Here is a 142,926-nt window from a genome sequence, read left to right on the forward strand (position 1 = left end):
TGCACAAGTCGACACTGCATAAGACCATTGCTGGAGGTGCAGCACGCTGTGTGACCACGCAGATAGTGCTATGCCTTTTTTGCATTGTCTTCTTTTTAACAAATGACCCAAGTGTAGTGAAGACTTTTGACTTTAGTGCATTTAATATTGAGATGTGTAGAGTTTGCTTGTGACTTTTAGATCATTTTGTCTTTTGACCCCAGCCATGAGGGTCATTAGGGGGCTTTTGCAGGTGACATGAATTGTGCAAGACTTTGATACTATTCTTCTCTCCATGGGGGTCATTTGTTAAGATACAGTGTCGGTATAGTTGCAATTGTCCATATGTGGAGCTGGTCATGTTATGATCACCTTCATGCATATGTGAAGCATCAGAGGGCGGATTGGGCCGGGTCAGTGGGGGCATATGTGTGCCTGGCGCATCTGCCTTGCACACTGGTCCCCCATGGCCCTTTACTTCACTCTAGGGGTATGCTAGAGGAAAGTAGAGGGCCACACTGACATTTAAGGCTTGTGCTATGGTCATGTGGATGATGACAGTGCACAAGTCGACACTGCATAAGACTATTGCTGGAGGTGCAGCACGCTGTGTGACCATGCGGATAGTGCTATGCCTGTTTTGCTTTGTCTTCTTTTTAGCAAATGACCCAAGTGTAGTGAAGACTTTTGACTTTAGTGCATTTAATATTGAGATTGTAGAGTTTGCTTGTAACTTTTAGATCATTTTGTCTTTTGACCCCAGCCATGAGGGTCATAGGGGGCTATTTGCAGGTGACATGAATTGTGCAAGACTTTGATACTATTCTTCTCTCCATGGGGGTCATTTGTTAAGATACAGTGTCGGTATAGTTGCAAATTGTCCATATGTGGAGCTGGTCATGTTATGATCACCTTCATGCATTTTAGAAGCAACAGAGGGCGGATTGGGGTGGCGTCAGTGGGGGTCATATGTGTGCCTGGCGCATCTGCCTTGCACACTGGTCCCCCATGGCCCCTTTACTTCACTCTAGGGGTATGCTAGAGGAAAGTAGAGGGTCAAACTGACATTTAAGGCTTGTGCTATGGTCATGTGGACGATGACAGTGCACAAGTCGACACTGCATAAGAATATTGCTGGAGGTGCGGCACGCTGTGTGACCACGCAGATAGTGCTATGCCTGTTTTGCTTTGTCTTCTTTTTAGCAAATGACCCAAATGTAGTGAAGACTTTTGACTTTAGTGCATTTAATATTGAGATGTGTAGAGTTTGCTTGTGACTTTTAGATCATTTTGTCTTTTGACCCCAGCCATGAGGGTCATTAGGGGGCTATTTGCAGGTGACATGAATTGTGCAAGACTTTGATACTATTCTTCTCTCCATGGGGGTATTTGTTAAGATGCAGTGTCAGTATAGTTGCAAATTGTCCATATGTGGAGCTGGTCATGTTATGATCACCTTCATAGATATGTGAAGCAACAGAGTGCGGATTGGGGTGGCGTCAGTGGGGGGCATATGTGTGCCTGGTGCATTTGCATTACACACTGGTCCCCCATGGCCCTTTACTTCACTCTAGGGGTATGCTAGAGGAAGTAGAGGGTCACACTGACATTTAAGGCTTGTGCTATGGTCATGTGGACGATGACAGTGCACAAGTCGACACTGCATAAGACCATTGCTGGAGGTGCAGCACGCTGTGTGACCATGCAGATAGTGCTATGCCTTTTTTGCATTGTCTTCTTTTTAACAAATGACCCAAGTGTAGTGAAGACTTTTGACTTTAGTGCATTTAATATTGAGATGTGTAGAGTTTGCTTGTGACTTTTAGATCATTTTGTCTTTTGACCCCAGCCATGAGGGTCATTAGGGGGCATTTTGCAGGTGACATGAATTGTGCAAGACTTTGATACTATTCTTCTCTCCATGGGGGTCATTTCATAAGATACAGTGTCGGTATAGTTGCAAATTGTCCATATGTGGAGCTGGTCATGTTATGATCACCTTCATGCATATGTTAAGCAAAGAGGGCGGATTGGGGCGGCGTCAGTGGGGGCATATTTGTGCCTGGGGCATTTGCCTTACACACTGGTCCCCCATGGCCCTTTACTTCACTCTAGGGTTATGCTAGAGGAAAGTAGAGGGTCACACTGACATTTAAGGCTTGTGCTATGGTCATGTGGACGATGACAGTGCACAAGTCGACACTGCATAAGACCATTGCTGGAGGTGCAGCATGCTGTGTGACCACGCAGATAGTGCTATGCCTTTTTTGCATTATCTTCTTTTAACAAATGACCCAAGTGTAGTGAAGACTTTTGACTTTAGTGCATTTAATATTGAGATGTGTAGAGTTTGCTTGTGACTTTTAGATCATTTTGTCTTTTGAACCCAGCCATGAGGGTCATTAGGGGGCTGTTTGCAGGTGACATGAATTGTGCAAGAATTTGATACTATTCTTCTCTCCATGGGGGTCATTTGTTAAGATGCAGTGTCAGTATAGTTGCAAATTGTCCATATGTGAAGCTGGTCATGTTATGATCACCTTCATAGATATGTGAAGCAACAGAGGGCGGATTGGGGTGGCGTCAGTGGAGGGCATATGTGTGCCTGGCGCATCTGCCTTGCACACTGGTCCCCCATGGCCCTTTACTTCACTCTAGGGGTATGCTAGAGGAAAGTAGAGGGTTACACTGACATTTAAGGCTTGTGCTATGGTCATGTGGACGATGACAGTGCACAAGTCGACACTGCATAAGACCATTGCTGGAGGTGCAGCACGCTGTGTGACCACGCAGATAGTGCTATGCCTTTTTTGCATTGTCTTCTTTTTAATAAATGACCCAAGTGTAGTGAAGACATTTGACTTTAGTGCATTTAATATTGAGATGTGTAGAGTTTGCTTGTGACTTTTAGATCATTTTGTCTTTTGACCCCAGCCATGAGGGTCATTAGGGGGCTATTTGCAGGTGACATGAATTGTGCAAGACTTTGATACTATTCTTCTCTCTATGGGGGTCATTTGTTAAGATGCAGTGTCGGTATAGTTGCAAATTGTCCATATGTGGAGCTGGTCATGTTATGATCACCTTCATAGATATGTGAAGCAACAGAGGGCGGATTGGGGTGGCGTCAGTGGGGGGCATATGTGTGCCTGGCGCATTTGCCTTACACACTGGTCCCCCATGGCCCTTTACTTCACTCTAGGGGTATGCTAGAGGAAAGTAGAGGGCCACACTGACATTTAAGGCTTGTGCTATGGTCATGTGGATGATGACAGTGCACAAGTCGACACTGCATAAGACTATTGCTGGAGGTGCAGCACGCTGTGTGACCACGCGGATAGTGCTATGCCTGTTTTGCTTTGTCTTCTTTTTAGCAAATGACCCAAGTGTAGTGAAGAATTTTGACTTTAGTGCATTTAATATTGAGATGTGTAGAGTTTGCTTGTTACTTTTAGATCATTTTGTCTTTTGACCCCAGCCATGAGGGTCATTAGGGGGCTATTTGCAGGTGACATGAATTGTGCAAGACTTTGATACTATTCTTCTCTCCATGGGGGTCATTTGTTAAGATACAGCGTCGGTATAGTTGCAAATTGTCCATATGTGGAGCTGGTCATGTTATGATCACCTTCATGCATATGTGAAGCAACAGAGGGCGGATTGGGCCGGGTCAGTGGGGGGCATATGTGTGCCTGGCGCATCTGCCTTGCACACTGGTCCCCCATGGCCCTTTACTTCACTCTAGGGGTATGCTAGAGGAAAGTAGAGGGTCAAGATTGACATTTAAGACTTGTGCTATGGTCATGTGGACGATGACAGTGCACAAGTCGACACTGCATAAGACCATTGCTGAAGGTGCAGCACGCTGTGTGACCACGCAGAAAGAGCTATGCCTTTTTTGCATTGTCTTCTTTTTAACAAATGACCCAAGTGTAGTGAAGACTTTTGACTTTAGTGCATTTAATTTTGAGATGTATAGAGTTTGCTTGTGACTTTTAGATCATTTTGTCTTTTGACCCCAGCCATGAGGGTCATTAGGGGGCTTTTTGCAGGTGACATGAATTGTGCAAGACTTTGATACTATTCTTCTCTCCATGGGGGTCATTTGTTAAGATACAGTGTCGGTATAGTTGCAATTGTCCATATGTGGAGCTGGTCATGTTATGATCACCTTCATGCATATGTGAAGCAACAGAGGACGAATTGGGGCGGCGTCAGTGGGGGGCATATGTGTGCCTGGCGCATTTGCCTTGCACACTGGTCCCCCATGGCCCTTTACTTCACTCTAGGGGTATGCTAGAGGAAAGTAGAGGGTCACACTGACATTTAAGGCTTGTGCCATGGTCATGTGGACGATGACAGTGCACAAGTCGACACTGCATAAGACTATTGCTGGAGGTGCAGCACGCTGTGTGACCATGCGGATAGTGCTATGCCTGTTTTGCTTTGTCTTCTTTTTAGCAAATGACCCAAGTGTAGTGAAGACTTTTGACTTTAGTGCATTTAATATTGAGATTTGTAGAGTTTGCTTGTAACTTTTAGATCATTTTGTCTTTTGACCCCAGCCATGAGGGTCATTAGGGGGCTATTTGCAGGTGACATGAATTGTGCAAGACTTTGATACTATTCTTCTCTCCATGGGGGTCATTTGTTAAGATACAGTGTCGGTATAGTTGCAAATTGTCCATATGTAGAGCTGGTCATGTTATGATCACCTTCATGCATTTTTAGAAGCAACAGAGGGCGGATTGGGGTGGCGTCAGTGGGGGTCATATGTGTGCCTGGCGCATCTGCCTTGCACACTGGTCCCCCATGGCCCTTTACTTCACTCTAGGGGTATGCTAGAGGAAAGTAGAGGGTCAAACTGACATTTAAGGCTTGTGCTATGGTCATGTGGACGATGACAGTGCACAAGTCGACACTGCATAAGAATATTGCTGGAGGTGCGGCACGCTGTGTGACCACGCAGATAGTGCTATGCCTGTTTTGCTTTGTCTTCTTTTTAGCAAATGACCCAAATGTAGTGAAGACTTTTGACTTTAGTGCATTTAATATTGAGATGTGTAGAGTTTGCTTGTGACTTTTAGATCATTTTGTCTTTTGACCCCAGCCATGAGGGTCATTAGGGGGCTATTTGCAGGTGACATGAATTGTGCAAGACTTTGATACTATTCTTCTCTCCATGGGGGTCATTTGTTAAGATGCAGTGTCAGTATAGTTGCAAATTGTCCATATGTGGAGCTGGTCATGTTATGATCACCTTCATAGATATGTGAAGCAACAGAGTGCGGATTGGGGTGGCGTCAGTGGGGGGCATATGTGTGCCTGGTGCATTTGCATTACACACTGGTCCCCCATGGCCCTTTACTTCACTCTAGGGGTATGCTAGAGGAAGGTAGAGGGTCACACTGACATTTAAGGCTTGTGCTATGGTCATGTGGACGATGACAGTGCACAAGTCGACACTGCATAAGACCATTGCTGGAGGTGCAGCACGCTGTGTGACCATGCAGATAGTGCTATGCCTTTTTTGCATTGTCTTCTTTTTAACAAATGACCCAAGTGTAGTGAAGACTTTTGACTTTAGTGCATTTAATATTGAGATGTGTAGAGTTTGCTTGTGACTTTTAGATCATTTTGTCTTTTGACCCCAGCCATGAGGGTCATTAGGGGGCATTTTGCAGGTGACATGAATTGTGCAAGACTTTGATACTATTCTTCTCTCCATGGGGGTCATTTCATAAGATACAGTGTCGGTATAGTTGCAAATTGTCCATATGTGGAGCTGGTCATGTTATGATCACCTTCATGCATATGTTAAGCAAAAGAGGGCGGATTGGGGCGGCGTCAGTGGGGGGCATATTTGTGCCTGGGGCATTTGCCTTACACACTGGTCCCCCATGGCCCTTTACTTCACTCTAGGGTTATGCTAGAGGAAAGTAGAGGGTCACACTGACATTTAAGGCTTGTGCTATGGTCATGTGGACGATGACAGTGCACAAGTCGACACTGCATAAGACCATTGCTGGAGGTGCAGCATGCTGTGTGACCACGCAGATAGTGCTATGCCTTTTTTGCATTATCTTCTTTTTAACAAATGACCCAAGTGTAGTGAAGACTTTTGACTTTAGTGCATTTAATATTGAGATGTGTAGAGTTTGCTTGTGACTTTTAGATCATTTTGTCTTTTGAACCCAGCCATGAGGGTCATTAGGGGGCTGTTTGCAGGTGACATGAATTGTGCAAGAATTTGATACTATTCTTCTCTCCATGGGGGTCATTTGTTAAGATGCAGTGTCAGTATAGTTGCAAATTGTCCATATGTGAAGCTGGTCATGTTATGATCACCTTCATAGATATGTGAAGCAACAGAGGGCGGATTGGGGTGGCGTCAGTGGAGGGCATATGTGTGCCTGGCGCATCTGCCTTGCACACTGGTCCCCCATGGCCCTTTACTTCACTCTAGGGGTATGCTAGAGGAAAGTAGAGGGTTACACTGACATTTAAGGCTTGTGCTATGGTCATGTGGACGATGACAGTGCACAAGTCGACACTGCATAAGACCATTGCTGGAGGTGCAGCACGCTGTGTGACCACGCAGATAGTGCTATGCCTTTTTTGCATTGTCTTCTTTTTAATAAATGACCCAAGTGTAGTGAAGACATTTGACTTTAGTGCATTTAATATTGAGATGTGTAGAGTTTGCTTGTGACTTTTAGATCATTTTGTCTTTTGACCCCAGCCATGAGGGTCATTAGGGGGCTATTTGCAGGTGACATGAATTGTGCAAGACTTTGATACTATTCTTCTCTCTATGGGGGTCATTTGTTAAGATGCAGTGTCGGTATAGTTGCAAATTGTCCATATGTGGAGCTGGTCATGTTATGATCACCTTCATAGATATGTGAAGCAACAGAGGGCGGATTGGGGTGGCGTCAGTGGGGGGCATATGTGTGCCTGGCGCATTTGCCTTACACACTGGTCCCCCATGGCCCTTTACTTCACTCTAGGGGTATGCTAGAGGAAAGTAGAGGGCCACACTGACATTTAAGGCTTGTGCTATGGTCATGTGGATGATGACAGTGCACAAGTCGACACTGCATAAGACTATTGCTGGAGGTGCAGCACGCTGTGTGACCACGCGGATAGTGCTATGCCTGTTTTGCTTTGTCTTCTTTTTAGCAAATGACCCAAGTGTAGTGAAGAATTTTGACTTTAGTGCATTTAATATTGAGATGTGTAGAGTTTGCTTGTGACTTTTAGATCATTTTGTCTTTTGACCCCAGCCATGAGGGTCATTAGGGGGCTATTTGCAGGTGACATGAATTGTGCAAGACTTTGATACTATTCTTCTCTCCATGGGGGTCATTTGTTAAGATACAGTGTCGGTATAGTTGCAAATTGTCCATATGTGGAGCTGGTCATGTTATGATCACCTTCATGCATATGTGAAGCAACAGAGGGCGGATTGGGCCGGGTCAGTGGGGGGCATATGTGTGCCTGGCGCATCTGCCTTGCACACTGGTCCCCCATGGCCCTTTACTTCACTCTAGGGGTATGCTAGAGGAAAGTAGAGGGTCAAACTGACATTTAAGGCTTGTGCTATGGTCATGTGGATGATGACAGTGCACAAGTCGACACTGCATAAGACTATTGCTGGAGGTGCGGCACGCTGTGTGACCACGCAGATAGGGCTATGCCTGTTTTGCTTTGTCTTCTTTTTAACAAATGACCCATTTGCAGTGAAGACTTTTGACTTTAGTGCATTTAATTTTGAGATGTATAGAGTTTGCTTGTGACTTTTAGATCATTTTGTCTTTTGACCCCAGCCATGAGGGCCATTAGGGGGCTTTTTGTAGGTGACATGAACTGTGCAAGACTTTGATACTATTCTTCTCTCCATGGGGGTCATTTGTTAAGATACAGTTTCAGTATAGTTGCAAATTGTCCATATGTGGAGCTGGTCATGTTATGATCACCTTCATGCATATGTGAAGCAACAGGGGGCGGATTGGGGCGGCATCAGTGGGGGGCATATGTGTGCCTGACGCATCTGCCTTGCACACTGGTCCTCCATGGCCCTTTACTTCACTCTAGGGGTATGCTAGAGGAAAGTAGAGGGCCACACTGACATTTAAGGCTTGTGCTATGGTCATGTGGATGATGACAGTGCACAAGTCGACACTACATAAGACTATTGCTGGAGGTGCAGCACGCTGTGTGACCACGCAGATAGTGCTATGCCTGTTTTTCTTTTTCTTCTTTTTAGCAAATGACCCAAGTGTAGTGAAGAATTTTGACTTTAGTGCATTTAATATTGAGATGTGTAGAGTTTGCTTGTGACTTTTAGATCATTTTGTGTTTTGACCCCAGTCATGAGGGTCATTAGGGGCTATCTGCAGGTGACATGAATTGTGCAAGACTTTGATACTATTCTTCTCTCCATGGGGGTCATTTGTTAAGATACAGTGTCGGTATAGTTGCAAATTGTCCATATGTGGAGCTGGTCATGTTATGATCACCTTCATAGATATGTGAAGCAACAGAGGGCGGATTGGGGTGGCGTCAGTGGGGGGCATATGTGTGCCTGGCGCATCTGCCTTGCACACTGGTCCCCCATGGCCCTTTACTTCACTCTAGGGGTATGCTAGAGGAAAGTAGAGGGTCAAGATTGACATTTAAGACTTGTGCTATGGTCATGTGGACGATGACAGTGCACAAGTCGACACTGCATAAGACCATTGCTGAAGGTGCAGCACGCTGTGTGACCACGCAGAAAGAGCTATGCCTTTTTTGCATTGTCTTCTTTTTAACAAATGACCCAAGTGTAGTGAAGACTTTTGACTTTAGTGCATTTAATTTTGAGATGTATAGAGTTTGCTTGTGACTTTTAGATCATTTTGTCTTTTGACCCCAGCCATGAGGGTCATTAGGGGGCTTTTTGCAGGTGACATGAATTGTGCAAGACTTTGATACTATTCTTCTCTCCATGGGGGTCATTTGTTAAGATACAGTGTCGGTATAGTTGCAATTGTCCATATGTGGAGCTGGTCATGTTATGATCACCTTCATGCATATGTGAAGCAACAGAGGACGAATTGGGGCGGCGTCAGTGGGGGGCATATGTGTGCCTGGCGCATTTGCCTTGCACACTGGTCCCCCATGGCCCTTTACTTCACTCTAGGGGTATGCTAGAGGAATGTAGAGGGTCACACTGACATTTAAGGCTTGTGCCATGGTCATGTGGACGATGACAGTGCACAAGTCGACACTGCATAAGACCATTGCTGGAGGTGCAGCATGCTGTGTGACCACGCAGATAGTGCTATGCCTTTTTTGCATTATCTTCTTTTTAACAAATGACCCAAGTGTAGTGAAGACTTTTGACTTTAGTGCATTTAATATTGAGATGTGTAGAGTTTGCTTGTGACTTTTAGATCATTTTGTCTTTTGACCCCAGCCATGAGGGTCATTAGGGGGCTGTTTGCAGGTGACATGAATTGTGCAAGACTTTGATACTATTCTTCTCTCCATGGGGGTCATTTGTTAAGATACAGTGTCGGTATAGTTGCAATTGTCCATATGTGGAGCTGGTCATGTTATGATCACCTTCATGCATATGTGAAGCATCAGAGGGCGGATTGGGCCGGGTCAGTGGGGGGCATATGTGTGCCTGGCGCATCTGCCTTGCACACTTGTCCCCCATGGCCTTTACTTCACTCTAGGGGTATGCTAGAGGAAAGTAGAGGGCCACACTGACATTTAAGGCTTGTGCTATGGTCATGTGGTTGATGACAGTGCACAAGTCGACACTGCATAAGACTATTGCTGGAGGTGCAGCACGCTGTGTGACCATGCGGATAGTGCTATGCCTGTTTTGCTTTGTCTTCTTTTTAGCAAATGACCCAAGTGTAGTGAAGACTTTTGACTTTAGTGCATTTAATATTGAGATTTGTAGAGTTTGCTTGTAACTTTTAGATCATTTTGTCTTTTGACCCCAGCCATGAGGGTCATTAGGGGGCTATTTGCAGGTGACATGAATTGTGCAAGACTTTGATACTATTCTTCTCTCCATGGGGGTCATTTGTTAAGATACAGTGTCGGTATAGTTGCAAATTGTCCATATGTAGAGCTGGTCATGTTATGATCACCTTCATGCATTTTTAGAAGCAACAGAGGGCGGATTGGGGTGGCGTCAGTGGGGGTCATATGTGTGCCTGGCGCATCTGCCTTGCACACTGGTCCCCCATGGCCCTTTACTTCACTCTAGGGGTATGCTAGAGGAAAGTAGAGGGTTACACTGACATTTAAGGCTTGTGCTATGGTCATGTGGACGATGACAGTGCACAAGTCGACACTGCATAAGAATATTGCTGGAGGTGCGGCACGCTGTGTAAATACGCAGATAGTGCTATGCCTGTTTTGCTTTGTCTTCTTTTTAGCAAATGACCCAAATGTAGTGAAGACTTTTGACTTTAGTGCATTTAATATTGAGATGTGTAGAGTTTGCTTGTGACTTTTAGATCATTTTGTCTTTTGACCCCAGCCATGAGGGTCATTAGGGGGCTATTTGCAGGTGACATGAATTGTGCAAGACTTTGATACTATTCTTCTCTCCATGGGGGTCATTTGTTAAGATGCAGTGTCAGTATAGTTGCAAATTGTCCATATGTGGAGCTGGTCATGTTATGATCACCTTCATGCATATGTTAAGCAAAAGAGGGCGGATTGGGGCGGCGTCAGTGGGGGGCATATTTGTGCCTGGGGCATTTGCCTTACACACTGGTCCCCCATGGCCCTTTACTTCACTCTAGGGTTATGCTAGAGGAAAGTAGAGGGTCACACTGACATTTAAGGCTTGTGCTATGGTCATGTGGACGATGACAGTGCACAAGTCGACACTGCATAAGACCATTGCTGGAGGTGCAGCATGCTGTGTGACCACGCAGATAGTGCTATGCCTTTTTTGCATTATCTTCTTTTTAACAAATGACCCAAGTGTAGTGAAGACTTTTGACTTTAGTGCATTTAATATTGAGATGTGTAGAGTTTGCTTGTGACTTTTAGATCATTTTGTCTTTTGAACCCAGCCATGAGGGTCATTAGGGGGCTGTTTGTAGGTGACATGAATTGTGCAAGAATTTGATACTATTCTTCTCTCCATGGGGGTCATTTGTTAAGATGCAGTGTCAGTATAGTTGCAAATTGTCCATATGTGAAGCTGGTCATGTTATGATCACCTTCATAGATATGTGAAGCAACAGAGGGCGGATTGGGGTGGCGTCAGTGGGGGGCATATGTGTGCCTGGCGCATCTGCCTTGCACACTGGTCCCCCATGGCCCTTTACTTCACTCTAGGGGTATGCTAGAGGAAAGTAGAGGGTTACACTGACATTTAAGGCTTGTGCTATGGTCATGTGGACGATGACAGTGCACAAGTCGACACTGCATAAGAACATTGCTGGAGGTGCAGCACGCTGTGTGACCACGCAGATAGTGCTATGCCTTTTTTGCATTGTCTTCTTTTTAATAAATGACCCAAGTGTAGTGAAGACATTTGACTTTAGTGCATTTAATATTGAGATGTGTAGAGTTTGCTTGTGACTTTTAGATCATTTTGTCTTTTGACCCCAGCCATGAGGGTCATTAGGGGGCTATTTGCAGGTGACATGAATTGTGCAAGACTTTGATACTATTCTTCTCTCCATAGGGGTCATTTGTTAAGATGCAGTGTCAGTATAGTTTCAAATTGTCCATATGTGGAGCTGGTCATGTTATGATCACCTTCATAGATATGTGAAGCAACAGAGGGCGGATTGGGGTGGCGTCAGTGGGGGGCATATGTGTTCCTGGCGCATCTGCCTTGCACACTGGTCCCCCATGGCCCTTTACTTCACTCTAGGGGTATGCTAGAGGAAAGTAGAGGGTCACACTGACATTTAAGGCTTGTGCTATGGTCATGTGGACGATGACAGTGCACAAGTCGACACTGCATAAGACCATTGCTGGAGGTGCAGCACGCTGTGTGACCACGCAGATAGTGCTATACCTTTTTTGCATTGTCTTCTTTTTAACAAATGACCCAAGTGTAGTGAAGACTTTTGACTTTAGTGCATTTAATATTGAGATGTGTAGAGTTTGCTTGTGACTTTTAGATCATTTTGTCTTTTGACCCCAGCCATGAGGGTCATTAGGGGGCTATTTGCAGGTGACATGAATTGTGCAAGACTTTGATACTATTCTTCTCTCCATGGGGGTCATTTGTTAAGATACAGTGTCGGTATAGTTGCAAATTGTCCATATGTGGAGCTGGTCATGTTATGATCACCTCCATGTATTTGTGAATCAACAGAGGGCGGATTGGGCCGGGTCAGTGGGGGGCATATGTGTGCCTGGCGCATCTGCCTTGCACACTGGTCCCCCATGGCCCTTTACTTCACTTTAGGGGTATGCTAGAGGAAAGTAGAGGGTCAAACTGACATTTAAGGCTTGTGCTATGGTCATGTGGATGATGACAGTGCACAAGTCGACACTGAATAAGAATATTGCTGGAGGTGCGGCACGCTGTGTGACCACGCAGATAGTGCTATGCCTGTTTTGCTTTGTCTTCTTTTTAGCAAATGACCCAAGTGTAGTGAAGACTTTTGACTTTAGTGCATTTAATATTGAGATGTGTAGAGTTTGCTTGTGACTTTTAGATCATTTTGTGTTTTGACCCCAGCCATGAGGGTCATTAGGGGGCTGTTTGCAGGTGACATGAATTGTGCAAGACTTTGATACTATTCTTCTCTCCATGGGGGTCATTTGTTAAGATACAGTGTCGGTATAGTTGCAAATTGTCCATATGTGGAGCTGGTCATGTTATGATCACCTTCATGCATATGTGAAGCAACAGAGGGCGGATTGGGCCGGGTCAGTGGGGGGCATATGTGTGCCTGGCTCATCTGCCTTGCACACTGGTCCCCAATGGCCCTTTACTTCACTCTAGGGGTATGCTAGAGGAAAGTAGAGGGCCACACTGACATTTAAGGCTTGTGCTATGGTCATGTGGATGATGACAGTGCACAAGTCGACACTGCATAAGACTATTGCTGGAGGTGCAGCACGCTGTGTGACCACGCGGATAGTGCTATGCCTGTTTTGCTTTGTCTTCTTTTTAGCAAATGACCCAAGTGTAGTGAAGACTTTTGACTTTAGTGCATTTAATATTGAGATGTGTAGAGTTTGCTTGTGACTTTTAGATCATTTTGTCTTTTGACCCCAGCCATGAGGGTCATTAGGGGGCTATTTGCAGGTGACATGAATTGTGCAAGACTTTGATACTATTCTTCTCTCCATGGGGGTCATTTGTTAAGGTGCAGTGTCAGTATAGTTTCAAATTGTCCATATGTGGAGCTGGTCATGTTATGATCACCTTCATAGATATGTGAAGCAACAGAGGGCGGATTGGGGTGGCGTCAGTGGGGGGCATATGTGTGCCTGGCGCATTTGCCTTACACACTGGTCCCCCATGGCCCTTTACTTCACTCTAGGGGTATGCTAGAGGAAAGTAGAGGGCCACACTGACATTTACGGCTTGTGCTATGGTCATGTGGACGATGACAGTGCACAAGTCGACACTGCATAAGACCATTGCTGGAGGTGCAGCACGCTGTGTGAGCACGCAGATAGTGCTATGCCTTTTTTGCATTGTCTTCTTTTTAATTAATGACCCAAGTGTAGTGAAGACATTTGACTTTAGTGCATTTAATATTGAGATGTGTAGAGTTTGCTTGTGACTTTCAGATCATTTTGTCTTTTGACCCCAGCCATGAGGGTCATTAGGGGGCTATTTGCAGGTGACATGAATTGTGCAAGACTTTGATACTATTCTTCTCTCCATGGGGGTCATTTGTTAAGATACAGTGTCGGTATAGTTGCAAATTGTCCATATGTGGAGCTGGTCATGTTATGATCACCTTCATGTATATGTGAAGCAACAGAGGGCGGATTGGGCCGGGTCAGTGGGGGGCATATGTGTGCCTGGCGCATCTGCCTTGCACACTGGTCCCCCATGGCCCTTTACTTCACTCTAGGGGTATGCTAGAGGAAAGTAGAGGGTCAAACTGACATTTAAGGCTTGTGCTATGGTCATGTGGACGATGACAGTGCACAAGTCGACACTGCATAAGAATATTGCTGGAGGTGCGGCACGCTGTGTGACCACGCAGATAGTGCTATGCCTGTTTTGCTTTGTCTTCTTTTTAGCAAATGACCCAAGTGTAGTGAAGACTTTTGACTTTAGTGCATTTAATATTGAGATGTGTAGAGTTTGCTTGTGACTTTTAGATCATTTTGTCTTTTGACCCCAGCCATGAGGGTCATTAGGGGGCTATTTGCAGGTGACATGAATTGTGCAAGACTTTGATACTATTCTTCTCTCCATGGGGGTGATTTGTTAAGATGCAGTGTCAGTATAGTTGCAAATTGTCCATATGTGGAGCTGGTCGTGTCATGTTATGATCACCTTCATAGATATGTGAAACAACAGAGGGATCATTGGGGTGGCGTCAGTGGGGGGCATATGTGTGCCTGGCGCATTTGCCTTACACACTGGTCCCCCATGGCCCTTTACTTCACTCTAGGGGTATGCTAGAGGAAAGTAGAGGGCCACACTGACATTTAAGGCTTGTGCTATGGTCATGTGGATGATGACAGTGCACAAGTCGACACTGCATAAGACTATTGCTGGAGGTGCGGCACGCTGTGTGACCACGCAGAAAGTGCTATGCCTGTTTTGCTTTGTCTTCTTTTTAGCAAATGACCCAAGTGTAGTGAAGAATTTTGACTTTAGTGCATTTAATATTGAGATGTGTAGAGTTTGCTTGTGACTTTTAGATCATTTTGTCTTTTGACCCCAGCCATGAGGGTCATTAGGGGGCTTTTTGCAGGTGACATGAATTGTGCAAGAATTTGATACTATTCTTCTCTCCATGGGGGTCATTTGTTAAGATGCAGTGTCAGTATAGTTGCAAATTGTCCATATGTGAAGCTGGTCATGTTATGATCACCTTCATAGATATGTGAAGCAACAGAGGGCGGATTGGGGTGGCATCAGTGGGGGGCATATGTATGCCTGGCGCATCTGCCTTGCACACTGGTCCCCCATGGCCCTTTACTTCACTCTAGGGGTATGCTAGAGGAAAGTAGAGGGCCACACTGACATTTAAGGCTTGTGCTATGGTCATGTGGATGATGACAGTGCACAAGTCGACACTGCATAAGACTATTGCTGGAGGTGCGGCACGCTGTGTGACCATGCAGAAAGTGCTATGCCTGTTTTGCTTTGTCTTCTTTTTAACAAATGACCCACGTGTAGTGAAGACTTTTGACTTTAGTGCATTTAATATTGAGATGTGTAGAGTTTGCTTGTGACTTTTAGATCATTTTGTCTTTTGACCCCAGCCATGAGGGTCATTAGGGGGCTGTTTGCAGGTGACATGAATTGTGCAAGACTTTGATACTTTTCTTCTCTCCATGGGGGTCATGTGTTAAGATGCAGTGTCAGTATAGTTGCAAATTGTCCATATGTGGAGCTGGTCATGTTATGATCACCTTCATGCATATGTGAAGCAACAGAGGACGGATTGGGGCAGCGTCAGTGGGGGTCATATGTGTGCCTTGCCCATTTGCCTTACACACTGGTCCCCCATGGCCCTTTACTTCACTCTAGGGGTATGCTAGAGGAAAGTAGAGGGCCACACTGACATTTAAGGCTTGTGCTATGGTCATGTGGAAGATGACAGTGCACAAGTCGACACTGCATAAGACCATTGCTGGAGGTGCAGCACGCTGTGTGACCACGCAGATAGTGCTATGCCTTTTTTGCATTGTCTTCTTTTTAACAAATGACCCAAGTGTAGTGAAGACTTTTGACTTTAGTGCATTTAATATTGAGATGTGTAGAGTTTGCTTGTGACTTTTAGATCATTTTGTCTTTTGACCCCAGCCATGAGGGTCATTAGGGGGCTTTTTGCAGGTGACATGAATTGTGCAAGACTTTGATACTATTCTTCTCTCCATGGGGGTCATTTGTTAAGATACAGTGTTGGTATAGTTGCAAATTGTCCATATGTGGAGCTGGTCATGTTAGGATCACCTTCATGGATATGTGAAGCAACAGAGGGCGGATTGGGGTGGCGTCAGTGGGGGGCATATGTGTGCCTGGCACATCTGCCTTGCACACTGGTCCCCCATGGCCCTTTACTTCACTCTAGGGGTCTGCTAGAGGAAAGTAGAGGGTCACACTGACATTTAAGACTTGTGCTATGGTCATGTGGATGATGACAGTTCACAATTCGACACTGCATAAGACTATTGGTGGAGGTGCGGCACGCTGTGTGACCATGCAGATAGTGCTATGCCTGTTTTGCTTTGTCTTCTTTTTAACAAATGACCCAAGTGTTGTGAAGACTTTTGACTTTAGTGCATTTAATATTGAAATGTGTAGAGTTTGCTTGTGACTTTTAGATCATTTTTTCTTTTGACCCCAGCCATGAGGGTCATTAGGGGGCTATTTGCAGGTGGCATGAATTGTGCAAGACTTTGATACTATTCTTCTCTCCATGGGGGTCATTTTTTAAGATGCTGCAGTGTCAGTATAGTTGCAAATTGTCCATATGCTGAGCTGGTCATGTTATGATCACCTTCATGGATATGTGAAGCAACAGAGGGCGGATTGGGGTGGCGTCAGTGGGGGGCACAATTGTGCCTGGCACATCTGCCTTGCACACTGGTCCCCCATGGCCCTTTACTTCACTCTAGGGGTATGCTAGAGGAAAGTAGAGGGTCACACTGACATTTAAGGCTTGTGCTATGGTCATGTGGATGATGACAGTGCACAAGTTGACACTGCATAAGACCATTGCTGGAGGTGCAGCACGCTGTGTGACGACGCAGATAGTGCTATGCCTGTTTTGCCTTGTCTTCTTTTAAACAAATGACCCAAGTTATTTGTTTCCTTACTCAGAAGTGCCAGGCTAATATCTATATTTATCAGTTTATTAGATATTTTTAGTAGCAGGGATAAATCAGATAGTATTTATTTTATAATTATCATATGGGTTATATGCTAATTGTTATGTCTCCCTTTGCCTTCCAAGCATACCCCATTTGAAAAATGAGTTGATTGTCGTTATACTTCCTTTCTCAACTGTCTTATTACATGTAGGAAAGCATAAAACGCATGTATGGTGTTGTACAGGGATCCCCAACCTTTTTTACACATGAAACACATTCAAATGTAAAAATACTTTTTTTAAAAGAGCAAACAGTTTTTCAGTTTAATTTTAAAATTTAACAAGGGGCTAGCCATTTCCTTACTTTTCCATGCCATGTAATTTGTGTTCTAATATACTTCAGTCTCTCTTTACTGTTGCGCTGTAATTTGTACGGAAGTCACCCCTTTCCTTTCCAGCAGCCAATCAGCAGAACAATGGGTAGGTATCAAGGCAACAGCTCCCTGACACCTCTGCTGAAGGATTCAGCTGCCCGAACTGACAGCACCTCCATTTTTCTCTGCTGCTGTCAAGGCTCTGCTTTGGACCAATAGCACTACTGGTTAAGAAACAGTCCTGTATTTTAGTTGCTGGGGTAATGTGCAAAACTTCCCATATTGCCTCCCATTCACTTTAGGGTGATGTCACAGTTTTGTTGCCCATAGGAAATCTGCAGTACCTGTGGGCACCAAACCTCCTGAAAATACCTTTGCGTTGGGGTCAGTTAGAATGCAATGTAATCTTCCAGTGTGTCATAACTCATAAGAGCAAAGGCAGACAGGGCAGTTTGTAACTGTTCTTGGTGTGTCATGTAGCATCAGTTTACAATAGGAAGTGATATGTGTGGCTTCAGGGACAAGGAAGGCAGTGAAATAGTTAACTGCAGTTAATTCTGGAGAGAGTCTTGCAATGCTTTAGGTATGTTCTGGAGTGTTCACATGCAGTGCCACACTGGTTTGTGTGGGGGGAAATTTCATCTGCTGGGGGGCTGGGGTACATGACAATATACCCCTGGGTACAGTGAGAGAAACTGGGAAGTTTACTCTTAATACATCAAATAAAGTGACAGTAGCGGTTGGCTACTTGGCACCCCAGACTCACCCTTACACTTCAAATAAGCAGGTTACCGGAATGCTGGAGAAGGTTTCAACATTGTGTAGATCAAAATTATCTCAGAAATAGTTTGCATTGCTAAGAATGCTTCCATGCCTCTGAACACAGGATCATGTACAAGATCAGGATCAAGAATAACATTTTAAATAGTAGAATGAATTATTTGCAATGTATGTCATGTAATTTAATTACAAAAACTACACCATAAAAATCAGGACGTAATCCCTTCAAAGCAGTATTGCTCAGTGAACCTTTCCCCAGTTCCCCAGGTTAGCAGCTTCTTTTAGATGCAATCCTCCAATCCTTAATCAATTCTCCAATGAGAATAAAATAAAAATTCTTCAGTTCAGGTGTGGGACTGCTCGGGACCTGGGGTTTTCCGGATAAGGGATCTTTCCGTAATTTGGATCTGCATAACTTAAATCTGCTAAAAATCATTTACATATTGAATAAACCCAATAGGATTGTTTTACCTCCTATAAGGATTAATTATATCTTAGTTGGGATCAAGTACAAGGTATTGTTTTATTATTACAGAGAAAAGGAAATAATTTTTTAAAATAAGAATTATTTGCTTATTACGGAGTCTATGGGAGATGGGCTTTCCGTTATTTGGAATTTTCTGGATAACGGGTTTCCGGATAAGGGATCCCATACCTGTACAACCTTAACTTCACTACTATCCACATTCTTTGATATAATACTCACTATAAGGAGGATTGAATTGCAGGTCCGTTAACAGAACTGTTTGTTCTTAAGTTACCCTACTCTAGAAATCTATTTAAAATAAAAGAAAGGATAAAAATTGATTTGTACAGCCTAGAAACACAAGATACAATTATAAATGGAGCAGTTATTCCTATTTTTTCTCTCCCCACCTTTTCTCCTTTTTTACCAAACAGGTGAGAGTGGGCTTTGTAGAACCAACAGGTGCAATAGAATAACAGGTGCTAAGTTTGCTTCAGTCTTCATCCCACCTTAGTAATAATAATAATACATTGACTTTCCAATATGTGTAACATTCAGTTCACACAAGGGAGAAGATTACTTGGCTTTCTGCACTTCAATAATAACTTGAGATACAAAGCCTAAAGTACAAATTTTAAATTTATCTACTCACCAATTAAGTAAGGAAGAAATTGAAGTACTGCAAAAAGGTTTAAATTTTTGCCCAACCTGTAATATGGATTATTTTAAAACATATGTGGATTTTCAAAAATTTGTAAGGAAAATTGCCCTGAAACGATATTTTAAAATTAAAGAATTGCAAAGTTCGGTTCAACCTAATACATTGATGGTACAGACTGATGAAATAATTATGGATGACAATAGTATAAATAAAATACAGGATGTTTTTAGTACAGAAGAAGTAGAAATTATTAATTTTTTGGCACAGTGTGCAGAAGAGTCTGATCCAATTGAAACTATTACTCACAGTAACTTGAATCAGTCTTTTCACCAGATATCCCTCCAGGGAATGCCATTTTGATGTATAAAAAAGTGGTAGAACAAGAATTATTAAGAATTTTTGAAAAAGATTTATCTACAGATTGGAAGTTTCGGGATAATTTGACCCGTAAACAAAGGAGAGCTTTATTAAGATTACAAAAGGACAGCAATATTTGCATTAAAAGGGCAGACAAAGGAGGGAAAGTTGTAGTACTAGACACAAGTCAATATAAAAAAATGGTAATGGATATTTTATGTGATCAAAAGACATATGAATACATGAAGGATAATCCACTTAATAAATATAAAAGGGAATTGCAGCAGCTGTTGTTAGACGCTAAAAGTCAGGAAATTCTAAATAAATCAGAATTTGAATATATATGGAGGGAAAACCCAATTATGGCTCACATCTATGCCTTGCCTAAATTACACAAAAGTGTTACTTTTCCCCCAGGGAGGCCAATAGTCTCCAGTATAGGTAGTCTCACAGAAGGTCTCAGTGCTTATGTAGACTATTATCTTAAGGATATTGTAAAATGTACACCTGCATACATACGAGATAGTCAGGATGCTTCACTTAAAATTTCTGCTATACAATGGAAAGATAGCTATATCTGGGTCACTTTGGATGTACAAGCGCTATATTCTCGTATAAATCATGTTGATGGGCTTAAGGCAGTCAACATGTATTTGAATAGGTATTTGAGATCAGGTGAACAGATAGCATTTTTGTTGAATGCAGTCGAGTTTATTCTCTCCCACAACGTCATTACCTTTGATGGCAGGTATTATAGGCAATTGGTAGGAACTGCAATGGGGGCCAAATTTGCGCCCTCATATGCTGGATTGTTCATGGCAATGTGGGAGGAGGAGTACATTTACGGGGCCGATAATCCATACCATGATGACATTATCGGGTGGTTTCGCTACATAGATGATGTCATCATGGTATGGGATGGGAAGGTGGAAGAATTGTTAGGCTTTCTACATTATGTGAACAGTAATATATATGATATCAATTTCACTTTGGAATATGATATGCAAACAATTAATTTTTTGGATTTGACCTTCTATTTAGAAAAGGGACTTATTAATACGAAACTTTTTAGGAAACCAGTGGCAGGTAATACCATCCTAAGAAGAGATTCGTTTCACCCAGAGCACACAGTAAAGTCGATACCATATGCACAATTGGTGAGACTTTACAGGAACTGCTCCAGCTATGATGTGTTTAAAGTACAGGCAAGGCATGAATGTGAGAGGCTTGGTGAAAGAGGATATAAAAAATGCGATTTGCAAATGGCACTACAAAGAGTAGAAGAACTGAGAAATAATGATAATAGTAAGAGCTATAAAGGTAAAAGAATAAATACTGCTAAGGCTGAAAAGAGAGAAGAAATCAGATGTATTTTAGACTTTGGTGTTCAATACAAAAAGATTGGAAAAGCAATTAAAAGTAATTGGAATATCTTGCAAGCTGATCCAATATTGAAAAAGACAAATATTAAACCAGGGGTAGTGAGTAGAAAAGCTACATCACTAGCAGGAATTGTAGCCCCTAATAAATTAAAGTCGAAAGAAAAAGTGACTAAAGGGACATCATGGTTAGGCGATCTAAAAGGCTTTTTTCCTTGTAAGCATTGCAAATCATGTAAACATAGTAGCAATAAAAAAACTTTTTTCAGTAAAAGTAATGATAAAGAGTATAAAATCAATACCTATATTTCATGCCAAACACAATATGTTATTTATGGTTTACAATGTGAATGTGGTTCCCTCTATATAGGACGAACTATAAGACAGCTGAGAACAAGATTAGGAGAACATCTGAGAGGTTTAAAAAATAAAGATAGTGATAACCCTTTATGTAAACATTTTGACTATGTGCACAACGGTAAACAAATGGATTTAATATGTTTGGTATAGATAAAATAGATGAAAAAAGTGAAGGGAACTTGGTAACCAAACTTCTACGATTGGAATCTAAATGGATATTTATGCTGGACACTGTGATACCAAAAGGAATGAATACAAAATTTGAATTGAAAACTTTCCTTGTATCACCCTGGAAATAAAGTAATAAGGAAATGTTATTATGTTGAACCGAACACAAATATGAAAATATGAATATATTGTAAAAAATAGGTTAAATCGTTCAAAATTTCTAATTGTCACTCATAAGTGTAATGCAATGGGCAGTTGTATATTTATTACATTTATAATATTTATTGGTAGTATTATTAATTTTGTTAGGTATTTGGTTTGCACTTGTGATGTTTATGCGTCTTGGAGGTTTCTAGGCCTGTATGTATAACATATAAATTAAACTTTATTAGTAACAACAAATGAAGTATGAGGTTAAAATGGGGTTATAATGGCTACTATAGTTATGGTAGGAAATCTCCAGGATGCAATGACAACATTAGTGTTTTATAATAATTTTTATAATAATATTTATCAAATTAATTCTATGCACAATTATGCACTTTAATATGTAGTTATCTATGAAGATGTCTGCATCTATATATGTTTAGATGTAGATTTATTTTTGTAATTATGTTATCACTTAATTGGTTTTGTTTTTTGTTTTGTGGTTTTTTGTAAATTTTGGATTATTTGGTGTGATTCTAAAACAATTATATGATATGTGCTATATGCAGGGTTATCTGAAAACCCATAGCTATGTATGTTTAATAAGATTTTCCGATATACTAAAAGCTTGATAGAGGGTTAGTTAAGTAACCCTGTACACTGTTTATCAAAACACTAAGGGTATATAAGGGAAGTGACACAAGTAAACCACACCTCCTCTGATGAAGCGCCACATGGTGCGAAACGCGTTAGGAGATTAGGATGCACCTGGTCATGTTTTGGTATAGTATGCTTTTGTTATGAGTTATGTTTATGTTTATATTTATTTGAGCCAATAAATGTTGTTGTTTTTATTCCACTGAAAACTTTTGCAATTTATTCTTATATTTGATTCAGGACTTATCAGTGGGATATTACTGATAGATTCCCTTTCTGAAACCTATTTATTATTTAAAGTACATACTGCAAATGGCTGTGTGTCATACTTATATTTTAAAGGGAACTGGACATCTATAATGGTTTATCAATATACAAAAAATGTCATTGAATTTTTAATATTCTCATGTAAGTATAAAGCATCCAAGATTAGTAAACAGAAAATAAATTATCATGCTTAAATCTCTCTCTCTATATACATCTATAAATCTTCAGCCTCTTTCTATATAGATATATCCATAATTGGATTGGAAAGTATTTACTTCCCATAAAAATCCAGCTGAGAGAGAGACAAAGCTCACTAGGCCAAATGATCTACATCTATTAATTCTCTTTCCTGCACAGGGTTACTGGTCAGTCTGCAGTCTCAGCTCATTTGGTCACAAGTTATTGTCATTTGTTTTTCAGTCATATGGATTTTATTGATTTTTATATATGAAAAAATAAGGCAACAATAAGAAGTCAAATAAAATAAGCAATACAAAAAGTTTGTGTCTTACAGTTTGAATCTGGTCATTTTTACATTGTTGTAGAACTAAAAAAAAGGGGGGGGGAGAAATTAGGTGGGGTAAAAAGAGGCGGAGGGAGGGGAGGGGCATCCCTCTAGTAAGTTAAGATATCGATTGTTTGTATAAATCCAATTCGTTAAAGGAGAGCCAGTGAAACCATATTATGCTGTAAGTGTTAGAATGTTCCGGAGAAGTGAGGGTTAGTCTAGCAAACTTATTGTATGTATATCTTCTATTTTCTTGTACCAATCTTGCAGGGTTGTGGTTTATTTCCATCTCTTTGTTATTAATATTTTCGCTGCATTCAACAGGTGTACTTCAAGTGATTTTTTGAAAGTTGACAGTGGTTTTTCCATATGAAATAACAAAACATATTCAGGAGCATTCTGTACTTCAAGATATTTAATATGGTGTATTGCTTTTCTAACACTTTCCCAGAAGGGTTGAACATGTCCAAAATATGTGTAGCAATGTGCCTTTTTTTTTTTTTACATCTCCAGTATCACTAGTATGTTTACAGATAAGTTTTAATTTAGAGGGGTATAATACCATCTTGTATGTCCTTTGTTTTTGTTATGTTTTTGGCACTTCTGAGTCTAAGGTACCAGAAACCATAACCTCCACCACCTGCTGCTGTGCTTTCTACACTAGAACTGACATTCCATCAGAAAAGTATAAATTCAGCTCTAAAGCATTTTTTGTGACCCCTGTTAAAGTTGCAATTATACCTTACCTTGCCTTATCACAGAAATGTGGTATTGAAAAACAGTTTTAGTACTAGTCTAAAGTGAGAAAACTCGCATATATTTTACAGTGTAATTTCAAACAACATTGATACACTTACCACTCTGCACAGGAAATTCTTCAAAGGAGAATCCCCAATGATAAATGCAGGGTGGTTCTTTCTTGTCCAATTGTATCTGCTTTCTGTACCCATGGATATTTTTAGCAAATGCTCTAGTAAGGCCAATTGCACAAAAGGCTTTTTCTCCACTTGCGTAGAGAAGGATGATGTGCTCCGTGTTCTGACAGGCACGGCCTTTACCCATCAGCGTACACATGGGGCAGATTTTGGTATGACAATGCAGAATTGTCAAACAGGGCTGATAGGCCTTTTCTCCACCTGTGTATCTATGCAGGCATAGCAAAAGCCAAGCGTTCCATTGGCCTAATTCTAGTATTTGGCTAAAAATGTTAGAAAAAAAATAAAATACAATGCAATGATGTCTTCCATATGTAAGACCAATGTCAAACATGGTGTTTTCTCTGCCAGTGTACACAGGCTGATGCCTAGCTTGTCTGTGCTGCTGGGTGGGCAGCAGCAGGATGGAAAACTGATTATCAGGTCAAGGAAACAAAATCGGCACTACTGGAGATAATGTGGGATTGCAATGACATATGGGAAGATTTATCGCTACCGTGGGCAACAAACCTCCCCAAAAATATATTGCCCTTTGCTAACATTGGAATCGCTGTGAGTAATGTAATTTACTTGTGGTGATTCCAATATTAGAAAAGGGCAAGGCATTTTTGGGGAGATCTATTGTTTGCAGCAGCGATGTTTTTAATGCTAAGGGGCACATTTACTAACCCACGAACGGGCCGAATGCGTCCGATTGCGTTTTTTTCGTAACGATCGGTATTTTGCGATTTTTTTCGGAAAATTGTCGCGACTTTTTCGTTGCCATTCCGAATGTTGCGCAAAATCTGGCGATTTTTTCGTAGAGTTAAAACTTGCGCGAAAAGTCGCGCCTTTTTCGTAGCCATTCGAAAGTTGCACAAAATCTTGCGATTTTTTCGTAGCGTTAAAACTTGCGCGAAAAATTTGCAGCTTTCGCGCCGAGTACGAAAGATTCGGATTCATTCAAGCTTCAGTATGGTGACTTTTCTTGGGCCAGGTTGGAGCTGCAGGGTGCCATTGAGTCCTATGGAAGGCTTCCAAAATCATGCTAAGTCTGAAAGTTTCGCCCGCCGCTTACGAGGGCTCAATACGAAAAAGTCGCGACAAGATACGAGCGAATCGTAATTGCTACGAAAAACTCTTGTTTTTTCGCGCAAGTCGTAATGGCTACGAAAAACTCGCGTTTTTTCGCGCAAATCGCATTGGTAACGAAAAAGTCGCGATAATTTCCGAAAAGTCGTAAAGGCGCCGAAAAAATAGCAAAAAATACGAAAAAGTCGCAAAATGTTCGTTTTCCAATCGGAATTTTTCCAATTCGGTTGGAATTTGTGTCTTAGTAAATCAGCCCCTAAGTGTCACTTGTAGTGCTGAGCTAATCTGTCCCGTTTTGTTTCGCCGAAAAATTCACAAATCTCTCAAAAGATTCGCGAAACGGCGAAAATGTCGCGCATCAAAAAAATTTGTCACCCAGGACTATTCTTTTGACGCACGACTATTTATTTTAATGCGCAACTATTTATTTTGATGCCAGCGACTATTTATTTTGTCGCAAGACTATTCTTTTGACACCCAACTATTCTTTTGCAGCCCACGACTATTTATTTTGTCGCAAGACTATTCTTTTGACACGCAACTATTCTTTTGCAGCCCACGACTATTTATTTTGTCGCAAGACTATTCTTTTGACACGCAACTATTCTTTTGCAGCCCACGACTATTTATTTTGTCGCAAGACTATTCTTTTGACACGCAACTATTCTTTTGCAGCCCACGACTATTTATTTTGACGGGCAACTATTCTTTTGACACGGGCGACAGTTTTTGGACGCGCAGCAAATTTTTCCACTGCAAATTTTTTCATCCATTTCGTGAAACAATCCGCCAATGGCGAAACGCGAAAATTCACCGGAAATGCATGCCTGGCAAAACATTTTGCCCATCACTGGGCTAGTTAAGGCTAGTTTCACACAATCTTGTGCTTGGAAGAAATATTTTTGGAGGAAAATGTTTAGGTTCCATTTCCTTATGAATAGAAGATTTCTCCTGAAAGCACTGGCACATGAGGTGATTTTAAACTAAATTCTCCTTTCTCCATTTTATTTTGGCAAAGCCTAAACCTGACCTTTCTCCAGTTTATTTTGGCAAAGTTTTTGTGGTTCTCGAATAAATGTACTTGATAATTAAAACTTTAATTAAATAAATTATTAGTTCTAAACTAAACAAATTATTTGGGAGCTTTGGCAAGGACATTTTTTATGCAATTTGAATGCTATGCCAAAACTGACAAAATAACCACCATCTACAATCACCACTTAGTTCATTACCTCCAAATATCTGACTCTGAACTGAAACTCAGCTGTTTTGGACTATTAAATTATTCTGGCATATCCTAGGTTGATATACAGATTATCCATTTCTTTAAGTAATTATACTGGTATATTTTGGTTAATTATGCAAATGATCAGTTTTCCATAGCATCTATGCTTGTATGTCTGTTGTTAAAATGCACGTTACCTGTTTTATTTAGTGATTAAACTGGCTTGTCTGTGGTTAATATGCTCATTATCTGTTTTCTGTAGTAATTATACTGGCACGTCTAGAGTATGTTTTAGTGAAATGGGTGTGGTATTTAGGCATGTGTTCACAAAATGCACATGGGGAAAAAAATTTCTCAGCATATTTTCAGGATTTTTACTCACTCCTAAAGCCCCCTAATTATCTAAGTTGTGAGTGTGGACTTTACCAATAAATTGATTTCCTAAAAACTTGTACTTGTATACAGACTTAGGGGAACATTTACTAAGACACGAATCTGAACCGAATTGGAAAAATTCCGACTTGAAAACGAACATTTTGCGACTTTTTCGCATTTTTTGCGATTTTTTTCGGCGTCTTTGCGACTTTTTGGAAATTGTTGCGACTTTTTCGTTACCAATATGATTTGCGCGAAAAAACGCGAGTTTTTCGTAGCCATTCCGAAAGTTGCGCAAAATCTGCCGATTTTTCATAGCGTTAAAAGTTGCGCTTTTTTCGTAGCGTTAAAACTTGCGCGAAACGTTGCACCTTTTAAGTTTTAACGCTCCGAAAAAGGCGCAACTTTTCGCGCAAGTTTTAACGCTACGAAAAAATCGGGCGATTTTGCGCAACTTTCGGAATGGCTACGAAAAACTCGCGTTTTTTCGCACAAAATTAGTAACGAAAAAGTTGCAACGTTTTTCCGAAAAAATCGCAACATACCGATCATTATGAAAAAAACGCAATCGGACGCATTCAGCCCGTTCGTGGCTTAGTAAATGTGCCCCTAAGTCTAGAAAAAAAGGTTGTTTTTGCTTGATAACTTAGCACCCCATGGAATTTTTTTTGCGAATGCCTATGGGTGGGACCTCATAGACACATGCATTTTAAGCATCTTGTGTTGTTATTGTCCTGTTTGTCATATTTTATGATATATAGAGTAAGATCATTTTTTACTACGGGGAACCACATTCACATTGGCTCTTCCCAGGCATAACACCCGGCGTGAATGGTGTGTGAATGACCAGTAACACGGTTGAAGCCTTGACGTGGCGTTACTGCTCACATGTAGAAACATGTGCTAATTCAACCAGACTGTGAGTGAAGTATTGTTTCATTGACACAATTTGTTTTACTTGTTCACATTGTTGAGGATTGGACTTATTTAGGTCCAAATTGTCTTTGCGATTTTGTGAGTGAATAAGCTGTCTGATAGTTTGCATGCATGGTTCTGAATTATTTGGCTGTATCTGTAAGCTTTATGAGAAAGGTCTATGTAAATACAGCCATAAGCACACAGAAACGCTGCACTGAGTCATCATTTAAAAGAAACACAGGATTTCTCGTCTCCTTCCTTGTCTCCTGAATTCCTGTGCCAGAGTCTGCACAGCGCTCTCCTCTTCCCCCCCTTAGGAATATATGATCTGTACAGGGGTCTTGGTCTTGGTGCAGGAGCGTGGCATTATGGGAATTTTGTTTACAGAGCTCACTGTTTTTGGTGTCACCGTTTTAGGAGAAATATGGGGAGTATTGGGGGGCACTATTGAGAGAACTGAAGGTATGCCTGCAGCTTGAGATTAACACTTTATTAGCCTTTCCTTCTCCATTAAGCTAGTTGTTTTGGATGCATACTTAGCCTGAGGGACATTGGGAGTGATTTTCATGTCTCTACCCACAATTCCTTATCTGAGGGTTAAAACCTCTTATTTTTGGTTTGAAAGCAGTGCTATGGTACAGTAAATTTCCAGGCCCGATCTGTGGAGGGTCTGCTATAAGAAGCCATAGACAGTCACTATTTATTGGGCTGGTGGGGGGCTGTTGTGGGCCACAAACTATTTTGAATCTCAGTTCAGGAGTGTAAATACCTTCTATTTTCATAATGTTTTACACTGCAACTTAGGCGGAGGGTGATTTTTTGTTTGATGGGCCATATGTAGACTGACCTACAGCTAATGTGAGACTTAGTGGATTCGCTGCTGGTGTAAAAAATTAACCTCCAAACTTCCTCTTGCTGTTCCCACTGATTTCCAGAGATTCTGTGCAAAAGTGCGGGTGGGAGGGCTTTTTTTACCCTAAAATGCTTAGGATGTAAAAGTATTCATACAGGCACTTCTGTGAGGGGATCTGCAAACATTTGTGTTTGTGATCAGTTAGCTTAAAGGGGTTGTTCACCTTTAGATTAACTTTTAATATAATGGTGACATTGATATTCTGAGACAATTTGCAATTAGTCCTCTTTTATTTTAATGGTTTTTCAGTTATTTAGCTTTTTGTTCAGCAGCTCTCCATTTGATATTTAAGCAGCTATCTGGTTGTTAGGGTCTTATTTACCCTAGCAACCAGGTAGTGGTTTAAACAAGAGATGAGAATATGAATAGTTAAGGGGCCTGCATGGAAAAATAAGTAATAATTACAATAATAATAACATTTTAGCCACGCAGAGCAAGAATTTTTGGCTACTGGGGTCGGTGACCCCCATTTGAAAGCTGGAAAGAGGGAGAATGATTCAAGAACTATAGAAAAAAATTTAATTAGCAAGACCAATTGCAAAGTTGCTAGGAATAGGCCATTCTATAACATACTAAAAGTTAACTTAAAAGTGAACCACCCCTTTAGATGTGTTTAAGTTAGCTTTCTAGAGAGAGAGGCAGTGGGTACTGACATCCCAGACACATTATATACAGTGAAATGCAGTGTGTATTTACAAAACAGCACATTATATGCATTGAGATGCAGTGGGTGCAGATGGCAGATATTCCAGCCCTGGCACTATAACACTGGCACTGATACACAACATTGGCCCCACTGTAACTAACTAGAAATGAACAAAACAATGAAAAAAGTAAAAAAAAAAATAGTAAACGCAAAACACAACAACAACAAATATAAAAGCACAATTAGCTTTTTCAAGGGGAAAGAGTTAACTTACCATGCATCTGTTAGGATAGGTGATAGGCATATTATAAATGTCAGGTCAGGCAAAAAACAATTTAATTTCAGCTAGTGATTCAGCCTTTAGAACTGTATAGTACCTGTGTATAGTACCTGTGTGTAGCGCCTGTGCATACTGTCTCTGTATAGTACCTGTGTATAGTGCCTGTGTATAGTGCCTGTGTATAGTACCTGTGTATAGTGCCTGTGTATAGTGCCTGTGTATAGTACCTGTGTATAGTACCTGTGTATAGTACCTGTGTATAGTACCTGTGTATAGCGCCTGTGTATAGTACCTGTGTATAGTACCTGTGTATAGGGCCTGTGCATACTGTCTCTGTATAGTACCTGTGTATAGCGCCTGTGTATAGTACCTGTGTATAGCGCCTGTGTATAGTACCTGTGTATAGTACCTGTGTATAGCATCTGTGCATACTGTCTCTGTATAGTGCCTGTGTATAGTGCCTGTGTATAGTACCTGTGTATAGTGCCTGTGTATAGTGCCTGTGTATAGTACCTGTGTATAGCACCTGTGTATACTGTCTCTGTATAGTACCTGTGTATAGTACCTGTGTATAGTACCTGTGTATAGCGCCTGTGTATAGTGTCTCTGTATAGTACCTGTGTATAGTGCCTGTATATAGTTCCTGTGTATAGTACCTGTGTATAGTGTCTCTGTATAGTGTATAGCGCCTGTGTATAGCGCCTGTGTATAGCGCCTGTGTATAGTACCTGTGTATAGTGTCTCTGTATAGTACCTGTGTATAGTGCCTGTGTATAGCGCCTGTGTATAGTGCCTGTGTATAGTACCTGTGTATAGTGCCTGTGTATAGTACCTGTGTATAGTGCCTGTGTATAGTGTCTCTGTATAGTACCTGTGTATAGCGCCTGTGTATAGTACCTGTGTATAGTGTCTGTGTATAGTGCCTGTGTATAGTGCCTGTGTATAGTGCCTGTGTATAGCGCCTGTGTATAGCGCCTGTGTATAGCGCCTGTGTATAGTACCTGTGTATAGTGTCTGTGTATAGTACCTGTGTATAGTGCCTGTGTATAGTACCTGTGTATAGTGCCTGTGTATAGTACCTGTGTATAGTGTCTCTGTATAGTACCTGTGTATAGCGCCTGTGTATAGTGTCTCTGTATAGTACCTGTGTATAGTGCCTGTGTATAGCGCCTGTGTACATCAGCTGTGTATAGCGCCTGTGTATAGTTCCTGTGTATAGTTCCTGTGTATAGTACCTGTGTATAGTGCCTGTGTATAGCGCCTGTGTATAGCGCCTGTGTATAGTGCCTGTGTATAGTACCTGTGTATAGTACCTGTGTATAGTGTCTCTGTATAGTACCTGTGTATAGCGCCTGTGTATAGTGTCTCTGTATAGTTCCTGTGTATAGTGCCTGTGTATAGCGCCTGTGTACATCAGCTGTGTATAGCGCCTGTGTATAGCGCCTGTGTATAGTGTCTCTGTATAGTACCTGTGTATAGTGTCTCTGTATAGTACCTGTGTATAGTGTCTCTGTATAGTACCTGTGTATAGTGTCTCTGTATAGTACCTGTGTATAGTGCCTGTGTATAGCGCCTGTGTACATCAGCTGCGTATAGCGCCTGTGTATAGTTCCTGTGTATAGTTCCTGTGTATAGCACCTGTGTATAGTGTCTGTGTATAGTGCCTGTGTATAGCGCCTGTGTATAGCGCCTGTGTATAGTGCCTGTGTATAGTACCTGTGTATAGTACCTGTGTATAGTGTCTCTGTATAGTACCTGTGTATAGCGCCTGTGTATAGTGTCTCTGTATAGTGCCTGTGTATAGTGCCTGTGTATAGCGCCTGTGTACATCAGCTGTGTATAGTGCCTGTGTATAGCGCCTGTGTACATCAGCTGTGTATAGCGCCTGTGTATAGCGCCTGTGTATAGTGTCTCTGTATAGCGCCTGTGTATAGTGTCTCTGTATAGTACCTGTGTATAGTGTCTCTGTATAGTACCTGTGTATAGTGTCTCTGTATAGTACCTGTGTATAGCACCTGTGTATAGCGCCTGTGTATAGTACCTGTGTATAGTGCCTGTGTATAGCGCCTGTGTACGTCAGCTGTGTATAGTCCCTGTGTACATCAGCTGTGTATAGGCGCCTGTGTATAGTGTCTCTGTATAGTACCTGTGTATAGTGCCTGTGTATAGCGTCTGTGTACATCAGCTGTGTATAGCGCCTGGAGCGGCTCTACGCTCCTTAACACAAGGTAAAAGGCCTGTAGAAGAATATGTGTCGGATTTCCGTCGCTATGCTGCTGATACTGAATGGAATACGCAGGCTTTAAAACATCAGTTTCGCATTGGGCTGTCAGAAACTCTGAAAGATGAATTGGCCCGTGTGGGGGTTCCTCAGGGTCTTGAGGAACTTATTGACCTTTCCGTCCAGATTGATCGCCACTTGAGGAAAAGACGTGCAGAAAGACTTAAGCCTTTTTCAGTGTCTTGGTTTTCCCCGAGAACCTCTCGCAAATTGGTCTAGTGAGGTCTGCTTTATCTTCTGAGGAACGTGCTCGTAGACGCCAGTTAAACTTATGTCTATATTGTGGTCAACCTGGTCACTTCCTGAAGGAATTGCCCAACCCGTCTAAAGGGTAAGACTAGATGTCCTGCAATGTCTTCTTGTGTGACTTTCAGAGAACCAACATCTCTTTCATTTCCTGTTGTTTTACAGTGGCCTCAGGACTGTCTCAAAAGCACAGTGGTCATTGATTCGGGAGCCTGCGGTTGCTTTATGGATCTAGACTTTATTAAAGAACATGCTGTGCCCACTCGACCTAAGATGCAACCGCTATCATTGAGGACAGCTGATGGTTCGCCCATCACCTCAGGTCCTGTTACCTTAGAGACTTTGCCTTTGGAAGTATTTTTGAACTCTAAACATGTTGAAACCATTTCATTTGATGTTGTCGCTTCCCCTTTATTTCCTATTCTTCTGGGGTTTCCTTGGCTAAGACTGCACAACCCATCAATAAATTGGAACACTGGGGACATTCATTTTGATTCTAAGACTTGTTCTTCTCATTTGTTAGAGATTTCTCACTCATTGGCAGTGTCTCCTGCAGCTGACTCTCAGTTTACTGTTGTTCCTAACTACCTCCATGAATTTAAAGATGTTTTTGACGAGAAAGGTGCTGACACTCTTCTTCCTCATTGGGTGTATGATTGTCCGATCGATCTGTTACCGGGCACCTCCATTCCATTTGGTCGCATTTATCATATGTCTGAGCCTGAATTGATTGTGTTGAAGAAGTATATTGATGAAAATCTTGAAAAAGGGTTAATTCGTCCTTCCACGTCTCCAGCTGGGGCCGGTATCTTCTTTGTTGAGAAAAAGGATCATTCGCTACGACCTTGTATCGATTACAGGCAATTGAATTTGATCACTGTGAAGAATCGTTATCCTCTTCCTTTAATTCCAGAATTGTTCCAGAACTTGCGAGAGGCTAAAATTTTTTCTAAATTGGACTTACGTGGTGCGTATAATTTGGTAAGAATTCGTAAGGGAGACGAGTGGAAGACAGCTTTCAGGTCGTGTTACGGCCATTTTGAATATCTCGTGATGCCATTTGGATTATGTAACGCGCCCGCCACTTTCCAACACCTCGTTAATGACATTTTTAGAGACTTCCTTGATCAATTCGTTATAGTCTATTTGGATGACATTCTGTTTTTTTCTTCTTCAATTAAAGAACATGAGATTCATATGAGAAAAGTTTTCAGCAGGTTACGAGAACATTCATTGTTTGCTAAACTTGAAAAATGCAAGTTCCACAAGACCTCTATTGAATTTCTCAATCTCAACCGATGGGATTCTCATGGACCCTAAGAAGGTTTCAGCGGTTCTGAATTGGCCAGTTCCGACTAATCGAAAGCGACACAGAGGTTTATCGGTTTCGCTAATTTTTACAGGAGGTTTATTCGCAATTTCTCAAAGATTATTTCTCCCATCACTGACTTAACCAGTACCACTAAACGTTTTCATTGGTCTTCTCAAGCTCAGTCTGCTTTTGACAAATTGAAGGAACTTTTTACGTCTGCTCCTATCCTCAAGCATCCTGATCCTTCGCTACCGTTCATTGTTGAAGTGGATGCCTCAGAGACTGCTGTTGGAGCTGTCCTTTCACAGAGGTCCGGTTCTCAGAATTTTCTTCATCCTGTGGCATTCTTTTCAAAAAAACACTCCTCCTCCGAAAAGAACTATGATGTTTCTGACAGAGAACTTCTGGCCATCAAAGTAGCTTTCGAAGAGTGGCGTCAATATCTAGAAGGCTCCTCCCACCCTATTCTCATCTTTTCGGATCATAGAAATCTGGAATATTTATGTACAGCCAAACGTCTAAGACCAAGACAGGCTCGCTGGGCCTTATTTTTTTCCAGATTCAATTTTCATATAACATACAGACCTGGTTCCCAAAATCATAAAGCCGACGCCCTCTCTCGTATGTTCCATGATGAGAATTTTGAAACTCAATCTGATACCATCCTAAGTTCCCAAAATTTTTTGTTATTACAAACTGATCTAGTTGCCAAGATGTTGGAACAATCCTCTTCTGTAGTTCCTTCTGAACAACTTCCGAATAAAGATGGTCTTCTATTTTTTAAGGACAAAATTTTTGTACCAGAAGCTTTACGATTATCGATTTACTTTATCGATTAATTCATGATCATCCATTAGCAGGTCACATGGGGGGCGCAAGACTATTGATTTAGCTAAAAGATCTTTTTATTGGCCAGGAATGATCAGAGACTGTAATCAATATGTTTTGTCTTGTGAAGTTTGTGCCCGTTTTAAGGAATCACGCTCCAAACATTTAAGTCTTCTTCATCCATTACCTATACCTGACAGACTTTGGGGTTCAGTTTCCTTAGACTTTATTGTTGAACTTCCTCACTCTCATGGTTTTAATACTATTTTTGTGGTTGTTGATCGGCTATCCAAGATGGCACATTTCATCCCTCTGACCAGTATTCCGTCTGCAGTAACCACTGCTGAAGTTTTTATCAAGGAGGTGGTTTGTTTACATGGGGTTCCGGACGAAATTATATCCGACCGTGGGGTACAATTCACTTCCAGATTTTGGAGAACCCTTTGTCATGCTTTAAAAATAAAACTTGCTCTCTCCACTGCATTCCATCCTGAATCCAACGGTCAAACAGAAAGAACTAACCAAACCCTTGAGCAGTATCTGCGTTGTTTTTCGTCTTTTTTACAAGACAATTGGTATGAACTTTTGCCACTAGCGGAGTTTGCATATAACAATTCTGTGCATTCTTCCATTAAACAGACTCCTTTTTATGCCAATTTTGGGTTTCATCCGCAAGTTCTTCCAAATTTTCCTAAGGAAGTTTCAGTGCCAGCGGTCCAGGATAGACTTTCCTTTTTTTCTAATCATGTTCGAATAATTCAATCTGCTATGAAACAGGCTCAAAGAAATTTAAAATTTTTTGCGGATCGCAAGCGAAGAAGAGATCCTGAATTTAAGTTAGGAGATTCTGTGTGGTTATCCACTCGCCATATAAAACTTCCGTGCCCAACTAAGAAATTAGGTCAGAAATTTGTTGGCCCCTTTCCAATCACAAAACAAGTCAACGAGGTAGCCTTTAAGTTGAAATTACCGTCTTCTTACAAGATTCATCCTGTGTTTCATGCTGCATTGCTAAAACCAGTGGTCAAGAATCGCTTTGTGGGGAGAAGTGCCAAACCTCCCGATCCTGTTTCTATCGAAGGTGTTGAGTTTGAAGTTCAATCAATTTTGGATTCAAGAATAAGAAGAGGTCGGTTGCAATATCTGATCCAATGGATGGGGTATCCACCAGAGGAAAACTCATGGGAATCTGCATCTGATGTTCATGCTCCCTTGCTGGTAAGAAACTTTCATAAGAAACATCCTGAAAAACCAGCACCTACTTGCGCCCGGAGGTCGCACCTGGGTGGGGGGGCAATGTCAGGCGATCCGCACTGCTTGCGCTAAGCCGCCCGTTCAGCGCATGCACGATTATTCGCGTGCACCCGTGCGTATCTGCGCGCGCGCGTTGACGCGGTCACGTCGGCGTGCGCATGCTTCGGCGCATTTTCGCGCGAAAACATGCGCATGGGCATTGCATTTAAAAAGACGCCGCGGCCTTCAGTCCAGTGCGAGGTGATCGTCTTTACTGATTGACACTAAGCGGTTCCTGTTCCTGATTTCTGGTTTTGACCCCTGCATTTGCTCCCGACTTCGGCTCCCTTCTGATTCTTGATTGAACTCCCGGTTTGTGACTTCGGCCTTGTACCTCGACTCTCCTGTTTGCTGCCTGTCCTGACTTTTGGCTTTGTTCATCATACTCCTGTTTGCTGCCTGTCCTGACCTAAGGCCTGCCTTGTGACTTCGCTTTGTTTGATCCTGTTACCTGTTTCCCGCACCAAGCAGAGACCTGTGCATCAGTTATTAGCAATTCTGCTATTCCTCATCTGAGCTCACCCTGTCTGCATATCCAGGATCTGAGTACTCAGTGGGAAGCGTAGGGGAGTGCTTCAGTCATCTTTCCTGTAATCCAAGCACCTGGCAGAGGTAAGCCTGACATAGTGTCTCTGTATAGTTCCTGTGTATATCGCCTGTGTATAGCGCCTGTGTACATCAGCTGTGTATAGCGTGCAATCCAAATATATTTAATCTCATCACCTTTTTGTTACGTTCAATACACTTTCTTCTAACCCACAATTACTTCTACTTTGATTAAAAAGTACTATTTACAATGTAGAGGCACGGCAATGGGTGCTAAATTCGCACCTTCCTATGCAAATTTATTTCTAGGTTGGTGGGAAGATCTGCACATTTACAACGATGAAAATACATACTCTGATTACATTCAGTACTACGGCCGCTACATTGACGATATCATACTTATCTGGTCAGGCACTAATGAACAATTTACAAACTTTATTCAACACATTAACACAAACAACTACAACTTACAATTCACCTCAGAGATTCACCATAAAAGCATTAATTTCTTAGATATCACACTTAGCACATCTAATCAGTCTGTTATCAGTACTATTTATAGAAAAGACTGTTCAGCAAACACCCTGCTTGATGCTACATCTTGTCACCCTAAGCACTCCATCCATAACATTCCATATAGTCAGTTTATACGTATTAAGCGTATATGCTCAGAGGAATCCGAATTTCAGTCCAAATCCAAAGATCTCTCTCACAGACTTCTAGAAAGAGGTTACCCTATAGACACTATGCCGAGAGACTGGCGGATTGCTAATGTGGTGCCGTTATTTAAAAAGGGATCCCGTTCTCAGCCTGAAAACTATAGGCCTGTTAGTCTGACATCAGTAGTAGGAAAACTTTTGGAAGGGGTAATAAGGGATAGGGTACTTGAATACATTGCAGTTCACAATACTATTAGTTTGTGCCAGCATGGTTTTATGCGTAACAGATCTTGCCAGACTAATTTAGTTGCCTTTTATGAGGAGGTGAGTAGGAACCTTGATGCTGGAATGGCAGTTGATGTCATCTACTTGGACTTTGCTAAAGCGTTTGATACAGTACCTCACAGAAGGTTAATGATCAAATTAAGGAATATTGGCCTAGAACATAATATTTGTAATTGGATAGAGAACTGGCTGAAGGATAGAGTACAAAGAGTGGTTGTAAATGGAACATTTTCTAATTGGACCAGTGTGGTTAGTGGAGTACCGCAGGGGTCAGTCCTTGGGCCTTTGCTGTTTAACTTGTTTATTAATGACCTGGAGGTGGGCATAGACAGTATTGTTTCTATTTTTGCTGATGACACTAAATTGTGCAAAACTATAAGTTCCATGCAGGATGCTGCCGCTTTGCAGAGCGATTTGACAAAATTAGATAACTGGGCAGCAAACTGGAAAATGAGGTTCAATGTTGATAAGTGCAAAGTTATGCACTTTGGTAGAAATAATATAAACGCAAACTATCTACTGAATGGTAGTGTGTTGGGGGTTTCCTTAATGGAGAAGGATCTAGGGGTTTTTGTTGATAACAAGTTGTCTAATTCCAGGCAGTGTCATTCTGTGGCTACTAAAGCAAATAAAGTGCTGTCTTGTATAAAAAAGGGCATTGACTCAAGGGATGAGAACATAATTTTGCCCCTTTATAGGTCCCTGGTAAGGCCTCACCTTGAGTATGCAGTGCAGTTTTGGGCTCCAGTCCTTAAGAAGGATATTAATGAGCTGGAGAGAGTGCAGAGACGTGCAACTAAACTGGTTAAGGGGATGGAAGATTTAAACTATGAGGTTAGACTGTCGAGGTTGGGGTTGTTTTCTCTGGAAAAGAGGCGCTTGCGAGGGGACATGATTACTCTGTACAAGTACATTAGAGGGGATTATAGGCAGTTGGGGGATGTTCTTTTTTCCCATAAAAACAATCAACGCACCAGAGGTCACCCCTTTAGATTAGAGGAACGGAGCTTCCATTTGAAGCAGCGTAGGTGGTTTTTCACGGTGAGGGCAGTGAGGTTATGGAATGCCCTTCCTAGTGATGTGGTAATGGCAGATTCTGTTAATGCCTTTAAGAGGGGCCTGGATGAGTTCTTGATCAATCAGAATATCCAAGGCTATTGTGATACTAATATCTACAGTTAGTACTAGTGGTTGTATTTATAGTTTATGTATGTGAGTATAGATTGGTAGGTGTGGGTTAGGTGTGCTGGGTTTACTTGGATGGGTTGAACTTGATGGACACAGGTCTTTTTTCAACCCTATGTAACTATGTAACTATGTAACTATGTATCCAAAAAGCCTTTAATAAGGCCGCATCCATTGATAGATCTACCCTTTTCAATAGATATAAGATACACAATTCCACACCACCTAAGGATAAGAAAAATATTTGCACAAATAAGACCCTGACATGTATTCTAACATATAGTCCTCAGCAAAAAATGATTGAGAACATCATTAGTAACTATCTCACTATCTTAAAAACAGACCCCATTTTGAGACAAATCTTGAACAATGGATATAGATTTGTTTCTAGAAAGACTGATACACTAAGTAATCAACTTTCACCAAGCTTAATTCACACAAACAAAGTCACCAACACATGGCTATCCATAAAAGGTTGCTATAAATGTGGGTCTAAACAATGCATTACCTGTAATTTTATTGATAAAACAACTTTTTTCATCTCATCCATGACATCAAATGAATATCAAATTAGACACTTCATCAATTGCAATACTAAACATGTTATCTATCTTCTTACCTGTACAAAATGTATGAAACAATATGTAGGCCAAACTGGCAGAAAACTAAAAGATAGAATCAGAGAACATGTACTAAACATCACCAATATCAACTGTTTTACTTCAGTTGCCAAACATTTTCAAGTGTGTTCAAATAGATCCCTATCATACCTTAAAGTTACGGGAATTGATAGAGTGATTCCAAATCCTAGAGGTGGCAATATTTCATCCATCTTGATAAGAAAAGAAACTAAATGGATCTTTTTCTTAAAGACTAGACAACCACATGGTTTAAATTTTGACTATGATGTAACTTGCTATGTTTAAAATTATATTTAGCTTATGTACCATTAGAAAGATATCTACTTTACTTTCTCTTTAAAAGTCCTTATGAATCCTTAGTAATTCGATCCCCATGTCTGTGATTGGCCAATAGTAAGAACTCTTCTATTGGCTATTTTGCCTTTAAATACTTTGGTCTTTGTAAATTGTATCTAGCCTATGATTAAATTCCCTTTGGTACGAAACGCGTAAGGCTTTCCATGTTTTTACATATGGATTAAATAAAATTTATACTTTTATACTTTAACTTTTCTCCTTGGCTGCTTTTTTTCCACTATTTTTTGGATATCCGGAGTGCCTGCCTGCTACTGTTTGTCGTTTCCATGATAGCTGTGTATAGCGCCTGTGTATAGTACCTGTGTATAGCGCCTGTGTACAGCGGCTGTGTATAGTACCTGTGTATAGTACCTGTGGGAGTGGGATGAAATCCGCAGCAAAAGTTGAGAGTTGGTTCTTAGGTAAAGTTACAGTCTGCAGATTCTTCTTTTCAGTCTTCATTTCTGCACTTCCAATCATATACAGCTTAACACACCCTGGATAACCATAGGATGTTAAAAGCTTACAACCGTGCGCACTTAATCATAGGCGTATATCCAAAAACAAATGTGTGGCTTAACTAGCCAATCAGTACATGACATCACAATATTAAAGACATATGCAAAATTAGAATAGAAAAGAAATCAAAGAGCAATATGTTCCCACATCCTACATTTAAAGAGCAAGGAAAGGCTACTACTGTAGCTCTTAATATAGTGTAGAGCTCCCTTGCCCAAAGTAAATCTATCCAGGATGTGACATCCCTGCAGCAGGATCTTGACCAACTGGCAATCTGGGCAGCTAAGTGGCAGATGAGATTTAATGTGGATAAATGTAAGGTCATGCACCTGGGATGTAAAAATATGCAAGCCCCGTATACCCTTAATGGGACTGCACTAGGCAAATCCATAATGGAGAAGGACCTTGGAGTCCTTGTAGATAATAAACTTGGCTGTAGCAAGCAATGCCAGGCAGCAGCTGCAAGGGCAAACAAGGTTTTGAGCTGTATTAAAAGGGGTATAGATTCACGGGAGGAGGGGGTTATTCTTCCCCTTTACAGAGCGCTGGTAAGGCCCCATCTAGAATATGCTGTTCAGTTTTGGTCTCCAGTGCTCCAACGGGACATTATTGAGTTAGAGAGGGTCCAGAGAAGGGCAACTAAGCTGGTAAAGGGTATGGAAAGTCTCAGTTATGAAGAAAGACTGGCCAAGTTGGGTCTGTTTACGCTGGAGAAGAGGCGCTTAAGAGGTGACATGATAACTATGTATAAATATATAAAGGGATCATATAATAACCTTTCTAATGTTTTATTTACCAGTAGGTCCTTCCAATGGACACGAGGGCACCCACTCCGTTTAGAAGAAGGGAGGTCCCATTTAAATATTCGGAAAGGATTTTTTACAGTGAGAGCTGTGAAGTTGTGGAATTCCCTCCCCGAATCAGTCGTGCTGGCTGATACATTATATAGCTTTAAGAAGGGGCTGGATGGATTCTTAGCAAGTGAGGGAATACAGGGGTATGGGAGATAGCTCTCAGTACAAGTGAGGGAATACAGGGTTATGGGAGATAGCTCTTAGTACTAGTTGATCCAGGGACTGGTTCCGATTGCCATCTTGGAGTCAGGAAGGAATTTTTTCCCCTCTGCGGCAAATTAGAGAGGCTTCAGATGGGGTTTTTTGCCTTCCTCTGGATCAACTAGTAGTTAGGCAGGTTATATATAGGCATTATGGTTGAACTTGATGGACGTATGTCTTTTTTCAACCCAACTTACTATGTTACTATGTAAATCGCCAAATTTGTTTTTTAAAATACTGGTCACATCTCCCCAAAATTTTCTTGTAACTTGTGTATTTGCAGCCTGTCACGGCCGCCATCTTGGATTCCGCCATCTTCCCCCGCTCGCACCCCCCCCCGTGATCAAACACTGGTGCTCACAACCCCGCTCGCACCCTCGCTCGCAACCTCCCCCCGCCGATTAACCCTCCCTCCCCACTCGCACCCTGCCATCCGCTTCCTGTTGCTTGCTCTTCGCTGTGTCTGTGTCAAAGAGGGGAGGGGAGGGCGCCGCCTTCTCTCGTTAAAATCCAGCAAAGCGCATGCGGCACCTAACGTGTCCTGGTCACAGAGTCACTGTGGGAGCGATGCATTATGGGAATCCTCTTTATCCAGCTCTGCGTTTTTTCTTCCTGTTTGGCTTCAGATCTTCTGAACAGGTGAAATATGGGGAGACTTAAGGGCACTATTGAGAGAACTGAAGGTATGCCTGCAGCTTGAGATTAACTCTTTACTAGCCTTTCCTTCTTCTTTAAGAGGACGAGTAGTGCACTACTTTTGAATGTAGTAGAACGTTTAATATAAGTACATGTGACGCACCTCAAGAAAAAGTGCCCTTAGTTGCAAGCCAAGTAGGTTCTTTTTGTTCAGATGTTAACACTTTTTGGCTTTGATTTCTTTTGTATTCTAATTTTGCATATGTTTTTAATATTGTGATGACATGTACTGATTGGTTATTTAAGCCACACATTTGTTTTTGGATATACGCCTATGATTAAGTGCGCACGTGCACGAAACGCGTCAGGCACTCTGTTTTTAAAGATGCGAATAAAGGTTGTAAACTTTTAACATCCTATGGTTATCCGGTGTGCTTTAAGTTGTATATGATTGGAACTGGATCAGTTCCCTTGGGCTACGGATCAGGGGCTTGAAGCACTCGGACCACATATCAACTGCGGTGAGTTTTTCATAAGCTGTTGTCGATTGTCTGTGCACACGTGGAGTGAGGAGCCCGGGGTTTGGACACCTGGGCTAATTTATTACCTAGGTATTGTGCTTGCAGCAATACTTGTCTAACTTTATCTGCCACAGCTTTCAGTAATATCCACTTGGATGTAACATTAATAAATATATAATTTCCTTTTCTTTTTTGGTTTGATTCATTTTTGCACTGCCTTCAGTTTGTAATATCTCCCGAGCCCTGTCTGCATCTGTGCTTTGATTGGCCAGTTATGCTGTCTGTCAAGAAAGCTGTGCTCTGATTGGAGAATCCTCAAGAAGAAAGATCCAATCAGAGCACAGCAGAACCAGCTTGCAGGAACAGAAGGTTTTTAGGACAATGCAGAAACGGAGTGAGGTTTTTTTTTTTGTTTTGTTTTTTTAATGTGCCAAGCAGGTTTGGGGAGGCTTAGCCACCCCTAGCCTTATTGAAAATCCGCCTATGCACTGCAATTTAACAGCCATACTGTTACTGTTATACTGCACCTACAAATTAGTTACACACGGATTCCTGGGTTTCACTTCTACACCTCACAAATGGTTTGCAATCTGCAGTTTCCTTCCCAGTAGAGAAATTCTATTTAATATTGTCACATTGAGTTTCAAAAGCCACCTATAGAATAATTGCATGTAAAAGGTAAAGCACCACTAGAAAACCTCACCAAACTGAAATAAGAAATGGAATTATGAAAATATTGTGATCACTTGTCATTAAATGTGTGAATCACATTTAGAGACAGCAGAGCCAGAAATTATACGCAGTTCTGTATTTAAATCTGGTGCCATCCCATACCCCCCAACATATGAAAAATGGACAAAAAGAAATGCTAATTTTTTTTACCACTCCCATTTTTGTGATCACACCCCCTAAATATCACTCCCATTTTACTAAATTTGTCAGGTTATTTAAAGTTTAAAAACACATTTGTGGGGGTTTTGCTAATGCAGGTGAAATTGCCATTTAAGATGCAAGTCTCAGTTCCCCCAAGAGACCTGTTTAGCTTATTAGTTACAGTTCTATCTGGTAGGAATACTGCCCCGAGGGTTCTTAAATGGGCTGCTGTCGTAGGAAAACAACTGTATTGAAAAGACTTTTTGTCTTTTTATTATTCAGCAATTGTTTAAAATTATATTTAAGGTGAGTTTAGGGTCTCTATTGAGGTTAGGTTCTACACTGTTCTGATAGAGTTACATCCAGATCCCCTTTTCAGTCCTGGATGGTATTTTTCATCCTACATGGGATTTCCATGAACAATCCTGAGCAAACTCTTTTCTACCCCAACTTTCAACCAAGCAAACATAACAACCTAAGAACGAACTCCACCTGTAACATGGGGACCTATCAGAACAAACTGATGATCCTTCCCATATTCATGTATAATAATCTAGAGCAGTGCTGTCCAACTGGCCTCCCTCTGTGTAGCCCCCACCTATCTGCTGTAACCGCTTACCTTTGTGTAAGATTTGGTATCAGTACTGAGATTAACTGGCCCCCTGCATGGTTTACACCTCCGATTCAGGCTGTAAACCCCTTTATTGTTTAAAAATGTAATCCCCTGTACTGTTGACACCTTTTAATCCCTGCATTGTTCACCCTCTGCATTGTTCACACCTCAAGCTCAGACTGTGTCCACATTGTTCACCTGTTCACACCTCAGGGCAGGCAAAGTATGGCACACACAGGCAGCATAGGGAAAGCAGAGTATGGCACACACAGACAACATAGGGCAGGCATAGTATGGCACACAGACAGGGTAGGGCAGGCATAATATGGCACACATAGGCAGAGAAGGCCAGAATATGGCACACACACAGGTAAGGCAGGCAGAGTATGGCACACACAGGCAGTACTCTGCCTGTCCTATGCTGCCTGTGTGTGCCATACTCTGCCTGCCCTACCCTGCCTCTGTGTGCCATACTCTGCCTGTCCTATGCTGCCTGTGTGTGCCATACTCTGCCTGCCCTAACCTGCCTGTGTGTGCCATACTCTGCCTGTCCTAACCTGCCTGTGTGTGCCATACTCTGCCTTCCCTAACCTGTCTGTGTGTGCCATACTATGTCTGCGTTATGCTGCCTGTGTGTGCGATACTCTGCCTGCCCTATGCTGCTTGTGGGAGGTGAACCTGGCAGGGGTTTGTTCTGGAAGTTTGTGGTTTGAAGTGGGTGTAGTTTAAAAAGGGGAGTGGCTTCCATTATCGGCCCTCAACCACGTAGGCCATAAAAATTTCGTCCCTCTGTACCACAGACGTTGGACAACACTGATCTAGAGCAAACTCCCCCACTCAGATAGTGGCAGAAAATGCAATATTGACAAAATTCGTCCCTTTCTTTCTACTGCAACAGCTAAGCTGCTCATGCATGCTCTCATCCTGTCACGACTGGACTACTGCAACCTGCTATTAACCGGCCTCCCTAACTCCCATCTTTCCCCCCTACAGTCTATATTAAATACTGCTGCCAGAATTCTCCTCCTCTCATCCAGGAGAGTTCAGGCCCTTCCCCTGCTAAAGTCCTTATTGTGGCTTCCTATGAAACAAAGAATATCTTACAAACTCCTTCTCCTAACCTTCAAAGCCCCCCATTCCTCTGCTCCTCACTATATCTCTTCCCTTGTGTCTCTGTATGTTCCTGGTCGACTCCTTTGTTCCTCGCAGAGCAATCGTTTGATTGCGCCCCCCACTACTACAGCGGTTTCCAGCCTTAAACCTTTCTGCCTTGCTGCCCCTTACATTTGGAATGCCCTCCCTGATTTCCTCCGGAGAGAATCCTCCCCCAGTCTTTTTAAAACTAAAGTTAAAGACTACCTTTTGGAGCACTCGCCCAGCACCTGATCTGGGAACTGGCACTTTTATTGTAGTGTCACCCACTGTGTCCTACAGCACTTATATTTGCCTATTTGTATCTGTAAGTTACCCTACCATATAGATTGTAAGCTCTACAGGGCAGGGACCTCCTTCCTCTTGTGTCCTCGACTCTTAACTTATTGCAGCTGTATTTATCTGTATTTATTGTTATACTTTGTATTTATCTATTATTCTTATTAACCCCCTGTTTGTATTAATGTACTCTACTGTACAGCGATGCGTACATAAGTAGCGCTTTATAAATAAAGATATACATACATACATACATACAAAGATATACATACAAGATCAAAACAGGTTCTGGGTGGGACACAGGGTCTGTGGTGTATTGAATACTATTGTGTTGGGTGTGATGACACCCCACCCAGGGTCTTTTGTCTGTTGTGTTAAGACAGCCAGGCCAGGGTCTATTGTCCGATGTTTTATTGATTACACTGCAAATCAATTCTGACAGAGACAGCAAGTAGAAATATAAGTGTTCTGTCCATATCTGATTATTATATGATTGTTTATGGGAATTTGTGTCTTATTTGTAACCAATATGGCCCCAGAGAGAATGTACTATTATGCCTTTGTTTGAAATCTTAGAATATATTACACTTGTGCTTGTCTTCCACCACCACCACAGGTATCAATGCTAAGGACTTCTGAACTGACTGCTTTTCATGCACATGCCACTTGCCCCCCCCCCTGAAAGTTTGCATACCTCACACCTCACAGCCTGCTTTCCCAGATCGCTGTTTAAAGGTCCCATGTTGCCCACTGTGAAACGCACAGCCATGTTGAATTTTTTATAAGAACCAGGCAGAGAGAGACAAGCAGAATGGAAGCAGCAGGAAAGAAGAACTTTGATGTTGGTTTTCTGCTTGTGCAAGTGTAGATTCATTCTATCCATTTCTGCATTCATTTTACTGGCATGTTAATAAAATTGCTCATTGGCCATTTTTCAGTGATCTTACTGGCTTGTTTTGGGATTAAGGAGTGTTCACTGGTATATCTGTGATTAATATGTTGATTATCCATTTCCTGTAGTAATTTTACTGGCATGTCTGAGGTTAAAATGCCTGTTATCTTTTTTATTTAGTGATTATTCTGGCTCGTCTGGGTTTATATGCTGATTATCAATTTCCCGTAGTAATTATACTGGCATATCTTGGGTTAATATGCTTTTAAAAAATGTTATTGCAGCAAATTAAACTGGTAGTATCTGAGATAAATCCCCAAGAGCTGCAGTTGATCCAAAGAACAACAGTATGGCTAAAGGACTGATTAATTAGACTGTAAAAAGGTTTAATCACTAGTGTAAACTGGAAAGGGGGATGCTTTAAAGCTCCCACTGCCAAAAATAAAAGAAGGGGATCCTTGGCAGGTCCCTCTTTGTGTCAAAAAGCACTGGAACCAGACAATGAATTAGATATAAATTATACTAATTTATGCAGAAATCTAAGCAGAGTTTAGCAAATATTCATCTGGAACTGGATTTACATGATCAGTTTTTTATCATTTATGAATCCCTCATCCAACCTTTGCCCCCTCCTGGAAATCTGTGGTTTGCTTTGTAGGACCTGATGTTTAGGAGGCTGCAGACACTAATTAATCATAAAGGAGACGATTCTAAGGGCAAGCACTGGACTTCTGCTCGCAACCCTGTTCCTGACTCACAGATTCTATTTGTTTGCACAGCACTGCCCCAAGGAACAACATAAAAGCAGTTCACAAAGAGACACAAATTCTACTCAGCATGAAAATCCCAGCCATCTGACGTAGAGGGATTTATAGGTTTAGTGGAAATTGCTTTCCCAGCATCCAGATTAAATACTGACTGGCATTTTGTCTCTGAACTGGTAAACATCCTTCTAATAATGAGATGACCCAACAATGTATGAAGGCCCAGATAGATCTCAGTTTTAGAGCTTCTCCCGTGGACTAATTTTGGGCCGTAGGCTGCTAGGTATCATGCTGACTAACAGTAACGTTCAGACCTGCATCTTTCTACTTCTTTGGGGATGGACAATGTCAACTGAGAGCAGAACCCAGCAGCGTGTGAAAGGCGTACCTGAGCTGTACAAACAGGGCAGGTGAGTCTTGCAAAGGGGCATATATTATGTACACCACAAAATGCAATGTAGCTGCAAGCAGATGTAGGGATTTAAATGCAGAAGCTTACTATAGTGAAGCAAGTCTGTTCTGCAGCACTAGTGGCACAGTGTTTTGGGTGGGAATGAAGCCTTAGTAGGAGAGAGTTGGGCTGCATCTTAAGGGAGTGTGTCCACCATCATTTATTTCACCCTAGATTTGTGAAGGAATAAATAATGTGCAGCTATGGTAGAAATCATTATATTATTTAGGGGGTTTGACATACTGATTTTTTTCTAATTGCAAATATACCTTATTTATTCTTCTAGTGCTGTACTCTTTTAATATTTCCTGTGTTCTTAACATTATTATCTGAGTATTGAAATATTCCTAGTGAACTATATTACTAATTACTTTAGTGATATATCAATATTTATATATGGATATATACATTTAGCATATATTATATTCTAGATAGATACATTCCAGATGTTAAAACCCTTCTGCAGTGCAGTGTGAGATCCTGTTTAAGTTGTTTTGGTCTATTTTTTGGTGTCAAAAACAGTGACAAAATTCAGCTCCTAGGCTTCTTTGCATAAAAACCAGTGTAATGTTTTACGCATTTCTTCTTCGAGCAACTTCCCACAGAACTTACTTACTCAAGGTCTGAAACAGCGTAAAATAGCATCAAATCTGGCATTCTGACAACATAAAACATACCTTGATAAATTTGCCATTTATTTTGCACAGCTTTTTACGCCATTTTTTTTGGAGAATTTCATTCTACACAGCATAATAAATAGGCCTCCTAGTGGGGCTGTAACAGGTGTCATATAGCAATTCAACACTTTGTTGGAGATCTTGGGTAAGAGATTATTGATACAGTGATAGGACCTGTTATCCAGAATGTCCAGGATTTTGGTTTTTTTGAATAAAGGGTATTTCCATAATTTGGATCTCCATACCTTAAGTCTACCAAAAAACATTAATTAAACCCAGTAGGATGGTTAATTATTATATTAATTATATCTTAGTTGGGATTAAGTACAGGGTACCGTTTTATTATTACAGAGAAAAAGGAAATGTGTATTAAAATTTAAGATTATTTGAAAAGTGTGTGGGAGGTGGCCTTCTTGTATTTTGGAACTTTCTAGATAACAGGTTTTTGGATAATGCATCACATACTCATATACCTATATATATATATATATATATATATATATATATATATATATATATATATATACAGTATATATATGCTAGCATGTTAAACAGCGTCTGTACTCTGTACTGTGTTCAGGCACAGATTAGTGGGAATAGGGTAAAGTGGCCATACACGTATCAATAGTACGGTATGAAATGAAAAGAACATATAATTATTGGTACATACAGTATATGATGGACTGTCAGTCCCAACTAATATCCATTTACTATGGATATAGAAATGAGGCAAGTGTGAAAATGCCATACCAATGCACCATATTTGCTAGTGCATGGTGTATCAACAGATGAGAAAAGAAGGTACAGTAATAAATACATGCTTTTAAAATAAATGGCAATCATTTCAGCCCTGCTAGCTGAATTTGTGGATATTTTAGATATGTCCCTGAATTTTCATGTGATCTGGTCATTTTTTCCTATAAGACTATTACCAAAAAATCTTTTTTTTTTGTAATATTATTGCACATTCCCATTGTTGAATTTGAAAAGGGTGGGACTACATCCAAGTGCTGCTAAATGGTTTGGGGGACCCTTTGGGCTACTTGTATATCCACAGTAGAATTTGGTTCTAGCTTAAGCCACACTTTTCTTATATTATTTTCTGTGTGATTTCTCTCCAGAATCAGGCTATTAGGCTATTGCATAAGTAGATAAAATGTTCTAATAAGCCAATCAAATTGTCTCAGCCTGTGGCCCCCCTCTGTGTGGTCCCACACCTCTCTGGATTATGTGACTGTTTACCTTTGTGTAAGCCTTAAATGGTATCAGTACTGGGATTAACTGGCCCCTTGCATTGTTCCACCTCAGATACAGGCTGTAACCCCTTGTATTGTTTAAACATGTAATACCCTGTACTGTTCACACCTTTTACACGTTTACCTGTTTACACCCCCTGCATTGTTCACACCTCAGGCTCAGACCTGTTGTTTACCTGTTCACACCTCAGACCACAGGGGAGGAGAAGACATAGGGATTTAAGAGTGTGCCTTGATGACATAATATAATTCTTTCACATATGAATGAAGGAGGATATCCCTACAGTGAGCTCCAACCATTTGGGTTTTTGCTGCCCTACCACTATTAGTGTGGATATGGTCTTAAAAGCTCTTGTGATAACATGGGTGTGGTTTGAAGTGGGTGCGGTTTAAAAAAACGTGAGTCGTCAAAACCGGTTTCTGTTATCAACCCTCTACCATGTAGGCCATGTAGGCCCTCTGTACAACAGATGTTGGACAGCACTGATTTACTGGATAGCTGCAGAATGAAAAGTTACATAGTTTGTGAACTTCCCATTGTCACAACTTGTAACCCAGATCTAGAACAAAGGACAGTGTACAGTTTTGGCAAAGAAGTAGGACATTGTCATCACCCTCCTTGGAAAAATGACATTTAACCTTGAGGAGATTAAGAGGAGGGCAAGAATAACACAAATATTCTACACGACATGTCACTTCAAACCACATATTTCTTTGATGATTCACTGACAGAATGACATATTCTCTAACACAAGGCTTTCATGTCAGGCAATACAAGCTGATGATCATGCCAGCCCAAATCTAACCCCAAGCATTAAAGGAGCAGTATACACCCTTGTTTAGCATGAGTGCAAACAATAGGACTTCAGCATATTTAAAGTATGCTGCTTTAGCGTATACTGCTCCTTTAATGCTTGGGGTTAGATTTAGGCTGGCATGATCATCAGCTATATATATATATATACAGTATATATAGTAGCAATTGAAGATGTCCCGCACTCACAGGTCTTAGGTGAAATAAAAGGTGTTTATTCAATCCACATCTAAGATGTGGATTGAATAAACACCTTTTATTTCACCTAAGACCTGTGAGTGCGGGACATCTTCAATTGCTACTATTCCTTAATTTGTTGGGACTGCACCCAGGCATCGCTACTCTTTCTGTGATGTGAGTGCCTGTCTACAAGCCAAATATATATATATATAAACAGTTATTAAGCTGCACACCAATAGTATGGGACGCTACCTGGGTGCCTGGACAATGTAGCAAAGTGTAGATAAGCAGAGGAGAATGGCACTGGAGACATCAGATGGCGTGTAAAAAGTGAGGTTTTTTATTAGTCCGACGTTTCAGTTCCTCCTGGAACTTTCATCAGGGAGAAAAGTTCCAAAAGTTCCCTGATGAAAGTTCCAGGAGGAACTGAAACGTCGGACTAATAAAAAACCTCACTTTTTACACACCATCTGATGTCTCCAGTGTGAAATTTCCTGTGAGTGCTGTTCTCCTCTCCATATATATATATATATACTGTATATATATATATATATATATATATATATATATATATATATAAAAAGGCTGAGGCACACACTTATAGGGATAACAACCTGGGTGCAAATCAGATAAACAATTTTTTACATATATATATATATACAGTATATATATTGTTTTAAACAGAAAACAGAAGAATTGTAGTTACTGCACGTTTGGTTCTTGTGAGGTAGATGACGACCATTATGCACTGCCTTCTTCCCTTGTTCTGACTGGTTTGTCCATTATACATGGCAAATTTCAGAGCTCTGGTAATCTAGTTTTCCAACTCACAAGGCCCAAATATGAAGCAGCTTCAGTTTCCTTGTTTGCACTGTTTATCTTAAGAAATAACAAAAACATAAATTTTTCATCATTAAAACAAAGGGCAAAAAGTATGTTAAGCTTAAGCCCTAGTCATTAAATTTATGTTAAAGAAGGCAATATATTTTACAATCCCAGAGCAAAGAATGGATGCCATTGCTCCAGTGCCTAATATCTCCACTTCATGCAGTCTTGTGCAGACAGCATCAGAAAGCTGATCATTTTGTGACCTGTGGATTAGAAACAACATCATCTCACTGAACCTAGAATGGTGGCTTGCCAGGACCGTGGATTCGGTCGAATCTTAATCCTGCCGAAAAAAGGCCAAATCGTGGCCGAATACCGAACCGAATCCTGGATTCACCGTATCCCTAGTAGCTCTATCCTAACAAAAAAGAAAAAGATCATCTCCACATAAAATCATCTTAATCATCTTAATCATCAATAAACACTGAGAATCTGGCACAGTACTAAGAAAAGTGACCAAAATCAGAGCAGGGCAAAACACATCAACCTTAAAGGACAACTTACTTGTTTGTAATATATAACATTTGGGTTAGAAAAAGTCAACATGTTAGAAATATAACTTCCAAGGAATTCCTGTCCCCAAAGCTGTAAAAATGTTGTAAAATTTATAATATAAGCTAACTAAACTAAAACCCCGGAATCTTTTGTCCCACTAATAAAGTCCTGCAACTATAAAGTTGATCCTGGGTGATCAAGTAGTAAATTTACAGAACTTGGATTTTTTTTTTTTTTGTTCTCTCATATGCCACCAAATATTTTGAATCTACAGTAGCTCAGTGGTCAGCAGTGCTGGGGTCCTGAGTTCAGTACCAACAAACAGGAGAACTTATCTGTTTGTATTTGTTGTGTCTGTTGAAAGAGGACTAAAGCCTAACTAAAGAAGTATGGCAGAAATGTAGTGCAGGTATGGGATCCCTTATCCGGAAACCCATTATCCAGAAAGTTCTGAATTACGGAATAACCGTCTCCCATAGACTCCATTTTAATCAAATAATTGAGAAATTTAAAACTGATTTCTTTTTTCTCTGTAGTAATAAAAGAGTACCTTGTTATTGATCCCAACTAAGATTTAAATAATCCTTATTGGATGCAAAACAATGCTATTGGGTTTAATTAATGTTTTATTGATTCTTTAGTAGACTTAAAGGAGAATGCAAGTCAAAATTTAAATAGTATACTGCCCAATAGTCCTCCTATTGTTTAGTAAAAACTCCATACTTTTGGCTCACCTAATCAAATATTTACTCAGTCACACTTACTTCACATTTTCTAGAACAGGCAGCCATCTCTAAAAAGGTATTCTCCCTTCCTTTCCCTCCTTGCTTCATACTGCACATGTGTTTCATTCCCTCCCCTCTGCCAGATCCGCTTCTGATTGGCTGGTGGGCATGTGTAGCTCAGAACAGGAGACAGGATCAAGTTACACACATGCTCAGAGAATAGGAAGGCTGCCGCTGGCAGCCTACAGGAAGGGAAGAGAGATTTCAGTGATGTCACTGTAGTCTTCACACTGCTGTAGGCTGCCAGCACCATATCTCAGAGAAGCAAGCAGGGATCTGGGAATTTAGATATGCAGTAAGTACTTAAAAAGAATTCCTTTAGACTTACGTTTAATATATATTAACCTTTCATTGTCCTTTAAGGTATGGAGATCCAAATTACGGAAAGACCCTTTATCCGGAATGCCTTTGGTCCCAAGCATTCTGGATAATGGGTACTATACCTGTACAATATGTTTTGGGCTTCTGTAACAACCTCAGGCAACCACAGCTCTTTAGCAGTGAAAACCTGTTTCTCACAAATGCTCCCAGTAACTCCCTATCTTTTTTCTGCACATGCTCTGTGTAACGCTCAGTGACTGAGCTTAGGGACTGACTCGCAATATACTGTAGCTATAGAATATAAATATCACTGTAAAACAATACAGATTATTAGTTACTTGTATCAGAAGTTAATAATAATCACTATAGCATCAGCTTATAGTAAAGGCAAACCTCATTTTCTGCTTGACAATTTGTGATGACCCCTAAGCTTAGCTTCTAATCAGCTGCTCAGAGCACATTGAGCATGTGAGTGTTACAGATGCTTCTAACAGAATCCAAAATGGGAAGCTCCTGTAACAGCTTTTAAGGACTGGACCATTAGTAATATAGAAATGCTGGTGGTGCTGGTGTAATAAGTTTGTTTTATAAAATATCTATAGCATCTATGGCATCTATAGCCATATTCATTTTTAGGGTTTAGTTCTCCTTTAAAGGTTACAAATACAGGAGGTCTACATTGCAGCTATAAATGAAACCTAAAGGGCCTGATTCATTAAAGTGCGATAAAAATTATCGCACGATTTTTTGCGTTAAAAAAGACGCGATAATTTGCGCGCGATTCACCATAGTATTATCGCGTGCGATAAATTGAAATTTTCGCATGGGTTATTTCTCACGCTAGTTTTATCGCATGCGTTAATTTCCGCGCTGAAAAGAATACGATCACATGATTCACTATAACTTTTGCGCGCTAAATATCGCATTCGGCTATGCGAAAATTAACACCTACTACAGGCAGGCGAAAAATTATACAAAAGTACAGTAAATGATTTTTTGCAATAAAATATGGACTTACAGTGTTATTTATTCAAGTCTGTGTTTCCCCTAGAGTAACGCAGCCGCCAGTTTGCAGCAAAATGTTCACTTTTAATACAGTAATTTTCTGCAAGTATTGGCGTGTATGGCTAACATGGCGTGCGTTCATTTGCGCGACTATTTATATTTGGCTGCAAGTGATGAAATGTTTCGCCAGGCATGGATTCGTAGCAAATTTTTGGACGTGCGTTGAATTTTTTCGCGGCGGATTTTTTCATGCGTTTTGCAAAACAATCCGCCAATGGCCACGCAAAAATTCACCGCACATCCAAAAATTGATACAAGCGTCAAAAAATAATGGTCACGGGCAACAATTTTTTTGCCCGCACAACATTTTTGCCGTTTCGTGGATCTTTCGAAAGATTTGCTAATTTTTCACTAAAGATAACCAGAACACATTTGCTCATCACTAGTGGCTACTATTTATAAGCATCTACTTTTTATATGATACCATTTATATGCTACCATTTATATGTGGCTAATATTTATATACACCATTTATATGCGGCGACAATTTTTATACACTATTTCTATGCTACCATTCATATGCGGCGACTATTCGCGTGCGTAATTTACAAATACTGCATTGAAATAGTCTTTGCGAGTTAAATAACGCATGCAATATCGCGCGTAAAAAAGCGCAAGTATGCTTATAGTGAATCGTGCGAAAAATCGTCAAAATTAAGACGCGGTAAAAATTTTAGCGCACAATAAAAATAGCGCACGTTTTATCGCACTTTAGTGAATCAGGCCCAAAGTCTTCTGGGTCTTTCTTTAAAATCATTTTGGGCCTCCTCCTTATCACCCCTAAAAAGTGATATCCTTACTAGCTTTCAGTGTCATAATCTAAACACTCTTTCTACACAATTTCCTTAACCATTGCATATGTGATAGTTTGCTGCCCCCTTAAAATTGCATGGTTAGTTTTCTTCAGTATTAAAACTGGGTTCACACATAAATTGATGCTGTGTATGAACCAAACCAGAGATCTTGAAGTACCACCATACACATACAATTCCTACATCCCTAGACGCAGGTAAAAAAAACAAACCTGACTACAGATCATGAAACCACAAAATCTGACCCTATGCTACAGGTTTCCAAGCTAGACATTCTTAAATCTTTCAAACTGGCCAATCCTCGTAAAGCTACAGGTCCAGATGGAGTCTATACAAAAGTTCTTAAAATTTGCTCATCTCCTGTGGATAATTGCAAAGTCTTCAAGTTTGCAGATGACATGACAGTGCTCAGCCTCAACCAGAATGATGACGAAACACAATACAGACAGCTAGTGTGCAACCTTATTAAGTACACCAGAAAACATGACCTGGTTCTCAACATAACAAAAACAAAAGAGTTGATCATAGATTTCAGGAAACAAACCCTTAAAAACTTGAGGTGTAAAAGCTGAGCAAGTAGAGAGCTTCAAATTCTCAGTTCTATATATCGCCAATCCCCTTAAATGGACTGACGATACTAAGGCCATAGTCCAAAAAGCTCATTAACGTCTTCATTTCCTTAGGAAATTGAAGTGATGTGGTGTCAATAAGATGGCACTAACTACCTGTTAGAGCCACAGTCAAAAGCATTTTAACTGCCAACATAACGGTGTGGTATGGCAGCATCACAGACACTGCCAGATATAAGAACAAAATGAAAGTCATTACCAGCGACTCGAGTCACCAGGGCATAAACTATTCATCTGGCACAACAGGCCTGAAAGCATAAAAACTAGAAGTAAAAGACTATTTAACTGCTTCTTTCCAAGAGCAGTCAGGCAAACTGCAAAGGAGTCCAGATGAAAGGAAAGCAAACAAGGCCTCATATTACCTCATGAACTCACTGCACTGTTTAAGTATTATAATATATACTAGTACTCACTGCACATTAGTATTATACTCTGTATTACATTATTACATTGCTAAAATCTAAATGTGTCTTAATACCCTGTGCTGCACAAGAATTCTTATGTACTGTACAAAACAATTTGTACTTGACTTAATTAGTTTCTTTGTTATTACATTGTTTAGTGATAGACCTTGATTTCTGGGGAATTAATATTAATTAATGAATTAATTCGTATTACCTACAAATAAGGGAGATATTTATTCTAATGTGGTTTATTTTCCCATTTGTCTATTTCAGTAGGCCACACAGACAGAGAAGGGAAGTGCATCAGGAGTCACACAAGCAAGGCAGGTACAGTATCTTATTTTCTGTATCTGTATCTTAGTTACTTACTGTTATTGCCACGTCATGATATGCAGGATTTGTAAATACTTTTATGTTTCACCTTTAAAATTCCTAATTTGTCATGGATGGATGTCAATTCTGTGTGATCTACAACTGGCTCTAAATGTTGCCACAATTTTCAGTATCCACATTGCAGCAGGACAAATGCTGGATGGAGTAAAATAAAAACTTTGAATTGTGAATGTTTTTTCAACTTTGCCTCTCTAGTAAAGGAGGCACACTGGGCAAATTTGCCCCTTGGCAGTAACCCATAGCAACCAATCAGCAAATTGCTTTTTTTTCAGCCAGCTGCAGGTAGAACAATGAATGCAACAATCTGATTGGTTGCCATGGGTTACTGTTCATGGGCAATTTTGCCCAGTGTTGATAAATTTCTCCCACTGTGTTTAGAGTTTTGGTATTTTTATGCTATATATAGTAGGAATCCTCTTGTTGTTGTTTTAAGAAATGGCATGATATTGTAAATATTGTTAATATTTGTAAAATAAAATCAAATTGTTTATTAAACTTTAAGCATAGCAAAAGTGAGGGGGGGACAGAAGGGAAAAAGGGAAGGGTTATTTAAATACAATGTTCTTGTGTCAAATGTTTTCTGTAATAAGCAAGCAAGAACTGACAACAAGTCATTACTGGATATATATATATCAGTTGGTTACTTGTTGGGGAGGCTAAATTAATTGTTAACTATTGGCAGCAATAATATGGTAAAAACCCCTTGTATTGGTGCTTTCACTGAACATATTACTTTTCTCTTCTATTTAGTCCCCTTCCCATGTTCCATGCTCTTCTCCCCCCCCCCAATTATCCATATACTATATTTGTCTCTTATTTGTTTGCTATTCTCTCCTTCATTTACATGTCTAAAGAATCTGTGTTGCAGAACTGCAGTCATTGGGTTTAAATTACATTGCAATCAGTGCGGCCTTTCTAACTGCCTTTCTAGTCATGTCCTTGTACCTGATCTGGTAGCCATAGACTGGTTCTCCTAGAGGGGTATGAAGGAGGGCTCCATCTTAAGGCCAGTTAGGGTGAAGTTTGGGGAGGGAGTATATTTGCTCTTCTATGTATGCCTGAAACAACAACCTAGAATGAAATTTGGGAGTAAAAAAAAACATGGGCTGAATTAAAGAAACCGTGATGTTTTCCTATATCTGCAACCTGGTTAGCCGCTAAGGGGGCGGGGCCTAATCAAAAGTTGGGCATCCAAGGGGGTTTAGCAATCAAGTTTTTTATGACTAGGGGCTACCTGTATAACAGAAAAATAGCAGTCAATGATCCCATATTGACAATTAGATAAGTGATTTTTAGGTTGACAAGATATACCTAACTTTTTCTATGAAAAAAACACATTGTCAAATTAAATAGAAGAAATTATCTCTTTAAATTCCAAGTTTAGATCCAATATACAAAGACAATTTAGGATCTAGTTAATTCATCCCCAAGTATATATGTTATTAGTATCACCACTTGTGAATCCCAACACCAAAGGGGATTTGACACTAATAGGAACAATCTCTTCCTTCTTTTTAGATCCCTTATAAAGGTAGAACCTTTCAGATTATCATCAAAGGAGAACTAAACCCTAAAAGTGAATATGGCTACAACTTTTCTACGCCCTCTGCCAAAAGCTACTTTTTAAATTAAGTTCGAGAAACATTGTATCGTTTTTAGCGTTCAGTGCAGGTTTAGTGCAAGAAATCAAAGGGAAATGAGGGACTTTTCAGAAGGAATCGGGGACTGCAGGCTGAGCTGTCAAAATGGGGACTGCTTGGGAGGTTTGGTGTCAGTGACATCACAAATTATCATGAAGAAAACGAAGTTTTGCCTACAGTATAGTAGTTTCTGAGCTGCTTTGTATGGAGAATCTGAATTATATTCTAATCAGCCTTGTATGGTGACATTTATATTCTGTATATACAGTATATTTTGAGTCAGTCCCTAAGCTCGGCATATCGCACGTGCAGCAGAAAAGAAGATGGGGAGCTACTGGGGCATCTTTGGAGGCACAGATCTTAACTGCTTAATGGTTGTTATTGCCCTGAGCTGGTACAAAACAAAATGTACAGGTATGGGGCGTGTTATCCATAATACTCCGGACCTGGGGTTTTCAGGATAAGGGATCTTTCCTTAATTTGAGTTTCTATACCTTAAGTCTACTAAGAAATAATTTAAATATGAATTAAACCTGATTGCCTCCAGCAAGAATTAATTATATCTTAGTTGGGATCAAGTACAAGGTACTTTTTTATTATTACAGAGAAAGGGGAATGATTTTTAAAAATATAAATGATTTAATTAAAATGAAGTCTATGGAAGATCTCCTTCCCTTAATTTGGGGCTTTCTGGATAGCAGGTTTCCAGACCCCATACCTGTACAATATTTCTGCTTCTTTGGTTAAGCTTTTTTCTCATTTAATTGTACTGCCTGGCTGTCAAAGCTATCCTTCATAGTACAGTTTCTCCTATGTCTAAGGAACTGACCTATGGGTGAATAGGTACAGTAGTATGAATTTTTATGACTTTATAAAAATAGACAATTCATTTAATTTAAAGAGCAATTATTTAGTAATTTAAGTATGAAATCTATTAGAATGCAATCCGACCTGTTTATATCTTTATGAATAAATGTGTACATGATATAAAAATAATATTTTCTTATTATGGCTGTGCTAGAATCATATGAATTGTAGTGCCATAATAGCTGGAACATGAGTTTGTTTTAGTTCAGTGCTATAATTATTTCTTCATTTGGAAATTTCAGGCCTCCATGCTCTAACTGGCCATGTGCATTTGGTGACCTGGAAATCACATCCTAAATCCTGCCAAATCCAGTAGCAAGAAATATTTGATATTATTTCTATGTGTCATATTTGTAAATCTGTTGATAGCCCAGTTAGTAAAAATAGAGCAGAAGATAAGCAGTTTATATGCTTGTGGCATCACATACCCAGGGTGATCTCCATTTATTCTTGGAATTATGCCAGCAGGCTTTTATTTTCGACATTTTGTTATCTATTGCTTAGCTTAGCAACCTGTCACAAAGCTTCATATTCCTCTGTGTGCTTTCCTTTGTCTTGTATGCAGTGCTGATATATATCTATGCAATAGCATGTGTCCCTCAGGGGGGATGCAGAAGTTTTAACTCTTAGAACTTCTTTATTGTAATACTGGAAATGTTTTTTTTGCGCCTCTCCACATCAATAAATAAATTGTTCCTTGGCTTGAAAAATGTGTTCTCCACTTGTTGGTTAGAAATTAGCGTTATCTCGATTCAATAAGCACTTTGTTCTTTAAGCAATGGTTCCTAAACTGTGGCAATGGTCACCGTAGAGGGTCCCAGAGCAATGGTTGGGGCCCTGGCCAAAGGCCAGTTATGGTAAGATTTGGAGAGAATGACTGATTTCAACCCTAGAAACTCCTAGAAATCCCAGCATGAAGGTACATTAGGGTTAAACATGGGAAAGCTATACGCTATAATATTCTTGGAATTAGTGTTGATACAGCAATGTTTTCATATACCCATAACCTTATAATGAGCTAAGTGGGAAGAAATGTCAGACCTCAAGGGGAGCTTTTAATCAATCAACCACTGCTTTATGTTGTTGCAGATCCTCTAAATATATCCGGAATAAGGCTTGTCTGCCATGTTTCTGCCCACTGCCCAAGTCTTTCTCAAGACATACAAGCTGGTCTTCCACAGCTTTATTTCCAAATGCTATTTCCAAAAAGCCTAAAAAGCTTTGGGCCCTTTCCTAAACCATGTAGCACTCCACTTCTACTTACTTTTACCAATTGCATTTAATATTTTATTCAGTTATTGCTATACTGCATATATGCAATAAAAACACATTTAATTTCAAGAATGAAGTAAAACTAATAGAAGTAGCAGATATCCTTCAAAGCTCTTTATGTTTTGTAGCCCTGTATTTAAGAGAAGTCCCGACATCACAAAGTCTCCACTCACAAAGTCAGAGCAGCTTCTCAGAATAGATGATCACGACTTCACCATGAGACCTGGATTTGGGGGTATGTATGATTATGATATTGAGTCAATACCGTTTTTCACTATTTTTTAATGTCTACATAGCCATATGGACATTAGCAAAATAAATGTCAAAATCAAATTCAATTTGATTGGAGATAAAATGAAATGCATCGCTAATCTTCTGTTGTGTTTTTTGCTCACAGATAGGGTAACTGAAATAAAACCTTTACTTTTTGCTATAGTGGACTACTTGTTTTTTTCATTTAATATACTGGCCCTATTTAAGCATCTTTTCAGTTTCAATATAAAAGGCTTGCAAACATTGGTGCAAAGTGGTAGCAGCAAGAATGTTTGCGACTGGAGCCAGCGACCAAGGAGTCTGTACCACTGTACCCCCTCTACTATATGCAGCAATGGTGCTGCATCTCCGACAGTCGCCTATCACAAGTGCACATATAAAACAAATGTAGGTAGGGCTGCACAGAGGTTAATGAAGCCATGTGCAGACATTTTAAATCATTCCTTATTAAAGGAGAAGGAAAGGCTAGTAAAGAGTTAATCTCAAGCTGCAGGCATACCTTCAGTTGTCTCAATAGTGCCCTTAAGTCTCCCCATACTTTACCCGTTCAGAAGATCAGAAGCCAAACAGGAAAAAAAAACGCTGAGCTGGGTAGAGAAGATTCCCATAATGCATCGCTCCTTCCCAGACTTGGCGACTTGTTACTGTAGGCGGCGCATGCGCACACAGCAGGAGCGTCTGGTTGCCATGGCGATGCAGCGATGGAGAACTCTGACATGCAGGTGGGAGGAGTGGGGGGGCAGGTGCGGGGAGCGGCGGAGGGTTTGTGGCAGGAGCGGGGAGCAGGGGGGGTTTGTGGCAGGAGCGGGGAGCAGCGGAGGCTTTGTGACAGGGGCGGGGATTGGAGGGGGGCTGGCTTGTGCTTTTCAGCCCATACAGACATGCTGGACAAGATGGCGGCGCCGTTCACTGAAACAAGTATGTAGGTTCTAGTATGTGTATCTCTGTAAATCTTTCATTAGGCAAGCCAGGAATATAGAGTTTTTACACAGCAATAGTAGTACTATTTAATAGTGTGCTTAATAGGTTTTGACTTTCCTTGGTAACTCTGCTAATCACTATAATTTAAGGTGAGGGAGCTGTGTGATGATGCTTTCCAATCAGAAAGGGCTTTGAGACAAACACAGTTATTTTTATACAGGTGGGATTAAGTTCTTCTTTTCACCCCTAGAACATAATTGATTTTTACATCAGATCCTCTTTAACGTGGCATTTTATTTTATTTCTTGTCATTATCCTTTCTTATCTCTTCTAATATAATTTCTATCTTTCTTTAAAAGAAAGTGCAAAGGTGCAAAGTACTCCATGTCTCTTTTTTAAACATCACAACTTTACAGGCTACTAGAATGAAAAAAACTATTTAACTCCATAGTTTCTCAGTTTAACACTGTTTTCTCCTGACTATTCAGCTACTTATCCCATATTTCTTTTTTGAACTGAAGTAAAAAACTGTGTGTGCTTTGGTGTAGAGCTGGGCATACATTTATGCAAACCAGCATATCTTAAACCGATTTGGCCACAAACAGGCTGGGTTTAATTAGTATGATCTGATCATTTGGCCTATTGGAGGTTTCAAAAAATACTTGTAGGTATATTCACATTTAATAGTTGAGAAAAAAACAAAATTGATTTTTGATTAACAACCATCTTATTAAGGGGCTGATTTAGCAAAATTTGAGTTTACAGTTTAATTAATAAAACCTCACCCCACATTCTTTTCATTTCTATGGAATTTATCAAGTTGTTCTAGCTTTCACCCATTGATAAATACCCTTCTAAAAATCCCATGGTAATAATTAGAATGTGGGGGAGCTTTTATGTATTTTTGTGTGTATTTTTATTTATTTTGATAAATCTGCCCCTAAATATATAATTATATGAGGAAAAAATAGGAGTTTATACAGTATCAATCAACTGTATTAAACATACAATAGTTCTTCCATTGTTTACTCATATTAATATTTTAAATATTAAAAAAAAATATATGTTTGTACAGTGGAGGAAATAATTATTTGACCCCTCACTGATTTTGTAAGTTTGTCCAATGACAAAGAAATGAAAAGTCTCAGAACAGTATCATTTCAATGGTAGGTTTATTTTAACAGTGGCAGATAGCACATCAAAAGGAAAATCGAAAAAATAACTTTAAATAAAAGATAGCAACTGATTTGCATTTCATTGAGTGAAATAAGTTTTTGAACCCCTACCAACCATTAAGAGTTCTGGCTCCCACAGAGTGGTTAGACACTTCTACTCAATTAGTCAACCTCATTAAGGACACCTGTCTTAACTAGTCACCTGTATAAAAGACACCTGTCCACAGAATCAATCAATCAATCAAGCAGACTCCAAACTCTCCAACATGGGAAAGACCAAAGAGCTGTCCAAGGATGTCAGAGACAAAATTGTAGACCTGCACAAGGCTGGAATGGGCTACAAAACCATTAGCAAGAAGCTGGGAGAGAAGGTGACAACTGTTGGTGCGATTGTTCGAAAATGGAAGGAGCACAAAATGACCATCAATCGACCTCGCTCTGGGGCTCCACGCAAGATCTCACCTCGTGGGGTGTCAATGATTCTGAGAAAGGTGAAAAAGCATCCTAGAACTACACGGGAGGAGTTAGTTATTGACCTCAAATTAGCAGGGACCACAGTCACACCGCAATGGATTAAAATCCTGCAGGGCTCGCAAGGTCCCCCTGCTCAAGAAGGCACATGTGCAGGCCCGTCTGAAGTTTGCCAATGAACACCTGAATGATTCTGTGAGTGACTTAGAGAAGGTGCTGTGGTCTGATGAGACCAAAATAGAGCTCTTTGGCATTAACTCAACTCGCTGTGTTTGGAGGAAGAAAAATGCTGCCTATGACCCCCAAAACGCCGTCCCCACCGTCAAGCATGGGGGTGGAAACATTTTGCTTTGGGGGTGTTTTTCTGCTAAGGGCACAGGACAACTTATTCGCATTAACGGGAAAATGGACGGAGCCATGTATCGTGAAATCCTGAACGACAACCTCCTTCCCTCTGCCAGGAAACTGAAAATGGGTCGTGGATGGGTGTTCCAGCACGACAATGACCCAAAACATACAGCAAAGGCAACAAAGGAGTGGCTCAAGAAGAAGCACATTAAGGTCATGGAGTGGCCTAGTCAGTCTCCGGACCTTAATCCAATAGAAAACCTATGGAGGGAGCTCAAGCTCAGAGTTGCACAGAGACAGCCTCAAAACCTTAGGGATTTAGAGATGATCTGCAAAGAGGAGTGGACCAACATTCCTCCTAAAATGTGCGCAAACTTGGTCATCAATTACAAGAAACGTTTGACCTCTGTGCTTGCAAACAAGGGTTTTTCCACTAAGTATTAAGTCTTTTTTTGTTAGAGGGTTCAAGAACTTATTTCACTCAATGAAATGCAAATCAGTTGCTATCTTTTATTTAAAGTTATTTTTTCGATTTTCCTTTTGATGTGCTATCTGCCACTGTTAAAATAAACCTACCATTGAAATGATACTGTTCTGAGACTTTTCATTTCTTTGTCATTGGACAAACTTGCAAAATCAGTGAGGGGTCAAATAATTATTTCCTCCACTGTATATTATAGGTCCTGCAATACCAGTGGGCGTTGATGTACAAGTGGAAAGTTTAGACAGTATTTCAGAGGTTGATATGGTAAGTAATCTGTTATCTTATTATTTATAAAACATGAGCAAATTTACTTTATAGCAGAACTGACAACAGTATCTAGTAAGATGTTTTTTATTTTAGGTCAAAGTGCTGTTTTTGAGATACTTGTTATTAATTCAGTTGTCTTCAGGTATCCTACTTTTTAAACATATCCATGCATTGGTGGGCTCCTGATAACAAATAGTAAAGGAGGTTGAGCATTCTTGCCTTCTGCCTTTGTCCATGATAATAGAGTTTAGATTATATTCATCACTTATAATACAGGTATTGGACCCCTTATCCGGAAACACATTATCCAGAAAGTTCTTAAATACGGAAAGGCCATCTCCCATAGACTTCATTTTAATCAAATCATTTACATTTTTAAAAATGGTTTGTTTTTTCTGTAACAATGAAACAGTACCTTGTACTTGATGCCAACTAAGATGTAATGAATTCTTATTAGAGGCAAAACAATCCTATTGGGTTTAATTACTGTTTAAATATAATTTTTTAGTAGACTTAGGGGCTGATTTACTAACCCACGAATCCGACCCGAATTGGAAAAGTTCCGAGTTGAAAACGAACATTTTGCGATTTTTTCGTATGTTTTGTGATTTTTTCGGATTCTTTACGAATTTTTCGTTACCAATCCGATTTTTGCGTAAAAACGCGAGTTTTTCGTATCCATTACGAAAGTTGCGTAAAAAGTTGCGCATTTTTCGTAGCGTTAAAAGTTACGCGAAAAGTTGCGCATTTTTCGTAGCGTTAAAACTTAACGCTACGAAAAATGCGCAACTTTTCGCGTAAGTTTTAACGCTACGAAAAATGCACAACTTTTCGCGTAAGTTTTAACGCTACGAAAAATGCGCAACTTTTTACACAACTTTCGTAATGGATACGAAAAACTCGCGTTTTTACGCAAAAATCGTATTGGTAACGAAAAATTCGTAAAGAATCCGAAAAAATCACAAAACATACGAAAAAAATCGCAAAATACCGATCATTACGAAAAAAACGCAATCGGACTCATTTCGACCCGTTCGTGGGTAAGTAAATCAGCCCCTTAGATCGGTATTTTGCGATTTTTTTCGTAAATTGTCGCAACTTTTTCGTAGCCATTACTACTTGCTCGTAAATTGTAGTGACTTTTTCGTAGCCGTCGTGCTGAGTACGAAAGTTTCGGATTTATTCAAGCTTCAGTATCGTGACTTTCCTTGGGCCAGGTTGGAGCTGCAGAGCCATTGCGTCCTATGTGAGGCTTCCAAAATCATGCAAAGTCGCAAAGGTTTGCCCACCATTTACGAGCGCTCAATACGTAAAAGTCGCGACAATATACGAGCAAGTCATAATGGCTATGAAAAAGTTGCGACAATTTACGAGCAAGTCGTAATGGCTACGAAAAAGTCGCGACAATTTACGAAAAAATCGCAAAATGTTCGTTTCCAATCCGATTTTTTCCCAGTCAGGATTCGGATTCGTGGATTAGTAAATCAGCCCCTTAAGGTGGGAGATCCAAATTACAGAAAGACCCCTTATCCGGAAAACCCCAGGTCCCAAACATTCTGGATAATGGGTCCCATACCTGTAGTACATTAGGGGAGAGAGAGAAGGAGACACAGCAAGAGAAAGAGAGAAGTATAGCATTCACCAGGTCTTTTAAAAGACATGTCAACCCCAAAAATAATTTTTTGCCTAATAAAAGAAAACTTTTCAATATCAATATATTAAAATTTTTTATTTCTTTAAAAGTTATTTGTAAATGTAATTGCTATAGAAAGCAGCATTTGCTGAACTCCTGGTTGTTACTTTTTAAACAATGTTGCAAGTGCCAGGCTCCTACAGTAAGTCAGGTCTGTAAAATCTGCTGCCTTGTGTTACATTGGTTCATACTCCAGAGACACCAGGGCAAAGAATAGAAAGGACAGGCAACACTGCTTTTAAGCAGTTATATATACAAATAACTCAAAAACCATTACAAATATGTAATGAATGTAAATTGCAAAGTTGTGTTTTCTTTTATTAAGCAAAAAAAACTATTTTTGGGGTTGAAATGTCCTTTAAAGTAAAGTAAATATATATATATATATATATATATATATATATATATATATATAAATATATAATGGGGATTAAAGGAAATTTAGATGACAGCCTCAGTTCTGATTGTTTGCTGTGTGCAAATTAATTTAATGTGGAAGAAATCATTAAGGTTAGCTAAAAGTCAACAGAGACCCTTACGATTTATAAATCGGTAATATTCAATGTGTTAAGCTGGTTATTTGACCAGTCTCCATTTTGATACATACTATATATATACTTTTGCTTGGACAACTACTCTTTTATTCAAGGAGACAAGGAGATATATTTTAATATAGGACACTGAATTAATGTAATTTACAGGACTTCACTATGAAATTGTATCTAAGACACTACTGGAAAGATGAGCGCTTGTCCTTCCCCAGTTCCAACAATCAGAGTATGACGTTTGATGGCCGGCTAGTGAAAAAGATTTGGGTTCCCGACATGTTCTTTGTTCATTCCAAGAGATCCTTTATTCATGATACCACAACAGATAATATTATGCTGAGGGTTCAACCTGATGGGAAAGTGCTGTACAGTCTCAGGTATTGGTTTGTCTGTTTGTTTTCAATGACACTATATGAATTACAGATCACATTAGTCTTAAAAAATCTTAAAAGAAGAATAATGGGTAGGTTATATTTGAGCAATAAGGTACAATTGGACGTCCTGATTATAAATACATGGAACAGAACAGATTGCTTGTAATTTAAGTTGCATAACAATTTAGTAGATTGTAAGGAGAACCTACATATTTATCTTACATTTGTTGAAGTTTTGGTGTTATTGTATTTTAACAAAATGCATTAAGTAGATTTATATCAATTTGTGGAATTTTACAAATGAATGCATATTCTGTGAAATGAGTAAAACCTAATAAAGTTTTCTGAAAATGACAAGTAAAATTGGAATACAACACATTTCAGCTTACAATAGCATCTCTCACTTTTTAGGGTGACAGTGACAGCAATGTGCAATATGGATTTTAGCCGTTTTCCTCTTGACACCCAGTCCTGCTCTTTAGAGATTGAAAGCTGTAAGTATTGAGTTGCTTTCAGGGGCTTATTTACAATAAGGAACCAAGAGATTGTGCCTAGGGTGGCAGGGTTGTCCCTTTAGTGCCAGTAATTATTTTTTTTTAAGGAAATCCAGCTATGGAGCTGGGTGTGTGTGTGTGAGGGGGTAGGGGGTTGTGGGCTCTGTGGAACTGACATCATGTATACTTTTGCAAAGTTGGTGTGTGCTTGTGATGGTATTTAGGTTATTCTCCTATTTGTGCCTGTATGTTACCCACCCATGAGCTCTACGGGGCAGGACCCTCCTTCCTCTTGTTTTTCTAAACACCTAGAACTTAATTCAGTTAATTGTACATATGCAATATATAATTTGTATATTTTTATTTATGGCATACTATTGTATTTTTCTCTGTTAATGTTTTGTTTGAATTTATGTTTGTTTGAATCTCTTATCCACAAACCTTACCTTATCTTACCTCCAACAAGCCTTACTAGAGACCCATAAAGAGGCAAAATTATGTTTTCATCCCTTGAGTCAATGCCCTTTTTTATACAAGACAGCACTTTATTTGCTTTAGTAGCCACAGAATGACACTGCCTGGAATTAGACAACTTGTTATCTACAAAAATCCCCAGGTCTTTCTTAATCACTACCATAACTTGCATTTATATTTTTTCTACCAAATTGTATAACTTTGCACTTTCCAAGATTGAACCTCTTTTTCAATTTTGCTGCCCAGTTTTCCAATTTTGTCAAACTGCTCTGTAAAGTGGCAGCATCCTGCATGGAACTTGTAGTGGCTTGCAAAAGTATTCGGCCCCCTTGAACTTTTCCACATTTTGTCACATTACAGCCACAAACATGAATCAATTTTATTGGAATTCCACGTGAAAGACCAATACAAAAAGTTGTACATGTGAGAAGTGGAAGGAAAATCATACATGATTCCAAACATCTTTTAAAATAAATAACTGCAAAGTGGGGTGTGCGTAATTATTCAGCCCCCTTTGGTCTGAGTGCAGTCAGTTGCCCATAGACATTGCCTGATGAGTGCTAATGACTAAATAGAGTGCACCTGTGTGTAATCTAATGTCAGTACAAATACAGCTGCTCTGTAACGGCCTCAGAGGTTGTATAAGGCTGATGCCACACCAGGCGTAGGGCTGATTCATTCGGGTGCCTGCACCCGAATGAATGAGATCCGCTCGGGTGCAGGCACATGTAGCCGATATACACACGAAAACGCGAGAGAATGCAAAGTCTCGCGTTTTCATGCGTATATTGGCTACATGTGCCTGCACCCGAGCGTATCCCATTCATTCGGGTGCAGGCACAAGTAGCAGGCGTAGGGCTGAATTTTCGGCAAGCGTTTTTCCGCTTGCCGAAAATTTCAGCCCTGCGCCTCGTGTGGCATCAGCCTAAGAGAATATTGGGAGCAACAACACCATGAAGTCCAAAGAACACACCAGACAGGTCAGGGATAAAGTTATTGAGAAATTTAAAGCAGGCTTAGGCTACAAAAAGATTTCCAAAGCCTTGAACATCCCACAGAGCACTGTTCAAGCGATCATTCAGAAATGGAAGGAGTACGGCACAACTGTAAACCTACCAAGACAAGGCCGTCCACCTAAACTCACGAACAAGGGGAGCGCTGATCAGAAATGCAGCCAAGAGGCCCATGGTGACTCTGGACGAGCTGCAGAGATCTACAGCTCAGGTGGGGGAATCTGTCCATAGGACAACTATTAGTCGTGCACTGCACAAAGTTGGCCTTTATGGAAGAGTGCCAAGAAGAAAGTCATTGTTAACAGAAAACCATAAGAAGTCCCGTTTGCAGTTTGCCACAAGCCATGTGGGGGACACAGCAAACATGTGGAAGAAGGTGGTCAGAGTTGATGGGAAGATGGATGGAGCCAAATACAGGGCAATCTTGGAAGAAAACCTCTTGGAGTCTGCAAAAGACTTGAGACTGGGGCGGTGGTTCACCTTTCAGCAGGACAACAACCCTAAACATAAAGCCAGGGCAACAATGGAATGGTTTAAAACAAAACATATCCATGTGTTAGAATGGCCCAGTCAAAGTCCAGATCTAAATCCAATCGAGAATCTGTGGCAAGATCTGAAAACTGCTGTTCACAAACGCTGTCCATCTAATCTGACTGAGCTGGAGCTGTTTTGCAAAGAAGAATAGGCAAGGATTTCAGTCTCTAGATGTGCAAAGCTGGTAGAGACATACCCTAAAAGACTGGCAGCTGTAATTGCAGCAAAAGGTGGTTCTACAAAGTATTGACTCAGGGGCTGAATAAATATGCACACCCCACTTTGCAGTTATTTATTTGTAAAAAAATGTTTGTAATCATGTATGATTTTCGTTCCACTTCTCACGTGTACACCACTTTGTATTGGTCTTTCACATGGAATTCCAATAAAATTGATTCATGTTTGTGGCTGTAATGTGACAAATTGTGGAAAAGTTCAAGGGGGCCGAATACTTTTGCAAGCCACTGTGTGTATATATATATATATATATATCCAATTTGCTCTTTCATTTCAGATGCATACACAGAAGATGATCTTATGCTATATTGGAAGAATGGTAACGAATCATTAAAAACTGACGACAGAATATCATTATCACAATTCCTTATTCAGGAGTTTCACACGACTACAAGGCTTGCTTTCTATAGCAGCACAGGTAAATATCAAGTTTCAAAAAAAGTACACAGAAGCTAGAAATGATCACATTAATACACTTTGCCAATATAATTGGTCAGTATTAGTGATGAACAAATGTATTGGGTTTCGCTTCAATTTGCAAAAAAATTAACATTTTGTGAATTTTCTATGTAAATAGACTGCACAATTAGCAGTCCTAATTGATAGTTAAACACTTGTGAAATGGTTAATCCTAGATAACTGAAACAGGAGACATTTAATAGTTTAAAAATCCAGTGAAGAGTTAATATAAGCCAGGATTTACTCTCTTCTGGGTTCACACCATATTTACAGCTTCAGAGTGTAAAACTGGAAGTTAAATTCAGCCACATATTAAACAATATCTTCTATCAATAAAAAATAAATAAAAAATTTCATACATCACTAGTCAGCATGTTATAAATGGCCGTCTGCACTAAAATTATGTGCCTGGAAATAGAAAAACTGGAATATGTGGTCCTGAAATAAATCAACAGTTCTTACAAACTACAATGCATTTTCATAAAGTGAAATTAGAATTCCATTTACATCACCAATTTATTGCCATGGTGTTCTGTGCACACAAGTGTTCCTGTACGCTTTAAGCCAGAAACTCTTTGTCACATGAATTTGTTTCATTGTCTTCAATGGGTTGCCCCAAGTTCCACATGTAAAAGCGGCCTAATAAGTACAATATGGTGTATAAAAAAATCTCAGTACATCCCTAGGCAGCACAGAGGATGATAGGGGTCAATGCTTTGATTCAATTAGGAGGCAGGATGGCCATCAAAGTATTTACCCCTCCTCCTTAGTTTTTTTGCCATCATGCTTGAGGTAGGAAGCTATTTGATGCCATTAAGATACAGGAGTTTACATCTGCATCTTAAAGGAGTCAAATCACCATTAACTCTGCTAAAAAAGAGTCTTAGGAATTACTTAGGGACTTGGAGAATTATGATAATCAAAAATTATTGTTGTTCATCTGACCAGAAAGGCTATGTACACTCATAATTACATATCAGAACTGCAGTGTCTTAGATAAAATACATGCAATGCAAGGGCTATAATATTTTTTACAGTCACATGATTTTGCAGTGTCACAATCAGATATAAACCAAGACATGAGGTTAGAGGGCCTGCCCCATTAAGCTTACAATATACGTCAATATGCAGAATTTTTAGGGCTTTTTTTTCATGGACATGTGTGCTTTTGTTTTAATCTAGGATGGTACAATCGCCTGTACATCAACTTTACATTACGGCGCCACATCTTCTTCTTTCTCCTACAAACATACTTCCCAGCAACCCTGATGGTGATGCTCTCTTGGGTGTCTTTCTGGATAGATCGCAGGGCAGCTCCTGCCAGAGTTCCCTTAGGTAAAAGAAAATTTTTGTTAGATCCTTTTAAACAGGGTATATTCCGCCTTAAAGCACTGACTACAGTCACATCATACCATCAAGTAAAACTCAAGGTTACACAAATCAAACACTTACACATAACACACAATACATAACAAATTCTACACCATATGGTATATAAAACACTTTATAAACCAAACAAAACATACCAAAAAGTATAGACCACCTTATATATTTGTATGGATGGTTGAAATGCTTGTAACTACATTCAGTTACACATGTAACCCTACAGCAGTGGTGCCCAACCAGTGGCTCACGAGCAACATGTTGCTTCCCAACACCTTTGATTGTTGCTCCCAGTGGCCACAAAGTAGGTGCTCATTTTTTAATTTCTGGCTTAGAGGCAAGTGTTGATTGCATAAAACCCAGTATAAAGCCAGAGCCTTTTATAGCCTTTTATCAGCCACATAGGGGATACCAATTATATCTCTTATTTGCACCCCCAGGAACTTTTTATTGTGTTGGTTGTGTTGCTCCCCAACTGTTTTTACATTTCAGTGTTGGTTTCAAGGTTGGGGATCCCTGCCCTACAGTAATAACAAAAGTTATATTTTATTACAGCACAACAATATACACGGGTATCCCAAAGAAACATACTCCCCTCTTAAGAGCCTAAGCAGGGCATTATCAGAACATGCCACAGTTCATGATTTCTAAGATTTCTCAAAAGTATGTGGAATATGTTTAATAGTCAATGACCTATGCCTTAAATATAAACAATGTGAGCCACTTCACCATTGTCCACATTCATGAGAGACAGTCCTGATTTGCAGACACTAAAAAGGGGTGGGATGTAGGACAGATCAAGGGCATGTCCAAGTCTAAACTGGTGTGGGTGGGACAGGTCAAGGGAGTGGTCTCCATTTTTTGGATCTCATTTTTCTATGTTTAATATATACACTAGAACCATAAATTTAAATTTTAAATATATTTTATATTTAATATTTGTATTTTTTTGTTTTGTTTTGTTTGTCTATGTAAAGTTGGGAGGAACACGGGTCAAAAAATTTCATTACAGTAATGATGCTTCATTGTTATTTGTATATGACAATAAACTTGAACTTAAAAGATGCTGAGAAGGCATCACATGGCTAGTTTCAGTGGGAGTACGTAAAAGGAGGAGAGTCTACAAAGTAACCTCAAAATGTTATTCAAAGTGTGTGCTGGAAGTAACATTAGATTACAAAGTTGTTTCTATTCAAATAGTACTGAATAATACAATAAATAGAACTCTTTTAAAAATTGCATTTCACAGGTATAACCACGGTGTTGACTATGTCTACCATCATAACGGGAGTAAATGCCTCCATGCCCAGAGTCTCATACATCAAAGCCGTGGACATTTACTTGTGGGTTAGTTTTGTGTTTGTCTTCCTATCGGTGCTGGAATATGCAGCCGTGAATTATTTGACCACTGTGCAAGAGAGAAAAGAAAGGAAAATGCGGGAAAAGGTAAGAATTGAGCTGGTGTAGCTGCTGATACTGAGATTCCAAATCATTCAGTGATTTAAAAAACTATTTAATGTATGAGCATTATTCAGAGCTTTATTAGCTACAGATTTCTACTGCCACCTTCTTGTGTACCTATGGACAGATCAACAGCAGTTGACTGATCTCAAACAACTAAACGCTGTTGGTGCAACTACCTGGGTGCTTAGAAAATAATGTACAAATGTCCAAAACAAATCAAGCGATCTCACATCTTTGTAGAAAAAATTAATTCAATATTTGTTTGACGTTTTGGCTTCATCAAGAAAGTAAAAATCTTGAGAAAAATAAAAACGGAAATATACTGTTAGTATAAAAATTCAGTTCCTGCAATCTAACATTTTCAGCAATATCAGCCAAAAGTAATATTGCATGAAAGATTAGGATCCCATATGTAGTATTTTTATCTCAAGTTCTGTAAATTATAAAGATTTTTATAGGACATCTAGGGGCAGATTTATCAAAACGCGAGTTCAAATCCCGAATGGGAAAAATGTGGATTGGATACGATAATTTCTGATGATCGCAAATATCACAAATATGCTTACGAAAAAATCATATTAGTCACGATATTATCGTATTGGCGATATGAAAGTCACGCAATTTTCGTATCTGAACGATTGTAACATGCAGGAAAACCTTTCTGACTTTGATCCTTCTGTGCATGATTTTGGTCCCATAGGACACAATGGCACTCTGCAGCTCCAACCTTACCTTTGTGAGGTCTTCACAACACTTGGGTCATTTGTTAAAAAGAAGACAAAGCAAAATAGGCATAGCACTATCTGCGTGGTCACACAGCATGCCGCACCTCCACCAATAGTCTTATGCAGTTTTGACCTGTGCACTGTCATCATCCACATGACCATAGCACAAGCCTTAAATGTCAGTGTGGCCCTCTACTTTCCTCTAGCATACCCCTAGAGTGAAGTAAAGGGCCATGGGGGACCTGTGTGCAAGGCAGATGCGCCAGGCACACATATGCCCCCCACTGACGCCGCCCCAATCCGCCCTCTGTTGCTTCACATATCCATGAAGGTGATCATAACATGACCAGCTCAGCATATGGACAATTTGCAACTATACTGACACTGCATCTTAACAAATGACCCCCATGGAGAGAAGAATAGTATCAAAGTCTGGCACAATTCATGTCACCTGCAAATAGCCCCCTAATGACCCTCATGGGTGGGGTCAAAAGAGAAAATGATCTAAAAGTCACAAGCAAACTCTACACATGTCAATATTAAATGCACTAAAGTCAAAAGTCTTCACAACACTTGGGTCATTTGTTAAAAAGAAGACAAAGCAAAATAGGCACAGCACTATCTGCGTGGTCACACAGCGTGCCGCACCTCCACCAATAGTCTTATGCAGTGTCGACTTGTGCACTGTCATCATCCACATGACCATGGCACAAGCCTTAAATGTCAGTGTGACCCTCTACTTTCCTCTAGCATACCCCTAGAGTGAAGTAAAGGGCCATGGGGGACCAGTGTGCAAGGCAGATGCGCCAGGCACTCATATGCCCCCCCCCCCCACTGACGCCACCCCAATCCGCCCTCTGTTGCTTCACCTTTTGAGCTATGGAGAGCTTATTTATTTGTATTTATAATAGTACTGAAACACGGCAGATGGGCAAGAATTTTTAAGTGTGAACATGTTTGAATTTCTGTTTTAGTAATGTTACTAGATTCATTGGATTCACCAATGGACACTCAAAAGAATTATCAGCAAGCAACAAGAACTCACATGTCACATGGGACCGGAGAGGTAATGGACACAGATAAGCAGAATAAATTAATGGAGCTATTGTGACGCTTAGGAAATAGAAGACTGCATTTGTGACCATGTATGTGTCACTTACTTTGAGCATTTAATCTTCACAAAAGAAAGTTGTCTACGCTCTAGTTTTTTTTTTTGTTTTCTTAATGTGGTGGGTAGAAATTTGATCAAGTCAGTCCAGATTGGTCATAGTACAAGCAATTTGCATCTGTTAAAATTACAGATGTGAACCGTGTCAAAGAATTTAAAAATATTTAGCATTGGAAAATAATTGAAGATTAATGTCTTTATATTATTTATAGTCTAAGGCTGATGCCACAAGGGCGTACTCTTGGCAAGTCGAAAAACGCTTGCCGAGAATACGCCCCGCTACTCTACATTTACTCTACCTTGTACCCGCACCTGAATGAATGAAATACGATTGGGTGCAGGCACATGCAACCGATATCCGCTAAAAAACGCAAGACTTCATATCTTCGGCAGATATCGGCTACATGTGCCTAACCCCAAGCATATTTCATTCATTCCGGTGCAGGCACAGGTAGGAGTGTTTGGCAGTATTTTCAGCAAGTGATTTTCGGCTTGCCGAAAATATACGCCATACGCCCAGTGTAGCACCAGCCTAAGGGCAAAGGCAAACAGGGAGATTCCTAGCTTAACAGCAGTGGGTGGTTGTTGGTCTAATTGGTAACCAATCTGATTGGTACTTGCCTGTGCAAGTCAGGTGATTAACACTCAGCAATGCATCAGTAAGCTCCTTGTGCCATCGCCTTAACAGGATTTTGTAAGGAGGATCCCTGGAGTAGCTGCATGTTTTGTTTACACAATTATTTTAATTCTACAGGGACAGAAAGTCATTTACAGTGAGCAAAGTGCAATATCAAGAACAATTGCTATGTTTTTTTCCAATATTTTTTTTTTTTACCCAGAATACCAGTATTGTTGCTCTTGCATGGGGGACATTACACCTGATGCAGTTGTGGTAGATGCATCAAAATGATGCATCAAAATGAATGCAGTTGCACTTGCACTTTGCAGTAAATTGGACACAATTGGCGAGCCTAATTGTTTAGGCACAAGTGAGCTGTGACTATTAACATACAGTGCTGAGGGAACCCTGGAACTACTTTCTGGACTGAGCAAGGCAGTAGCTCTAAGGTTCCTCTGTGTCAGTAGGCACAACTGCACTCAATTTGGAATGGGAGGCTGGAAGACCTGTGCACCACCTTGCACCACTATACAGAAGTGCAAAGACTGTATTTTGAAGCAAGTATCTTTAATAAATGGAGTTAACTTACAAATGACTAGGGAAACATAGTAGGGAAATTTGCACAAGCTCAACTGTGTGGTTGTAAATGGCCCTCAAGGGTTTTATTACCTCTTTTCTATTGGACTGGGGTGATCAAAATTATTTTGAGATATTATGAGAGGGAGTAGCCTTAAACATAAACCTGTTGACTGAAGATATATATACACTGATTGATTAAATTTTCAGTCTTTTTAGCAGTGGTTCATGTATCACTCAATCTACCACCATAAATGTAACATAAATTGCTTGCATGCCACATATATTCAGTGTTCTCATAAAATGATCTATCTGTCTGTCTGTGTATATATATATATATATATATATATATATATATATATATATATATATATATACTTTGTCCTTAGTTGTTTCCTATGCATACAGTAATAGTGATGTTGAAGCATTGCAAATAGCATACAACCGTATACAGTCAATGGAAGATACTGACGAACACAAAAGTGATAAGGCAACGGAGCATACAAACACGGCCCTCGAAGATATCCCAAACTCAAATGAAAAAAGCCTCAAAAAATTATCCACTGCTGAGTCAGGTAAGTGGTACAGTGGCCTAATTTCCCTTACACATTTCTTGCCTTTGCTTCACTTTATATAAGATCTCCTATGACTTAGAGTAAGTTTCTGGTCAAACACCTTCAGGCAATATGGTGTAAATGAGTATCTCTTTGATTCAGAGGGTGTATTTAGAAATACAGCAAGTCAAAACTACTGTAGATTTGTGAAAGAAGATGATGCAGTTAAAAAAGTAACTAAATATACAGACACATGCAAGCATTTTACTACTACAAGTGTTGTCCAATACATTGGGCTCTTCAAGTTCTGTGAATGTTTATAGCAATATATACTATATGTATGCAGTATTTCTTAATCAAATAACCTATTATACAAATGTCTAGATATACCCACAATGGATGAATTGATGCAGCCTATTAGAGGGAAAACACCCAGTGAGCTTGACTATGATGTAAATTCTTTATGGTAAGTTTATGATAAATAACTTGAATTAGTATCCACTACATAACTTTCATCTGATTCTTGCACAATGCCTTAGTGATCTATTCCCTATTCACCTTTGTTATGGGAACCCGCTGCTTAGAACAACCTGTTGCTTGATCTTGTCTTGCCTTCCCTAGATCATCAGAAGCTGTACAATTAGTTTAACTACAAGACATAGGCAACACTCTTTAAATGCCTAAACATTTCATAGCAGGCACAGTATTGTCCCCACAGTATTGTCATAGGCAAAATAAAATGTTTTTTGTAAATGTGTGCCTGGCTTTTAACTATATGCAGGGCAGCTTCTTTCATCTCCAGAAACGTTTCTACACTTCTAGCGCAGAGATGGAGAGTAAAAACATACCTGCAGATGAAAGAAGTTGCAAAATGTGCATGTTCTGGCAAATTTCATGAGATCTGAGCCTAATCTTCATTTAGAGACATCTGTTGGTTATCTTTGGTACTGAATGGTTTTGAGTTACTCTGAATATTACTCTGAAGGTGATATGAGACCACATTGTTTAGTACCATCTGTTGGTTAGATATCTTCCTTAAAACAAATATGAAAGTAGGATTTCTCTTTGTCTATTAAACACAGAGTACTGCAACTAAAATAGCTCTTGTGCAGCTATACACAAAGTGAGTTATATCTGCAGCATATTTTCACACTCAACTGTTTCCTGAACAATCAAGGAACATGGACATTAGCTATTTCTCTAAAGTTCTGGTGCTCTGTTCTGAGCATTGCCTGGCTTAAACAAAATGAGTGACAAGGTAAAGGAGGTTTTAAAAGGGGGTCTTTGAATGCTAGAATGGTTTTTGCACTGAGAATTTGTAATAAATGTAATTCCTAACACCACCTTGTCCACTATTTTAAAACAAGGTAAATTTATTGATTTTAATGTAACAAAATTTTGTTGATAATGTTTGTGAGCAAATAATGGGGACACGTTGAAAATTCTTGTGTATATATTTATATCCATTTAATAGTGGCTCCTTATAAACAACATATGTATTATTTTCCATTAGCCACTTGAACACAGATTACAATACACACCAGTACACAGCTAAGATTATTCAAGATAAAGATAAGTTACACAATATTCTACAATGGAATGCTGAGAAAATGCTAGAGAAAAGTGAATTTTTGAGTTCAGACAGTGAGTACGGAATGGGGAACCTATCCTACTAACCCTCCATTTACTGTAAGACTAACTTATCTGGCTTTTCCTAAGCCGCTTCCATGAAAACAGCATTAGCTGCATGTTTCCCATCTTAAACACTGGTGGAAAATACACCAAATAGTGGTTTTATTCCTTGTATCTCTCACCTGTCTAAGACCACAGCCCTACCTGTCCCCGATGCCTCCTCCTTCAAGGTTGCCATGGATAAGAAATTAGGTAAGAGGGGTTACTACGTTCCCAGTTCACCGCATCGGGTACTGCCCTTCGCCCCATCCTGGCCACAGCCTGGGTCAGCCGAGCGGTACAGTCTTGGTCAGACTCCCTCTTGCAGGCCATCCTCTCCGGTGCTCCGAGCCGCGAGCTGTCCCAATAGGCTTCACAAATCAAGGAAGCCAATGAGTACATCTGCGAGGCCTCGCTGGACGGGGCCCAGGTCACAAGCCGAACCTCTGCCCTTGCAGTGGCGGCCCGTAGATCTCTCTGGCTAAAACTTTGGTCAGCGGATTTCTCCTCTAAGAAATCACTAACCTCCCTCCCATTCAAAGGAAAACTTCTCTTTGGCCCTGACCTTGACAAAATTATTAGCCAAGCCACAGGAGGCAAAAGTACCTTGCTCCCGCAACCTAAACCAAGCTATTCCTCTCGCAGAGGAAAGTTTTTTCATCCCTCACAGAACAAAAACACAAGACCGTCCTCCCCACGTCAGTCCACATCCGGTAGAGGCCACTTCGGTGACAAGCCCAGAACCTCCTGGCACAACCGTAAGCCCATCACCAAACCATCCGATAAGTCCATGGCATGACGGTGTACCTCCTCCACTGGGTCTCACATCCATCGGGGGAAGACTTCGTTTTTTCGCCAAGGCCTGGCTTGACATCACGCAAGACACCTGGGTTCACGAGGTTGTGTCGCTAGGCTACCACCTCGAGTTTTCAGCACAACCTCCCTCCCGCTTCTTTATGTCCAGACTTCAACAGGGACCAACCAAACGAAGAGCCTTCCAAAACGTAATCTCCAAACTTTTGCACTAGGAGGTAATTGTTCCTGTACCTCCAGGAGAACGTTTCAAAGGATACTACTCCAACCTCTTCGTAGTCCCCAAGAAGGACGGCACGGTCCGCCGAGTGCTGGACCTCAAGGAACTCAACACCTTCATCCGTTTTCGAAAATTCAAGATGGAGTCTCTCAGGTCTGTCATCGCGGCAATGCTACCGGGACAGTTCCTAGCATCTCTCGACATAAAGGACACATACCTACACGTGCCCATTTTCCCTCCCCATCAGAGATTCTTGCGCTTTGCATTCCAGAATTTCCACTACCAATTCACAGCTCTCTCATTCGGCCTGACGTCGCCCCCCCCCGCGTTTTTACCAAAATCATGGCGGCAGCCACAGCAGTACTTCGGAACAAGGGGATTTCAATAACCCCTTACCCGGACGACCTTCTCATCAAGGCTTCCTCTCCAGTGGAGGCCCAACGATCGCTCCAGTCCTCAATGACCACCCTGCAGGACCTGGGCTGGTGCATCAACCTAGCCAAGTCCTCCCTGGTCCCCAGCCAGTCGATGGTCTTCCTTGGCATGCAGTTCGATAGCCAGGCGCAGAGAGTCTCACTACCACACTCCAAGGCGCTCCACCTCCAATCTCTGGTCAGATCCCTTCTGTCCAAACCTCTTCACACAGTCAGATTCTACATGAGGGTCCTGGGCGTCATGGTGTCCACCATCGAAGCGGTGCCTTTTGCCCAATGTTACCTCAGGGAACTTCAGAGGAACATACTATCTGCCTGGAAACAGAAATCCCTACACATGGAAATCAGCCTAACCCACCAAGCGAGAGTGTCCCTCTCCTGGTGGTTACAAGTCGACCACCTTGTGGCAGGAAAGCCCCTGGGAGAACCTTCACAAAATAACGCTAAAATGGGGCATGCCAGAGGTGGATCTTATGGCGACAAGGCAAAACCGAAAGGTGCCAAACTTCTTCGCCAGGTACCGGGACCCCCTGGCATCGGGGGCCGACGCTCTAACATCCCCCTGGGATTTTCACCTCGCCTACGCTTTTCCTCCTCTTCCTCTCCTCCCCAGGACCATAAAAAAGCTCCGGATGGAGCACACTACACTCATCCTCATAGCGCCCAGGTGGCCTCGCTGCACCTGGTTTTCAGACCTCGTCGACCTATCGGTGGAGGAGCCTTGGACCCTACCTCCGCAGCCGGACCTTCTATCTCAAGGCCCAATACTGCACCCAAACCCAGCCAGCCTCAGCTTGACAGCGTGGCTCTTGAGACCCGCATTCTGAAGCAAAAAGGTTTGTCGGATGCAGTGGTGCACACCATGCGGGCACCACGTAAACCAGTCTCTGCCAGAACATACCACCGGGTATGGGCGACATACCAAGGCTGGTGCAACCAGAATGACGCAGACTTCGAAACCTTATCAGTTCCTCACATCCTGGAGTTTCTGCAGAACGGCTTATCCATGGGTCTGTCCTTGGGCTCCCAGGGACAGTCGCAAGTTTCAGCCCTGTCTATCCTTTTTCAGCAACGGTTAGCACTCCTACCAGATGTCAAAACCTTTCTCCAAGGGGTAGCTCACGTGGCGCCGCCCTTCAGAACCCCATCTCCAACATGGGACCTCATAGCGGTGTTACAGGCCCTCCAGCGACCCCCATTTGAGCCTCTTGCATCGATTCCGCTTCAGTGGCTCACATGGAAGACGGTCTTCCTGCTCGCAATAGCATCAGCAAGACGTGTCTCAGAACTCAGTGCCTTATCCTGCAAGGCACCCTTCCTAGTATTCCATCATGACAGGGCAGTACTCCGCACCGTTCCTCCATTCCTACCTAAGGTGGTTTCGACATTCCACCTCAACCAGGAGATCACAGTACCAACCTTCTGCCCGACACCCTCCAACCCAAAGGAGGTGGCCCTACATTCCCTGGATCCTGTCCGGGCTCTCAAATTCTATCTCCATAGGGTCCACGAATTCCGCAAGTCGGACTCTCTTTTTGTCCTCTTCTCTGGGCCAGGACAGGGGGCCCCTGCTACCAAGGCATCCATTTCCCGTTGGATCAAACAAGCTATCCAGCGAGCATATTCTGCCCAGGGCCAGACTCCTCCACTGGGCATCAAGGCCCACTCCACCAGGGGTATGAGTACATCCTGGGCCTTCCGGAACCAAGCATCAGCAGAACAGCTGTGCAAGGCAGCCACGTGGACTTCTGTCCACTCCTTCATAAAATTCTACCAATTCGATACCTTTGGGGCAGATGACACCCGCTTCGGCAGGAAAGTTCTCCAAGCCGCAGTGGAAGCTCACACCTAGGTCTCATGCCCACCCTTTTATCACGGGGACGGCTTTGGTACGTCCCCACTGTTCCTGTGTCCCCCAAGCAGACAGTGGAGAAAAGGAGATTTTGTGTACTCCCCGTTAAATCTCTTTCTCTCCAGTCGCTTGGGGGACACAGGACTTCCCTCCCTGGATAGAGACCTAGCAGAACTTCAGACATGGTCTGGTATTACCGTTTTTCCTTATAGTAACCGTTAAATAGTTAAAATTGTTCCAAGTTACATTTACACGCCTGTTCTTTCTTTGGTACTAAACTGAACTGGGCTCCGCCTGCTGGGGGTATAGCCAGCGGAGGAGGAGCTAGTTCTTCTTTGTATTGTTGTGTCCTGCCTCCTAGTGGTACCAGCTATACCCCACTGTTCCTGTGTCCCCCAAGCGACTGGAGAGAAAGAGATTTAACGGTGAGTACACAAAATCTCCTTTTTATTTATTGATATACTTTGTATTTATCTATTATTATCTTAATAACCCCCTGTTTGTTAGCTTTTTCAAAGCTAAACCTGGTGAAAATTTTTGCTCATCACTAATGTTAAAACTTACATAATGAACATTAATGTTCATTACAATATGAACATTATGGATGAAACAGCTCTTGAAGACACTAGGGCTCATTTTTAAAGACTGTGCTACCAATAAAATGTTTGCTTTCATTATTCAACCTACAGCTACATGAAAAAAGCCATCACTTATTGATTGGCGAGGGTTACTACCCATATGCAAATTTGCCCACTGTTTATAATTGGACCCCACCTGTTTAAAATTTAATACATATGTAGTACCTTGTGTATTGAGGCATAGGTCACAAGTTCCGAAACCTACAATTAACCCATCTCTATAAAGTCTGAAATAGGACAAATTCGTTTTCAGGTTGAAGTTTGCCGTAATGGCTTATTACTTACTGTGCCTGGCATAGATCCACTTTTTTTGTAAAATGTAAAGGCCATAAAATGCACTTAAATTTGACTTGTCCAAAACATAAGGTATGTTTGGTGTGCATCAATTTGAAATTTGTTTGCTTTGAAATGCAGGTGCATTATCTTCCACCAGGATCCTAAGGTTTGCAGGCACTGAAACTATTCCAAAGCAAAGCAGAAATGATTATACTGTACAACACAAAGAGAAGAGTGTATACAGTCAGAGGGTGTATTTATACCATTCATTAAAGGTACTTGCATTCAAAGCTGCACTTCCACATAATTGTGCTCAATGTTTGCATCTTCTTCTGATAACTAACAAGTCTACGTTATAATACAGGAGGCCCTCAAGCTGGTGTTAATTATAGTGTTCCCACAGTGGCCTGATTCAATACATGCATGTCAGTATAGCACCTACTGCCAAAAATTACAACATCCAAACTTAGACTCACAATTTTGCTTGTTTTTTGACACACTGGGTATAATTTTGTGATGAAAAGACCAATAAATAATGTGTATATCTCTGCACAGACTCACCCCTTCTTATGTGCTCTCACAATATCCAGGGAAAGAATTAGAGATTGGTGCTGGCTATATTCATGAAGTGCTCCACTGCTACAGTATAACACCTTAGGGAAAAGGATAAAAAATTGTAGTTTATGTCCTGCCTCCTGGTGGATGGAGCTTTACCCCCATTGGCCTCCTGTGTCCCCCAGTCAACTGCAGGGAAAGAGTCTCTGCTACATAATTAGCAAAATGAATTTTTTATAATGGTGCAAATTTAAAGTTCCAAAAAAACCATTAATTTATTATTTTTTTTCTTAGGTTTTTGTTGTTTTGCAGGTCAAAAATCTTTTTTGCATATCATTAGATGTTAGTGTTAGTTAGTAGATGTATGCTACTTTAAAATCATTGTGTTTCTTTGCAGACTGATTCTTTTAGAAGCGCATCCGGATTCCATGTAGATAGCAATGCTCCTCAGTCCTTAAACATGAGTGATGCTGAACTCAATATGTTTTTGAAACTGCAGAACATAGAGCAAAAATTAAACTCAGATCAAACACATTCTAACATTCTTAGAGAAGAGTTCTTAAAAAAAGAGGAAGAATTTCTGGAGAAAATAGAAGACTTAAAAACAAAATATGAGGTAGATCTTCAGCACCGTAAACAGGAAAATTATATCCTTCTAACAAAGGTACGTTTATTTCTAATAATAAATATATAAGAATAATAATGTCGTTTGTCTTCAAAAGAAACTTACAGGCAGCTTTGTTTAAATGTATTCAATAATGTGTGCTTCATAGCCTACTGTTTGCCTTGTACCTTAATATTTTCTAACCACAGAATTATTCTTATCTGTTCTTAAGGGTGTATGGGCACATGTGACATTTTGTCATGTTTCTCAAGTCTAAAAACAAAAAGATTTGCCTTTGCAAATAAATTTTACAGATTATGACACACTTGCTCATTTGTTATTTGAGAGTTGTGGCTGTTTCCTGAGAGACTGTGTGTGTCATATATGCCCCACCAAAACAATGACGAAAGGGGGAAAAGGCATTTGCCCCTGCAAAGCCCATAAATACTTATATGTATTTTCACTATACCCCTATAAAATATAGAATGCATAATGTACACATAATATATACAATAGTGCTAAACCAAGTGTTTTTTGGGGGGAACATCACCAATTTAATTCACTACTGTTGCAGTATTTTTGTACACTCGACAGACAGAACTAAAAATATTTTAAATTCATTAATAATAAAATTGCTGTTAGTTAACCTACATTTTTCAGTAGTTGTTACTTCAGTAGTTGTTAATGTTTGTCATTTTATGCATTTGTTTAGTTACACGCTATGGAAGATAAAAACATAAAAAGCATAAATAAGGTAAATCTTGGTGACCCAAAGGATCCTGTGACAGATGAGAAGATACAACAAATACGCAAAGAAATAGAGAAGCAGGAAAAACTCCTCCACGGTTATCAGCAGGTATTTATCCTACATGTTTCTGTGTCTATATCAGAAGCAATACAAGTATGTCACACACAAAACATTTTTTTGATGCACCAAAAAAATATAAATGTATACAAAAATCACTGATATACCACAGTGGTCTCCATGGTCCTTGAGCTTTTCCCTCCAGTGCGTTTCACATCATTGGATGCCTCATCCTTTGACCATAGCGAAAGGGGGCTAGGGTTTGCTGGAAAGCTTGGAAGGAATGGGAGCAAGGGATCTGGAGTTAAGATAAGAGGCAATTTTCCACATTTCATCTTCAGTCAGGGAAAAGAGAAAATAAATAATTTGGCAAAAGTTTTTTGAAAGCTAAATTCATGAGTGCATTAAAGTAGGTTGTTAATGCTGTGCAAGGTCTGGTGTTTAGGTCCTAAAGGGGTGTATTGGAATTATAGGCCTATATAGGAGTATAAAAAAGGCAGATTGTCTCTAGGTGGAATTTAGACGGTATGTGTATGTCTGGGGGGCTGTTTGGAGGAAGAGAGGGAGGTAGTATGAGTTTGAAGGTGAGTTTGTTAATATATCGAATATTCCAGTGAATTAAGTCAGCCCACAAAGAAACTTGAATCCATGGACACTATTATACCTATATATATTATGTAGCTTATAAATATTGAGAACATAAACCTGTATTTGGATTCCATGCAGTTAGAGAGTTCAGGGGAGCATTTATATTGATATTATAAAAAAATGAGATCATAGCCCCACACTTGGGCCACACTTTATAAGCTCACATACTTTAAGGCCCCTCATTAGCACTCTAGCCTTTCCTTGACAGCAGTTGCCCCTGTTCCTTTTATTGATTTCCTGTGATGAAACTCTATATTTGTTGCATTTTTATGTATAAAGTGATCTTTTCAGTCTACACTGCCATTCCTCCCAAGCAAATTTTAAAGGAAATCACAAATACCATTTTTTGATGTGTTTTTTATTATGCTGCCTGTTGCTGTCTGTTTTTATCAGGAGAATGAAAGACTGTATCAACAAGTCAAAGAGCTTCAAATCAGAAATAAGCAAAATGAAGAATTAATGTTCCAAGAGAATCAGTCATTAAAAGCTAACCTTCTTTCTCTAAGGTATATTATGAGAGCTAAAAAGAAATATGCTCCTTGCTTTGTTTTTGGCTTTGTATTGGAGTGTTATAGCTGCTTCTTTTGGATGCTATTCTTTGCTCTACTGGTTCTGACTACACAGACTACTGAAACATTGTAGAAAGATCCATCTCTTCCCCAGCCACGACTCCATTTCCCACAGTAGCTAGCATGTTATGTGATTAACAGCCCTGTAAAGGAGGGTCGCAGAGGTGTCCAACACTTTGTTACAAAGCAGTCTTGGCTGGAGGAGAGCTTGACTACTGTAGCTACATTATTTCAAGGGTACATTTATTCAGAACCAATAGTTCCGGGAATAGCAATGGACAAAGAGATACTGTTGCTAATAGAAATTACTTTTATAAATAACTTTAAAGTGTTAAAAATGTGCAATATTTATTGCAAATGTGCTTAGAATTAATTATCGTTTTTATCGCAGTTATCATGAGTAATCAATTTGAATTGTATTTGTTTTAGAGAGCAGCTGAGTAAAGTCACAATAAGCCACCAGCGTCCACAAGATAATTCTGAAAAATGTAATAGTCAGAGCTTTACAGACTTATTGGTTGAACTGCGTACTGTCCAGGTAATTGTCTTTTATTCATATTATGCATCATCTTTCCTACATACTTAGTAAAACTGTGTTTTAATTCCTGCCTGATCCTGAATATAAACACTTCTCTTTCTCTCTAAACCATTAAAGTTTAAGATCACACCAAGGGATGCACTTGACTTCCAGCATAGTTTCACTTCTTGGGCTCACATAATGGAACCAATTGGTTTTTATTTAGACTCCTATAATATATGTTAATATTAGCATTATTACATGACACGTCATGTTGATATTTATGTTGTTGTATATTCCTACCAGTGAACTTTTTGTATTGGCACTAACAAATGACATTTGAATCCCAAAGAAGCGAGAAGCCAATTTGCTTGATGAGATTTCCAGGCAGAAGCAAGACAAACAGGCTCTGGAAGTAGATTTGATGCAGATGAGGAAGGAAAGAGACAATGTAAAAACTCTGCTCTCTCACCTCCGGTAATTTTTTTTTTCTTCTTTTTTTCTTAGAAAAGTATTCTTTACCCATTCACTTAGTCATAGGGATCCACATAAAACACATTGAAAACTTGGGACAAAAAGTTCTACAGATCTCTACAAAATAAAATGTATTTTCTTAAGGAAGATATACCTTTGATTTACCAGAAATGGATTATAATGTAATTTGGATTTCTATACCAAAAAATCTTTAAAATGTTAAATAAACCAAATTGATTTGCCTCCAGTAATTCATACAGCTTAGTTACCATTAAGTACAAAGTACAGGTATGGGATCCGTTATACAGAAAACCCATTATCCAGAAAGTTCCGAATTACAAAAAGGCTTTCTCCCATAGACTACATTTATAAGCAAATAATTCTAATTTTTTAAAATGGTTTCCATTTTCTTTGTAATAATAAAACAGTGCCTTGTATTTGATCCCAAATACGATATAATTAATCCTTATTGGAGGCAAAGCAATCCTATTGGGTATAATTAATGTTTAAATCATTTTTCAGTAGCCTTGAGGTATGAATCCAAATTACAGAAAGACTCATTGTGGATAACAGGTCCCATACCGGTGGTAATAAAACAGAACCTTGTATTTGATCCCAACTAAGATATAATTCATCCTTATTAGAGGTAAAACAATCCTATTGGGTTTATTCAATAGTTAAATGTTTTGATATTGTGTCACAACACCACTTCAGACTATATTTACTATTTATCTGTTGAACAAAGCCACCAGTGATAATTTGTGCTGTAAAGAAAACTGATGTTTGAACTGTAAACCTTTGAAACTACTTAGATAATTTGATGACCAGTGCTCAGATAATCCCCCTTCCATGTTGCAGTTTCTTTTTTTTTTAACCATTGAGTTTTATTTAGAAACAGATTACAGACATAGTTACCAATCAGGACATCAAAGGAGAGATCTTATGGTACAAAGCATATATCAAACTTTTGTGACATTACTTTTGATTTGATGGATCTCGCTGTAACATTACAAACCCTGTAATTCTGAGTTCCACTGTTTTTGTATTTTATACATCTACATTTAACTACTACCTTAACAAAACTATAAACTATGCATTGCCAACGCTTGTTCCTAGATTTTCTAAACCAGAATGGTAGGATGGAGGGGTCATTGTGTGGTTGAGTTGTGGGGGGGGGGAGGAGGAGGGGGGTCAACACTCGTTTTTCGTTTCTAATACTAGGTTTGCACTGTTATTGGGGTGGTGTCAATTTTCTATGTTGTGTTTGTCTAGCCACGAGGACCAGATTTTCTCAAATTTATTTGGGCATCCTCTTCTGATATATAGCAGTCTATAAGTGGGCATTGCTTGATTGACTTGGCTTACCCAGAATTGTAAGGATGGAGCTGAGTGGGCTTTCCATTTCATTGTGATAGACTTACGGGCGTATGCTAACAGAATAGAAATGAGAGCTCTTTCTGCAGTTGTTGGTGCTAGATCAGTGATTTGGTTTAGTAGTATTCCGGATGGTGTTACCGTAATGGGGGTGCTGGTTAGATCAGATATATAGTCTGCCACCTCGGTCCAGAAGCTCACTATTTTGTTGCAGGTCCAGACCATGTGGATGAAGTCTGCTGGGGATTGGTGGCAGCGGGGGCATTCGTCTACCTGGGATGGAGATATCTTTGCTAATACTTTGGGTGTGATGTATGCCCTGTGCAAAAATTTATACTGTATTAGCCTATCTCTTGAGGCCACTATATAGTCAAAGATTGAATCAAGGGTTTCCTTCCATTGCTCTTTATTCATATCTGGTATATCTATTAGCCATTTGTTATAGAGTTTGTTTAATAGGGTATCATTTGCCAATGTCAAGAGAGCATAGGAGCGGGAGAGGGCCTTGGTGTGTGGGCAGTTGTGTGCTTGTTCTTCTATTCGGGAGGGAGTAGTTTGTACGATTGTTCCTTGGAATTGTGCGTGTACTGCATGTCTCAGTTGTAAATATCGGAAGAACATCCTATTTGGTAGGTTGAAATTATTTTTTAGGGTCTGGAAATCTAGAAGCTTGCCTTCCTTGACTATATCTTGTATATACTTGATTTGGAAGTTAGCCCATAGTTGGGGGTCTGGTATGGTTTGGAGGTGCTGTAGTTTGGGGTTACACCAGAGCGGTGTGTGTTCAGAGCAGTGGTTTTGTGGTTTGGGAAAGAGGTTGAGGGCGGTATTCCAAGCCCATACTATTTCTTTCATAAGTGGGGTTGCTTTTAGGGTGTAGGAGCAGCCCCTATATAAGAGGTTCTTTAGCTCTTCGTATGAGCCTACTGTCTGGGCTTCAAGGCGTGTGGCCGGATTATCTAGGGTTGGTGATGCCCACCAGTTTGCAGTGGTTAGTTTTGCAGCTATATAATATAGAAAAAGATTTGGGGCTGCTAAACCCCCCGCCTGGGTTGGAAGTTGCAGTTTAGCTATGCTGATTTTTGGTGTGGAGGGGTGCCAGTATAGTTGTATAAGGAGCGCCCTGATTTTGGTGAAAAAGCTGTTTGGTATTTTTGTGGGAGATTGTCTAAATATATATGTAAATTTTGGTAGTATTACCATTTTAAAGAGATTAATGCGGCCAATGAGGGATAGTGGTAGGCGGGTCCAGGACTTCACTTTCTGTTCTACTGTTTGTAGTAGGGGTAGTAGGTTTAGTTCCACAAATTTGTGAATATTTCTTTGAATTTTGATGCCCAGATACTTAAATTCCCTAGTCCATTGGAGGCCTCCGGGTAGTTGGGGTGGGGGTAGTGGTTGTGGGTCTATTGGGAAGACTGCCGATTTGCTCCAGTTTATTTTTAGGCCTGAGTAGTTAGTGTGCTTGTTTATAATTTCCAGGGCTGTGTTAAGTTCTATCTCAGGGTTGGCTAGGTAGAGCAGCGTATCATCTGCGAATAGTGATATTTTCTCAGTGACCCCTCCCAGTTTGAGCCCTCCTATCCTGGGTGATTGCCGTATAAGTGTCGCTAGCGGTTCCATGGCTATTGCGAACAGTGAGGGTGAGAGGGGGCAGCCCTGCCTGGTGCCCCTCTGGAGTGCAAAGGGCAGGGATATGTTTTGGTTTGTACGTATGGTTGCTTCTGGGTCCCTGTACAGTGCTTTGATCCATTTCATAAAGTTTTCTTTAAACCCCATGCTTTGTAAGGTTGCCCACAGGTAGGCCCATTCCACCGAATCAAATGCCTTTTCGTTGTCTAGGGTAGCAATGACTCTGGAGCCTGCATTGTCATGGGTCACGCTAAGATTTGTGAATAGGCGCCTGATGTTTATGTCAGTGGTCCTAGTTGGGATAAAACCAGATTGATCTATCTCTATTAGCTGTGTTATCACTTGGTTGAGGCATTTAGCAAGGATTTTTGCTAGGATTTTTGCATCACAGTTCATTAGAGATATCGGTCTGTAGGATGCGCATTCTCCAGGGTCTTTGCCTGGCTTGGGGAGGACTATGATCATTGCCCTTTTCATAGAGTCTGGCAGGGGGGCCCCTTCTCTAACATCATTGAATAGGCTTACCAGGGAGGGGGTCAGTTCTTTTTGGTATTTCCTATACCATTCTATGGGGAGGCCATCTATTCCTGGTGTTTTGCCTATTGGGAACGTTTGGATAGCGTCAGACACCTCCTGTGCTGTTACGGGGGCTTCCAACAGGTGACTGCCCTGGGCATCTAGGGTAGGTAAGTTAATCCTGGCTAGATATGCTGCTATATCATCGGGCTCCACTGTTAATTTGGATTTGTACAGGGTTGAGTAGTATTCCCGAAATGTCTCATTAATTGATTTTGGGTGTGAGGTATAGTTACCTGTGGATGTTGTTATATTTGGTATCGCAGTGTTATGGGTGGGGTCTCTGCTCAGGTATGCTAGCAATTTGCCGCATTTGTCCCCTGATTCTAGGATATTGGTTTTATGGTATAGTATATCCTTTTTTACTTTCTGGGTTTGCGCAAGGAGGAGTTCTGCCTGCGAGTTCTGCCATTCTGACATTGTGTCAGGGCTGGGGTTCGCTACGTATTGAGCTTCTTTGTCTAGTGCTTGTTGCTGGAGTTTGTCTATTTGCATGGTTTGCTGTTTCTTAAGGTAGGCTATATGGGTGATATATTCCCCCCTTATATAGGCTTTAAGGGTGTCCCAAACAATTGGCTTGGTTGCCGTACCTTCATTCAGTACCAGGAATTCTGCGATAGAGTTGGCCATTGGGGTTTCTATGTCTGGGTGGTTTATCCAGTATTGGCTTAGTCGCCAGGTTCTGTCTTGAGGTTCTGGATTTAATTGTACATTCAGTATGATTGGCGAGTGGTCTGATATACCTCTGGCCATTATTTGTATGTCATTTGTGACCTGAGCGATGTCAGGGGACCCCAAGGCCAAGTCTATACGAGACAGGGTGTTGTGGGCCGCATTGAAGCATGTAAATTGTTTGCTCCCTATATTGCGGGCCCGCCATAGGTCTGTTAGATGGAAGGTGTCTAGCCACCTTGAAAGGGTCTGGTCAACTCTGTTGGGTATTGGCAGTCTATCTATAGCACTATTCATTACGTTATTAAAATCTCCCATTATTATGATGGGGGCAAATGGTATTTTGGTTATTTTGTCCATAATGGAGTAAAGTATTTCATCTGAGAAGGGTGGGGGGATGTAGATATTAGCTATTGTTAAGGGTTTACCCATTATACATATATGGATTATAAGGAATCTTCCCCCCGGGTCAGAGATTACCTTGTGCAGAGAGTACGTGCACGTTTTTGCAATTAAAATGGAAACCCCTCTAGAATAGCTTGAATATGGTGCGTGATAAGCTGCTGCCACCCATGGTTTTTTTAGTGTTGTGAGCTTGCTACCATCCAGGTGGGTTTCCTGTAGGAGTACTATATGTGGGTTGTGTCGTCTTATGTATTTGTTGACCAGGCCCCTTTTTATAGAGCTACCCAGGCCCCTTACATTCCATGACATTAAAATCACATTTTGCATTGACATTTCCCTTTAGTTATTTTGTACCCTGTTGCGGATTTTTCCCTCCCTCCTCCCACTAATTGTCGTTGTAAATACAGTCCCATCCTGGTATTATTCGCTTTATCCTTGCTGTTTGCATTAGTTCTGAGGTAGTGGTTGGTTTGGCAATGCTTAACTCCCTTTCCCCCCACCCTATCCACCACCCTGCCCAACTTGTAGTGGATTTAGCCCCGAACTTAAAACTGGTTCAATTAAGTATTAGAGGTGAAACCAGAGTCTTTGCGGCTATGGATTTAGTCTGTGCCCGGTGTTTGTATCTGGCTTGCCAGCACCGGTGCCCTTGCAGGATATATGCGCTTGCATCCTAAGGGTGTCAGGTGTAAGTGACCTCGTATGGCGAGGTGACCAATACTTATCTGCGGGGGGATCTTGCCGGTCTGTGTTCCAGCCATGTGTTTGCTTCTTGGGGTGAAGTAAAAAAGAGTGTTTGGCCATTGTCCACCACTCGCAGCTTGGCCAGGAAGAGCATAGAGTAGGGGAGTTGTAGTTGTCTTAAGCGTTTCTTGGTGTCTGTAAATTTCATGCGTTGTTTGCGGATTTCCACTGAGAAGTCTGGGTAGATGGACACTCTAGTGTTTTCGTACATGAGGTCTCCCTTGGTGCGGGCTTCTCTCAGGATCCTATCTCGGTCCCTGAAGTTTAGGAGCCGTGCTATCAGCGGTCGCGGTGGGGCACCCGGTGGTGCAGGTCTGCCCGGTATTCTGTGGGCCCTTTCAATTGCAAAGGCGGATGAGAAGACCGTTGGTCCAAATGTGTCTCGCAGCCATTGTTCTAGGAAGCTTTCTGGGTGTCCTCCTTCTGCTCTTTCGGGGAGCCCTACTAGTCTGATGTTGTTGCGCCTGAGTCTATTTTCCAGGTCATCTGCTTTGGCTTCCATGTTTGCTAAGCGTTGTGACATAGACTGGATTTGCTCAGGCATGGGGTTCACTGTGTCTTCAATATCACTGACTCTCCTCTCGACTTCTTGTGCGCGTTCTCTGATATTTTGTATATCGTGACGCAGTATAGTGAAGTCTGATTTGAGTTCATCAATTTTGCCAATGGTCATGGCATGGTTAGTGTTGAGTAGGGAAACTATCTCTGCCAGAGTAGATTGGTCCATCAGTGCTTGCTGTGCAGGGGGTAGGTGAGGATCTATGTCTCCCTGGTGTGCTTCACTGCTGTGTCTATGCATTATGGGTGCAGAAGAAGGGGCCTTGCTCAGGTCTCCCTGCTCTGTCTGTGTGCCCCCTTGTGTTGTGGTAGCGGATGGGGAGTCAGGCTGTGGCTCAGCATTGTGTAAGGAGGGGTCCCTAGCATAGCGCTCCAGCCTTTTAGCTGCTTGCGCACTTATCTGTATGCCGGCTGTGTCTCCTGCGCGCTTGCCTGGGGATGCATTCGGCACGTCAGTGTGATTGCGGGCGCCATCTTGGATTTCTCCTTCGCGCCGTTTGTTTGTCGGCTGTGCCCTGTTTTTCCCCATTTTCGCTGCGGTCGGCGTCGGGGTAGGTTGGATGTGTTGTGGGGAGTCCACCTGGGGTGTTGGTTGCCTTAGGATGCGGGGTTTTTTGGGTGATTTTCGGGCACTCGGTGCCGGAGCTCAGATCAGTGCGTCCTGCCTGCTCTACATGCGGCCACGCCCCCCCATGTTGCAGTTTCTATGAGAGATTAATGATATGTTTCTTCCTCTCCTGGTCCAATCATATTTTATTTGTAATGCTTTATTATTGTATACATTTCACTTACTTGCAGGCTTTTTGGTGTTAAAAATAAATTCTTAAATTGAATTAAAAATATTGAAAAATAAACAAAATTTCAAAATTACTTTGTTAGGTGATAAATCTTATGAAATGAAAATGATGGAAGAAACCTATAAACAGGAAATAAATGTCTTAAACAAGAAACTTAAGTGGTTTGCAGAGAGCCAGGAACTTTTGGACAAAGATGCCTATCGACTCAGAGATGCCTATGAACAAATAGAGATTCTAAAGATGCAGGTATTTTGCTATATACACCAGATGGGCTACTGTTTAACCTCATGAAAGATATATAACGTATAGCAGTATAATGTTTAAAAGAACAGCATGACTTTTAAAAATGTAGCATTCTTATTGTGATTTTTTTTGTAGGTTGAAAAACTTAAAAATGAAACTGGAAATCAGTCTGTACAGCAACAAAAGCGTGCAAAAGAAAGAGCTGCTGATGCAAAGCACATTCAAGATCTTGAGCGACAGGTGAGGTTTTGCAGATATCTAAAGTACCCTGTAAAATTAAAAGGTCATTCTGAAATACAAAAGGTAACTTCAGAAATGCATTAGAAGTTAGTAAATTTTACAGCAATTATAACAGTACATGTTTTGAGCTATGCTCTTTTTCAAGTATTGAAAAACACTTGAAAATGAGCACAGCTCAAAACATGTAGTTTTACAATAAAACACATTAACTTTTGCGGTACTGACTGCGTTTTACCGTTCTTTCCACTCTAACTCTGGCTATTACTGCACCTAAGGCAAGTGTCAGCGGTCAGGGTGAAACACCAGCCATGCTTGACTGTAACCTTAGGTGTCATTTTTGACTGCAAGTGCAGTTGTGGGGCTACTTAATTAGCCACAATCAGTTGCATGACAAATTGCAAAAGATTACTTTTATAAAAATGTGCTTCTTGAATGTCTGGATAGTTGCGCTCAGTGATGATGCCTTCCTCCTATACTGAATTAAGCAAAAGTGCATCAATAGGCACCACACGTCATTATGGTGACGAGTGCCAGACATTATGCCGACCAAATAGAAATTTTTCAGAGGAATTGCATCCAATATGCCCCAAGATGCAAAAGAAATTGAAGCTGCAGTCTGCTCCTTGCACTGGATTAAGTGTGAAGACACACAGAGCTTACTAGTAGCATCTACTTGTTGTTACATGAGGCAATTATCAGTATTGTCTATGCAGGATATTTTCTGGTGTCTAGTAGCCGTGACAAGTAGCTGCTACTAAGTAGCTCTATGTGTCTTCACCCTAAGGGGCACATTTACAAAAGCACGAACGATCCGAGCGTATTTTCGCCAATTTTTTAGGGCGTCCGCACGACTTTTTCGTACGGCGCACGACTTTTTCGTACGGCGCACGACTTTTTCGGACATTTGCACGAAAAATCGGAAAGGTTTTACTACTGTTTACAATTGTTCGGTACAAAATTTCGTGACTTTCGGATCGCCAATACGATATTATCGTGACTAATACGATTTTTTCGTAAGCATTTTCGTGATATTTGCGATCTTCCGAAATTTTCGTTTCCAATACGATTTTTTTCCATTCGTGATTCGGATTCGTGGATTAGTAAATGTGCCCCTAAGGGTTTGGCACAAGGCACAGTGCTGTCAGATACTCTGTATTTAATGGAAAGAGGTCTGGGTAACATTACTAATTTTTGTGTGTGTGCCTTTCACAGGTTAAGGAAATGGAGGGAATTATTAAGCGAAGACACCCTAATTCAATCCTTGCTCTGACTTTTGCTGCTGCAGCTGCTCCTGAATGTGATGATAAGGATTCAGCCAAAAAAAATACCATTGCATTTTTAGAAAGAAGAGTTAAAAAGTTAGAAACTGATCTTGAAAGTAAAGACGATGAATCAAAGAAAAGTCTGCGCACCATGGAACAGCAATTCCAAAAAGTCAAGGTAACTTTCTTAAATGTTGTCTTAGAAGATGTGTAACTCAGAAAAGTGCCCAAGCACAATAAGACCTGTTCCACATACTCAAATTATCTAATAATTCTATACTAATACAAATGCAATACAAACTCAAGAATATGTAGAAATAAAGGGGACCTAGAGCTTTTTGTAATACATTCCATCTTACTTAAAATTTCATCAGTAAACTGTTTCCTTGTTAACTCATTTGATAAAGTAAGCTGTTTTCAGTGTTTTCTCTCAGTCCAACTGAGTTGTGTCCTGAAGATCTGTCAGAAAATGGTCACTACTTGAAAACACCCCCATACCTTGTCTTCTGCTTTCACTTGTACCTGCAACTCTGCAGTTTGGGTCTCATCGCCTTTTTCCTTTATATCATCCATTGTTTTAACCTCCGTGTCACTACCTGTTCTTGGTTTTATTTATTTTTTATTTTTCCATACATACTTTTATATTTTGTATACTGGAAATTTTTATTATTTATCCTTACCAAGCATGGACTGGGATTAAAAATAGGCCGTAGCATTTAAAGCACACAGTGGCCCAAACAGCCCCCAACCAACACTAAATAATGATTGTCTATGGCAGCCCCTCTGACTTTTCCAGAATTCACACATTGCCAGTCTGGGCCTGATCTTTACCCTTTCCTCTTATGTGGGAGTGGTTAAAACTTTTAGTTTACTACATACATTATCATTCCTTACAAAAATAGGCAAACACATTTTGTAGAAATATATAGGATGTATATATGTGTCTGTGCAGAGACTACAGCATAGCATAGCATGTGTTAGAGTTGTTAGAGACTGACAGATTCATATTTTGTCAACTGTCATCATTTGAGTCTCAATGGAATGTTTAGTTTTTCTGTGCATGCGTATTACTTTCTTACACTTTTTATCTTTAGATTCAGTATGAAAGTAGAATAAAAGAACTTGAAGAATTGCTTACTCACAAACTTATAAATCCCCCTCAAAAACCATTTGACAATTCAACAAAAGCCCAAAAGTTTGAGGATGAGCTGCTGATATGCAAAGAGACTCACCAAACAACAATACAAAACCTTCAAAGGCAAATAGATTTGCACAGGAAAAAAAATTTAGTTTTAGAAAACAATGAAAGGAAGAAAGAAGCCAATTTGTCTGACATTGGTACTAAAGTAGAAGAGCATTCTAATAAAGATCTGATTGCAAAGCTCAGCCAAGAACTGATTGCCAAACGTATAGAGATTCAAGACCTCACAAAAACTGTTGAAAGACTTCAGAAGGAAAGAATGATCATGCTGTCTGTAAGGGCTTTGGCACACGGGGAGATTAGTCGCCCGCGACAAAACTCCCTGTTCGCGGGCGACTAATCTCCCCGAGTTGCCTTCACCTGCCATCCCACCTCGCGAGTCTTTTTCGGCGATTTCCCGAAATCGCGCCATCGCGTGTGCCATCCCACCGGCGACTTACATTGTCGTCGGTGGGATGGCAGGTGAAGGCTACGCAGGGAGATTAGTCGCCCGCGAACAGGGAGTTTTGTCGCGGGCGACTAATCTCCCCGTGTGCCAGAGCCCTAAAGAACCCTTTAATCAAAGCTGCTGATAAGAAGAGTTCTCAAGCGAGAACTGATATCTCTGCCCTTGGTAAAAGAAGTATTAGAGACAATATGAATTTTCCTGGAACTTTAGATGAGAAACAGTATCATCCAGGGACATTTGCTGATATTCATATCTCTGATGCACAAGCAGAAAATACAGCATTAAAATGTGAAGTGGAAAGACTGTCTTTAAAGATAAATGAACAGAAGGAGACATTTCAAACCTTGTTATCTCAAGCAGAAAACACTATAAAGAGGTTTGTAAAGGCATGAACAGTTTGCTATACTTATTAATATGTATGTACCACACCACTACCTCCCCTTTCCTAATCAGATTTGCTGAAGCTTTACTTAAAGGTAAAGAAAAGTGGATTCACTGTGTGATGCTAAAATATTAGGCACCCCCCAGTGATTGTAACCGCATACCTGATACCCCAGCTCCTGTTAGGACAAAAATACACCAGCCTGGGGTAGCTGTGAGCGATCCCCTTTCATCTGTCTTTGTTCTTCCAAATCCCGGGGTCAGTGCATGCACAGTAGGGTGAAAATGTTGCCTTTCTTGTTAAAGTTCAGCTTTTCACTCTACTGTGCATGTGCAAACATCGTGACGGCAGAAGAAGGAAGAGGATCACTGTCTCACAGCTACACTGGGCTGGTGCGGCTTTCTTCTGACAGGAGTTTTAGCCGGGGTTTTTAAGGTAAGAGATTACAGAAGAAGGAAGGGGATCACTCTCACAGGTACCCCAGGCCAGAACAGAACCACAAGACAGAGAGAAATCAGTTGGCTTGCTTCAAAGTGGAATGCATACAAAATTGGCTGCAAGTCAGTGTTGCAGGCAGTTTGTGACTTTTAAAAGTGTGTGTTTTTTTTTTTTGCTGTACAAAATGGGAGGTACTTGAGTTTCTCCTTAGCAATAGAATTACATGTAAAATTTAGCTACTGCCACATGGTGCAGAGCAAGGGTGGCTGGTAAAACATATTTCTTGCTTAGTGCTTAGCAAAATAGATGTTTATATAATTATTTATTGGGTAGAATTTTTTGTTTTTCAACAAAAATCTTTATATTTTTAGATTAAAAGAAGAAGGTTCAGAGCAAGCTTCTGCCCTGAAACTCTTACATCAGAAAGAGGTAGAAAAACTTATTTGTCAGCATGCCATTGACCATTCATCATCTAAAGTTGCTGAATTAAGCAGTAAAACATCTACACAGGAGGTAAAGAATGTTATTCAATTACAGTCTTGGTTACAATCTTGTTTAATTTATTTTTGCAGCACTATGCATGTTAAGTAGGTATGTCTTGTAGGTTGTCACAGTTTTCCCCTGAAATCTGCTGCTCAGGTAAATTACCCTTTAGCCATAGTTACTAATTTTTACCAAATGTTTTTATCTACAGAGGTGTTGTCCTGGTGTCCTATGTGTTGTAAAAGAAAGTCCTTGGCACAGTTCTAGCAGTATCTGACATACAGCACAGGGTTCTCTTTTGATGATATAAAGATATGTATATGCAGTCAAAGGCTGTGTCAGTGTATGTCTTAATTTCTTCCACAATATATATACAAAGTATTGCCAGGCTGGACCTGCCTCTTTTCATTAGATTTTAAAATATTGTTTCTTCAGTTGACCCACAAGAGTGCTAGTGAGGTTGAATGCATGGCTCACTGTTAGTATACCAATTTCTACTACAGGTCTTTAGTTTATTAACAGATTTTATATTTTCGCTATTTATCAGATTGAGAATAATTTAAATTATTTTAAATTAGATACTCATAAAGCATCTTCAAACACAAGTGAAGGAGCTGCAGAAGGATAGAGAATCACTTTCTGTTTACCGAATACGAGAGGAAACTTTACAAAAAGAGGTACAGTACATAGATTTTCTTTTCATGTAGGCCAAGGACTACTCACTGTGATACCCGCTGCAATTGGTGGAGTTCTGTGTAATCTAGGTAGTGTGTAATCTAGTAGTCAAACTAACAGGCCTATGGTTTTTAGAAGCATGGGGTCTCTTTTTGAATAACGGCACCACATTAGCTGCTCACCAATCTCGGCACCATGCCAGATATCAAACCATCCTACAATAAAAGGTAAAGAGTATTTGTATTTCCTGGTCTCTCTTAAATGTATTCCTGAGTCAACCAGCTTTCAGTAGGGTTTATTAGAAAGGAATCCTTCATTAGCTGGTTCCCTGGTTGTGTAAAACAGATAAAAAATAACATTTCCAAAACTTGTTTTTCCCCTATTCGTAACCAATTTACCTTTCTCTGGTACTAAGGGTTCCATCCATTTCTGCTTATTTTTTTATTTACATACATAGGGCTATGACAGGTGTAGCTATTGTCACCAACAGGAAATTGCCTTTGTAATGCAAAGGAATGGGTCTCTCCACATGTAAACCAATTTTCATGCAGGGATTCTGCTGAAAAATATGGAGTGCATTTTCCTGTGATTAAGCCAGCAGTCCCAATTCTTCGGCATTATATTGTGAAACAATCTTCTTCGGTGACAAATACAGTAGCTGCATCTGTCATTGCTCTAAATATGTAATTAGTAAATAAAAAATAAAATTCAGAAAGGGGTGCAACCCTTGGTACCAGAGTAAGGCAAACTGCTTACTGAGAGCCTGTGTTGGCTACACAGAGAAGTTATTGGTGTAGAAATGCAAAAGTATGTAGCCTGTAGCTCTACACAGGCTGACACCATTCCTGTCAATGGAGCTACAGGAATGAGTGCATGACAGATGAGCCACATTTCTCAGCCTTTGTAGGAAAGACTGGCGGAGGACAGTGTATGATCCACTGCATAGGCGGATTTTCAATTAGAGTAAGTTCCCTAAACTTCTTTGGCACCTTTAAAAATAAATAAACTTACTCCATTCCTGCACTGTACTGGAACCTTTTAATACCTGGGAAATCTTGCTTTTTTGCAAACTCTGTTGTAATTAGCCGTGCTCTGATTGGATCTTTCTTTTTGTTGCTTCTCCAATCAGAGCACAGCTCTCTTGACAGACAGTAAAATTGACCAATCAAGGCACAGATGTAGGCAGGGCTGGGGAGATATTACAAACTGAAGGCAGTGCAGTAATGAAGTCTGATAAGAAGGATCTACAGGCTGTAAACTTTACCAACTCTGAACTTTTGCTGCAGATTTTATCCCACTCCCACAGGTACTATCCTGTATATGTTCTAAAGGCTGAATCACTAGCTAAATTAAATAGTTTTGTTGTCATCTGGCATCTATACTATCCCTATCACCCTTGGTTCAGTCCAAAATTAACTATTTCCCCCTGAAAAAGCTAATTGTGCATGGAAAAGAGAAGTGCATGTATGAACACCCTAAACATCTTAGGGTGAAAAAATCACTCCCATCCGCACTTTTTCACAGTATCCCCGGAAGTCAGTGGCAACCGCAAAAGATAGTTGGGAGGTTCACTTTTAAGTCTGCAGTGAATCCACTAAGCAGTGGTAAAATGTTTTCAAGAAAAAACTCTGAAAAGTCCTGTTGTTTTAGACTTAATTCTACTAGATATCCTCCGCCTATGATCCACTGCGTGTTCCCCTGGCCTTAGGCCTTTGGGGCAGATTTCAGGTATTATACTCACACTTTTCAGAATAATAATAGTGAATGAAAGTGAACCCAAATCTCTCCCACAGAGCTACTTTTGCTGTGAGTGTAAGTAGTGGCACTTGTCACCAATAACAGCCTAAAAAATGATTACTAGAGAGTTAATTGCAATATAACTCTGAGGGTACAGAGGGTAATTTGCTCTGTATGTTTATAGCACATCATATTCATCTTGCATGAAGCAAGAAATACATATCTGACAAGTAGAACAGAGACCTATGTGTACAAGTAAATATGCAAGAAGAAATTTGCTATATTTTTTTTTCAAAATTAAAGAAAATGTTAGTGTGTGTGCGTGTGTGTGCGTGTGTGTGCACGCGCACTTGGTACAGGTATGGGACCCATTATCCAGAATGCTCAGGACCTGGGGTTTTCCGGATACTGGATCTTTACGTAATTTGGATCTGTATATCTTAAGTCTACAAATAGGTTATTTAAGCATGAAATAAACTAAATGGGATTATTTTGCTTCCAATAAGGTTTAATTTTATCTTAGTTGGAATCAAGTACAAGAGAGAACGGAAATCATTTTTGAAAATTAGAAATATTTGCTTATTATGGAGTCAATGGGCCTTCCTGTAATTCGTAACTTCTGGATAACGGGTTTTTCAGAAAAAGGATCCCATACCTGTAGGAGGCTCACACCTTTTTCAGTGTGTAAGTGATTCTGAATGGCATTTGGGTGATGGGCCTGATAGACTTTTTCCTCATTTGCTTTCCAGCCGCATATAGGCCTAATGCCTAGAGCAATATATTGGCACACCAATATTAAATCATCTCTCAGATTAATCAGCATGTTCAAATTTATTATTTGATTCTTCGTCTTTTTGGGGGGTTTTATATTAAAGGTGGTAAAACTCTTGGAGGAGTTAAAAGAAGCAAAAGAGCGTTACACTCCAGAAATGAAAGACTTTTTAGCACTGGAACATAAGATAAAATATATGGAAAAAAGACATTTACAGAGGGAACAGGAGCTTCAACAGGTAAGGTCCTATGTTTATACACAAAAGTAACTGAAAAGTATTACAGAAATTAAGCATCACAACAAATCTCTTTTTGTGAATCACTAGTAGGCTGGCCTGCTCAATGTGATACAGTGATACAGGTATATATTGCATGTAATAACATTTATGCCTGTTTGTTAGCTCAGCTAATTGTACTTGTTTATATATCTGGTATTATATTAGGTTAAAGCTTCTTTTAGCTCCTGACTTATAAAAAGTAATATGCCAGCCTTCCTGCTGTGTGTCTGCAAACCAACTGAAATCCTCAGTTTTATCAGAACATCATGTCAGCTGGAGGGCTGATCTATGCTGGCTTGTGTCCTTCAGTGCCAGGCATGGAAATAGAAGTGCAGGGAACTGTGTATGCACAGAGCAGACAGGATTGCATCTCTGATTGAACTGGGGTGGCCAACTCAGAAAGATATACAAGAGACATTTAATCTGATTTGCAAAAAAATACAAAAGGTATTATGAAAAACTCAATTTTGAAACATTAAAGAAAAACTTTTTTTTAAAAAAAGTGCTTTTACTGAAGTTTTCAGAATAGCAATTACATGATTGTGTGAAGCCTTCTGGAATAAGAAGGTATTTCTGTGTTTCATGCTACACACATAGCACTGCCTTAAACCAAAAATGAAAGGCTTTAAAGAATAAGTAAGCCTTTAAAATAAGTAAATGTAAAATTGGTGAGAGTGCTATTCTAAATATGTTTGCAATTTACATGAATTCTATTTTAATTTCAATGATTATTTAGTCTAATAAGGAAACTATGTTCTGTTAATATGAATTAATTTTGTTACAGTAGCGCCAACTGCTGGTCAGTTTACGACAAGGTACTTGAGAAGACACAAACTCCTTGCAGAGAGTGCCCTGACTTGGATTGAACTCAGGACCCCAGCGCTGCAAGGCAGAAGTGCTACCCACTGAGCCACTGTGCTGCCCGTTCTTAAATATTTATTTAAAAAAATTGAAAATAATATTAAGTTATATGTTTTACCTGAAGATTAGATATTTGCCAAGATTATTGCTGAGTTCTAATATAGCTGTAAGCTTGAAAAACTCATGGATTGTTTTTAAATCAATTTAATAAAGTTTGATTTTATTTTTAACATTGGTGTGCCATTAATTTTGTATCTTCCTTTTTCACTTGTAACTATATTATACACATATTGTGCACCCAATTCTCTTGTGCGAGGTTATTTCTTTTTCTGTAGAAATGTCCTTTCTGGCTAATGGTACAATCTGGTAAGTATAGCAATGTAGGAATAACAATGTTCAACAATTTGAACACAGGTGGTAGAGTTCCCAGACCTAGACATAAAATAGATACAAAGAGTGGCTGAAGTGTAGAAAAAATGTAGGAGGGGAATGCTGGTTGAAGAATGTACACTTGAGGTCAAGCCAGGGAAAATAGAAGCCCATTCAAGCAGGATTGGACTGGGGTGTACCAGGGCTGCTACTCCAGGGGCCCCCATACACCCTGGGGCTCTGATAAGCCATACAAAGTGATACGCACCTGACAACCTAAGCGTCCATCAACACAGGTTCACGGAACTCACACACCTGCCCTCGGTTATTATTACTTCCAGGACTGTGTTGCACTTACACAGCTAACTTGCACCTAATGGACTGGATCCGAACAAAATTTTCTGTGCTGGTATGTTGGCATCAGCGTCTGAAATACGTATAACTGCAATTCCTATAATATGAATGAAAATAGCATCTGCATTGCTAAATGACAAGAACATTTTGGAGTGTGCTAGTTAGTGGATACTTGCAGTTAAACTGGGCTTGTGAGGGAAAACAAACAGCAATCTTCTATTTACTGATGAACGTTCATCAGATGTGCTGCTCTCTACTTACTAGGGCAGGGATCCCCAACCTTTTTTACCCGTGAGCCACATTCAAATGTAAAAAGACTTGGGGAGCAACACAAGCATAAAAAATGTTCCTGGGGTGACAAATAAGGGCTGTGATTAGCTATTTGGTGGATCCTATATAGACTGAATGCCTAAAGGATGTTCTGTTTGTCAGTACATCTGGTTTTTATGCAACCAAAACTTGCCTCCAAGCCAAGAATTAAAAAATATGCACCTGCTTTAAGGCCACTGGGAGCAACATCCAAGGGGCTAGGGAGCAACATGTTGGTCACAAGCTACTGGTTGGGCCCCATTGTACTAGGGTAATGTAAACACATAGCGTAGCCTTTAGTTAGATGTAAATAGCCACTATGGATCAAAATAGAAATTGTGGTCTGGAATTCCACTGAAATTGCTTTCTGGAACACGAATGCAGGCTAAAAGCTATGGTACATGTGGCATTTGGTCAGTGATGGGCTGTGAATATAAGCTCAAGTAAATGGGAAACAATCTGGGAAGGCAAGGGTGCCACTGCTATGAGGTGTGATATGAGACTCCCCTCAGGTGGCAGTGCCCGGCAAGTTACCAGGGGTGGCAAAAAGCTGCCCCTTGTAACTTAAAGAGCCGAAATTCACATTTTTAAATCGCTAAACACGGGGGGCATCAACTTGGCCGCCTCAGCCGTCTAGGACCCCGGAGGCAGCACTGTGGGGAGGGTAGCAGTATTCTGATTGCTGCCACAACTAGAGCCACTAAGGACACAACTCAAGTGCGGTCAATCAAAACAACTGGACTTTGGAACAATCTATCAATTGATATCAAAGCAGTAATGACATATCCGATGGGAAGAACTCAACCTGTTTTAAAAAAGAAATGTATATGGTGTGGCAGAGTGAGGGATATTTTGTGAGCAAAGAGGCAATATTTCTGTCTGTAGTGCTAGGGTAATGCTAGCAGGCAACCATGTGCATTGGTATCCAGTTAACCTAGCTGTTGTGTTGAAAAAGGGTCTGCCTTCAACTGAGGGGGCTGCCTGTGAGAGGAGAGAGGAGCTCCTCAGTGAAACTGCTCTGAACTGAAAGCCACAGTTTACCAAACCCTTGAATATTGCCCTTGTGTTACTTTATGCCAGGATCAGAAAAGCTGACTGGCATGTTAGAGAGGGAAAACCCTGTGCTTAGTTAGCCTCCGGACAGGAGTAGGATTTTGGTTTGTTTCTTTTTGGTGTTAGCCTTAATGGTGCGGCCTGTTGTTTGATGTGCAAAACTTGAATTAAAGTGAACATTCTGCTGCAATACCTGCTGTCTGATTCCTTCTCTGCCAATCGGCCACAATGGCAATTTGACTATACAGTGACTGGTCTATGTGCCTAACAAGGATAATTTCACTATAAAAATACCAGATCTCACACAGGACATGAATTACCTATTGTGCTTTCACATCACAATCTTGTCTGAAAAATGTTACTCTCGGTTGTGATTAAAGGAACAGTAACACTAAAAAATGAAAGAGCTTTAAAGTAATAAATATATAATGCACTGTTGCCCTGCACTGGTAAAACTGGTGTGTTTGCTACAGTAACACTACTATAATTTATATAATAAGCTACTGTGTAGCCACGGGGGCAGCCATTTAAGCTGGAAAAAAGGAGAAAAGGCACAGGTTATATAGCAGATAACAGATAAGTTCTGTAGAATACAATAGTGTTTTATCTGTTATCTGCTATGTGCCTGTGCCTTTTCTCCTTTGAATGGCTGCCTCCATGGCTACACAGCAGCTTATTTATATAAATTATAGTAGACTTTCTGAAGTAAACACACAACTTTTACCAGTGCAGGGCAGCAGCACATTATATTTTAGTTATTTTATACACTTTCATTTTTTGGTGTTACTGTTCCTTTAAGTTGACTGTGCTTTCAAGCTCTAAGTCATTTGTGATAGAGAAAAAGTAGCCGAGATCAAAAAATGGTTCCAGAGTCTGTCCTGTTTAAAGAGAAACTAAACATTAGAGGGTCGGCGTCTCATTTGTTTTGCATGTAGGGATATTGAGACCTGATATACATGAGGAATTGTATCCAGTCCTTATAGTCCTTTTATTTGAAAGATGTTACTATCACTTTTTACAGACCTGTTATTATAAAGGAAATTGCCAAAAAATATATTTTTTTCCTTTTTAGATATTTTTCAACTAGGTTTTTGACATTTGGAAAAATGCAAAACAGAAAAACAAAATTGACACTAAAGATGTGAGTTCCATGCAAATATTATGAGTCTGTGCAAGGAAGTGAATTTTTTGTTTTAAGTAAAATCTGTGGGAGAATCAATCAATCTCTGGGAGAATATGTAATGGAGTTCTGAAAGCCAGAAATCAAGACAATTGCAGAAAGAACTTTACAGAGAAACCACACAGCTACACAGACTTCTTCATGTGACATCACCAGATCAGAACACTTTGGTCCCAGGCATTTGATATTTTAAATATTTGGGCCTCTATGTGTAACACATTGGGCAGCACTAAGGTGCACCTACCATAAAGGTTACTAGGTTTGGGTGAACATTTTATAAGGCATACTCGATACATAATGCACAGGGCCCCTGTTTCATTTGTTGTTGGTGGGGTTAGGTTGCATATGCTTCTTATTCCTAGTGTACTGCAGGACATACAGCACTAATAGTGTAAAATACCTTTTTATTAAAAACTCAGTATGTTTTAAAGAGGACCTGTCACCTTAAGAAAATTGTTTTCTATTGTGTTTGTCAAGCAAAATAAACTTTACTTACACTATATAAATTCTTTTAATCTTATTTTATTCAGCCTTGGAATTCACAATTCCAGGAAGCAGGCAGGCGCCATTTTGCAGATGCAGCTGGGATTTTTAAATGCTTTTATATTGGGTATAAATGTGGTAATAAAAAAATGATTTTGGGTTTCATGTTTAATTTGAAAGGGGCTTTTATTATACAGCTTTTTATGTCTGGGTGACAGGTCCACTTTAAATTGCACTCATATTTCTTGTATAGTAAAAACTATTGGATAAAAATGCCCTAATAATTCAGCTTCCCATTTCAGCAGTTTGAATGTCAGTGTGCTGGGTCCTCTTGCTGCCACTGCGTGTTTACCAGTTTGGTGAAGTCACAGCCTAATGCGTTTCATCTGAGGCCAAGCCCAATATCTCAAAATGTTTATACCGCACTGTGTTTATTTGCTTTGCCATGGTTATTATGTGCCTCCACTTTCCTACTGTATAAAAATAAAGCCTGATGCCTACATATATTAAGAAACCTACTTTTAAGCACATTGTAGAAGCACTTGAGTTGACTTCTTATTAACTCCAGGTATGACTATGTTTGTCCTTGTGTCAGCACTGAAGGCAAGTTTTCTCAGTAATCTATAGGCAACTGCCAAGATCAGGTTTGTACCTTCCCTCCTTGCTGCCTGTCAATAAACAGTAGCCCATAGTTGCTGTCTGTGCCCCTCTACTTGATCATTTTCTGTTCTTATGCAAGTTCTACCCAACTCTTCCCAAACACGATGCTCCATTTTAGTACCTGGAGTACCTGCCATTACAGATGAAGTAACTGAAAAGTCAACAGTTAGCTTTTAAGTCCTTGTCTAGAAGCGGTGTTGTGGTGATCTGTCTCCTATAAGTGTGCCTGCGTGTGAAAATCCTTTCTGCTTTTCCCATGAATTGACCCATAATGTCTCACCTCTAACTAATCTTGTCAGACAGGTATTACCTCGCTGCCTCTATTTTTTCCCTTCTTTTCCAGGTGTGGGATCCACCAGTACAGACAGTTGCTTTTTTTACTTATATGATGTCATTGCATAGTGCTGGCAGCAGATTTTTTGCCTATTGGCTGTGTCTCCTGTCAGTCTGACATTGCTTCCTGTGCCTGTGACAGAGTGCTGAAAATCTAATATAACTGTATGTTCAATTTGTGGTATGCTGAGTCTGTTTGCCTATGCCATTGCAAGGGAAAAATTAACCAATGACCTTTCAATTTATGCAACTGGTTAGAGTGCACAAGCAACCAATGAATAGGTCCAATAAATACGGGAAAAGCCTGGACCTGATGATGTAAGCATATAGAAAGTTCTCAGTGTGTCAGGTACAAAATAGGCCAGGACTATTGCTGGCCCCTGGCCCCAATTTCCTAAGGGAACCCACATGCTGCCATCACACACACCCACTGAATGGAGCACTAGCAAACTAGCTAATTTGCGCTTTGTATATAGAGCTTTGTGTCTTTTTAAATACAGTATCTTCATCTATTCCAGTAATTATATGTTTTGCCCACTAGAGAATACTATATTATATAAAATTAGCATGTACTGTCCTAACTACAGGTTCCTGTTATCCATATCCACAAGTGAACTGGGTTTCTCTCTGTGCTGAGAGTTAAATCAGTTTATATTTGACCCCCACAAGGCAAGGATTCAGAGAGAGACCACTAGAAACCATAGCTAATAACATAATAGATGAGGTTGAATAAAGACTTGTCCATCAAGTTCCCTTTTTTCGTGTCCCAGTGAAACTTAACTACCCTTCTGTTGTGCTCTTCTTAACAACTTAATACAGTTGGATCATAATGGGTGCCCATGCAGGCCTATCTGGAGAGGGCACATCAATGCACCAATATGGTCCCTGCCTAACGACATTTCCAAATCTGCTTAATAGATCTGGCCGATTTTCAGCCAAATATCTATGGGGGAGGCAGTCAGGACAACGAAGGCACAGAATCAACTGCTCAAATCTTTCGTAGTAAACACACAACTTTTACCAGAGCTGGGTAACACTATATTACACTTAAATTACTTTAAAACACTTTTGTGTTACTGTTCCTTTAAAACAAGGCTGCTGACCAGTCCTGTGCTTCTGCACTGTGATGTCACAGCTTGTTTTCTGCAGCTTCAGTAGAAGGCTGCAGGCCAGTCATGTGCTTCTGCATTGTGACGTCACAGTGAAAAGTGCAAGTTTATTATCATCAATTCCCATCATCTTGTTCAGTCTCCTCTTGACAGTTGACAGATGAAGACTTCTTATGAAGACATTAGTGAGTATATTTCTATTTATTTTTAACTTTGGAAAATCTTTCCATTTATTATTTCACTATTGCCCTGTATTACCAGCACCATAGAGTTAAAATCCCAGGGCAACCTGTCTCTTTGCTAATATTAGTTATGAATGCCCTCTCCCGTGACCAATCGGGAAAAAGACTAGGGTTTCTAAATGTCCCGCCTCCGTTTCTCATTGGCTGCTGCAAATAGTCGTCATTCAGCAGTTGGGAAGTCACATGAGAAGGAAGGATGGGTTTGTGGTGTTTGCGTCTCCCCACAGCAACCGGAAGGGGGAGCAGCGGGTCAAATTAAGGTAAGAGAAGGGTGAACCCTCTCTTATTTTCCCTAAATAATGTAAATGTGTTTCTGAAGGTGTTTTTAGAAGGTGCTGTTGAATTATCTGGGGAATGTGTGGTACTGCGGAGTTTTAAGCATGGGTTGGGCATGGCTGACAGTTGGCCAATAGGACAACTAATATTGGCTATAACATAAAAAGTGTTTTATTGTTGATGTGTTTTATTTTTTACTGTCAGCTCATCTCAGACCTCGATTGCCCTTTGCTCTCATAGTCTTGTTCTTCCTTCAGTCTCCTGCGTGTTGGCCCACTCTCCTCTTATGGACAGCCCAGGCTGCCAGTCCACTAGCATTAAAATCATTTGATTTTGAAACGTACATGGGTGGCCAAATATGCTAGGTAACAGAAACTAGAGCAAGGAGGGCCCCTAAAAATTTGTTTGTTGTATGTTATTTCTATCCGGAGATGCTGGATGCTGCTTCCTCTCCCCCCACACAGCAGTTATTAGTCTGTCCCAGAACCCAGTTTAGAGTTATAATTCCAGGGCAAATTGACAGCCATTATTAGTTATCAATCACCTCTCCACTGACCAATAGAGATACAGAGCTGTTACTAAATGTCCCGCCTCCGTTTCTCATTGGCTGCTGCAGATAGTCATCATCTAATGGTCCTCCTCAGACCTGTGAAGGAGCTTTCGGCAGTTGGGAAGTCACATGAGAAGGAAGGATGGGTTTCTGGTGTTTGCGTCTCCCCACAGCAACCAGAAGGGGGAGCAGCGGGTCAAATTAAGGTAAGAGAAGGGTGAACCCTCTCTTATTTTCCCTAAATAATGTAAATGTGTTTCTGACAGTTTTTAGAAGGTGCTGTTGGATTATCTGGGGAATGTGTGGTACTGCGGAGTTTTAAGCATGGGTTGGGCATGGCTGACAGTTGGCCAATAGGACAACTAATATTGGCTATAACATAACAAGTGTTTTATTGTTGATGTAACAATAAAAAATAGGTAACAGAAACTAGAGCAAGGAGGGCCCCTAAAAATGTGTTTGTTGTATGTTATTTCTATCCGGAGATGCTGGATGCTGCTTCCTCTCCCCCCACACAGCAGTTATTAGTCTGTCCCAGAACCCAGTTTCACAATCCCTGTCTTGCCAGGACTTTAGAGTTATAATTCCAGGGCAAATTGACAGCCATTATTAGTTATCAATCACCTCTCCACTGACCAATAGAGATACAGAGCTGTTACTAAATGTCCCGCCTCCGTTTCTCATTGGCTGCTGCAAATAGTCATTTTCTAACGGTCCTCTCCTCAGACCTGTGAAGGAGCTTTCAGCAGTTGGGAAGTCACATGAGAAGGAAGGATGGGTTTGTGGTGTTTGCGTCTCCCCACAGCAACCAGAAGGGGGAGCAGCGGGTCAAATTAAGGTAAGAGAAGGGTGAACCCTCTCTTATTTTCCCTAAATAATGTAAATGTGTTTCTGAAGGTGTTTTTAGAAGGTGCTGTTGGATTATCTGGGGAATGTGTGGTACTGCGGAGTTTCAAGTATGGGATGGGCATGGATGACAGTATTGTTGATTTGTTTTCATTTTAATTTGGCACATAAGTGTCCTTGGGCCATTCTAAAGTAAAGTAAAAATATAAGGACAAAGTTGAAAGAGGCAGAGAAGCATGCACTACAAAATGTAATGTAAAGGACATTTTAACTATTATTAATGATATTATATTATTATATAATAATACCATTATTATTTTATTTATTTTATTGCCCTGCAGGAAAATGTCTTACACTCAGATGTGTGTAAAATTGCTTGTATAATGCCTTTTTTATGAAACACCTGTGATATTGTGGCTAGGCCATTGTAATCCAAGCAGTGAAGGTTAAAGGGAGTATATGTAAAATCAGTGGGTGTTAATGTGCCTGCTACCCCAGACTGGCACTTCCCTTTCAATATAAATTACCAGTACAATTGTTTTGGTTGTAGAGACATTTAGTTTATCTTTATGGGTATGTAGGACTACCAATTCTGCATTTCTATTCTAACAGGAGGTCTACCTTTCTTTACTGTAGATAAGATTTTATGCTTTTAAGTTCAATAATGAATTGTTAGTTACACTTGTGACTTTTAGATCATTTTCTCTTTTGACCCCAGCCTTGAGGGTCATTAGGCGCTTTTTTGAGGTGACTTGAATTATTTTGGTTTTTTATTGGATTTTTTGAAGAATGACTTCTATTTGTAAATGTCTTTTGATATCATGTTGTATGTATAGAGTTGTAGAGACATTCAGTTTAAATTTATGTGTATGTAGGCCTTCAAATGATGCATTTCGATTGTAACAGGATGTCTACATTTCTTTACTGTAGATATGATATTATTCTTTAAAGTTCAATAATGAATTGTTAGTTACACTTAGTGGATGTCAAAAGAGTTGGTTATGTTGGGTGTCCTTGCCAGACTTTTATACTATTCTTTTCTCCTTAAGGGTCATTTGTTAAGGTGATGCAGTGTCAGTATAGTTGCAGACTATCCATATGTGGAGCTTGTCATGTTATGTTCACCTTCATGGATATGTGAAGCAACAGAGGACGGATTGGGGTGGCGTCAGTGGGGGGCATATGTGTGCCTGGCGCATTTGCCTTGCACACTGGTCCCCCATGGCCCTTTACTTCACTCTAGGGGTATGCTAGAGGAAAGTAGAGGGTCACACTGACATTTAAGGCTTGTGCCATGGTCATGTGGAAGATGACAGTGCACAAGTCGACACTGCATAGGACTATTTCTGGAGGTGCAGCACGCTGTGTGACCACGCAGAAAGTGCTATGCCTGTTTTGCTTTGTCTTCTTTTTAGCAAATGACCCAAGTGTAGTGAAGACTTTTGACTTTAGTGCATTTAATATTGAGATGTGTAGAGTTTGCTTGTGACTTTTAGATCATTTTGTCTTTTGACCCCAGCCATGAGGGTCATTAGGGGGCTATTTGCAGGTGACATGAATTGTGCAAGACTTTGATACTATTCTTCTCTCCATGGGAGTCATTTGTTAAGATGCAGTGTCAGTATAGTTGCAAATTGTCCATATGTGAAGCTGGTCATGTTATGATCACCTTCATAGATATGTGAAGCAACAGAGGGCGGATTGGGGTGGCGTCAGTGGGGGGCATATGTGTGCCTGGCGCATTTTCCTTACACACTGGTCCCCAATGGCCCTTTACTTCACTCTAGGGGTATGCTAGAGGAAAGTAGAGGGCCACACTGACATTTAAGGCTTGTGCTATGGTCATGTGGATGATGACAGTGCACAAGTCGACACTGCATAAGACTATTGCTGGAGGTGCGGCACGCTGTGTGAACACGCAGAAAGTGCTATGCCTTTTTTGCATTGTCTTCTTTTTAACAAATGACCCAAGTGTAGTGAAGACTTTTGACTTTGGTGCATTTAATATTGAGATGTGTAGAGTTTGCTTGTGACTTTTAGATCATTTTGTCTTTTGACCCCAGCCATGAGGGTCATTAGGGGGCTTTTTGCAGGTGACATGAATTGTGCAAGACTTTGATACTATTCTTCTCTCCATGGGGTCATTTGTTAAGATGCAGTGTCGGTATAGTTGCAAAATGTCCATATGTCATGTTATGATCACCTTCATGCATATGTGAAGCAACAGAGGACGGATTGGGGCGGCGTCAGTGGGGGGCATATGTGTGCCTGGCGCATCTGCCTTGCACACTGGTCCCCCATGGCCCTTTACTTCACTCTAGGGGTATGCTAGAGGAAAGTAGAGGGTCACACTGACATTTAAGGCTTGTGCTATGGTCATGTGGACGATGACAGTGCACAAGTCGACACTGCATAAGACCATTGCTGGAGGTGCAGCACGCTGTGAGACCACGCAGATAGTTCTATGCCTTTTTTGCATTGTCTTCTTTTTAACAAATGACCCAAGTGTAGTGAAGACTTTTGACTTTAGTGCATTTAATATTGAGATGTGTAGAGTTTGCTTGTGACTTTTAGATCATTTTGTCTTTTGACCCCAGCCATGAGGGTCATTAGGGGGCTGTTTGCAGATGACATGAATTGTGCAAGACTTTGATATTATTCTTCTCTCCATGGGGGTCATTTGTTAAGATGCAGTGTCAGTATAGTTACAAATTGTCCATATGTGGAGCTGGTCATGTTATGATCACCTTCATAGATATGTGAAGCAACAGAGGGCGGATTGGGGTGGCGTCAGTGCGGGGCATATGTGTGCCTGGCGCATCTGCCTTGCACACTGGTCCCCCATGGCCCTTTACTTCACTCTAGGGGTATGCTAGAGGAAAGTAGAGGGTCACACTGACATTTAAGGCTTGTGCTATGGTCGTGTGGACGATGACAGCGCACAAGTCGACACTGCATAAGACCATTGCTGGAGGTGCAGCACGCTGTGTGACCACGCAGATAGTGCTATGCCTTTTTTGCATTGTCTTCTTTTTAACAAATGACCCAAGTGTAGTGAAGACTTTTGACTTTAGTGCATTTAATATTGAGATGTGTAGAGTTTGCTTGTGACTTTTAGATCATTTTGTCTTTTGACCCCAGCCATGAGGGTCATTAGGGGGCTATTTGCAGGTGACATGAATTGTGCAAGACTTTGATACTTTTCTTCTCTCCATGGGAGTCATTTGTTAAGATGCAGTGTCAGTATAGTTGCAAATTGTCCATATGTGAAGCTGGTCATGTTATGATCACCTTCATAGATATGTGAAGCAACAGAGGGCGGATTGGGGTGGCGTCAGTGGGGGGCATATGTGTGCCTGGCGCATTTGCCTTACACACTGGTCCCCCATGGCCCTTTACTTCACTCTAGGGGTATGCTAGAGGAAAGTAGAGGGCCACACTGACATTTACGGCTTGTGCTATGGTCATGTGGATGATGACAGTGCACAAGTCGACACTGCATAAGACTATTGCTGGAGGTGCGGCACGCTGTGTGAACACGCAGAAAGTGCTATGCCTTTTTTGCATTGTCTTCTTTTTAACAAATGACCCAAGTGTAGTGAAGACTTTTGACTTTGGTGCATTTAATATTGAGATGTGTAGAGTTTGCTTGTGACTTTTAGATCATTTTGTCTTTTGACCCCAGCCATGAGGGTCATTAGGGGGCTTTTTGCAGGTGACATGAATTGTGCAAGACTTTGATACTATTCTTCTCTCCATGGGGGCCATTTGTTAAGATGCAGTGTCGGTATAGTTGCAAATTGTCCATATGTTAAGCTGGTCATGTTATGATCACCTTCATGCATATGTGAAGCAACAGAGGACGGATTGGGGCGGCGTCATTGGGGGGCATATGTGTGCCTTGCGCATTTTCCTTACACACTGGTCCCCAATGGCCCTTTACTTCACTCTAGGGGTATGCTAGAGGAAAGTAGAGGGCCACACTGACATTTACGGCTTGTGCTATGGTCATGTGGATGATGACAGTGCACAAGTCGACACTGCATAAGACTATTGCTGGAGGTGCGGCACGCTGTGTGAACACGCAGAAAGTGCTATGCCTTTTTTGCATTGTCTTCTTTTTAACAAATGACCCAAGTGTAGTGAAGACTTTTGACTTTGGTGCATTTAATATTGAGATGTGTAGAGTTTGCTTGTGACTTTTAGATCATTTTGTCTTTTGACCCCAGCCATGAGGGTCATTAGGGGGCTTTTTGCAGGTGACATGAATTGTGCAAGACTTTGATACTATTCTTCTCTCCATGGGGGTCATTTGTTAAGATGCAGTGTCGGTATAGTTGCAAAATGTCCATATGTCATGTTATGATCACCTTCATGCATATGTGAAGCAACAGAGGACGGATTGGGGCGGCGTCAGTGGGGGGCATATGTGTGCCTGGCGCATCTGCCTTGCACACTGGTCCCCCATGGCCCTTTACTTCACTCTAGGGGTATGCTAGAGGAAAGTAGAGGGTCACACTGACATTTAAGGCTTGTGCTATGGTCATGTGGACGATGACAGTGCACAAGTCGACACTGCATAAGACCATTGCTGGAGGTGCAGCACGCTGTGAGACCACGCAGATAGTTCTATGCCTTTTTTGCATTGTCTTCTTTTTAACAAATGACCCAAGTGTAGTGAAGACTTTTGACTTTAGTGCATTTAATATTGAGATGTGTAGAGTTTGCTTGTGACTTTTAGATCATTTTGTCTTTTGACCCCAGCCATGAGGGTCATTAGGGGGCTGTTTGCAGGTGACATGAATTGTGCAAGAATTTGATACTATTCTTCTCTCCATGGGGGTCATTTTTTAAGATGCAGTGTCAGTATAGTTGCAAATTGTCCATATGTGGAGCTAGTCATGTTATGATCACCTTCAAAGATATGTGAAGCAACAGAGGGTGGATTGGGGTGGCGTCAGTGGGGGGCATATGTGTGCCTGGCGCATCTGCCTTGCACACTGGTCCCCCATGGCCCTTTACTTCACTCTAGGGGTATGCTAGAGGAAAGCAGAGGGTCACACTGACATTTAAGGCTTGTGCTATGGTCATGTGGACTATGACAGTGCACAAGTCGACACTGCATAAGACCATTGCTGGAGGTTCAGCACGCTGTGAGACCACGCAGATAGTGCTATGCCTTTTTTGCATTGTCTTCTTTTTAACAAATGACCCAAGTGTAATGAAGACTTTTGACTTAAGTGCATTTAATATTGAGATGTGTAGAGTTTGCTTGTGACTTTTAGATCATTTTGTCTTTTGACCCCAGCCATGAGGTTCATTAGGGGGCTGTTTGCAGGTGACATGAATTGTGCAAGAATTTGATACTATTCTTCTCTCCATGGGGGTCATTTGTTAAGATGCAGTGTCGGTATAGTTGCAAATTGTCCATATGTCATGTTATGATCACCTTCATGCATATGTGAAGCAACAGAGGACGGATTGGGGCGGCGTCAGTGGGGGGCATATGTGTGCCTGGCGCATTTGCCTTACACACTGGTCCCCCATGGCCCTTTACTTCACTCTAGGGGTATGCTAGAGAAAAGTAGAGGGCCAAACTGGCATTTAAGGCTTGTGCTATGGTCATGTGGATGATGACAGTGCACAAGTCGACACTGCATAAGACTATTGCTGAAGGTGCAGCACGCTGTGTGGCCACGCAGAAAGTGCTATGCCTGTTTTGCTTTGTCTTCTTTTTAACAAATGACCCAAGTGTAGTGAAGACTTTTGACTTTAGTGCATTTAATATTGAGATGTGTAGAGTTTGCTTGTGACTTTTAGATCATTTTGTCTTTTGACCCCAGCCATGAGGTTCATTAGGGGGCTGTTTGCAGGTGACATGAATTGTGCAAGACTTTGATATTATTCTTCTCTCCATGGGGGTCATTTGTTAAGATGCAGTGTCAGTATAGTTGCAAATTGTCCATATGTGGAGCTGGTCATGTTATGATCACCTTCATAGATATGTGAAGCAACAGAGGGCGGATTGGGGTGGCGTCAGTGCGGGGAATATGTGTGCCTGGCGCATCTGCCTTGCACACTGGTCCCCCATGGCCCTTTACTTCACTCTAGGGGTATGCTAGAGGAAAGTAGAGGGTCACACTGACATTTAAGGCTTGTGCTATGGTCATGTGGACGATGACAGTGCACAAGTCGACACTGCATAAGACCATTGCTGGAGGTGCAGCACGCTGTGAGACCACGCAGATAGTTCTATGCCTTTTTTGCATTGTCTTCTTTTTAACAAATGACCCAAGTGTAGTGAAGACTTTTGACTTTAGTGCATTTAATATTGAGATGTGTAGAGTTTGCTTGTGACTTTTAGATCATTTTGTCTTTTGACCCCAGCCATGAGGGTCATTAGGGGGCTATTTGCAGGTGACATGAATTGTGCAAGACTTTGATACTATTCTTCTCTCCATGGGGGTCATTTGTTAAGATGCAGTGTCGGTATAGTTGCAAATTGTCCATATGTGAAGCTGGTCATGTTATGATCACCTTCATAGATATGTGAAGCAACAGAGGGTGGATTGGGGTGGCGACAGTGGGGGGCATATGTGTGCCTGGCGCATCTGCCTTGCACACTGGTCCCCCATGGCCCTTTACTTCACTCTAGGGGTATGCTAGAGGAAAGTAGAGGGTCAAGACTGAAATTTAAGACTTGTGCTATGGTCATGTGGATGATGACAGTGCACAAGTCGACACTGCATAAGACCATTGCTGAAGGTGCAGCACGCTGTGTGACCACGCAGAAAGTGCTATGCCTTTTTTGCATTGTCTTCTTTTTAACAAATGACCCAAGTGTAGTGAAGACTTTTGACTTTGGTGCATTTAATATTGAGATGTGTAGAGTTTTCTTGTGACTTTTAGATCATTTTGTCTTTTGACCCCAGCCATGAGGGTCATTAGGGGGCTTTTTGCAGGTGACATGAATTGTGCAAGACTTTGATACTATTCTTCTCTCCATGGGGGTCATTTGTTAAGATGCAGTGTCGGTATAGTTGCAATATGTCCATATGTCATGTTATGATCACCTTCATTCATATGTGAAGCAACAGAGGACGGATTGGGGCGGCGTCAGTGGGGGGCATATGTGTGCCTGGCGCATCTGCCTTGCACACTGGTCCCCCATGGCCCTTTACTTCACTCTAGGGGTATGCTAGAGGAAAGTAGAGGGTCACACTGACATTTAAGACTTGTGCTATGGTCATGTGGACGATGACAGTGCACAAGTCGACACTGCATAAGACCATTGCAGGAGGTGCAGCACGCTGTGAGACCATGCAGATAGTTCAATGCCTTTTTTGCATTGTCTTCTTTTTAACAAATGACCCAAGTGTAGTGAAGACTTTTGACTTTAGTGCATTCAATATTGAGATGTATAGAGTTTGCTTGTGACTTTTAGATCATTTTGTCTTTTGACCCCAGCCATGAGGGTCATTAGGGGGCTGTTTGCAGATGACATGAATTGTGCAAGACTTTGAAATTTTATTATCTCCATGGGGGTCATTTGTTAAGATGCAGTGTCAGTATAGTTGCAAATTGTCCATATGTGGAGCTGGTCATGTTATGATCACCTTCATAGATATGTGAAGCAACAGAGGGCGGATTGGGGTGGCGTCAGTGGGGGGCACAATTGTGCCTGGCACATCTGCCTTTAGCACAGGTCCCTCATGGCCCTTTACTTCACTCTAGGGGTATGCTAGAGGAAAGTAGAGGGTCACACTGACATTTAAGACTTGTGCTATGGTCATGTGGATGATGACAGTGCACAAGTCGACACTGCATAAGACTATTGCTGGAGGTGCGGCACGCTGTGTGACCACGCAGATAGTGCTATGCCTGTTTTGCTTTGTCTTCTTTTTAACAAATGACCCATTTGCAGTGAAGACTTTTGACTTTAGTGCATTTAATATTGAGATGTGTAGAGTTTGTTTGTGACTTTTAGATCATTTTGTCTGCTGTTTGCAGGTGACATGAATTGTGCAAGACTTTGATATTATTCTTCTCTCCATGGGGGTCATTTGTTAAGATTCAGTGTCAGTATTGTTGCAAATTGTCCATATGTTGAGCTGGTCATGTTTTGATCACCTTCATAGATATGTGAAGCAACAGAGGGCGGATTGGGGTGGCGTCAGTGGGGGGCATATGTGTGCCTGGCGCATCTGCCTTGCACACTGGTCCCCCATGGCCCTTTACTTCACTCTAGGGGTATGCTAGAGGAAAGTAGAGGGTCACACTGACATTTAAGGCTTGTGCTATGGTCATGTGGACGATGACAGTGCACAAGTCGACACTGCATAAGACCATTGCTGGAGGTGCAGCACGCTGTGTGACCACGCAGATAGTGCTATGCCTTTTTTGGATTGTCTTCTTTTTAACAAATGACCCAAGTGTAGTGAAGACTTTTGACTTTAGTGCATTTAATATTGAGATGTGTAGAGTTTGCTTGTGACTTTTAGATCATTTTGTCTTTTGACCCCAGCCATGAGGGTCATTAGGGGGCTTTTTGCAGGTGACATGAATTGTGCAAGACTTTGATATTATTCTTCTCTCCATGGGGGTCATTTGTTAAGATGCAGTGTCAGTATAGTTGCAAATTGTCAATATGTGGAGCTGGTCATAATATGATCACCTTCATAGATATGTGAAGCAACAGAGGGCGGGTTGGGCCGGGTCAGTGGGGGGCATATGTGTGCCTGGCGCATCTGCCTTGCACACTGGTCCCCCATGGCCTTTACTTCACTCTAGGGGTATGCTAGAGGAAAGTAGAGGGCCACACTTACATTTAAGGCTTGTGCTATGGTCATGTGGATGATGACAGTGCACAAGTCGACACTGCATAAGACCATTGCTGGAGGTGCAGCACGCTGTGTGACCACGCAGATAGTGCTATGCCTTTTTTGCATTGTCTTCTTTTTAACAAATGACCCAAGTGTAGTGAAGACTTTTGACTTTAGTGCATTTAATACTGAGATGTGTAGAGTTTGCTTGTGACTTTTAGATCATTTTGTCTTTTGACCCCAGCCATGAGGTTCATTAGGGGGCTGTTTGCAGGTGACATGAATTGTGCAAGACTTTGATATTATTCTTCTCTCCATGGGGGTCATTTGTTAAGATGCAGTGTCAGTATAGTTGCAAATTGTCCATATGTGGAGCTGGTCATGTTATGATCACCTTCATAGATATGTGAAGCAACAGAGGGCGGATTGGGGTTGCGTCAGTGGGGGGCATATGTGTGCCTGGCGCATCTGCCTTGCACACTGGTCCCCCATGGCCCTTTACTTCACTCTAGGGGTATGCTAGAGGAAAGTAGAGGGTCAAACTGACATTTAAGGCTTGTGCTATGGTCATGTGGACGATGACAGTGCACAAGTCGAACACTGGCATAAGACCATTGCTGGAGGTGCAGCACGCTGTGTGACCACGCAGATAGTGCTTTGCCTTTTTTGCATTGTCTTCTTTTTAACAAATGACCCAAGTGTAGTGAAGACTTTTGACTTTAGTGCATTTAATATTGAGATGTGTAGAGTTTGCTTGTGACTTTTAGATCATTTTGTCTTTTGACCCCAGCCCATGAGGGTCATTAGGGGGCTGTTTGCAGGTGACATGAATTGTGCAAGACTTTGATACTTTTCTTCTCTCCATGGGGGTCATTTGTTTAAGATGCAGTGTCAGTATAGTTGCAAATTGTCCATATGTGGAGCTGGTCATGTTATGATCACCTTCATGCATATGTGAAGCAACAGAGGACGGATTGGGGCGGCGTCAGTGGGGGGCATATGTATGCCTGGCGCATTTGCCTTGCACACTGGTCCCCCATGGCCCTTTACTTCACTCTAGGGGTATGCTAGAGGAAAGTAGAGGGCCACACGACATTTAAGGCTTGTGCTATGGTTATGTGGATGATGACAGTGCACAAGTCGACACTGCATAAGACCATTGCTGAAGGTGCAGCACGCTGTGTGACCACGCAGATAGAGCTATGCCTGTTTTGCTTTGTCTTCTTTTTAGCAATGACCCAAGTGTAGTGAAGACTTTTGACTTTAGTGCATTTAATATTGAGATGTGTAGAGTTTGCTTGTGACTTTTAGATCATTTTGTCTTTTGACCCCAGCCATAGGGTCATTAGGGGGCTATTTGCAGGTGACATGAATTGTGCAAGACTTTGATACTATTCTTCTCTCCATGGGGGTGCATTTGTTAAGATGCAGTGTCGGTATAGTTTGCAAAATGTCCATATGTCATGTTATGATCACCTCATGCATATGTGAAGCAACAGAGGGACGGATTTGGGGGCGGCGTCAGTGGGGGGCATATGTGTGCCTGGCGCATTCTGCCTTGCACACTGGTCCCCCATGGCCCTTTACTTCACTCTAGGGGTATGCTAGAGGAAAGTAGAGGGCCACACTGACATTTTAAGGCTTGTGCTATGGTCATGTGGATGATGACAGTGCACAAGTCGACACTGCATAAGACTATTGCTGGAGGTGCGGCACGCTGTGTGACCACGCAGAAAGTGCTATGCCTGTTTTGCTTTGTCTTCTTTTTAACAAATGACCCAAGTGTAGTGAAGACTTTGACTTTAGTGCATTTAATATTGAGATGTGTAGAGTTTGCTTGTGACTTTTAGATCATTTTGTCTTTTGACCCCAGCCATAGGGTCATTAGGCGGGCTATTTGCAGGTGACATGAATTGTGCAAGACTTTGATACTATTCTTCTCTCCATGGGGGTCATTTGTTAAGATGCAGTGTCAGTATAGTTGCAAATTGTCCATATGTGGAGCTGGTCATGTTATGATCACCTTCATTAGATATGTGAAGCAACAGAGGGCGGATTGGGGTGGCGTCAGTGGGGGGCATATGTGTGCCTGGCGCATTTGCCTTACACACTGGTCCCCCCATGGCCCTTTACTTCACTCTAGGGGTATGTTAGAGGAAAGTAGAGGGCCACACTGACATTTAAGGCTGTGCTATGGTGATGTGGATGATGACAGTGCACAAGTCGACACTGCATAAGACTATTGCTGGAGGTGCGGCACGCTGTGTGACCACGCAGAAAGTGCTATGCCTGTTTTGCTTTGTCTTCTTTTTAACAAATGACCCCAAGTGTAGTGAAGACTTTTGACTTTAGTGCATTTAATATTGAGATGTGTAGAGTTTGCTTGTGACTTTTAGCATCATTTTGTCTTTTGACCCCAGCCATAGGGTCATTAGGGGGCCTATTTGCAGGTGACATGAATTGTGCAAGACTTTGATACTATTCTTCTCTCCATGGGGGTCATTTGTTAAGATGCAGTGTCGGTATAGTTTGCAAAATGTCACATTATGTCATGTTATGATCACCTTCATGCATATGTGAAGCAACAGAGGACGGATTGGGGCGGCGTCCAGTGGGGGCATATGTGTGCCTGGCGCATCTGCCTTGCACACTGGTCCCCCATGGCCCTTACTTCACTCTAGGGGTATGCTAGAGGAAAGTAGAGGTCAAACTGACATTAAGGACTTGTGCTATGGTCATTGTGGACGATGACAGTGGCACAAGTCGACACTGGCATAAGACCATTGCTGGAGGTGCAGCACGCTGTGTGACCACGCAGATAGTGCTTTGCCTTTTTTGCATTGTCTTCTTTTTTAACAAATGACCCAAGTGTAGTGAAGACTTTTGACTTTAGTGCATTTAATATTGAGATGTGTAGAGTTTGCTTGTGACTTTTAAGATCATTTTGTCTTTTTGACCCCAGCCATGAGGGTCATTAGGGGGGCTGTTTGCAGGTGACATGAATTGCTGCAAGACTTTGATTACTTTTCTTCTCTCCATGGGGGTCATTTGTTAAGATGCAGTGTCAGTATAGTTGCAAATTGTCCATATGTGGAGCTGGTCATGTTATGATCACCTTCATGCATATGTGAGAGGCAACAGAGGACGGTGGGAGGGGCCGCAAGTGGGCGGACCATAATGTAATGCCCGGCGCATTTGCCTTCGCACACATGGTCCCCCATGGCCCTTATACGTTCACTCTAAGGGGTATGCTCAGAGGAAAGTTAGAGGGCCACGACCGACATTTTAAGGCTTCGGCTATGGTTTTTGGATGAATGACAGTGCACAAGTCGAACACTGCATAAACCATTGCTGAAGGTGCAGCACGCTGTGTGAACCAACACCAGGCAGAATAGACGCTATGCCTGTTTTGCTTTGGTCTTCTTTTTAGCAAAATGACCCAAGTAGTAGTGAAGGACCTTTTGATCTTATAGTGCAGTTTAAATATTGGAGATGTGTAGGAGATCTTGCTTGTCGACTTTTAAGAATCATGTTTGTCTGTTGGAACGCCCAGCCACATAGGGGTCATTTAGGGGGCATATTTGCAGCGTGAGCATGAATCTGTGCAAGACATTTGATAACATTCTTCCATCTCCGATGGGGGTCATTTGTTAAATGCAGTGTCAGTATAGTTGCAAATTGTCATATGTGGAGCTGGTCATGTTATGATCACCTTCATAGATATGTAAGCAACAGAGGGCGGATTGGGGTGGCGTCAGTGGGGGGGCATATGTGTGCCTGGCGCATTTTGCCTTACACACTGTCCCCATGGCCCTTTACTTCACTCATAGGGGTATGTTAGAGGAAAGTAGAGGCCACACTGACATTTAAGGCTTGTGCTATGGTGATGTGGATGATGACAGTGCACAAGTCGACACGGCATAAGACTATTGCTGGAGGTCGGCACGCTGTGTGACCACGCAGAAAGTGCTATGCCTGTTTTGGCTTTGTCTTCTTTTTAACAAATGACCCGAGTGTAGTGAAGACTTTTGACTTTAGTGCATTTAATATTGAGATGTTGTAGAGTTTGTTGTCGACTTTTAGATCATTTTGTCTTTTGACCCCAGCCATAGGGTCATTAGGGGGCTATTTGCAGGTGACATGAATTGTGCAAGACTTTGATACTATTCTTCTCTCCATGGGGGTCATTTGTTAAGATGCAGTGTCAGTATAGTTGCAAATTGTCCATATGTGGAGCTGGTCATGTTATGATCACCTTCATAGATATGTGAAGCAACAGAGGGCGGATTGGGGTGGCGTCAGTGGGGGCATATGTGTGCCTGGCGCATCTGCCTTGCACACTGGTCCCCCATGGCCCTTTACTTCACTCTAGGGGTATGCTAGAGGAAAGTAGAGGGTCACACTGACATTTAAGGCTTGTGCTATGGTCATGTGGACGATGACAGTGCACAAGTCGACACTGCATAAGACCATTGCTGGAGGTGCAGCACGCTGTGTGACCACGCAGATAGTGCTATGCCTGTTTTGCTTTGTCTTCTTTTTAACAAATGACCCAAGTGTAGTGAAGACTTTTGACTTTAGTGCATTTAATATTGAGATGTGTAGAGTTTGCTTGTGACTTTTAGATCATTTTGTCTTTTGACCCCAGCCATGAGGGTCATTAGGGGGCTGTTTGCAGGTGACATGAATTGTGCAAGACTTTGATACTATTCTTCTCTCCATGGGGGTCATTTGTTAAGATGCAGTGTCAGTATAGTTGCAAATTGTCCATATGTGGAGCTGGTCATGTTATGATCACCTTCATAGATATGTGAAGCAACAGAGGGCGGATTGGGTGGCGTCAGTGGGGGGCATATGTGTGCCTGGCGCATCTGCCTTGCACACTGGTCCCCCATGGCCCTTTACTTCACTCTAGGGGTATGCTAGAGGAAAGTAGAGGGTCACACTGACATTTAAGGCTTGTGCTATGGTCATGTGGACGATGACAGTGCACAAGTCGACACTGCATAAGACTATTGCTGGAGGTGCAGCACGCTGTGTGACCACGCAGATAGTGCTATGCCTTTTTGCATTGTCTTCTTTTTAACAAATGACCCAAGTGTAGTGAAGACTTTTGACTTTAGTGCATTTAATATTGAGATGTGTAGAGTTTGCTTGTGACTTTTAGATCATTTTGTCTTTTGACCCCAGCCATGAGGGTCATTAGGGGGCTTTTTGCAGGTGACATGAATTGTGCAAGACTTTGATACTATTCTTCTCTCCATGGGGGTCATTTGTTAAGATGCAGTGTCGGTATAGTTGCAAATTGTCCATATGTGGAGCTGGTCATGTTATGATCACCTTCATAGATATGTGAAGCAACAGAGGGCGGATTGGGGTGGCGTCAGTGGGGGGCATATGTGTGCCTGGCGCATCTGCCTTGCACACTGGTCCCCCATGGCCCTTTACTTCACTCTAGGGGTATGCTAGAGGAAAGTAGAGGGTCACACTGACATTTAAGGCTTGTGCTATGGTCATGTGGATGATGACAGTGCACAAGTCGACACTGCATAAGACCATTGCTGGAGGTGCAGCACGCTGTGTGACCACGCAGATAGTGCTATGCCTTTTTTGCATTGTCTTCTTTTTAACAAATGACCCAAGTGTAGTGAAGACTTTTGACTTTAGTGCATTTAATATTGAGATGTGTAGAGTTTGCTTGTGACTTTTAGATCATTTTGTCTTTTGACCCCAGCCATGAGGGTCATTAGGGGGCTTTTTGCAGGTGACATGAATTGTGCAAGACTTTGATACTATTCTTCTCTCCATGGGGTCATTTGTTAAGATGCAGTGTCAGTATAGTTGCAAATTGTCCATATGTGGAGCTGGTCATGTTATGATCACCTTCATAGATATGTGAAGCAACAGAGGGCGGATTGGGGTGGCGTCAGTGGGGGGCATATGTGTGCCTGGCGCATTTGCCTTGCACACTGGTCCCCCATGGCCCTTTACTTCACTCTAGGGGTATGCTAGAGGAAAGTAGAGGGTCACACTGACATTTAAGGCTTGTGCTATGGTCATGTGGATGATGACAGTGCACAAGTCGACACTGCATAAGACTATTGCTGGAGGTGCAGCACGCTGTGTGACCACGCAGATAGTGCTATGCCTGTTTTTCTTTGTCTTCTTTTTAGCAAATGACCCAAGTGTAGTGAAGACTTTTGACTTTAGTGCATTTAATATTGAGATGTGTAGAGTTTGCTTGTGACTTTTAGATCATTTTGTCTTTTGACCCCAGCCATGAGGGTCATTAGGGGCTATTTGCAGGTGACATGAATTGTGCAAGACTTTGATACTATTCTTCTCTCCATGGGGGTCATTTGTTAAGATACAGTGTCGGTATAGTTGCAAATTGTCCATATGTGGAGCTGGTCATGTTATGATCACCTTCATAGATATGTGAAGCAACAGAGGGCGGATTGGGGTGGCGTCAGTGGGGGGCATATGTGTGCCTGGCGCATCTGCCTTGCACACTGGTACCCCATGGCCCTTTACTTCACTCTAGGGGTATGCTAGAGGAAAGTAGAGGGCCACACTGACATTTAAGGCTTGTGCTATGGTCATGTGGATGATGACAGTGCACAAGTCGACACTGCATAAGACTATTGCTGGAGGTGCGGCACGCTGTGTGACCACGCAGATAGTGCTATGCCTGTTTTGCTTTGTCTTCATTTTAGCAAATGACCCAAGTGTAGTGAAGACTTTTGACTTTAGTGCATTTAATATTGAGATGTGTAGAGTTTGCTTGTGACTTTTTTAAGTATTCTTTATTTTAATTTTTGCAGAGTAAAGGAAAAAAAAAGGGGGGTACAGAAAAAAGAAGGGTAAGGGGTAAGTATTTTGTATTTATCTTCAGTTACAATCAGCATACAAGTAGGAGATAACAATAAGATATTCCTAAAAATTGAAATTCAATAATTAAAGGCGTTCATATTTTGGGGATGAGTATCTATGTTGTTGTTCAACGTGCTTGTGACTTTTAGATCATTTTGTCTTTTGACCCCAGCCATGAGGGTCATTAGGGGGCTTTTGCAGGTGACATGAATTGTGCAAGACTTTGATACTATTCTTCTCTCCATGGGGGTCATTTGTTAAGATGCAGTGTCAGTATAGTTGCAAATTGTCCATATGTGGAGCTGGTCATGTTATGATCACCTTCATAGATATGTGAAGCAACAGAGGGCGGATTGGGGTGGCGTCAGTGGGGGGCATATGTGTGCCTGGCGCATCTGCCTTACACACTGGTCCCCCATGGCCCTTTACTTCACTCTAGGGGTATGCTAGAGGAAAGTAGAGGGTCACACTGACATTTAAGGCTTGTGCTATGGTCATGTGGACGATGACAGTGCACAAGTCGACACTGCATAAGACCATTGCTGGAGGTGCAGCACGCTGTGTGACCACGCAGATAGTGCTATGCCTGTTTTTCTTTGTCTTCTTTTTAGCAAATGACCCAAGTGTAGTGAAGAATTTTGACTTTAGTGCATTTAATATTGAGATGTGTAGAGTTTGCTTGTGACTTTTAGATCATTTTGTCTTTTGACCCCAGCCATGAGGGTCATTAGGGGCTATTTGCAGGTGACATGAATTGTGCAAGACTTTGATACTATTCTTCTCTCCATGGGGGTCATTTGTTAAGATGCAGTGTCAGTATAGTTGCAAATTGTCCATATGTGGAGCTGGTCATGTTATGATCACCTTCATAGATATGTGAAGCAACAGAGGGCGGATTGGGGTGGCGTCAGTGGGGGGCATATGTGTGCCTGGCGCATCTGCCTTACACACTGGTCCCCATGGCCCTTTACTTCACTCTAGGGGTATGCTAGAGGAAAGTAGAGGGTCACACTGACATTTAAGGCTTGTGCTATGGTCATGTGGACGATGACAGTGCACAAGTCGACACTGCATAAGACCATTGCTGGAGGTGCAGCACGCTGTGTGACCACGCAGATAGTGCTATGCCTGTTTTGCATTGTCTTCTTTTTAACAAATGACCCAAGTGTAGTGAAGACTTTTGACTTTAGTGCATTTAATATTGAGATGTGTAGAGTTTGCTTGTGACTTTTAGATCATTTTGTCTTTTGACCCCAGCCATGAGGGTCATTAGGGCTTTTTGCAGGTGACATGAATTGTGCAAGACTTTGATACTATTCTTCTCTCCATGGGGTCATTTGTTAAGATGCAGTGTCGGTATAGTTGCAAATTGTCCATATGTGGAGCTGGTCATGTTATGATCACCTTCATGATATGTGAAGCAACAGAGGGCGGATTGGGGTGGCGTCAGTGGGGGGCATATGTGTGCCTGGCGCATCTGCCTTGCACACTGGTCCCCCATGGCCCTTTACTTCACTCTAGGGGTATGCTAGAGGAAAGTAGAGGGTCACACTGACATTTAAGGCTTGTGCTATGGTCATGTGGATGATGACAGTGCACAAGTCGACACTGCATAAGACCATTGCTGGAGGTGCAGCACGCTGTGTGACCACGCAGATAGTGCTATGCCTGTTTTTGCTTGTCTTCTTTTTAACAAATGACCCAAGTGTAGTGAAGACTTTTGACTTTAGTGCATTTAATATTGAGATGTGTAGAGTTTGCTTGTGACTTTTAGATCATTTTGTCTTTTGACCCCAGCCATGAGGGTCATTAGGGGGCTTTTTGCAGGTGACATGAATTGTGCAAGACTTTGATACTACTTCTTCTCTCCATGGGGGTCATTTGTTAAGATGCAGTGTCGTATAGTTGCAAATTGTCCATATGTGGAGCTGGTCATGTTATGATCACCTTCATAGATATGTGAAGCAACAGAGGGCGGATTGGGTGGCGTCAGTGGGGCATATGTGTGCCTGGCGCATCTGCCTTGCACACTGGTCCCCATGGCCCTTTACTTCACTCTAGGGGTATGCTAGAGGAAAGTAGAGGGTCACACTGACATTTAAGGCTTGTGCTATGGTCATGTGGATGATGACAGTGCACAAGTCGACACTGCATAAGACCATTGCTGGAGGTGCAGCACGCTGTGTGACCACGCAGATAGTGCTATGCCTTTTTTGCATTGTCTTCTTTTTAACAAATGACCCAAGTGTAGTGAAGACTTTTGACTTTAGTGCATTTAATATTGAGATGTGTAGAGTTTGCTTGTGACTTTTAGATCATTTTGTCTTTTGACCCCAGCCATGAGGGTCATTAGGGGGGTTTTGCAGGTGACATGAATTGTGCAAGACTTTGATACTATTCTTCTCTCCATGGGGGTCATTTGTTAAGATACAGTGTCGTATAGTTGCAAATTGTCCATATGTGGAGCTGGTCATGTTATGATCACCTTCATAGATATGTGAAGCAACAGAGGGCGGATTGGGGTGGCGTCAGTGGGGGGCATATGTGTGCCTGGCGCATCTGCCTTGCACACTGTCCCCATGGCCCTTTACTTCACTCTAGGGGTATGCTAGAGGAAAGTAGAGGGTCACACTGACATTTAAGGCTTGTGCTATGGTCATGTGGACGATGACAGTGCACAAGTCGACACTGCATAAGACCATTGCTGGAGGTGCAGCACGCTGTGTGACCACGCAGATAGTGCTATGCCTTTTTTGCTTTGTCTCTCTTTTTAACAAATGACCCAAGTGTAGTGAAGACTTTTGACTTTAGTGCATTTAATATTGAGATGTGTAGAGTTTGCTTGTGACTTTTAGATCATTTTGTCTTTATTAGGGGGCTTTTTGCAGGTGAAAGAATTGTGCAAAACTTTGATACTATTCTTCTCTCCAGGGGGGTACAGAAAAAAAAGAGCAACAGAGGGCGGATTGGGGTGGCGTCAGTGGGGGGCATATGTGTGCCTGGCGCATCTGCCTTGCACACTGGTCCCCCATGGCCCTTTACTTCACTCTAGGGGTATGCTAGAGGAAAGTAGAGGGTCACACTGACATTTAAGGCTTGTGCTATGGTCATGTGGACGATGACAGTGCACAAGTCGACACTGCATAAGACCATTGCTGGAGGTGCAGCACGCTGTGTGACCACGCAGATAGTGCTATGCCTTTTTTGCATTGTCTTCTTTTTAACAAATGACCCAAGTGTAGTGAAGACTTTTGACTTTAGTGCATTTAATATTGAGATGTGTAGAGTTTGCTTGTGACTTTTAGATCATTTTGTCTTTTGACCCCAGCCATGAGGGTCATTAGGGGGCTTTTTGCAGGTGACATGAATTGTGCAAGACTTTGATACTATTCTTCTCTCCATGGGGGTCATTTGTTAAGATGCAGTGTCGGTATAGTTGCAAATTGTCCATATGTGGAGCTGGTCATGTTATGATCACCTTCATGCATATGTGAAGCAACAGAGGGCGGATTGGGGCGGCGTCAGTGGGGGGCATATGTGTGCCTGGCGCATCTGCCTTGCACACTGGTCCCCCATGGCCCTTTACTTCACTCTAGGGGTATGCTAGAGGAAAGTAGAGGGCCACACTGACATTTAAGGCTTGTGCTATGGTCATGTGGACGATGACAGTGCACAAGTCGACACTGCATAAGACTATTGCTGGAGGTGCAGCACGCTGTGTGACCACGCAGATAGTGCTATGCCTTTTTGCTTTGTCTTCTTTTTAACAAATGACCCAAGTGTAGTGAAGACTTTTGACTTTAGTGCATTTAATATTGAGATGTGTAGAGTTTGCTTGTGACTTTTAGATCATTTTGTCTTTTGACCCCAGCCATGAGGGTCATTAGGGGCTTTTTGCAGGTGACATGAATTGTGCAAGACTTTGATACTATTCTTCTCTCCATGGGGGTCATTTGTTAAGATGCAGTGTCAGTATAGTTGCAAATTGTCCATATGTGGAGCTGGTCATGTTATGATCACCTTCATAGATATGTGAAGCAACAGAGGGCGGATTGGGGTGGCGTGGGGGGCATATGTGTGCCTGGCGCATCTGCCTTGCACACTGGTCCCCCATGGCCCTTTACTTCACTCTAGGGGTATGCTAGAGGAAAGTAGAGGGTCACACTGACATTTAAGGCTTGTGCTATGGTCATGTGGACGATGACAGTGCACAAGTCGACACTGCATAAGACCATTGCTGGAGGTGCAGCACGCTGTGTGACCACGCAGATAGTGCTATGCCTTTTTTGCATTGTCTTCTTTTTAACAAATGACCCAAGTGTAGTGAAGACTTTTGACTTTAGTGCATTTAATATTGAGATGTGTAGAGTTTGCTTGTGACTTTTAGATCATTTTGTCTTTTGACCCCAGCCATGAGGGTCATTAGGGGGCTTTTGCAGGTGACATGAATTGTGCAAGACTTTGATACTATTCTTCTCTCCATGGGGGTCATTTGTTAAGATACAGTGTCGGTATAGTTGCAAATTGTCCATATGTGGAGCTGGTCATGTTATGATCACCTTCATAGATATGTGAAGCAACAGAGGGCGGATTGGGGTGGCGTCAGTGGGGGGCATATGTGTGCCTGGCGCATCTGCCTTGCACACTGGTCCCCCATGGCCCTTTACTTCACTCTAGGGGTATGCTAGAGGAAAGTAGAGGGTCACACTGACATTTAAGGCTTGTGCTATGGTCATGTGGACGATGACAGTGCACAAGTCGACACTGCATAAGACCATTGCTGGAGGTGCAGCACGCTGTGTGACCACGCAGATAGTGCTATGCCTTTTTTGCATTGTCTTCTTTTTAACAAATGACCCAAGTGTAGTGAAGACTTTTGACTTTAGTGCATTTAATATTGAGATGTGTAGAGTTTGCTTGTGACTTTTAGATCATTTTGTCTTTTGACCCCAGCCATGAGGGTCATTAGGGGGCTTTTTGCAGGTGACATGAATTGTGCAAGACTTTGATACTATTCTTCTCTCCATGGGGGTCATTTGTTAAGATGCAGTGTCAGTATAGTTGCAAATTGTCCATATGTGGAGCTGGTCATGTTATGATCACCTTCATAGATATGTGAAGCAACAGAGGGCGGATTGGGGTGGCGTCAGTGGGGGGCATATGTGTGCCTGGCGCATCTGCCTTGCACACTGGTCCCCCATGGCCCTTTACTTCACTCTAGGGGTATGCTAGAGGAAAGTAGAGGGTCACACTGACATTTAAGGCTTGTGCTATGGTCATGTGGACGATGACAGTGCACAAGTCGACACTGCATAAGACCATTGCTGGAGGTGCAGCACGCTGTGTGACCACGCAGATAGTGCTATGCCTTTTTTGCTTTGTCTTCTTTTTAACAAATGACCCAAGTGTAGTGAAGACTTTTGACTTTAGTGCATTTAATATTGAGATGTGTAGAGTTTGCTTGTGACTTTTAGATCATTTTGACATGAATTGTGCAAGACTTTGATACTATTCTTCTCTCCATGGGGGTCATTTGTTAAGATGCAGTGTCAGTATAGTTGCAAATTGTCCATATGTGGAGCTGGTCATGTTATGATCACCTTCATAGATATGTGAAGCAACAGAGGGCGGATTGGGGTGGCGTCAGTGGGGGGCATATGTGTGCCTGGCGCATCTGCCTTGCACACTGGTCCCCCATGGCCCTTTACTTCACTCTAGGGGTATGCTAGAGGAAAGTAGAGGGTCACACTGACATTTAAGGCTTGTGCTATGGTCATGTGGACGATGACAGTGCACAAGTCGACACTGCATAAGACCATTGCTGGAGGTGCAGCACGCTGTGTGACCACGCAGATAGTGCTATGCCTTTTTGCATTGTCTTCTTTTTAACAAATGACCCAAGTGTAGTGAAGACTTTTGACTTTAGTGCATTTAATATTGAGATGTGTAGAGTTTGCTTGTGACTTTTAGATCATTTTGTCTTTTGACCCCAGCCATGAGGGTCATTAGGGGGCTTTGCAGGTGACATGAATTGTGCAAGACTTTGATACTATTCTTCTCTCCATGGGGGTCATTTGTTAAGATACAGTGTCGGTATAGTTGCAAATTGTCCATATGTGGAGCTGGTCATGTTATGATCACCTTCATAGATATGTGAAGCAACAGAGGGCGGATTGGGGTGGCGTCAGTGGGGGGCATATGTGTGCCTGGCGCATCTGCCTTGCACACTGGTCCCCCATGGCCCTTTACTTCACTCTAGGGGTATGCTAGAGGAAAGTAGAGGGTCACACTGACATTTAAGGCTTGTGCTATGGTCATGTGGACGATGACAGTGCACAAGTCGACACTGCATAAGACCATTGCTGGAGGTGCAGCACGCTGTGTGACCACGCAGATAGTGCTATGCCTTTTTTGCATTGTCTTCTTTTTAACAAATGACCCAAGTGTAGTGAAGACTTTTGACTTTAGTGCATTTAATATTGAGATGTGTAGAGTTTGCTTGTGACTTTTAGATCATTTTGTCTTTTGACCCCAGCCATGAGGGTCATTAGGGGGCTTTTGCAGGTGACATGAATTGTGCAAGACTTTGATACTATTCTTCTCTCCATGGGGGTCATTTGTTAAGATGCAGTGTCGGTATAGTTGCAAATTGTCCATATGTGGAGCTGGTCATGTTATGATCACCTTCATAGATATGTGAAGCAACAGAGGGCGGATTGGGGGCGTCAGTGGGGGCATATGTGTGCCTGGCGCATCTGCCTTGCACACTGGTCCCCCATGGCCCTTTACTTCACTCTAGGGGTATGCTAGAGGAAAGTAGAGGGTCACACTGACATTTAAGGCTTGTGCTATGGTCATGTGGACGATGACAGTGCACAAGTCGACACTGCATAAGACCATTGCTGGAGGTGCAGCACGCTGTGTGACCACGCAGATAGTGCTATGCCTTTTTTGCATTGTCTTCTTTTTAACAAATGACCCAAGTGTAGTGAAGACTTTTGACTTTAGTGCATTTAATATTGAGATGTGTAGAGTTTGCTTGTGACTTTTAGATCATTTTGTCTTTTGACCCCAGCCATGAGGGTCATTAGGGGGCTTTTGCAGGTGACATGAATTGTGCAAGACTTTGATACTATTCTTCTCTCCATGGGGGTCATTTGTTAAGATACAGTGTCAGTATAGTTGCAAATTGTCCATATGTGGAGCTGGTCATGTTATGATCACCTTCATAGATATGTGAAGCAACAGAGGGCGGATTGGGGTGGCGTCAGTGGGGGGCATATGTGTGCCTGGCGCATCTGCCTTGCACACTGGTCCCCCATGGCCCTTTACTTCACTCTAGGGGTATGCTAGAGGAAAGTAGAGGGTCACACTGACATTTAAGGCTTGTGCTATGGTCATGTGGACGATGACAGTGCACAAGTCGACACTGCATAAGACCATTGCTGGAGGTGCAGCACGCTGTGTGACCACGCAGATAGTGCTATGCCTTTTTTGCATTGTCTTCTTTTTAACAAATGACCCAAGTGTAGTGAAGACTTTTGACTTTAGTGCATTTAATATTGAGATGTGTAGAGTTTGCTTGTGACTTTTAGATCATTTTGTCTTTTGACCCCAGCCATGAGGGTCATTAGGGGCTTTTTGCAGGTGACATGAATTGTGCAAGACTTTGATACTATTCTTCTCTCCATGGGGGTCATTTGTTAAGATACAGTGTCGGTATAGTTGCAAATTGTCCATATGTGGAGCTGGTCATGTTATGATCACCTTCATAGATATGTGAAGCAACAGAGGGCGGATTGGGGTGGCGTCAGTGGGGGGCATATGTGTGCCTGGCGCATCTGCCTTGCACACTGGTCCCCCATGGCCCTTTACTTCACTCTAGGGGTATGCTAGAGGAAAGTAGAGGGTCACACTGACATTTAAGGCTTGTGCTATGGTCATGTGGACGATGACAGTGCACAAGTCGACACTGCATAAGACCATTGCTGGAGGTGCAGCACGCTGTGTGACCACGCAGATAGTGCTATGCCTTTTTTGCATTGTCTTCTTTTTAACAAATGACCCAAGTGTAGTGAAGACTTTTGACTTTAGTGCATTTAATATTGAGATGTGTAGAGTTTGCTTGTGACTTTTAGATCATTTTGTCTTTTGACCCCAGCCATGAGGGTCATTAGGGGGCTTTTTGCAGGTGACATGAATTGTGCAAGACTTTGATACTATTCTTCTCTCCATGGGGGTCATTTGTTAAGATACAGTGTCAGTATAGTTGCAAATTGTCCATATGTGGAGCTGGTCATGTTATGATCACCTTCATAGATATGTGAAGCAACAGAGGGCGGATTGGGGTGGCGTCAGGGGGGCATATGTGTGCCTGGCGCATCTGCCTTGCACACTGGTCCCCCATGGCCCTTTACTTCACTCTAGGGGTATGCTAGAGGAAAGTAGAGGGTCACACTGACATTTAAGGCTTGTGCTATGGTCATGTGGACGATGACAGTGCACAAGTCGACACTGCATAAGACCATTGCTGGAGGTGCAGCACGCTGTGTGACCACGCAGATAGTGCTATGCCTTTTTTGCATTGTCTTCTTTTTAACAAATGACCCAAGTGTAGTGAAGACTTTTGACTTTAGTGCATTTAATATTGAGATGTGTAGAGTTTGCTTGTGACTTTTAGATCATTTTGTCTTTTGACCCCAGCCATGAGGGTCATTAGGGGGCTTTTTGCAGGTGACATGAATTGTGCAAGACTTTGATACTATTCTTCTCTCCATGGGGGGTCATTTGTTAAGATACAGTGTCGGTATAGTTGCAAATTGTCCATATGTGGAGCTGGTCATGTTATGATCACCTTCATGCATATGTGAAGCAACAGAGGGCGGATTGGGGCGGTGTCAGTGGGGGGCATATGTGTGCCTGGCGCATCTGCCTTGCACACTGGTCCCCCATGGCCCTTTACTTCACTCTAGGGGTATGCTAGAGGAAAGTAGAGGGTCACACTGACATTTAAGGCTTGTGCTATGGTCATGTGGACGATGACAGTGCACAAGTCGACACTGCATAAGACCATTGCTGGAGGTGCAGCACGCTGTGTGACCACGCAGATAGTGCTATGCCTTTTTTGCTTTGTCTTCTTTTTAACAAATGACCCAAGTGTAGTGAAGACTTTTGACTTTAGTGCATTTAATATTGAGATGTGTAGAGTTTGCTTGTGACTTTTAGATCATTTTGTCTTTTGACCCCAGCCATGAGGGTCATTAGGGGGCTTTTTGCAGGTGACATGAATTGTGCAAGACTTTGATACTATTCTTCTCTCCATGGGGGTCATTTGTTAAGATGCAGTGTCGGTATAGTTGCAAATTGTCCATATGTGGAGCTGGTCATGTTATGATCACCTTCATAGATATGTGAAGCAACAGAGGGCGGATTGGGGTGGCGTCAGTGGGGGGCATATGTGTGCCTGGCGCATCTGCCTTGCACACTGGTCCCCCATGGCCCTTTACTTCACTCTAGGGGTATGCTAGAGGAAAGTAGAGGGTCACACTGACATTTAAGGCTTGTGCTATGGTCATGTGGACGATGACAGTGCACAAGTCGACACTGCATAAGACCATTGCTGGAGGTGCAGCACGCTGTGTGACCACGCAGATAGTGCTATGCCTTTTTTTCATTGTCTTCTTTTTAACAAATGACCCAAGTGTAGTGAAGACTTTTGACTTTAGTGCATTTAATATTGAGATGTGTAGAGTTTGCTTGTGACTTTTAGATCATTTTGTCTTTTGACCCCAGCCATGAGGGTCATTAGGGGGTTTTTGCAGGTGACATGAATTGTGCAAGACTTTGATACTATTCTTCTCTCCATGGGGGTCATTTGTTAAGATACAGTGTCGGTATAGTTGCAAATTGTCCATATGTGGAGCTGGTCATGTTATGATCACCTTCATAGATATGTGAAGCAACAGAGGGCGGATTGGGTGGCGTCAGTGGGGGCATATGTGTGCCTGGCGCATCTGCCTTGCACACTGGTCCCCCATGGCCCTTTACTTCACTCTAGGGGTATGCTAGAGGAAAGTAGAGGGTCAACATGACATTTAAGGCTTGTGCTATGGTCATGTGGACGATGACAGTGCACAAGTCGACACTGCATAAGACCATTGCTGGAGGTGCAGCACGCTGTGTGACCACGCAGATAGTGCTATGCCTGTTTTGCATTGTCTTCTTTTTAACAAATGACCCAAGTGTAGTGAAGATTTTGACTTTAGTGCATTTAATATTGAGATGTGTAGAGTTTGCTTGTGACTTTTAGATCATTTTGTCTTTTGACCCCAGCCATGAGGGCATTAGGGGGCTTTTTGCAGGTGACATGAATTGTGCAAGACTTTGATACTATTCTTCTCTCCATGGGGGTCATTTGTTAAGATACAGTGTCGGTATAGTTGCAAATTGTCCATATGTGGAGCTGGTCATGTTATGATCACCTTCATAGATATGTGAAGCAACAGAGGGCGGATTGGGGTGGCGTCAGTGGGGGCATATGTGTGCCTGGCGCATCTGCCTTGCACACTGGTCGCCCCATGGCCCTTTACTTCACTCTAGGGGTATGCTAGAGGAAAGTAGAGGGTCACACTGACATTTAAGGCTTGTGCTATGGTCATGTGGACGATGACAGTGCACAAGTCGACACTGCATAAGACCATTGCTGGAGGTGCAGCACGCTGTGTGACCACGCAGATAGTGCTATGCCTTTTTTGCATTGTCTTCTTTTTAACAAATGACCCAAGTGTAGTGAAGACTTTTGACTTTAGTGCATTTAATATTGAGATGTGTAGAGTTTGCTTGTGACTTTTAGATCATTTTGTCTTTTGACCCCAGCCATGAGGGTCATTAGGGGGCTTTTTGCAGGTGACATGAATTGTGCAAGACTTTGATACTATTCTTCTCTCCATGGGGGTCATTTGTTAAGATAGCAGTGTCGGTATAGTTGCAAATTGTCCATATGTGGAGCTGGTCATGTTATGATCACCTTCATGCATATGTGAAGCAACAGAGGGCGGATTGGGGCGGCGTCAGTGGGGGCATATGTGTGCCTGGCGCATCTGCCTTGCACACTGGTCCCCATGGCCCTTTACTTCACTCTAGGGGTATGCTAGAGGAAAGTAGAGGGTCAAACTGACATTTAAGGCTTGTGCTATGGTCATGTGGACGATGACAGTGCACAAGTCGACACTGCATAAGACCATTGCTGGGAGGTGCAGCACGCTGTGTGACCACGCAGATAGTGCTATGCCTTTTTGCTATTGTCTTCTTTTTAACAAATGACCCAAGTGTAGTGAAGACTTTTGACTTTAGTGCATTTAATATTGAGATGTGTAGAGTTTGCTTGTGACTTTTAGATCATTTTGTCTTTTGACCCCAGCCATGAGGGTTCATTAGGGGGCTTTTTGCAGGTGACATGAATTGTGCAAGACTTTGATACTATTCTTCTCTCCATGGGGGTCATTTGTTAAGATACAGTGTCGGTATAGTTGCAAATTGTCCATATGTGGAGCTGGTCATGTTATGATCACCTTCATAGATATGTGAAGCAACAGAGGGCGGATTGGGGTGGCGTCAGTGCGGGGCATATGTGTGCCTGGCGCATCTGCCTTGCACACTGGTCCCCCATGGCCCTTTAACTTCACTCTAGGGGTATGCTAGAGGAAAGTAGAGGTCAGACTGACATTTAAGGCTTGTGCTATGGTCATGTGGACGATGACAGTGCACAAGTCGACACTGCATAAGACCATTGCTGGAGGTGCAGCACGCTGTGTGACCACGCAGATAGTGCTATGCCTTTTTTGCATTGTCTTCTTTTTAACAAATGACCCAAGTGTAGTGAAGACTTTTGACTTTAGTGCATTTAATATTGAGATGTGTAGAGTTTGCTTGTGACTTTTAGATCATTTTGTCTTTTGACCCCAGCCATGAGGGTCATTAGGGGGCTTTTTGCAGGTGACATGAATTGTGCAAGACTTTGATACTATTCTTCTCTCCATGGGGGTCATTTGTTAAGATACAGTGTCGGTATAGTTGCAAATTGTCCATATGTGGAGCTGGTCATGTTATGATCACCTTCATAGATATGTGAAGCAACAGAGGGCGGATTGGGGCGGTGGCGTCAGTGGGGGTGCATATGTGTGCCTGGCGCATTTGCCTTACACACTGGTCCTCCCATGGCCCTTTACTTCACTCTAGGGGTATGCTAGAGGAAAGTAGAGGGTCACACTGACATTTAAGGCTTGTGCTATGGTCATGTGGACGATGACAGTGCACAAGTCGACACTGCATAAGACCATTGCTGGAGGTGCAGCACGCTGTTGTGACCACGCAGATAGTGCTATGCCTTTTTTGATTGTCTTTCTTTTTAACAAATGACCCAGAGTGTAGTGAAGACTTTTGACTTTAGTGCATTTAATATTGAGATGTGTAGAGTTTGCTTGTGACTTTTAGATCATTTTGTCTTTTGACCCCAGCCATGAGGGTCATTAGGGGGCTTTTTGCAGGTGACATGAATTGTGCAAGACTTTGATACTATTCTTCTCTCCATGGGGGTCATTTGTTAAGATACAGTGTCGGTATAGTTGCAAATTGTCCATATGTGGAGCTGGTCATGTTATGATCACCTTCATAGATATGTGAAGCAACAGAGGGCGGATTGGGTGGCGTCAGTGGGGGGCATATGTGTGCCTGGCGCATCTGCCTTGCACACTGGTCCCCCATGGCCCTTTACTTCACTCTAGGGGTATGCTAGAGGAAAGTAGAGGGTCACACTGACATTTAAGGCTTGTGCTATGGTCATGTGGATGATGACAGTGCACAAGTCGACACTGCATAAGACTATTGCTGGAGGTGCAGCACGCTGTGTGACCACGCAGATAGTGCTATGCCTTTTTTGCATTGTCTTCTTTTTAACAAATGACCCAAGTGTAGTGAAGACTTTTGACTTTAGTGCATTTAATATTGAGATGTGTAGAGTTTGCTTGTGACTTTTAGATCATTTTGTCTTTTGACCCCAGCCATGAGGGTCATTAGGGGGCTTTTTGCAGGTGACATGAATTGTGCAAGACTTTGATACTATTCTTCTCTCCATGGGGGTCATTTGTTAAGATACAGTGTCGGTATAGTTGCAAATTGTCCATATGTGGAGCTGGTCATGTTATGATCACCTTCATGATATGTGAAGCAACAGAGGGCGGATTGGGGTGGCGTCAGTGGGGGGCATATGTGTGCCTGGCGCATCTGCCTTGCACACTGGTCCCCCATGGCCCTTTACTTCACTCTAGGGGTATGCTAGAGGAAAGTAGAGGGTCACACTGACATTTAAGGCTTGTGCTATGGTCATGTGGACGATGACAGTGCACAAGTCGACACTGCATAAGACCATTGCTGGAGGTGCAGCACGCTGTGTGACCACGCAGATAGTGCTATGCCTTTTTTGCATTGTCTTCTTTTTAACAAATGACCCAAGTGTAGTGAAGAATTTTGACTTTAGTGCATTTAATATTGAGATGTGTAGAGTTTGCTTGTGACTTTTAGATCATTTTGTGTTTTGACCCCAGTCATGAGGGTCATTAGGGGCTATTTGCAGGTGACATGAATTGTGCAAGACTTTGATACTATTCTTCTCTTCCATGGGGGTCATTTGTTAAGATACAGTGTCGGTATATGTTGCAAATTGTCCATATGTGGAGCTGGTCATGTTATGATCACCTTCATTAGATATGTGAGCAACAGAGGGCGGATTGGGGTGGCGTCAGTGGGGGGGCATATGTGTGCCTGGCGCATCTGCCTTGCACACTGTCCCTCCATGGCCCTTTTACGTTCACTCTAGGGGTATGCTAGAGGAAAGTAGAGGGTCAAGATTGACATTTAAGACTTGTGCTATGGTCATGTGGATGATGACAGTGCACAAGTTGACACTGATAAGACCATTGCTGAAGGTGCAGCACGCTGTTGTGACCACGCCGATAAGTGCATGCCTTTTTGCATTGTCTTCTTTTAACAAATGACCCAAGTGTAGTGAAGACTTTTGACTTTTAGTGCATTTAATATTTGAGATGTGTTAGAGTTTGCTTGTGACTTTTAGATCATTTGTCTTTTGACCCCAGCCATGAGGTCATTAGGGGCTTTTGCTAGGTGACTGAATGTGGCAAGACTTTGATACTATTCTCTCTCCATGGGGTCATTTGTTAAGATCAGTGTCGGATAGTTTGCAAATTGTCCATATGTGGAGCTGGTCATGTTATGATCACCTTCATAGATATGTGAAGCAACAGAGGGCGGATTGGGGTGGCGTCAGTGGGGGGGCATATGTGTGCCTGGCGCATTTGCCTTACACACTGGTCCCCCATGGCCCTTTACTTCATTCTAGGGGTATGCTAGAGGAAAGTAGAGGGTCACACGGATATTTAAGGCTTGTGCTATTGGTCATGTGGACGATGACAGTGCACAAGTCGACACTTGCATAAGACCATTGCTGGAGGTGCGCACGCTGTGTGACCACGCAGATAGTGCTATGCTTGTTTGCTTTGTCTTCTTTTTAAGCAAATGACCCAAGTGTTAGTGAAGACTTTGACTTTAGTGCATTTATTTGGAGATGTGTAGAGTTTGCTTGTGACTTTTAGATCATTTTGTCTTTTGACCCCATGCTCATGACGGGTCATTAGGGGCTTTTTGCAGGTGACAATGAATTGTGGCAGACTTTGATACTATTCTTCTTCCATGGGGGTCATTTGTTAAGATAGCAGTGTCGGTATAGTTGCAAATTGTCCATATGTGGACTGGTCATGTTATGATCACCTTCATGGCATATGTGAAGCAACAGAGGGCGGATTGGGCCGGGTCAGTGGGGGGCATATGTGTGCCTGGCGCATCTGCCTTGCACACTGGTCCCCATGGCCCTTACTTCACTCTAGGGGTATGCTAGAGGAAAGTAGAGGTCAAACTGACATTTAAGGCTTGTGCTATGGTCATGTGGACGATGACAGTGCACAAGTCGACACTGCATAAGACCATTGCTGGAGGTGCAGCACGCTGTGTGACCACGCAGATAGTGCTATGCCTTTTTTGCATTGTCTTCTTTTTAACAAATGACCCAAGTGTAGTGAAGACTTTTGACTTTAGTGCATTTAATATTGAGATGTGTAGAGTTTGCTTGTGACTTTTAGATCATTTTGTCTTTTGACCCCAGCCATGAGGGTCATTAGGGGCTTTTTGCAGGTGACATGAATTGTGCAAGACTTTGATACTATTCTTCTCTCCATGGGGGTCATTTGTTAAGATACAGTGTCGGTATAGTTGCAAATTGTCCATATGTGGAGCTGGTCATGTTATGATCACCTTCATAGATATGTGAAGCAACAGAGGGCGGATTGGGTGGCGTCAGTGGGGGCATATGTGTGCCTGGCGCATCTGCCTTGCACACTGGTCCCCCATGGCCCTTTACTTCACTCTAGGGGTATGCTAGAGGAAAGTAGAGGGTCAAACTGACATTTAAGGCTTGTGCTATGGTCATGTGGACGATGACAGTGCACAAGTCGACACTGCATAAGACCATTGCTGGAGTGCAGCACGCTGTGTGACCACGCAGATAGTGCTATGCCTTTTTTGCATTGTCTTCTTTTTAACAAATGACCCAAGTGTAGTGAAGATTTTTGACTTTAGTGGCATTTAATATGAGAATGTGTAGAGTTTTGCTTGTGACTTTTAGATCATTTTGTCTTTTGACCCCCAGCCATGAGGGTCATTAGGGGGCTTTTTGCAGGTGACATGAATTGTGCAAGACTTTGATACTATTCTTCTCTCCATGGGGGTCATTTGTTAAGATACAGTGGTTCGGTATTATGTTGGCAAAGTTGGGTCCCATATGATGGGAGCTGGTCATGTTATGATCACCTTCATAGGCCATATGTGAAGCCAACAGAGGGCGCCGATTGGGCCGGGTCAGTGGGGGGCATTATGTGTGCCTGGCGCAGTCTGCCTTGCACACTGGTCCCCCATGGCCCTTTACTTCACTCTAGGGGTATGCTAGAGGAAAGTAGAGGGTCACACTGACATTTAAGGCTTGTGCTATGGTCATGTGGACGATGACAGTGCACAAGTCGACACTGCATAAGACCATTGCTGGAGGTGCAGCACGCTGTGTGACCACGCAGATAGTGCTATGCCTTTTTTGCATTGTCTTCTTTTTAACAAATGACCCAAGTGTAGTGAAGACTTTTGACTTTAGTGCATTTAATATTGAGATGTGTAGAGTTTGCTTGTGACTTTTAGATCATTTTGTCTTTTGACCCCAGCCATGAGGGTCATTAGGGGGCTTTTTGCAGGTGACATGAATTGTGCAAGACTTTGATACTATTCTTCTCTCCATGGGGTCATTTGTTAAGATACAGTGTCGGTATAGTTGCAAATTGTCCATATGTGGAGCTGGTCATGTTATGATCACCTTCATGCATATGTGAAGCAACAGAGGGCGGATTGGGCCGGCGTCAGTGCGGGGGCATATGTGTGCCTGGCGCATCTGCCTGCACACTGGTCCCCCATGGCCCTTTACTTCACTCTAGGGGTATGCTAGAGGAAAGTAGAGGGTCAAGACTGACATTTAAGCTTGTGCTATGGTCATGTGGATGATGACAGTGCACAAGTTCGACACTGCATAAGACCATTTGCTGGAGGTGCAGCACGCTGTGTGGACCACGCAGAAAGTGCATAATGCCTTTTTTGCATTGTCTTCTTTTTTAACAAATGACCCAAGTGTAGTGAAGACTTTTGACTTTAGTGCATTTAATATTGAGATGTGTAGAGTTTGCTTGTGACTTTTAGATCATTTTGTCTTTTTGACCCCCAGCCATGAGGGTCATTAGGGCCTTTTGCAGAGTGACATGAATTGTGCAAGACTTTGATACTATTCTTCTCTCCTTGGGGGTCATTTTGTTAAGATGCAGTGTCAGTATAGTTGCAAATTGTCCATATGTGGAGCTGGTCATGTTATGATCACCTTCATAGATATGTGAAGCAACAGAGGGCGGATTGGGGTGGCGTCAGTGGGGGGCATATGTGTGCCTGGCGCATTTGCCTTACACACTGGTCCCCCATGGCCCTTTACTTCACTCTAGGGGTATGCTAGAGGAAAGTAGAGGGTCACACTGACATTTAAGGCTTGTGCTATGGTCATGTGGACGATGACAGTGCACAAGTCGACACTGCATAAGACCATTGCTGGAGGTGCAGCACGCTGTGTGACCACGCAGATAGTGCTATGCCTTTTTTGCATTGTCTTCTTTTTAACAAATGACCCAAGTGTAGTGAAGACTTTTGACTTTAGTGCATTTAATATTGAGATGTGTAGAGTTTGCTTGTGACTTTTAGATCATTTGTCTTTTGACCCCAGCCATGAGGGTCATTAGGGGGCTTTTGCAGGTGACATGAATTGTGCAAGACTTTGATACTATTCTTCTCTCCATGGGGTCATTTGTTAAGATACAGTGTCGGTATAGTTGCAAATTGTCCATATGTGGAGCTGGTCATGTTATGATCACCTTCATGATATGTGAAGCAACAGAGGCGGATTGGGGGCGTCAGTGGGGGGCATATGTGTGCCTGGCGCATCTGCCTTGCACACTGGTCCCCCATGGCCCTTTACTTCACTCTAGGGGTATGCTAGAGGAAAGTAGAGGGTCAAGACTGACATTTAAGGCTTTGTGCTATGGTCATGTGGACGATGACAGTGCACAAGTCGACACTGCATAAGACCATTGCTGGAGGTGCAGCACGCTGTGTGACCACGCCGAAAGTGCTATGCCTTTTTGCATTGTCTTCTTTTTAACAAATGACCAAGTGTAGTGAAGACTTTTGACTTTAGTGCATTTAATTTTGAGATGTATAGAGTTTGCTTGTGACTTTTAGATCATTTCGTCTTTTGACCCCAGCCATGAGGGCCAATTAGGGTGGGCTTTTGCTAAGCGGTGACATTGAAACTGTGCAAGACAGTT

The 142,926-nt window shown here is 41.5% G+C and overlaps 3 protein-coding genes across 4 annotated transcripts; all 3 read left to right on the plus strand.

The window, feature by feature from the left end:
* Nucleotides 1-46,280: 46,280 nt before the first annotated feature.
* LOC116410948 (gamma-aminobutyric acid receptor subunit rho-1-like) lies at nt 46,281-74,059 on the plus strand. Of its 2 annotated transcripts, XM_031902647.1 has the most exons (10): nt 46,281-46,789; nt 55,430-55,483; nt 59,457-59,563; nt 63,197-63,264; nt 65,662-65,885; nt 66,294-66,376; nt 68,912-69,052; nt 70,276-70,428; nt 71,726-71,922; nt 73,640-74,059. In XM_031902647.1, exons 1-10 carry the CDS (start codon nt 46,668-46,670, stop codon nt 73,640-73,642), a joined length of 1,152 nt encoding a protein of 383 aa, XP_031758507.1. In that variant the 5' UTR covers nt 46,281-46,667; the 3' UTR covers nt 73,643-74,059. The 2 variants fall into 2 exon arrangements, with proteins under 2 accessions (XP_031758507.1, XP_031758508.1); XM_031902648.1 differs by lacking the exon at nt 55,430-55,483.
* A 1,347-nt stretch (nt 74,060-75,406) lies between these two features.
* On the plus strand, nt 75,407-81,758 carry LOC116410937 (centrosomal protein of 162 kDa-like). The gene is made up of 3 exons (XM_031902611.1): nt 75,407-75,603; nt 75,967-76,048; nt 81,625-81,758. The coding sequence occupies exons 1-3, from the start codon at nt 75,486-75,488 to the stop codon at nt 81,665-81,667; spliced, it is 243 nt and encodes an 80-aa protein (XP_031758471.1). The 5' UTR covers nt 75,407-75,485; the 3' UTR covers nt 81,668-81,758.
* Nucleotides 81,759-82,441: 683 nt separating this feature from the next.
* On the plus strand, nt 82,442-101,665 carry LOC116410971 (centrosomal protein of 162 kDa-like). Its single transcript, XM_031902716.1, has 15 exons — nt 82,442-82,705; nt 83,358-83,501; nt 84,492-84,604; nt 85,097-85,205; nt 85,537-85,635; nt 88,932-88,953; nt 92,499-92,662; nt 92,795-92,899; nt 94,112-94,339; nt 95,256-95,654; nt 95,867-96,186; nt 97,002-97,143; nt 97,692-97,790; nt 100,401-100,535; nt 101,359-101,665. Exons 1-15 carry the CDS (start codon nt 82,502-82,504, stop codon nt 101,359-101,361), a joined length of 2,286 nt encoding a protein of 761 aa, XP_031758576.1. The 5' UTR covers nt 82,442-82,501; the 3' UTR covers nt 101,362-101,665.
* The last annotated feature ends 41,261 nt before the right edge of the window (nt 101,666-142,926 follow it).

The sequence above is a fragment of the Xenopus tropicalis genome, chromosome 5 (assembly GCF_000004195.4).
Source record: "Xenopus tropicalis strain Nigerian chromosome 5, UCB_Xtro_10.0, whole genome shotgun sequence".
NCBI lineage: Eukaryota > Metazoa > Chordata > Amphibia > Anura > Pipidae > Xenopus > Xenopus tropicalis.

What these genes read in the sequence shown, in the direction of transcription:
- LOC116410971 (XM_031902716.1), top strand. Translation starts at nt 82,502, where the DNA reads ATGAGTGATGCTGAACTCAATATGTTTTTGAAACTGCAGAACATAGAG. An exon ending in GCCTGATGTTTATGTCAGTG is followed by an intron (nt 88,954 to 92,498) that starts GTCCTAGTTGGG and finishes TTACTTTGTTAG; the next exon opens with GTGATAAATCTTATGAAATG. An exon ending in TTCAAGATCTTGAGCGACAG is followed by an intron (nt 92,900 to 94,111) that starts GTGAGGTTTTGC and finishes TGCCTTTCACAG; the next exon opens with GTTAAGGAAATGGAGGGAAT.
- LOC116410948 (XM_031902647.1), top strand. Translation starts at nt 46,668, where the DNA reads ATGCTGACTAACAGTAACGTTCAGACCTGCATCTTTCTACTTCTTTGG. An exon ending in GAGCTGTACAAACAGGGCAG is followed by an intron (nt 46,790 to 55,429) that starts GTGAGTCTTGCA and finishes TGTCTATTTCAG; the next exon opens with TAGGCCACACAGACAGAGAA. An exon ending in TCCTGCCAGAGTTCCCTTAG is followed by an intron (nt 70,429 to 71,725) that starts GTAAAAGAAAAT and finishes TGCATTTCACAG; the next exon opens with GTATAACCACGGTGTTGACT.
- LOC116410937 (XM_031902611.1), top strand. Translation starts at nt 75,486, where the DNA reads ATGGAAGATACTGACGAACACAAAAGTGATAAGGCAACGGAGCATACA. An exon ending in ATTATCCACTGCTGAGTCAG is followed by an intron (nt 75,604 to 75,966) that starts GTAAGTGGTACA and finishes ACAAATGTCTAG; the next exon opens with ATATACCCACAATGGATGAA. An exon ending in TATGATGTAAATTCTTTATG is followed by an intron (nt 76,049 to 81,624) that starts GTAAGTTTATGA and finishes TTTGAAATGCAG; the next exon opens with GTGCATTATCTTCCACCAGG.